Genomic DNA, 142,107 nt, shown 5'->3' with positions numbered 1-142,107 from the left:
TATTCTCAAACTGTTTTTCATCTTTTGTGGTTGTGCTTTGTCCTTAGAGGAGCAAGAAGAATCTGAAGAGACAGAAAATGACATTTACATCAGGCACCTCCAAGCTATTCTTGAGAGTTTACCACTGGAAAAGGATTTAGATTGCCTGCTAGCTTCGTAAGTTAACTTCAGTTATTTTTTTACGCAGTACTGCAGTCAATTCTGGTTTAATAACAACTAATTCCTGACAATGGCATTAGCATTATATGAGCATGTTTTTCTGAGTTCATAAGTTAACTCCAGACCTGAATTTTGCAACTTAAACATTCGGTAACCCAGAAGAACTATGCTTTTAGCACTTGTGGGAGTACTTGTGGGACAAGTACTTGTGAAACTTCAGGCCAGGAGCAAATCTGTACTTGCAATAAGTATTGCATATTAATCCTAACCTGTTCAGCACTGTGTTTTATAACAATAATGAAAACTGTACTATGCAAAATGTGGTGACTTTTCCTTTTGTTTGTAATTTTAGAAAGTTTCTTGAAGAGTTTATCTCCTGTGGTACAGAGGTTGAATCTAATCCCACCAAAATGGCTGCACTCAATCAAAAGATTCTTCCTCTTATCAGACTTCTTGAGAGAAAGTAAGTTCCATTTGTCTATTACAGACCCACAATCTGTAGAGTGGTTATGTCAGCTTACTGGGGGTCGTAAGCCCAGTATTCTTGACAAAATAGATATAGAATTAATAAATGACTCCTAATCTTTGTCCAAATTTTATTTTACTTATCTGTCCCCACGTATTTTGTTATCACTGTGATACATGGACACAGACCTACTGGCTTTGTAAAGCTGTTCTCTGTGTAGCATGACCTGCTCTGCTCATTATTTGTCCTAATGGTCTGCAATTCATCTGTGTTACAATGTAATGGTTGATTTTCTTTGCGAAGCTACTTAAAATATCTGGTTTAGATGAGTGTGGGTGCATTGTTTCCTTGTATTCCCTTATATTTCTGCTGTAAATATATGTTCTTCTGTCATCCTCCATGGCAAATGTTGATGGTTTTGTCTGTTGGCAGGTATCCTAAAGCCTTAGACTCTGTGTTGGAGAAGCACCTGGAAGATTGCACAGATGAGGCTGAACAAAATCTTTTTCACCAATTTATTTCTCTTTCATTAAGCTGTGGAAAATATAAGGTAGGTAGAAGCTCAGATCCTAGCTCTTATCTGGTTATACAGTCAGAAGGCAGAAGGCTGATTTTTGGCAATGTTCTGCTCTCTATTCTTCTATATAAACAAAACCTCTACCATTCCCACAAGAAAAAAAAAATGAAAAAAAACCAAAACAACCCCGAAAAACCAAAACCAAAACCAAAACAAAAACAACTAACTTGCTTAAAGGTGATTTTGGGGATAAGGGAATTAGTCAAAACTGTGATAAAATCAAAAGCTAAGTTTATGTTTATCATGAGCAGTCACGAGCATGAGCTTTTTTTTCATGGTTAAAATTTATATATTTCCACCTGCTCCAATTGCTATCAATAATTTTTTTTTCCTTAGGAACATGGCCACTACATCTATTGAAATGGTCATTAGTGACAACACAGTAGTGCCCAGCGAGGCCTCATCTTAAAGATGTTGTCAGTGTTAGAGGTGTCTGTTTTGGGAAAGCTAACGACTTTGTCACTGTTGAGAGAAGGTGGCTTGGTCTTTTCCTTGCGTTGATTTTATGAATGTTTAGAGTCAGTAACAAGGAAGAATAGAGTGACTACATAGTTCTTCCATTTCTGAAGAGCAACTGAAACTCAGCCTAACACAGAATAGCCATGACTGCAACAGATCTGTCCAAGAAATTCATTAAGAGATGATTAGTATTATGGCTGTTGTTTGCAGTGATTGAAAGACTGAAAGCACTTAGGAAAATATGAGAAACTACCTAAAGAAGTGCTTCATGTATTTTTATACTGATTTAACAAAGGCACAGATTCTGTGGCTGAATAACAAGTGGATTAACAGAAAACCAAGGCATGTAGAACATAGGCATATGACTCTCTTCCAGCTTTTAAGGTTCCTGAGATAAGTGCACACAATTGTATTGGCAGGGATGCCTTTTTAACAGTTTCTGTCTGTGCTCTGTCACACTGACATTGTCACTAGAGCTTTCTCAGAATCCTTAGATAAGTGTAATGCTTTTCTAGGACATAACAGCATCTGTAGCTTACTATACTTCTCACGTATCTTCCAAAAACTGTCTGCAAAAGTGAAGAAGACCAAATTTGAAATAGGTATACGACATTATTGTTCTGTAATTTAACTATTTACGTCTTGATTATACAGGTTTTCTTCTGGTACAAAAAATTGCTTTAAGAATGTCTCGCATTATCCTTGTGTATATGTAAAGTATTTTTAACATGCATTGAGTCACTGTGAAATCTGTATTTCAGTTTCTGGAAGACTCTGATACCTCCCTTCTACTTAGTTTGAATCATCCTCAGCCTGCTGTGCGGGTCCTCGCTCTTCAACATTTGAAAGATGTTATTGAAACATCAAAGGTTTGTGTCCTGAATCTCTCGCAGAACTGAATTAACATAGAATGTCTTCAAAAAGCTGTTTGCCAGACTTAACAGTCGAAGATGAGTGGTGTGTTAAACTGTGCATATGTCATCTGTACGATTTTTTCATGGTGTTTTTAGTAGGTTTCTGTCACCATTTTCCCATATTCTGGAGTCTGGATGTAGTTCTTGTTTATTAAACTGCTTTCGTTCTAAGATAAAATCTAAGTTAATGAATATTTATAGTTTCTTTCTTTTGTTGTTGAAAGTTAGTCTGCCTGTAAGGTTTAATGTAGATGATATTACCACTTCTCTTACACTAGAATTCAGATATTTCATTAAAAGCCGGTAACTTTTGCTACTGACAAATGCTTTTTTTTTTTCCCTTTGACTCTGTTTTTCCTTATTTTTTCAGGAGGGCTTTGATCAGGCTTTCATAGAAGAAGCAATTTTTGGTCGGCTCAAGGATGACAACAGAGATGTTGTAATGTCTGCTCTCAGTTCTTTGGAGGTAAGTAAGTATCTTTCAATATGCAGGATTTTAGCTGATCTTGCATATGTGTGTCTAGGCTGTATTCTTTGTAGTTGTCCGTCTTGTACTTGTGTCCTTAGTGTGTGACTCTGTCCTTTAGCAGGATGAAGCAGCATAAATTTAGGAGGCTTGTGCTGTTTACCACCTCACAATTCCCCTGCAAGTCTGCTACCTGATCCTTCCACAAGTGTTTGCAGTTAACATGAATTTATTGGGTTTTTTGTGGGGTTTTTTTGTTTTTTTAGTGTAGTTACTAGAGCATGTTTAAATCTTTGATTATTATTTGAGGTGTGCTTCTTGCTTATTCTGCTCATTTTTCTATAAAAAAACACGAGCCATGCTGTTTGCCTTTTGGATGGCAAATGGTGCAGTCACAAGTCATTACGCGATTGAGAAGCGCTCAGTTGAGTTTTTCCATATGGAAGTCATTTGGTCAGTTGATAGTGGCAAAGTCCTGAACTCCAGCTCAGGTTTACTGGATAGGCCTCTGGTATGCATTGTACTGATTGTTTCCAGCTAGAGTAACAGTCTGTCTTTATTGCTTCTGCTAGTAGTAGTGGACAATATTATTAGCAGTAGTATAATTGGTCTTGTGTTTTCATTCATTCTCAATCACTAAAAAATAGGAATAGAAGCACGTGAGTGCTCCTTTAAACTTAAGTATCCTTTGTTAATGTGCCTTATGTTTTAGTCATCCATGTGCAATGTAAAGTAAAAGCAATTCTTATTTAATTAAGTGTTTTGCATATTGTTTATTATCAATTTTACCAAACATTTCTGCATTTGATAAATTCTCCATACTTCAGCATATCTAGAGGGCATACCAGTCAGCCTTATAACTTCTGCTTACCCTGATAATAATTTAGTTACAGGAACATCAGTAGGAATACAGTTAGTGATGTTTGATCTCTGTTTCCACTTGGTATAGCAGATGCATTTTCCATTATGATGTGGTAAATTATTTTGAATATTATTGTACTTTCATTCATTTTTCTTGATTACTTTTCAGATTTTCAGGGAACAAGTCAATCCAGAAGTTGTGGTATCAAGTCTTTTGAACATCTTCCAGAGAGCAGATCTTTCAAAGGAGGGAAAGTGGTATGTTTGTGCCTTTTTTCAGACTACATTCTTTCTGTATAAATAATTTTTTTTAAATGTAACTCTAAAGAATACTTTAAAAATGTTTTTCTCTGCAAATGCTTTTTGTTATGCTATCTCTATGCTGAATTACAGGAGAAATGTTCAATTATTTGCATACCATTTCCCATTAACTCCTTATTTGTTCTCCGTGCTATTTGGATTCAGAAAATCACCGTGGAAAATAGAGAACAAATCAAAGAAGTGTTGCTGGTATGATTTAACAGTGTATCTTCAACATGATTTGTTCTCTTTTAGGTGCAAGGTTTTGGAGCGAGCAATAAAAATTTTAGTCAAAGAGGAGATTTTGAAAGAGAAGAAGGAACTACTGGATGAAGCAGTAATGCAGTTGTTACCTTTTATGGTAATCACTAATGCCAATTCAAAATCTTCAGATTGGAAAATGGCTGTTTGTCTGTCAGAGTCTGAGCTCTGCTCCTTACACCCTTTACTGAAAGGCTGGCCAGAAGGTAAAGCATTAATTGTAACTAATTTTGTAAGAGAAAAATTGTGACGAGTTAGGACAGCATCCTTAATGAACCTAAACATGTATTGAAGGAGGCTGGCTGTCATTAGCAGGCTATCATATTGTGACTGTGAATAGACTTCTTCAAAGAACTTTTTGAAAAGATGTAGAAATTGTCTAGTATGTTTCTGACTGATTCTAAATATTGAGCCACCAGTGTGTTAATATTGTGTACCTAGATTATCTGATTTTTTTTATCCCCTGGAGTAGCTCTTGAAGAGGCAATTAAATCTACCAAGTCTGCAGAGTTGATTGGAGTGGCCAACGAGAAAATGATTCTACTGCTTTCTAAAAATTTGACCTCAGGGGACCCTTCCTTACTATTGCAAATGGTATGTGTGCCATGTTACCCTGACCTTAAGAAATTTTACTTTTCAGGTGGTCACTGTAGTAGAACAAATGTGATATGGAAGAACTTTGTGTGCTCTTCTTAGCACTAGTGTGCTATCATCAAGCTGCTAAGCAAATATAAATAGATATATTAACAAACCACAATACGATCTAGATAAAACAGATTTCTTCCTTAACACAAAGAAAAGAAGCAGTGAAGCTATTACCTATTTGGAAAAATGACTGATGTAACTAAATTCAAGGAATTTTTAGTTTCCTGAAAAAAAATGAGAATAAACAAGTATACTATAGAAACAGATGTTTGTGCATTCCCAGGTTCCAAAGAGTACCGTGACAGCAGATAGTAACTTGTTACCTCTGATAGAAGGTAAAAAGGATTTAACTGAACATGCAAAAGAAAAATGGTGTAAAGTCATACTGAAGTCCCACTGTCTTACAGACTTTTTGTTGTTGTTTTTTCTCCACTCCTTTTTCTAAGGTTGATGACCTGATACTTGTTGCTGAAACCGAATCTGACAGTGTGAGACAGAAAGTAATTACTCATATAATTGGTTCATTGCTTGTTCAGTGCTGCAATACACAGATGAAGGAAAATTATTTTTCAGTGGCTATCAGAGTCTTCTGCTTCTTGGATAAAAAAATAAAAAATCTCAGAGCCTGTGATCCTGCAGAGGTAAGATGCAAACGCTGTGGAGAGGGCATTTTCTTTATATTGGAGAAATCTGTAGGAACAATGTTCAGAAAGAGTATTTCTGTATCTTGCTGCCCTCCTTTTTTACTTAATTTTTATGCATTTTTCCTCTCGGGGCTTTCTTGATTTATTTTGTTGTGAAAGAGTTTTGGGATTTACTTTTGTGTGTAAGAAACCCACGTGAGCAGAGCTGTGTTTCTATGTGTGCATCCCCTCTCACACATAGCGATAAATGGTAATTAGTTAATCTGACCTCAGATTATTCCATTAATGAGTTTTTGTATATGCAAGTATTTGAAAGATATGGATTATGTCACTGGAACAGCGAAATGAAAGTATTAAGCTGAATGTCCACAAAATGTTGTAACTCCTATTCCCATTGAAGAGACATTCTAGAGAGATTGATATTTTACTCTTCTGTTACCTCATGAACACTGTTAACTATGGTAGAAAAAGCTGGTGTAGGTTTCAAAACTACAGATGCGTGTTTCAATGTAAAATCAGAAACATAAATCACTTCATGAAGATACCTCTTTGGAGATTGGAAATTAAATGTTGCTGAATTTTAATGCTAAATTTCTGTTTTCTGTTGCATGAAGTTGTGACAGAATACATTAAAATCAATTTTCATTCACAGGAAACTCCCCTAGATTGGTCTGTTGAAACAGTAGAGGAAACTGTGGTGCCTAAGGACTTATTAAGTGCATATATAGAAAAGCTCAATAGTGATGAGACTGCTCATGCAGAAGAGTCAGCTATGTTCCTGTTCTTATTGAAAAACTTCATAAATGGCCTAAAACCTCCTCTGTCCTTTCCAAAAGGTAAGTGTTAAGATTTTGACTGTCCTTTACATCAGTGAAGAAGGAAAGTTAATTTTTTTTTTTTTGGAAGTTGTTGGAAACAAAGAAATTTTGCTTCCCTAGCCTTCTGCCTTTGTTGTGATTGAGATCTGAAAAAATTACTTACTTGTAAACATGAAATCAACTAAAGGTATTGTCTCCTTTTAACTAGAGATGTCTGTTTTCTCTTGGTTCCTGAAGGTGTTTGTATGCATCCACTTATTTATAACCTGTATTTTTTAGAGGAAACTTGGTGGAATCCTGAATCTCTGAATCAAGATAGCCAAGACTTCCTGCACCTCCTTTTGGGGCTGTTTGACCTGCTTGTCAGTGGAGCTAGTGAAGGCAGCAATGTTATTCAGTACAGAGCATTGATGAATCTCTTACTCAAGGTACTATTTTTGTATTTGTTGCTCTGAATTATTAGTCATCAACTATTATGCAATTACATTAATTTTAAGAAAACTGAGAAAAATGGTAAACAGATCATGCAACACTGCTTGTGGCATACAAGTATTGTGAGAAGATGAAAGTCTAAGGTTCAGCTGGTTACTTTAATTAAATGTAATAATGGAAAACAAAAGTTAAAAAACCCCAAACAAACCACAAATGGATCAGTTGAAGCAAAGGTGAAAACATAACACTGGTTTCTAGGACAAGATCAAGAGCTTAAAGTTTGAGCTGAAAGTTTTGGCTCTATCTGGTAGCAAAAGGAGGGGTTGCTCTATAAAATTTGGTAGTGTTTAAGTATGGAAATTGAAAGGAAAACTTTTAGAAGAAATTATATGTTTCCTTATTGCATCATCTCATGGTTTTCATGTGCATCAAGTGATACATTTTTTGGAAGAGAATAAGGAATTTTGTCAGTTTTGATTTTAGATGGCAGAGGGTAATAACTGTTCATTCTGAGGAAAATGAAATCAAGTAATTGACACAAAGCTGCTGTTACTGGAATTCGATGCTGTTTCAGCAAGAACAGCACATAACAAACACAAACAAAAGAAGGAAAGAATAGCAATGAGTTCATAACAAAACTTGCTTCTGATGTTAATTCGTGTATATAACTTTGTCTCATTTTCTGTCATTCCAAGATCTAGTGAAATTATACTGACATTGGGCTGATGAAGAGATTTGATTCAGTGCCTGGCTAGTTAAAGGCTGTCAGCAGGAAAGGAAGGTTATTTTGGTGGGAGGTTTTGACTGAGGAAGCTGGATCGTATTGCACAGAAGAGAAGAAATTTGGAGGAGAAAGTTTGTGGAATGGGGTTAATAATGCCCCAGGACCTTGTGAAGACAACAGCTGCAATAATAATTTGCTTCTTTCACTTCTGCAGTACTGTTGGTCTCCAGTTTTGAGGGTTTTTAATTTGAAAGGGACAAGACAGTTATTTTTGCCAGCTCTAGAACAGTTAATGTAACTGGAACTTTGGACTTGTGGAAAAGAGAATAGGCAAGAGTATGTCAAGAGCTGTATCAGTGATTCTGTCAAGCTGTGTTCAGTTTGTGGGATGTTGAGTGAGTACTCTGCTTGATGAATGAAGAGCTGTTAGGATTCCAGAGAGCAATTTACAGACAGAAAGCATGCTAGCTGTTGCCAGACTATGTACTAAGTGAGAACTTTAAATTGATTTGGGATACTGTTAGGCAACGATGCAACTGCTTCAATTAAACTCATTAAATTTGACAGAGAGGTTCTAAAGCAAAGTTGAAGTAATTGAATAAATGTGTGACAAACTGAATTGAATCTTTTTGGAGCAGCTCTTACGCTTGGTAGGTGGAGAAAGCACTCTGATATGTGTCAGGAAATAGAAGATCTTTATTTTGCCATAACAGTGTTCTTGCACAGTTGACATACTATACAAATGTTCACATGGATGTGTTTTTGGTCTGTTAGGATTAAAAAAATCCCTTCTAATACCTATAGACTACAAGTTATCTCTTAAATACACTAGCTGTTAAAAAGCATCTTGTCTTGAATATACACGCAAGCATCTACTCAATATTTTCTTCCCTAAAGACACTATTTCTAACTCTTTAGTTCCCTTTTAGTGTACTCCTTTGATGCGAGTGGTTTATCAGATGTTTTGAGTAGTAGTTTACCAAATAAGTTTAAAAGGTTTCTTTCCTCTTTTTTTAAATTTTGTTAAATTTAAGGTACATCTAAAAGATTCAGAGGTTCTCTTCAAGTTCCTTTCCATTTTATGGACTTACAGTTATAACCTTTCAAATCACCTGAACTATGAGGTCAGTGCAATGCTGCAGACTCAAGCTCTATATATCGGCTATGCACTGCTTGAATCACAAACAAACCAGAAAAAAAAACAGCTGCTCTTGCCATCATCTCCAGGTAAAGTAAAACAGTATTTATCTCTCATGTTAAGACTTAATCACAATATTTTTTAATTTTTTCCAGTTTTACTATGTTTTATACCATGAAGGGTATCTGTAGTTTTGTTTAGCTGCACTAGGCTGAGACAGCTCTTTCTGCTGCAGTTACCAGTCCGAGCTTGGAAGTGAAGCCACTTTTTTTTTTGAATTATAAAAGTGTTAAAGGAATACAGAGCTGTCCTGAAGAAGTCAGTTACAGCACCTTACTTTCTGTGCAGTACCAGGTGTGACTGACAGTCAGTAGCAATATATGAACTCTGAGCTTAAACATGAATATAAGGACTGTGATGAAATTCAGACATGGATCTTTTAAGATTCAGGTTACTTTTGTGCGCTCTAAAGGTTTACAGTGAAAAGACAGGACTTTTTAATTCCAAAGTGATGTTGATGCCTCTTCAGAGACAGCTACAGTAAAATTCTGACTGCTCACTTTATTCTCTTCCTCCTTCCTTCCCTGATTCTTTTGGCAGTGGTGATATCTTTACTAATTAACTTGGGTAGTCCTGTGAGTGAAGTTCGAAGGGCTGCTCTGAACTGCCTTCATTCTTTGAGAGGGATAAAGGAGTCTCTATTTCATCCTGTTCTTCAGCATTTGGAGCAAAAGACAGAAGAGATTGTATCTGACCCTACATACATAACACAGGTATTTTTCTTATTAAGGTGTACATTAATACAAGTTTTGTCTGCTGCTGTGAGCTCCCATCTTTTAGAAAAGAAATCAAATTAACCAGGAAAGTTAATAGCAGACTGATTTATAATTTTTTTTTGTAAGTTCTATAAAAATATTCAAGTGATTTATTACATACAGAGAGCTGAGAATCTAAGAGGCATTAACTGTGGTTTATTTACAAATTAAGAACTCTGTTTGTATCTAGATTGCATTATTGTGAAAGCATCGAATAAATGTTGTTTTAAGGCATCTTTATTGCAGGGAAGGAACTTAATTTTCATTTTGTTAATGAATTAGACTATGGGAACTCTATTTGAGGAACTTGAGACACAACCAAAACAGAAATCCCAGAAGAAAAAATTGTTGGAAGCTTTGGAAAACATACTTGATTGTGTACAGAGCCCTATTTTCCCATCATATATTGCAAGAAACTTAATGAAAATTCTTCATGAAGTCCATGGTGAAGTAAGTGCCACCTTTTGAGTTGTTTTATGGGTTCTGCACTTGATTGGAAAGCTGAAATCAAATTTCTTTTAGTAATAATGTTGTTAAATAACTTAATGATGCGTTGGATAATTAGGCATTCAGTTGACACCTCTAATAATATGTGGTTATGCTGCAAAATATGGTTTAGTGAAACACAGAACATTTGCATGCTCCATCCAGGAATGCAATGTCTGCAGCATTTTGCACTGGAATTTTTAAGGAAACTCCCTTGATATTATTAAAGAAGACTGTTTCAGAAGGAGATTCTTCCAGAAGAAATTTATTACCTTGGTTAGATATCAGTGAATATATAGAGTTTTCTGTACAGAATTGCAAGGTATTAAATAGTACTATCAATTTTATTTATATATATTTCCCTACTCTTACCTAGCGTATTCAGAATTCCCTAAGTGCTGGTAAATACATGAGTTCAAAGTTCAAAAAATTAATTAAATCAGAATGTTTATGCTCTGTTCAGTTGTATGTATCTTGAAAGGATTGCAAACTGCATAGAGGGTGAGTGTTCTTGCCTCACATTTGGATTTTGTTGAAGACAGCAGTCATAAATCCATGAGAATATTGCCTTACTTCTGTACTTTAAAAATATGAAATACTACTCTGCAAAGCAGAATAGCAAAGTAACGGATGAGTATGTACTCCTGGTAATCTCACATTAAGTCTTGTATTTTTCCTCTTGAACAGCTGTTGATTAATATACTGCATGCAGTGTGTTACTAAAGAGGGGATGGAGATGTTGCAGTAAAATGAAGCTGTGCTACTGAAGTTTGTTAAATCAAGAATGGATAAAAACTTACATTAGAAATTTCCCCTGTTTGCAGATGATTCTTTCTCACCTCTTGCCTGTACTAGACCAGTTGCTAGAGAAGGTCTTTAAGAAACCTGAGGCAGTTTTGAAGGATGAAGTTATTCTCCTGCATCTAATCCTTGGAAAGTTTAATGAATATTCAGCACCCCTCTTGTGCAAGAATCAGCAGAGTCTGGATTTATTTATCAGAAGTCTACATGCTGCCAAGAAAATATATGAAGAAATTCCACCATTTCAGATCACAGCACTTGGGCAGGTATGGATTTATGAAAGATCTTTATTTATGTGCTTGAAGAAACTAGCAGTGTTCTTTCTGTGTGAAGGAGTCCGTAGCTTTTGACCTGTCTTTCTTTTAGTACAAGTTTTTGAGGTCTCTGTAGTGTCTTTGGAACATCTAAACAGCTGCAAAACTTTCTCCCTTAAAATTACCAGAAAAATTTCTGCTTGCTCAAAATAAAAATATTGTAATTTGCATGCAGATGAATATATGTATCATTACAGATACTACTGTTCCACAGTTCTTAGTTTTTTGTCAGTCAGGCAAGAGCTTTACTTAATATTTTTCTTCTGAGGAAAAATTGTTAATAAAGTACAGTGGGTGATAAATAGTCTCATTTGAAGGAGGCTACAAATTCAGGCCTTCTACTAGCCAGGTGTTGGCTAATCCCAAAGGCTGGCAACAGCGAGTTTGTTCCCCCCATTAGGCAAATTGTGTGCAAAATTTCAGGAATCAGTATATGTCAGTTGGATATTTCATAAGTATATGATTGGTATCTAGGAATTCCTGGATATATACAAATACATAGTAAATATGCAAGTTATTGCTATACTAACATGTGTGATTGTGTGTGTCATATATAATCTGATATATCTAATTCTATAGCTTGTGATTTTGTTATCTTCTTACAGTAAACCTCTCTGCATCCTTTCTTTTGTCCCTTTTGTAGATTACTAAACCATTCTTTGCAGCTGTGTCAGATGGGATGGTGCAACAGAAGCTACTAAAAGTATTGTTTGACTTACTCCTAAACTGTAAGAACCCTCTTTGTGCCCAGACAATTAGCAGTGTGTTTAAAGGGGTAAGTGGCAAACTCCAGAACACAGAAATATGTTCAAACCTGTTGCAGTGAGATTTGGTGCTGCTACATTCAGTAACACTTGTTGTTTATATCATTTGTAGCACAAAAGGAATCAGAAACTATTTGTCAAATATTAGAATAGTGTTAATGGCATGGAAAGTTTGTTAAGTGACTGCTTTTAGAAGCTATTTCTTTAAAAGCCATGTATCAGTCATTTACTACACTAAGTGAAAGAATTCTGCAGAGTTCACTTCTTTCTGCTGCACTGATTTTCATTTTCTGGGATATGACTTGAATATGTGGATTATATATCTATATGTGCATGAAAGGGATGTGTTTTTAGAAAAAGGATGGAACACAGATATATGATGTGACACATAGTTCATTGGCGCTTGCATTATTGTTTTGTTTCAGATTACAGTGTGTGCTGAGCAGATTGTCAGAGAACTGGAGCCTCCTGAGAAAACAAAAAGTCTGGCTACTGTTCAACAAACTAGAAGGCAGAAAATGCAGCAACAGAGGTAAAATAACTAGAAGCCCACAAATATTATCTGTACAGTTTGAAAATACCACTTGTCTTAATACATTGCATAGTCTGTATTGAAAGCATAAACATCTATTTCTTCTTTTCCCCTGCACAGTAAAATCGCTGAGCTACTTTTGGCAGGAGAAAAACAACTCATGTTGCTGTTTGAGAACAGATGGAAGAACAGTTAAAATTTAAAAAAAAAAGCATTTTTAATCTTGACATTTCCTTTTACAGAATCTGACTTGACACAGTTGAACAAGATTAATTTTTGTTGATAGTAAAGTTGGTTTTTAATATCGATGCATGGACAGATTACATACACATGGCTGAAACCTACAGATGCTCATCAAAATGTTCCTGTTAGTTGACTGAAAAACAGTATTTTGTTTCTGTTAAAACAGTAATATAGCCAGTAATTTTTAGACCTTTGTCTTGTTTCTTTTCTTCATTCTCATAAGGAAAGAGCTGCTTTGTCTGCTGTATTTATTCTCTTCTTTAAACATTGTCTTTCAGCCATTGTTGAAGCAGGATATTGACCTACTTTGACCTAGAATAGCTGACCTAGAATAGTTGGTTTGACTTAGAACAGTCATTCTTATTTTCCTTTCCTTGACCTTTTTTAACAATCATCATCTGTTAGATTGATCCATCTGTAAATTGTATCTGTCAGTTTATAAACACACAAGCTCGCACACACCCCGATTGCTTCCTTAGTCAGTGTGTTAACCACTAGTAGTTCCAAAGATGCAAGTTTCCTGGATGGCAAGCAGATCATCTATTGGATATTTATTTGGTAATAGATTTTATTTTTTTCCCCACAGAAGTCTTCATTTTGTACAACCTTTGTATACACAGAAGGCATGCTGTACTTGTTTGTTTTTTCGAGTTTGGTCTGAATTTTTCGTTGATTATTTAAAATGTGTTGCTGCTTCAATCCAAAGCCCACACATTGCCACTTCTCCCAGGAGCAGCAGTTAAAGACATTACTATGTGAAAGAAAACTTGCCTTTTTTTAATTACTTCTGTGTGTGTTCTCTGAAACACTGTACTATTTCTTTTGCAAATGTATATCCTCGTTGTTTGTCTTACCTTTTTAGAAAGCCTCAAGATGCAGAATTGGCACCAGAAACAAGCCACTTCAGCTGGCAGAGGGTTATGCTTATTCTGGAATTACTGCAGCATAAGAAGAAGCTTAGACGTCCACAGGCATTGGTACCGGCTCTTTTCAACCTGCTGAGCAGGTAATGGTGCTCCCATTACCCAGGAGTCCTTGAGCCCTCTCTTCTGCATCAAACACTCTAAAGCATTAAAATATGGGCTACTTTGTCTCTGAATCAGAGAAGGGGAATGGGAAGTTATTATGATTTTTTTCCCTTTAAACAGTGTGATGGACTTTCTTAAGATTTTTACCTGATGCATAGCTTTTTATTTGAAAACTTTGTCTGTCTGGCAAAGGGGTTGGGATTGCCAAGGATTAAAACTGGCACAATTGACAAGAGTCGTATCTTTGACAGAGCTAGTATAATACTCTAAGCTTTAAAATTCCTCCTAACACATGGTGGAACAGTCCTTGTCCAGTGCAACCTAGGAAAAATATTGCTTTTCCTGCCAGCCCTATCTCCAGGCACTTAGGAAAGTTTACACATAGGTTGGGTATTTGTCTTTCTTTCCTTATGACTTGCCTTTACATAGACTGGCAATCACAGTTCAGGTTAGACTTATACTTTTGACAGTGCTTTGATAAATGTGTTTTATAAGACCAGTTGATGCAATCGAAAACAAAAAAAAGAAGAGACACTTTTTGGTGAAGGCTTTTTAGAAGCTTCTATTTAGAACTTAAGTAGAATTAAGATTGCAGTTTCTTATTTGTGTCTTAATATGCAGTTTGGTCACTTATTTTTCCTGTCTCCTTTTTCTATCTCTATGTTTTTTCCTGAATGTATAGGTGTCTGGAACCTATGGCATCAGAAGAAGAAAATATGGAATATACAAAGCAGCTTATCCTCAGCTGCCTGCTAAGTATCTGTCAGAAATTGTCGTCCAATGGTAGCAAGGTCCCAGCAGGTAAAAGTCATCACTCATTTCTTAGTACTTCTTTTACCAGTACAGCATTAAAACAAGGTCTCTACCTTTTTTTTTTTTTAGTCTACACTGTGTTGTTGAGGAGAGAGAGATTCCTCCATAAGAGTATACAAGTTTGCCTTCCTAATCATTTTTTGTAGATCTTGAGTGCACAGTTCATTCCTATGTGGTTGACCTTTAAAGTGTTAATCAATTGATGTTTTTTACTTGCAGATATCCTTGACAAAGAAAAATTCAACGTGGAACTGATAGTTCAGTGCATCAGGATATCTAAAATGCCCCAGACACACCACCATGCACTGCTGCTCCTTGGTGCTGTTGCTGGAATGTTTCCTGTAAGTAGCACCTGAAATTTATGTGTCAGCTCTTCTCTTTGGGTTCCAAGTGTTGGGTAGAGTGATGAACATACAGAGCTGTTCTATGGGGAGAAACTTTCTGAAAAGAGCAAGAGGCAATGTACAGGTTGCCTCCACTTTTATGGCTTTTCATTCCATTTTACTTGAAAAGAAACTTCTAACTTGATGCTTTGGTCACCATTTGTGGCTTGCAGTGGAGCACATTAGAAATGGAAGAAGCTTTCTGTCAACAGCCCTGCCTCACCTTCCCACTGTGGTCACCATTCTCATGCCTTGTTTCTTCCTCCTCCTGCTTTTTTATATAAAGAGAGAAAACACCTGGTGTGATAGCACGTGCATTCTTACAGTTTCTATCTTATACAACACTGGAAAATGTAGTTGTAGTTGATGATAAAACCAGGTTGGTCTGATTTTAATTGACTGGGAAACAGGCCTTTTCTTCTATAGATTGAAACTTGACTGTACACTCTTCTAAGTAAGTTTTTTTGCTTTGAAACAATAAAAGCAGCAAAATGAATCCAGTGTATCAAACTCAGTTTGCATCTTTATATTTACCTCAGTATTTCACACACTTCAAAAGAGCATTTTTCCCAAAAGGCAAAACTGTAATGTTTTTGACAAATTTTTGGAGGACTTTGTGGTTTTATTGTTTGGTTTTTGTCTTCATCTTATTACCATAACCTGCTATAAAATTGAGCATTTGTTTACAAGATTTTCATGGTCAGAATACAAGGAAACATTTTGTATCAGTCTCATTTTTCTCTTAATATATAAAACACTTCTTCCATTCCCTGAATGAAAAATGTTCCCATACTTTCTTGCTCTTAAGTTTCATAATTTCTGGCAAAATCTAGGAAACTAACTTTGAGCTAGGTGACACTTCTAATCCTGCCCTCTTAAAATTAATTACTTTGATTACAATTTAGGCCCCCAAAAAGACAAAAATTTAAATGAGCATGGTTGGTTTACATTGTATGATTGTAGATGTTTTACAGATATAAAAAGGGTGGGTGGGAAAGGTATGAAAATTACCTGAATCTGTGCCACAATCACATTTGTGCTTCTGCAAATCTCCTCATAGCTGGTTTTGCTTGTTATATTACCATGTCTCTGAGTGGAAGGATACAAGGTTTTTCATCAGACTAAACTCTCAATTTCCACTCTTTAAGTACTTGCTTAGAAGTGTCTCGGTTTCTAAATAATATTTAGAACTCTACCAATCACGTAGGAAATAGTATTAAGGGACAACATACATTTAAAATTAGTTTAGGGAGATTTTTGGAACATACTCATCATTCTCCTTTTTTTTATTATAGGAATCTAGTGACATTGTGAGAATGAGAAATGCCTTAAGGCATAATATGCATAGCAGGATAAACTAATTTCATCTGTTCTTTTCCAGGATAAAGTTCTTCATAACATTATGCCCATTTTTACATTCATGGGAGCAAATGTCTTGCGTCTGGATGATACTTACACTTTCCAAGTGATTAACAAGACAGTGCAGATGGTTATTCCTGCTCTTATTCAGGTAAATTTGTCTACTTAATGGAAATATTATTAATTAACTAGAGTAAATGATTTAGAATATAGATAGTAGAATAAGTTTTCACCTATTCTAGATGTATTTTTAGATAGATACTATATTTTATGTAGTAACTATATTAACAGACTTCTCTGTGTCTTACCAACTGAGTTCATCAGACTAGTGCTTCTTTTCTGGCTTTTGTGTTCCTGCACTTTATAAATGGTTTAGCCAAAATTATCAGAACTGTACATGAAGAGGACTTAAAACATACTTTAAATTCAAGTTTTTCATCATAAAAATAACAGGCAAGTTCAGTAGAAGAACCATTGGAAGTAAAAACTGGTTATTAGTCCTATAATAATATAGTCATATGAATAATAGACATGGTCTGAAAGAAGTGGAAAGCTATAATATTTGACAAATGCTTTTATTCTTCCTGCTGGTGTTTGTGGGGCTTTTCTTGGTTTTGTCTGGACCACTTACGTAAATACATCGTTGTTTTCAAAGGGCTTTTTTCATTCAGATTTTATTCTAGATCATTAATAGATCAAACAAAAAATGCTATATAAATTTCTTATGTAAAAATGAATTGGAAGAAAAAATGTTGTCTTCTAACAATGGGCTGGGAATTTCTCAGAGTATTTTTAGTATGTATACATGTTTTTCATCCTCTTACAGTTCTCTGTTGAAGAAATCAAGTTGTCATCTCTCTTTTTATGTATTTTTTTATCTAGAACCTTTCATAGCAGCTAACATAAGTTTATGTGACAAATTATTCACGGCACACACAATTATTAAATGTGGCAAGAGCCTAATGTTACTTGCCTGAGAACATGTAAACTATGTATATTATTTTTACTAGGCCCTTGAATCCAAGACCCTAAATACCAGGCTTACAGGCAAAACTTTCAGAATGATGTGGCATCACTTTCTCTTGAAAATTCCTGTTTGTTTCAGCTGATGCCAAGTAGCAGGTTTTCTCTATTTTCCTTTTTCCTTTTTAATCTTTTTTTCCTTTTTAATCTTTCTTTTTTTCTGATTTTTTCCTTTTTTTCTTTTTTTCTTTTTTCCTTTTTTTTCCTTTTTTTTCCTTTTCTTCCTCTTCTTCCTCTTCTTCCTTTTCTTCCTTTTCTTCCTTTTCTTCCTTTTCTTTGTTTTTTTTTTCTTTTTATTCCTTTTTTGCCTTGTTGTCTTTTTTTCTCTTTTTTCTCTCCTTTTCTTTTTTTTTTCCTTTTATTTGAAGCACCTTCCTTTAACACTGAAAAGGAACTGTGTGATCGAAAGCTTTATCGTGGAGCGCTTACATTTCCCTTGAGATTGTGCATTTAGCAGTGCTGTTATCTGGCACGTGATGCTTTCTCCCATGTTATGAAATTAGTAAGGAAGATCTTACACCCATCTGCCATAACCTGTTTGAGCTGCCTGTACCTGTTTGTACACAGGCTGAAGACAGTGATTTGTCAGAGTCCTCAGGAAGTGTGGAAGAGGTGGTGATCAAGATCATCCGTGTGTTTGTGGATGCCCTGCCCCATGTGCCGGAGCACCGGCGCCTGCCGATCCTGTCCCAGCTGATCACTACGGTGGGGGGAGACAAGTTCCTCTGGGTTCTCCTGGTGCTGCTGTTCGAGCAGTATGTGACCAAAACTGTAACAGCAACATCCAGCACAGACAAGGTTAGCAGACTGATGGAGTCGACTTTTCCCTTGAGAGACTGATCTCCCTCTTTCTGTTCATGGTTTTACCTTTAAGAATGTTCACAATAAGCCCGTGGGTTATGCTGAAAAAGTGAGCTCTGAGCTTGTGCTGTAGCAGAACCTGATGGTGGTGTTGGCTCTGATTTGTAGTGCACAAACAATATTATTTTGTCCTGGAGCCTGAACAATAAATCAGGTCATATTGTACAGCAATCCTTGGCCTGAAGAGCTGATAGGTAATTAGGAAGTGCTTCAATATTATTGAAGTTGAGGTTTTTTTCTTTAATTGTTTGTGAAACACGATACTGGTCGTCCTGTACAGACCAAGATAAAAACCCTATTATGTTTTTGTGTAGGCAGGCCCTCAGACTAGGTGAAATCACAGTTTATGGGCAAAACTAAAAGAACTATTATAGGAACATGTATCTGAGAAGATACAGTCTTTGCAGCAGCAGTTTAATCTCTCTCTACACCCTCTGAAACTATGTTCTCTCCAAGAGCTTGCTGTTATCCTTGGTGTTAATCCTGGCAGTGTCCAGCTCAGCATGGCATTTTCACAAACTCGCTGAGGAGTTTTTGAGTCTTTTTATCACTATTATGTTTTTTAAATTCTTAAAATGTTTCTTTTTTATTTCTAAACCATTAACAGGATGCTGTTCTGGAAGCAGACACTGAATTTTGGATTTTCATCTGTTGTGAATTTAATGTACGTTCGCAGTTCCAGAGCATGATGAAAATAATCCAGTACTTGACAGAGCTGCCAGAGAACAAAGAAGGTAACCACAAAGCAAAGCCAACAAATGCATGTAAACCTTCCCATTATGAGGGACAAGAAGTAATGATTTTAAACTAAAAGTGGGTTGATTCAGACTAAATATAAGGAAGAAATTTACTATGAGAGTGGAGAAACACTGCAACAAGGTTGCCCAGAGGAGGTGGTGGATGCCCCATCCCTGGAAATGTTCAAGGCTAGGCTGGATGGTGCTTTGAGCAACTGTAATTTTACTTTGTTTCTATGATCAGAAATTAAGTATCTTTTTTTCTTGGATGCAAATGTTTTCATCAGATGATCCTGGGTCAAAAAAGTCAAGAACATGCAAGACAAAACCAAAAAATCAGGATGGGCAGCTCTTTAATGTGGAGTCTCACTCGGACAAACAACTTCGGCATTTCAAGTTCTTGTCAGTCTCCTTCATGTCACAACTTTTGTCCTCTCAGAGCTTTGTAAAAAAGGTAAAAATAGCAGATTACTTTTAAACTGACCACATTAAGTAATTGTGCTGTACTGTAATAGATGAGGTTTAATTTACTTTTTAGTCTGACTTTATTTTCAAAGGGGTGAAAGAATACACTGTCCAGTGTATCTTGCTGACAACTTTATTGATACAATTTTTAAACTTCTCAGTAATGTTAATTATTTTTTAATAAGGCTTTTCTAGATAGACTCCATTTGTGTGTTCAATGAATAGGTAATCAAGTGAAATTCTGGTCCCAGTGGATTCCCACTGGCTCTATAGAGTCTGGGATTTCTCTCACAGCCTCTGTAATTCCAATTGCTTTAAGATTCATGATTTGTGCTACTACCTGAAAAGACAAAATGTTACAAATTTTAGGCTCTGACTCTAGCTGGCCGTAGTCCCAGTTTTTCAGCTGCACGTAATCCACCAGCATGAAATGTATTTGTCACTGTGACTGCCCAAGGTTCTCAGATTTTCTTATAGAATGATGGCTCAAGTACAAATGTGGGGACTCAGAATTACTATTTTAGAGGACATTTAATTCAAAACAAACAAATTTGTGTATTCTGGAATATTAGCTTAATGAGGGGAAGTAAGTTTCACATTTAACATTTTCATTCCTGCTTTTTAAACTAGATAGTTGAATGTGAAGAAACAGAAGAGCTGCAGAAGTTGGAACAGAGGTATGTTTAAATCTGCTGCACTCCTCATATTTCTAGCTTTTATTGCAACCTGGGAATATTTTTTAAGTGTAGTCCTATTAGAATATCTTTTTCCCCAAGGCTACTTTTCTTAATGTCCTCTGCAACAAGCAGTATTTATTATGTGCAAGTTACTTGGGTTTTGTTTTGGTTTGTGTTCTTCTCTTAATAGAATGTGGGGAGGTTTATTTCTGAAAGATTACTGTACCCAGTATCTACTCTTTCTGTATTTTTGACAGTGCTTATTTACATACTTGGTGATAAGTATCATGCTATTTATGGTTGAGTCGCTAAAAGAATTCCAGATTAGTATTCCTTCATTAGTAGGAAAAAAAATCATTGTTCACAGGTGCCCCTATACTGGTGTAAGGAAAATACCATGATCACAGATCACAGTTGTAGCCATTGTGCTGTAAAAGCCAATGATACAAAACTGAGGGGTTTTTTTGCAGAAGCCTAACTTTTGTATTTGTTCTAGGAGAAAAAGGGTGTAGGATTTATTTTAAATGCTGTGTTTCTAGAATGCTCATCTTTAAGTGGCTGTATCTTCCCAGACTGTTTTTGTTTTAAAACTGAGTTCTTAAGCAGAACTACTGTTGTGTGTAGGTGTTCATTTGGGGGGTACCAGGTAGATGACTTTGAAGACATAGTAGACATGATCTGCTAGTCTCTCCATTAGCTGTTCCATTTCCTTTTATTTCTTGTGAAATTTTATGCTTTCTAGTAATAGAAGTGATCTTCTTTAGTCTCCTTGTTATTAAAATACACTTCTTTTCTATCTAGGCTATTAGAAGAAGTTCTTCACTATATAAACACTGTGGCATCTTCAGTGGAAGGAAATGTGGACAAGCCAACAGCCAAATTTTGGAGGGTTCTGCTTAGCAAGTGCTATGATATGCTGGATAAAGTATGTCTCATTAGCCCTCATGTTAGCAGTGGCACATTTCTGCTTTTGCTTATTAATATGATTATAAACTTCGTAGGATTTCATGTTGGATTAGTGCTAAACCTCATTGGATGGTCTGCAGTCTGGTGCATCATGAATTTAACCTCATCTAACAATTTTAATAACTACAGCTAACAGTTTCTTAGAAAAAACAGGGGGAAAAAATCAGGAATGCTTATTTCCTTTCGTTAGTATTCTACTGGCTGTAAGCAGTGATTTCACTATCTATCCGGTGGAGAAGAATGGCTTTTGGCAGCATTTCTCACTGTTAACTCATAAAATTAATAAACTAATGCTAATGGAACTGTTTCAAATTCCATGAAGAAATATGCATCCCTATGCTTTTCTTTCTAGTATTTCTCTGATTAGAAGTATATTTGTAGAATTGGACTGGCTGTTTTGTTGCATGCTTTGGAGCATACATGTTTTTACAGCTTGAATTTTTTTTTTACCTGTGAAGCATATTCCAGTCTTCATGACATACATGCAGAGGGCATTAGCAGAACTATTTTATGGTAAGGAGGGATAGCTCAGCAGTGTAGACAAAAGGAATTGCTGAGGAAATCTCGGAGCTAGTAGATCATAACTGATTAGCAGCCAGTGAGCACAGACTGACTGGAACCTGCTTTGTTGCTTTTCTTGCCTCAGATACAGCCTGTCCTCCCTTCTTTGATCCTGAAACCCATGAAGGAAGTCGAAGAGAGTTTGCCTGTCGTACTTGGAGGCTACCATGTCTCAGTGCATGGAAAAGCTTTTATTATATTGTTTTGTTTGTGTTTCCTTGTAGGTCAATGCCTTATTGCCAACAGAAACCTTCATCCCTGTGATTGGGGGACTAATGATGAATCAGCTGCCATCTGTGAGACGCAAGGCAATGGACCTTCTGAACAATAAGGTGCAGCAGCGCACGAAGTGGCAGAAGAGCCAGGTGAGACGAAGTGATTAAACCCAGTTCCTGTAGCAGAAGTACCCAGAGATTGATTTAGAAATGCTTGGCTCTGTGTAAAGCTGTCAAGTGCCAAGCCTGGTAGGCAGCTCTTGAGTAGTAAATAAGATACCTGCCAACAGTTACCTTGCAGGTCCTGAGTTTCTAATTGTATGCCTAATGCGTGTGTGTTCTTGTCCTCTCAGATCCTGCAGCTCTTAGAGCTAGTTCCTGAGCTCATTGCTATTGTGAAGTGTAAAAGAAAGGAGGAAGAGGAGGAGCAAGCCATCAACAGGCAGACTGCTTTGTTCAGTCTCAAACTACTCTGCAAAGGTTTTGGCACAGAAAATCCAGCACCATTTGTACCTGTTCTGAAAACTGCCATTGATCTTATTTCTTCAGAGAAGGAGGAGAAAAACGTGATGGGAAGTGCTTTGCTCTGTATAGCTGAGGTCACCTGTACACTGAAAGCCCAAGCAATACCTCAGCTTCCAAGGTACTTTTGGGTTCTTTTTAACAGAACCAATTGCAGCGGGAATTAGTTACACTAAAATGCATGACTGAAGGAATGCTGATGAAGGCCAGGTGGCAGTCTGCTCACATGTGTGTTTTGTGTAGATAAGAATAAAAGTATTTGTAGTGCTTCAAGGTGCTTCCTGGTCATAGAACTGAGAAGCTAGTGGGGAAATTGCAAGACTTTAATAATCTACAGTAGAGTTCCTTATGGAGTCTGCTGCTGTGACCAGAGAGGTAATTTTTATGGCTTTAGAAAAGTCAGAACCATATTCTGTGTTTTTACTGAAGAACAGATTGCATTTAAAAACATGAAAATGAGTACAGTTGGAAACCCTGCACATGACATTATTTTATTCTCCCTATTCAAGAAGAATTCAAGCATCTAACTTGTTCCTTGTAAGACTGCGTTATCTCTTTACAAATATAAGTTTATTATTGTCATTAAATCTTTAAACTAAAGACAGGACTTTGAGCAACCTGATCTTGTGAAAGGTGTCCCTGTCTATGGCAGGGAAGTTGGACTAGATGATCCTTAAGATTCCTTCTGACCCAAACCATTCTATGATTCTGTGTTTCTAAACCTGATATCCTTCATTAGCTTCAAGAAAAAGAAATGTGGCAGAAAAGCCCAGAATATACTGAGTTTTCTGAAATATACATGTAAAAATTATCTGAAAATTGTCCCTATACGCCTAACAGATGGATTTATTTGATTGAACATACCTCCAAATGGTCAGTTATTTCACTTTTCTCTGTTTATGCTTGGATATTCACAGGCTGATGCCAGCAGTGTTAAAGACTTTAAAAAGTAAGAAGGACCTTGTCTCCAATGAGATTTACTTGCTGAGCGCTGTCACTGCTCTGCTTAAGGTTGCGGAAACACTACCACATTTCCTTAGTCCTTACCTTCTGGATTGCTTGTTGCAGGTAAGCTATGCAGCTCCTACAGATATGTAAAGGGGGGACAGGATCTGCCCAGATCCCAGAAGAAGCTATAGAGATTACTTTTTATCTCTCTGAAACTGTAGTAGGAGTGTGTTTCAATTATGTGAAAGGTCATAACATACTAGTCTTCTACTCATTTTCTTATGCAGATAACTCAGATACAGAATATAAGGGCATCTTCTGCTCTTCCCTCTGATAGGTTGTAGTTTGCCTCTTAGAAAACGAGATGAATCCCAAAAGATCGTTCTGTAATAACCACAATCTTCTCAAATGTGTATCTAACAGCTCTTGTTAGAGTAATTCTGACCCTCTGATGCTGACATACACATTTTTTCAGTGTTTGTCTTCTGAAGACAGCAAAGCTCTGTACACAGACAACTTAATGTAAGGTGCTCCAAGTGGTGCAAACAGCAAAATTCCCATCTGACATTTGCAAAAGGCAACTACTGTAAAATAAGTTCTTTAGTTGCTTTAAGTGGGCCTAACTTTTGTTGAAATTCCTGATAGGTTGTCCGCTTGGAAAAGATTGTGGCCGAGTTTGGTCCTTCTTCCCAGATAAGCTTACGTGTAGCATCACTGAAAACTATCCTAGCTACAAGGCTTGCTCCCCGAATATTCTTGCCTGCAGTTACCAAGTGTTACAGTGAAGTGGCACATACCCGCAAGGTAAGGATTTTTTTTCATCCTTTTGCACTGTGATAAAGAAGAAAGAAAAAAAAAAAAAAGGAAACAAGCAGTGCAAAATTTGGTTCAGCTGTCTTGGCTGTGTCCCCTCCCAGCATCTTGCCCACCATCAGACTGCTCACTGGGGCAGCAGAGTGAGAAACAAAGGAAGCCTTAATACTGTGCAAGCACTGTTCAGCAATAGCTAAAACACTGCTGTGTAATCAGCGTTGTTTTGGTCACAGATCTAAAACGCAGCACCATTCTTCATAGCACAGCTGCTGTGAAGAAAATTAACTCCATCCCAGCCAAACCTAGGACAGTCTTTATATTGTCTATCTTTTGTTTTGTACTGCAATGCTGATTTGGGAAAGGTAGACCTGTGAGAAATCCACCAGTTTAATGTCCTTCGCATGTTAGATGAGATCATCCCACTCATAAAGGCCTTGATTTATATTCTGAGAACATGAGTTGACTCAGAATTATTTCCATTATTGGAGAGGGGAGATCAAACTCTTTTCAGGAATCCTACTAACTTAAGCCCCCCAAAATACAGGAAAAGGTTTATCTATTTTATTGACAGTATTTTAATGAGTAAATGCGCTAAGTGCAAAAAAACCAATTCCCTAGTTATGGTTCTCAGTTACTGTCAATATCACAGTTGCCTTTGCATTGCTTTGCTTTTGTTTTGGCAGAACTGCCTGGGTCCCCTTATGAACATTTTGAGGGAGCACATTGTTGGTATGGAGAAGGAGCACCTGATCTCCCATCAGCCTGAACTTACTGCATTTTTCATGAAAGTCCTGGACTTCCGAACAGACCATGCCCAGGTAGCTTGGTTGTGGGGATAAGCAGCAGCAGCAGCTACACCTCTACATGCTAATTCTATCTGTTTAAAAAATATTAGTAGATTCCATTGCAAATGTGCTCTGAAATTCTAGGTATCAAATATTCTGTTCCAGAATTGTTCTTGCAGTAGAAAACATGTTAGTTAGGTATTCAGTCTGAAACAGACAAAATTAAAATGTGCTTCGAAAGCTGAAATTCTTGCATTTCAAACTTAGAATTGTTTTCTGATTTTTCTAGGATGATTTAGAGGAAGTTGGGAAGACAGAGGCTTTCATTATTGATTGTCTAATAAGTATGGTTATGAAACTTTCCGAGGCTTCTTTCAGGCCCCTCTTTTTCAAGGTAAGAAGTCTAAATGTAATTCACCTGCATTAGCATATTTGTATTTTCCAGTGCACAGACACAGGAAAGAGCTAATCTGCCTTTCCCTTGCAGCTCTTTGATTGGTCCAAAACAGAATCTACCCGAAAAGACAGGCTGCTGACATTCCACCGAATAGCAGATTGCATTGCAGACAAGCTCAAGGGTCTCTTCACCCTGTTTGCTGGTCATTTAGTGAAGCCATTTGCTGAGACGCTGAACCAGGTCAACATTTCTAAAACTGGTAAGTTGTCCATTACTGGCTACAGAGAGACATTGACAGGCTCAGTCTGAATTGCTGAGAAATTAATTATAATTGCTGAAAGTTTAGTCTTACAGGATTTACTTCACAGCACATACCTCTCATTTCTCTCTTCTGTCTTTCTCTGGTAAATGAGAACATCTTTCTCTGGTGGAACCAAAGGACATTTTTCAGCCATGGGTTCTGGGCTGCCATTACAAAGTTGAGACCACATGAAAATTTTCAGTGTCAGTCCCATTGAGTTCCCTGAGTGTGAAATTGTGTGGAAAGAGGGAGACTTGTTTCTGTTTGGGTTTTTAATTTTTCATTCATTGACTTCTCTTATATGCTACCTAATGTACTCAGACAGCTCTGTTTTCTGGGCAAAAATAAGTCTTACTGTTTTGTATGGGAAACTATTTGCCCATTCCAGTTGTAGTGATCTCAAGAAGTTCTTCATATCCACAGGTATGGTCACTTTTTCTGTAGCCTGTGGTTATTCTCTTTTATCCCCATCAGTCTGTGAAGGGCAGTGGCAGACCTGCTGGGGCGGTAGCTAAAAGACAGATAACATATTGCATCCACTTTATTGTTCTGAGTGAGGAGTACACAAGTGCTATGTAGGACATCTTTTAGCTACATTCACAAGCTAGCAATGTTTCTATATTGTGGGCAAGTTTTGTGTTTTCATTTTGTCAATGGTTTTTTTTTCTTCTCCTTGATTGGTGTGTAGATGAAGCTTTCTTTGACTCTGACAATAACATAGAAAAGAGCTGTCTACTGCTGCAGTTCACCTTGGACTGTCTGCACAAACTCTTCCTGTTTGACACCCAGAAGTTCCTGAGTAAGGAAAGAGCAGAAACCTTGATGCAGCCTCTGGTTGATCAGGTATTGACAAACTCTTAAAACAATTCATAGGTTTGGGTTTTTTTCTCCTCCACCTGATAGTTAAAAATATCAGGTGACCTCTTAACAAAAAGGGGGGAAATAGTTCCAATTGTCTTTGGGCTACAGACAGTATTAACTGCTTTGCCTAAGGCTCTAAATTACTGATTTTTTTTTTACCCTCTTTCTAAATGTCTTCAGTCTGTAAGGTTCATGCATGTTGTTGAGCTCTTGCAGACCAGTGTGCTCACACTGATGCTCTTTGACCTTGAGTACCTGAAAGCCAAAGCTAGAAGTGCTTTTGGCTGGGTTTATCTGAGCCTGGATCTGTTTTACTTCCACAGCTAGAAAATGTGCTTGGAGGAGATGAGAAGTTTCAGGAAAGAGTGACAGAACACCTGATACCCTGCATAGCTCAGTTTTCAGTGGCAATGGCAGATGATTCTCTTTGGAAACCACTGAACTACCACATCCTGCTGAAAACGAGGCACAATTCTCCTAAGGTTGGGACATATCAGAATTTGAACTGGTTTTCTTTGTTGTGTTAGAAAATGGGAACAGGGCCCCCAAAACCAGAAGTGAATTAAGTCATTACTAAAATACCAACCTAAATGCAAATACTGGTGCTGTAATATGGTACTCCCAAGTTGTAGAGACGTATACAACATGCTCTTCTGCTCTTATTGCAAGCCATCAATATTCCACATCTTTCATACTGTGTGGTTTGAGTTTTTTAAAGATTTGGTAGCTGCTGGAATATAAGCACTAATCTATTTGTGTATAAAAACCGGGGCACTTAAGAGGGAGAACTGGAAGACAGTTATTTATCAGCTTTCAGACCTATTTATTATATAAGAGGGTTTTGTCTCCTATTTGATAGGTTATACATATTCAAGGAGAGTTACTTGGTTTTTCTTAGTGCTGAGCTAAGCCCTGATGCCAGTGGAAGTGGCATTGTACCAGAAGGTTAAAGACCGTTATAATATAAATATATAAATATATTTATAAATATATAAATAACTTGCAGCAACATATCTGCTTCTTGCAACCTGTTTTTCGTTTGACATTATCTTAACCCAGATGTTAATATTTAAATTACCTTAAAACTAGTTTCCTTTGGTAATTGAAAGTGAGATTACAACCTTATAATGGAAAGAAGGCAGGGGTGGGGGGGAAACAGGGAACTGCAGTGTAATGTTTGTTTCCTTACTTAGATTATTGTTTTGGTTTAGGTCCGATTTGCTTCCCTGCTTGCTTTGATAGAAGTTGCACAAAAACTGAAGGAGAACTACCTCGTCCTGCTACCAGAATCTATTCCATTCTTAGCTGAGCTTATGGAAGGTAATGTTCTAAACTGGCATTAGTGAAGGGTGACCTATTTTAAAGATGCAGACAGGCTGATTGCTATAACTGCTATAAATCTTTCTAATTGGTATACAGTGGCTTAAACTCAGCAAGATGCAAACTTAAATGGATTATATCCAATACACTCATAAAGTTCAGTTAAATTACAGCAGTTTCTTCAGTGTTGTTGCCTGTGCACATCTCCCCAGTTGTATGTTTTAGATCAGTGTTACAGTAGAAATAATTTGCTTAATTCAGTCACAAAATATTTCTGAAAAATTATTTTATACCTGGTGTTTGAAGATGGTTCTAACTTTGATGAGTGATGAAGCCTTCCTAGGGTAGCTGTGTAAGCATTGTTCTACTTAATTCCTGCTCTATTTTTTTTTTCTAGATGAATGTGAAGAAGTTGAACAGCAATGTCAGAAGACAATTCAACAACTGGAAGTAATTTTGGGAGAACCACTCCAAAGCTACTTCTGAGTTTATGCCCTTTGTTTTCAAATTTTGTCTGAATTGTGTTAGCTTCACACGTTCAAGTGTTACAGGCAAACTGTCATAATTTTTATCAGAGCCAAGATTTTAACTTTTTAATAAAATATTTTAAGAATGTGGTTTTGTCATTTCTGGCTGGACTGGGGACTTATGACTTTTCCTCAACTGCCCTTTTATTAAAAGTGGAAAACTGGAGCAGGCTCTAAGCAAATTCTGATAGCTGGGCACAGAGTGAAAACGTGAGACTGGCTGAACTCCACTGTGCTGGGGGCATACATTTACTGTCCCAGTGGAGGAGCTGTCGTTTTCCAAGCACAGTACTCACTGGACCCATGCACTATAAGCCTGAAAATCTGCTCTTTCTGTCATTTATAGGGAAGTAAAAACTAGCCCCACTGAAGATACTGAAAAGGAAGTTTCCAAGAAACTGATTCATACAGAAACTAAATCTGTTTTTCAGTCTTTGAAGACTGCTACTGCTTAGTTAAAGTTCAAGAATAAATTGCTTGCTATGAGAAGGAATTTACCAAAAAACTCACCACCTGTTTTGCACCAGGAGGTACTGGTTCATTACACTGGTAGTAAGAAAGGCACTCAGACTCTGTAAAGTATGGTTGAAAATGCAACTGGTTACAACCTACTCTATAAAGAGATGATCTTACATCCCATTGGGTGCTGGGAACGGGTCTCTCTCCAGGGTGCAGCTCCCATACACGGAAAGGTTACCCCATTCAAGCTCTTACAGGATTTTCTGAAAACAACTGTTAATTGTGTCTGCTGTCAAACAAAAAGGATGGTCACACGAGAACTTCCCGCTGAACTCTTACAGGAAGGCAAGGTGTGTTATTGCCATTAGGAGCTGCCTACCAGCTCCTCTGTTACAATCAGCCAGCTAAGTTTATCCTGCAGCCCAGGGGGACATACAGCACACCACTGTCCTGAAGGCCACACCAGCACAGCCAAGGCCCAGCCCTACGCCTGCTCAGGTTAACTGGTGTGTGGATCACTAATTCCACTAAGTGGAAATGGTTTTCCAGTCAGGGTCACTGCCAACTTGGAGATACTGGTAGTACAGTAAGCAAAACAAGACAAGATATAACCAAAAAGGGATCATAGCTACTTAGCCACACCTGGAGAAAAGCAGAGTTCACAGATGTTTTTATTTATGCTTTTATACATTAAATCTGGTAATTAACAGTCTTTTAGTGTACATCTTATTCTTGAAATTGCTTCACTTCTGGCAGCTCTTAAGATAAATAGGGTCATCCTTCAGGCATGTATTGACAGTCAATAGCAACTTATTTTTAAAAATAATTTAAAAATTAGACTGACATTTGTACAGAAAACTGAATAGGAACATTGTTTCACACCGATAGTATTTTAATACAGGACTGAAAAAGGATTCATTCTCTAGTGACTACTTGAGCAGTCACTCAAGTGCCCTCTCAGCTGAAACCCTACCTGGAGTACCTGGTTCACACATTTTTCAAAAACAAAACCCACGAACATCATCTTCAGGCTCTAAGCAGTTAACTCAGTTAGGAGGTAACTCAGATCAAATAAGCTTTCAAAAGTTCATGAAATTAGAACCAGCTAAATCATTTTCCTTTGTTTCACTTTGGAAAACTGAAAGGTAGAAATGTCAGGCCCCTTAGAAGCAGGAAGTGATATAACCATGAGTGTCAGAGAAGGTACTGCTGCAGCAGCAGGCTAAGAATTAAGATCAAACTCCTCCTTGCCTTTTGCTAGAACTAATGGGTCAACTGTTTGCTTAATCTAGCCTCAGTAAAAAGGTTATAATTGCTAATATAAACTAAGAAGTAGGAAAGTATATTTCATAGTTCTATTTTAAATAAATTATGAACATCCCTTTTGAGGTGGATAACTGTATCTTTGGATCCTATTCCAGTCTCATTTCTACATCACAATAGGAATGTATGCTATCGAGAAATGATGAATAGTAGTTTAACTTAAACATAACAAGTGCAATCGTTAGACACAGTAGGTTGCAGCATTTTGATATTGCTAGGTTCAGTAATACAGGAGATTTATCTGAGCAAACACTTAGCTTGCCAGGAAACTGTAAACTGGAGGAGGATTTAATCTTGCAGTTAGCAATTCTGGTACTTGCCTAACTCAGGCAGATGCAGAAGCCTAGACAGATTAAAGGCAGGCTCAGCATGAGTCAGCACCTGTTTGTACTTGACAAGGAGGCACTGTCATTAGAAGAGGCTTAATTCTTTTAGTACTGACTGAAAAGAACTACCAGCTTCTCACATCTAACAAGTGAACATCTCCTGTGACTTCCACTACGTTGATCTTTTCAAGTTGTTTAAAACGATGCTTGTACTCCAGAGTGTGAACACCATTAATAGCAACTTTGAACTGGTAGGCATCACAGAAAATAATCAGCTGAAAAGCAAGAAGAGAAACAGTAAAGTTTTAAGCTGAGGTAAGACATGAAAAACAACCTGATGACCTTGCCCAGACTTGGGCAAGACCTGCTTCTGTTACAGAGAATGTTTCATGCATAAACAACTTTTAAAAATAAAAGTGGAACATCAATAAAATTCACAGAATCATAGAATAACCTAAATTGCAAGGGACCCATTAGGCTTACCAAGTCCAACTCAATTCGATTAAAATTCATTCTAAGCACAGGCCAAATTCTTGCTTCTATTTAAAACCAAGTCAAAGCTCTGCTTATCCTAAATCTTCTCAAGACATTGAAATGCAGGAATAGCAGTTTTATTTAAATCTGTATGTTAATCCTTTTGGCAGAATTTCTTGTTTGATGCTTTGTTTCAGTTAATCTTACCTCAAAGTACATCCCTGGACTGAAAGGGAAGTTAGCAACTTCCTTTTCCTCTTCTCCCCAGCTGTCGTGAAGGTAGGAGTTTCTTACAAAAATTTTATTTTTCACTCGAGGATTCAGATGTAACGCAATGTCCTTTGAGTCACTTGGTCTCAAGTTTATAGCAAAGCTGGAAGATATTTTTTAAAAGGGTTTATAAACGTGTTGCAGTAGTCCCTGCCATTTACCAAGTCCTTAGCCAATACTCAGGACTGTTTGGGAGCCAGTGCCATGATTCACCTGAAGAACCAAGCAGGCAGCTAACATGCATTTGTCTCCCTTGCACAGAAACCTTTGCTGGAGGTAGCAAATGTAGGACGTGATCTGTCTAGATCAGCTTCACACTCACAGCTCTCTGCTCATGTCTCAGCAGGAAGGTATTGAGCCAAGAGGGCCAAGAGCTGACCCCCCTACTGCACTAGGAAGCAGCATTCTCACAGGAACACACCGTGCTGCCTGCTCCCCCTTCTCTTTCTCTTTCACTCAGACAATGGAGAGGGGGAGGCTTTGTTTTACCTAAAGACACTATTCTTTCTGCCAACAAACTGGTTAGACTCTGAGGAAAAGTTTTGAGGGTTCTCTCCATACACTCAAGACTAGTGGGACACCATGCATACAAAACATTATTCCGTAGGCAGCACAGCTCTGCCCAGGCTAAATGAACACTCCGCAGTCGCAGACATGTCCACAAAACAGGGTTCCTAAAGCAGAGCTCTGGAGAACAGCGATCAGAGGGAAGAGTCATCCAAATTCAAACAAATGCTTCAATCTGTGGCAAAGACCTTACTGCATTTGAAGAACAAATATTACCCTCTCCCTCCAAATTTGCTCTAGCTGTCAGATTATTACCCTCTTTTGAGAATTGCTCAGTCCAGATAGGAAATACTGCAGTACTTCCAAGCTGTGAAGTTCTCTTCTTCACCACGAAAAAGGAACATCAAGAACTGTGTGAAATGAGTGGAAGTCATGAAATAACTAATAAACTCCATGTAAATAGACATATTTAAAAGCTCAAACCCAAAGAGCAGACAACCTGAAATGCTTTAACTAACAGCCAAAAGCCTCTTCATGCTTATAAGCAGCACATTCAGCACTTGAAATGTGCTAATAAACTTTTCTCTCCAATTACTATTTATCCTGTTCAATCTGAAGTCCATCCAAACTTTGTTGATGAGATTTCTAGACTTAGGTTCCAGTATGAATGTGAACTTTGAATGCTGTTCAACTGCAGGGAAGAAACATGCCCTGAGAAAGCAGGAGTGCAATGCACACACACAGTGTGAAAAGTACGCTTTTCATCATTTGCCCTAATTGCTTCATTTTTAGGCATGTTTCTGCAGAGCCAAACCACTCTTTAAATAAAAAGCATGCTGAAGCACAGACATTTCCTCAGCTACATTTTGACTATGCTGTGTTCCCCTCCTCTCCCACCTTTTTTTCATGTTGGGAAAATGTCTTCTTTGTAACCTGTTGTTCCTAATTTGCTATCAAACTTATAGCTCATACTTCTCTAACAGCTTTCATAAAATCACAGAATAGCCTGGACTGGAAGGGATCTTAAAGATCATCTACTTTCAATGACCCTGCTGTGGGGAGGGACACCTTCCACTAGACCAGGTTGCTCCAAGCCCCAAACAACATGGCCTTGAACACTGCCAGGGATGGAACATTCACAACTTCCCTGGGCAACCTGTTCCAGTGCCTCGCCACCCTCACAGTAACAAATTTCTTCCCAATATCTAATCTAAACCTACTCCCTTTCAGTTGGAAGCCCTTTTCCCTTGTCCTGTCACTACATGCCCTTGTAAATAGTCTGTCTCCATCTTTCTTGTAGGCTCCCTTCAGATACCAGAAAGGTGCAATTAGGTCTCCCTCAAGCATTCTTTTTTTCCAGGCTGAACAATCCCAATTCTCTTAGCCTTTTCTCACAGGAGAGGAGTTCCATCCCTCTAATCACTCAGTTCATCACTCAGTTTTTGTCAGTTAGTACCTTCATGCATATACCGAGGAGGTTGTCAGAGAGGTATTCAGAGAAATGTTGTAACATGCAGCATTTGAGCACACCAGCAACTCGTCTAACTCACTCATTTTCCACCTATTTCTGCCAATTTCCCTACTCTTGAATCTCTTTAGAATAGAAACTGTCACTGTACAGTACATTTGCTCACACGCCTTGCACAATGGAAAGCCCTAAACAGATACACAAACATGTGAATGATGCAGATTTAGTAGGTAAGTCATTCAGGTTTTACCTTCACTTTTCACAATGGAGCTGCTCTTTAGTCCTCTTTAAAGCAGTATCCTGCAAGTTCCTGAGAAAACTGCACTGCAGTTTCAGATGATTCCAGACGCAAAGTTGCAAGTCAATAAGGATATACAGAGGCAATGGAAAAGCTTACTCATTCTCAAGAGTACTTTAGTTAAATAGCAGAAAAACAATCCATAACACATACCTCTTTGGGTTTTTATGCACTTCTCCTTTAATGGCAATTGTGCATCCTGGATGAAGTGCAGTGTCAAGTTTCCCAACGTAAGGAACACCCTGGAAGAATACCACCAGTAAAAGTTTTGACTGTGACTTACTTTTTCCAATATACAAGCTGAGCTTTACCACGGCAGGAAGAAATTTGGCCTACAATTGCGAATCTGCACCTACAGCTAAAGTTATTCCCATCAACATGTTCTGGAATGCTAATACTATAATGGAAAACTTAACACTGAAATAAGCATACCTCAGTGTTGGCTTTTTTCTTTAGATAACCACCTTGGGTTCAAAATTAGCGTTATTTACAACTACTTCTGCCACCACTAATGGTGGAAGGAGAGGAAAATGGCAAAAAAAAACCAAGAAAAATGTAAGAATGAAACTCCCTGTGATAATTTAATTTCAAAACACATAATTATATAGATACAGACATCCTGACCTTTCCTCTCTGAAAACATCAGGTTTGCTTTGAAGGGTAAGACTCATGCTAGGTGTGGTGTTCTCCCACAGTTGCATAAGTAGCAGAAGTAGGGTCAATGAGTATTCTGTCCTCCTGCATCAGTTCATAACGATAGACAGGGTAAATATTTTATTCATCTTATTTTTTCATTGTGTTAGAAGTTATTTTTATCAGGGAAAAGGAGCAAATGGAGAAGTATTTCCTCTTTATGTTTTTTGCTGGAGTCCACCACTTGCAAATTACAATACTGCATGTTATCTGGTTTTGAAATAAGACTGAAGAAGGCAGGCTGCGAAGTGGCAAAGCGTCTAAAATCATGGCACTCACTGCAACTTCACCTTCACAAATTCTATTTGTATATATTCCTGGCTTTCAACCCCTTTTCAGTTTGAGCATGGTCCTTACTGCAGACTGGATACAGTCCACCTGTACAGCTTCTTGCAAAAAGATGAGGACCCACTCTACGTACGCTCCACGTTAGCTGGGTGCAAGTTCCAATCCTAAGGTGCAATGCCTGCATCCAGCTACCTGAAGTGTACACAGGGATGGCATGGATCTGTCAGCAAGAGGAAGATGTACCAGACAGGTTTCCAGGACACACACATTAACATGGTGTGACTGCAGAATACTTTTGCTTTGCAGGTATTCCCTAAGGTAGAGAAAACAAAGTTTGCTTATTTGGAAAAAAAAAAAAAGGTTTGAATGTGATTTGGTCCTTTAAAACTTCAGGTACCTAACTTTTTATTTCTCTGTTTATGGTTGTGGAAACTGTGTTTATCTTTTGGGTTTTCTAAATGATTTGACAAATAGCCTCACTTTTACTAGTAGCAGAGGATTACTCTCTACAAAACTGATCACTGATCACTGATGATCATCTTGCAGTAGACTCTCAATTCCCTTGTTCTGTGCATGTTTTTTCCCGAACAACTGAGATATTTTTATTTCGATTTTTTTACTCTTCACATTTGCCAAAATCTACACGACACTTACCAATTGTGAACCACTTGGCATTACCCCCTACAAGAGAAAAAAAAAACATTATCTAGCTTATCAGACAACAGGGAGATGCATTCAACCTTCTACAAACATACGTACATTTTCTGTGTTTATCTTTGTTACTCCTAGAGACGATGGCTGAGAGCCTTGTAAAGACTGCAGAAAGAGAGATATTTAGGTGTCATTGCTAACATCACAGAACTTTTAACATAAAGTTGGTTTAGAAGCATATAAGAATCTGTGCTGCTTTGAAGGGTGAACTGTTAACATGGACATCTAGGGCTCTGGTAATGAAAAAGATAGCCAAACCTCTACAAACCACAGAAAAGTCCTGAAGTGCAATAGTTGAAACAAAATTGAGATTTCTGAAGACCACCTCATTACATTTTGAATCTTTATTTAACAGTAAGAGCACTATTAAGCCCTCGGCATCAGAAGGTACCCACAGTTTTCCTCACTGGGGTAGAAACGCCAGCATGGCAGGTCCATTCAGGGGGGTCCTTGGGATTCTAAGCAATCCCCTGCATCCCTGTCCCTTCCCATGGGAAAGACAGATGAGCAACGTGGCCATGCAGAGACACAGCTCCTGCTCAGTCCTAGCAGATTGTCTTCAGCTTGTTCATTTCAACACAAGCCTCCACCTTCCTCCTCAGGAAAGAGTCTTAGAAGCAAAGACTAAAATGAAACAATCACCCTTTCTCCATTCTTTTCTTCTGCAAAGGTTACAGCAATCACGGACTAAACCAAGTGTACACTTTTGTGCTTGGGACACCAACCTACAGCACCTGCTTGACCCCAAGCTCTTTTCAGAGTCAGTCCTCCAAGATCAGGATTCACACAGCTCTGCAGGAACACATTTCTGGCAACATGCCCAAGGCCAAGTGATGGGGCCCATGAAAGTCTGTTTATAGGCTTTGCAAATTATCAGTGGGTAAAACCTATGTTTAAAGCATAGACCTCATTATGTTCAGGTCCTTCACCTTTTGCCAACACAATTATTAGTCTGATTAGATTATTAGTCGGAGTTAGACCTGATATTTGGCAGCAAGAGACCCAAGCTTTGCCCACAATGTAGTGAGGATGGAGCAGAAAAGACACAGAATATTATACACAGGAGTAGGTAGGCTGCCTTAGTGAGTGACAGAAAAGGGAAAAGGCATTCACCTTCTGTATCTCCCTGGAATTTATCACCTTCAGTTTCTGTTCTAAAAGACTCATCCTCCCAGAACAGAAGGATCTCTCCTTCTGCACGGGGGAAAACATTGTCCAACTCCTCCCTGTTGGTGTACTTTCTCTAGCAGAGCTGGCAGTTGAGAGGAAGAACAGCACTGTCTTCACTTCAGATTCACTGCACTTTGGTCCAAGTATAACTCAAGCTACAAAGTCTTTTAGAAAGGATATCTCTTCTTATCCCCCACAAATAAGTTTACACTCCTACTTATGGTTTCATTCGACAATTTGGTTGTTTTAGCAGGAAAACCAGGGTTATGTGCACAAGGAGTTCCAGCTGTGGCTGACCCTGGTGTTCAAAGCCAAGCAACAAGTGACAGTCATGGTTAAACTTGTCACTCAGAAGCACTGAATACTCAAGAGTTCCTTCTGGAGCCTCTGCAACACTTGAAAAGTCTAATCCACTCCTAGATTCAGTATCCAATCAATTCTTATACCATCTGTCCTACTAGCTTTGTCACCCTTCTGCCCCTAACTGCAAGACTAAAATGGCAGGACAGAAATCCTCACAAGGCTCACATGTCGAAATCTGGGGAAACTAAAATTTTGTTACTAACATTAGATTGTGTAGCTGCTTTTCTTCACTTCCTTTTTACCATAAATCCTACTATGCAGTTTAGCAAGAGAAAGAAAAGGAATCGAACAAATCGGGTATCTATATAACTTACATTAGAAACAAAATCTATAGTTTTGATCTGCACTTTGCCATATATTCCAAGAGTATCTATTTTTTCAAGGCTAATTCTGTGGTTGTAGAGCAGCAAGTGTTTCTTGTTTACAGTCACCTAAAGAGACAGGAAACAAAATCAGAAAAACTACATTAAACATACATTACACCAGCCATGTATCAAATTGTATGCATGTATCTGTTTTACACTGGTTTGGTACAGAAGCGGGGAGTGTCCTAGAAAACATCAGATCAACTAGTTCAGCTCATCCACAATTCAGTCTGTCTTTCCATCACTATGAAGATTTATTTGCCTACACTAAAATTTGCATTTCACACCTTTGTTTCTAGCACATAATCATTTACCAATGTGGTATTACCAATCTAATAGAATCTACTATTGCAGTCTAACAGAGCAAGATAAATACAGCTCACATGTTCCCTCCAAGAGGACTGTCCCTGCACTAGTCACAGAACAGGTTTATCCCAAGGTTAGCCTTTGGCACATAAGAAGGGAAGGATGGAGTAGTCATTAGCCATGGCAGGAAGTTACTTGCTTACTCATCCAACTTAGATGGAAGCAATACAAAATTAAAAGTCTATTTTAATTAGCACCTCTTTAAAGAAAAACTCTAAACTTTTCTGTATTTAGACTATACCTAGGTAATACAGACACCAAGACTTCCAAAACTTATTTTAATTATACAAAATACCTCTCTTTTATTGGGCTGACAACCGGTTGCAGATGAAGAATCGGCCCAGACTCACCTGAAATTTATCCTTTAAAATCATGATGACAATCTCAAATGACTTCCCTTTCTCAAAGGGCATCTCATAAGTGATCTCCTCCCGGCCCCATTTTTCCCTCTCCAGTGTGTTGCAAACAATGCAGCCAGACCTTTTGAAGCGGGGGTTGAAATGAAACGCCACATCAGCCCGAGGCTTTATGCTGCTGCCACACTGTAAATCCACCTGGAATCTAATCATAAAAATAAGACAAACCACATTCAGCTCAGTCTGTCAAGAAATCATCTAAAAGTTAGGTACATTTGAGTTTTACTGTGGAGCCTCAGAACAGGCAGACAAAATGAACGTTGCTGGATAAGGAAAAAGACCCAAACATATATTTGTCCAACATATTTGTGAAAGGTTCTCCCAAGATTTATTGCAAGGAATTGAAGTATTTAAGTATCTATCTAATGCTTATCACTCATATCATGTAAACCCCTCACTTATAGTGTTCACCACCTTCCCTCCCATCATCTTCAGCACAATATATCAAATGAACTTTGGGTAAAGTCAGGGAACATAACACTCATACTGGGCCCATGCACTACACCATACCTCCTTATCCCAGTTTAAGGTAAACCCTACACACAACACATTCAGTTATCAATTTGGTTAGTCTCAGATAATCCCTTTATAGAAGCAGACATCTGCTATGACTGGGAAAAAAACCTGCGAAAGCAGGCAAGGCAAAAAGAGAGAAGAGAGGATCAGCAAAAAATCAGTATTCCACTTCTCATCCCAAAGCTTTCATTATCCACTGAAGTTTGCATTTATTCCAATGCTATCACAAGGATTTAGATCGAGCCTTTGTGTGCCACATCATAAGTAAGACCCCTGGAAACATTTTTTCCATTCCTTTCTTGTTCACATGGTGACACTGCAAAATGTGACACCACAGCCACTACCTGTCTGCATCATCAGGAACAGTCCCATGTATCACGATCAGCTCTCCAGGAGCAAGGCCACCAAGTATTGTCCCAACATATGGAATGACCTAGAAAAGGGAAGGAAAAAAAATACGAAAAAGAGAAAATATTGCAATAACATTTTGTGATGGAGGCAAAAGAATCCACAAGAGTTTAAAAATTAATATTCTAATACTTAACTATGTGGTGCTCTAGCACGTTAAAAGAAACATAACTGGCTTTTAATTTAAAAGAAAACACAACAGGAAGGAAAAACCTGGCATATTTTCTCCTATGAAATGCAAGCATCCCAGATAAAATTAAAACTAAAATTTCCATCCTCCATTCCTAGCTCTTAAATGAAGAGTGATAATATTTTATTGCCTCACTTTTCGTAGCGGATAAAGAGGATTCATTTAAAATTAGGTCATTCCCAAGGGCTGACTATGATCAGCTCTTTGCTGGTACAAGGAGGCAACTTCCACAACAGTTCTGACCCCAGACACTAGAACAGGTGCATTTTTGCTTGTTCTTGCTCCATTTTGGAAAACAGTGAACGGAAAAGAAGACAGTATGTCACAGAGTGTCTTCTTAGTAAAAACTATACAAACAAACACAACAAAATACCTCACCCTCATGAGCTAAGAACTGCAAAGTGCACTGAAATAGCCCTGCTCAGGAGTCTTGGACTGTATAGTATCTACAGTACACTGTTAAGACATGTAAAGGGACATGTCAGTTAAGATGAAAGCCCCAGACATCCCAGCACAGCTCACTGGCAAGGTTCAGACATGCTGACAGAAGCCCCACTGTGATCATCAGCTGGTGCACTCAGCATTTCAGGAAGGGAAGGGATGCTCCTTGATATTAAACTGTGGAAGTTCCTGGCAGACTGATCTGAAAGCAAAGCTGTAACTCTGCATTCACCACATGTGCTTTAGATTGAAAAAGGAAGTAAATGGTAGCAAATGTTGCATTTGCTTCAGTTAAACAGACAAAAAATTTTGCCAAGGTTGCTTTTGGGGTTTTTTTCCCCACAAAATCCATGATCTATGGAATAGTGTGTAAGATTTTAGGATATCTTTGGAATGAAACATAATTGCAAACGAGTTCCAGTGATTTAACAACAAAAATAATGAATGCGCTGGAAATACTACTCTTGAATGGAATATTGGACCATAAAAGGACAAGCTGAGATTTTATATATATATAGATGGATAGATAGATAGATATATAGATATATAGAGATATATAGATATATATATATATATAAAATCATGTGGAAGAGGAAGATATGAAAAGGATATGTGTTTGCTGACACATATTCTTGTTTATCTGTGAGGAAGAAAGGGGGAATGACAGTAAAAAATTGTCTAAATCCACTGTTGATTATTTCTGCCAGTAGATACACATCCTTTTCTGCCCATTCTCCACTTCCCTCCTCATTCCCACACATTGCATAACACCTAGTTTGGAGTCATCTTCTACATCAGGGAAAAAACCAAACCAAACCAAACCAAAACTTGCTTCTCAAGCGTAAACTCACAAATGATCAGGTTAAGTCTCATCATTTTTAAAGGCTTAAGCAGGTGCAGTAGAGGAGGACCAAAATGTGAAATTAAGTGTTAAATTGAAAGAATAAATAGGCTGAAATCCCTTTGCTTACTGGCATTGGCTTGGTTCCTTAATACACAAGCTGCACACAAGAAGCTCATTTTTATTCAAAAAATAAGAACAATAATAATAAAAAAAGAAAAAAACTTCTCTTGACTGTTTTAGCTTTAGCACACTGCTTCTGAGGGGTAGTAGCTCAGAGTAATGCAGCAGAGTAGTAAGTTACTGGTTCAGTCTACAAAGACAAACCAGAGAAGCACACAGACAAAGGCCAGGGATACTGGGACTTAACTGCTCTAGTGAAGCAAAGTCATTTACTCCTGAAAGAGGAATTGTGGCAAAAACACTTCTTTATTTAAAAGGATGCATTTAATTAGGAGAAAATAAGATGGCCCATCAACTATTCAGAAGCTCAGACATGGAATCTGCAAGACCATAATATAGCATTTTCTGGGTGCAACAGTGCAATTTTAATGAGACTTTGTCATCACAGAATGTGCCTGTAATTTCCTTATGTCCCAAGACACTCTTCTACTAATTTTTCCTCGTTTATTAAGAATAATGCTTACGACATGACATGACCCACCATTATCCCATCTCTCAGACCTCCAAAAATTACCTCAAAAGCCAACTGCTTATGTCAACTGAGTTTGAGAGGTCTTGAAGATGAGGTTCTTTCTAAAATGTGCCAGTTTTCATAAAACAGAGGAAAGGACTGTGATAACACAGCTTTCATCCAGGTTGCTGGGTACTGGACAGCTGCCCTATCAGATTGGACATGTAAACAATTCTTACCAGATGGGTGGGGTAAAGGGGATAGAGAGGAAAGTAGAATTTTCTAGATGCCTGAGAATAGTACAGTGATGAAGAAATACATCTCAGACTCAAACCTGCAATAAAGCTCTTAAGTTTTGCTGCTAATGGAATGATTCACTGAAATAAAGGCATTTTCATGGCCTGTCCTACTACAGAAGGGCTGAGATTGGAAGACACCTCTGGTGTCTCCAGCCCAGTGCCTTCATCAAAGCAAGGTCAGATAGAGCAGGTTGTTCATGGCCTTGTCTGGAGGCTGTCCTGAGGTAATCAGCTCTGCCTCCATATTTCAATCCCAAATACTCATTCTTTTTCTCACCTTAGGCTCTTGACTCCTAAGATCTAGTTTACTCCTTTTATTCTCCAGCTAAGTCTTCTCACCCATCATACTCATCAGTCCCCTCGCAATCACCGAATTTTTTGAAGTCTTACTCTCTCTCTTAGATTGCTCATTTGTCCTGAGCACCTCCTAATCCTCCTCTTCACGCCTCCTCTCCCACCAAAACCTCCATTTACCAATTTTCATGCTCCCTTTCCCTTTGCAGTTCAGTCCTTCCATCTTCTAGGTAGTCCTAGAGCTTTTGTTTCTCTTGCAGCTGTGTTCTTGTGTGGGAGGTTGAACCCATTCCCCCATCATCCCTAACTCTATCCATTTCCTAAATACAGTGAGCATGTAGAGGGAATGAACAATCACTGAGGGCACAAGAGTGTGACAGTGCAAAGCTGTAATAGATAAGGAAGTCCTGTGCAGATCTATGTTACTGTACACTCCACGTAGATACTCTATAGACTTTAATATTTTAAACTGTTCTAGCACAGAATGTTAAAAATACTATTTCCTGCGGATTCAAAGAAACTACCTTTTTAAAGACACAACAAAAAACCACAACTTCAGCTCAGCCCTTAGGATGAGCCAGTGTCAGGCTGCTGTCACAGATCATAAGATTGCTAGAGTTTTTCAGAGACAGTCTCCAGACTCTAAGCTAGGCAAACAACATTCAGTCAAATCTACTCTCTGCGATTGCTGAATTGTGTTAGCTCAAATCTTCCCTACAAAACAGGAATTTTGTAAATTAAGATGTGAACTATGAAAAATTATTCCAAGTTTAATTGTTCAGACTAAAGTTACAGGCACCACAAAATAAACATTTCATTACACAAAATAAACATTTCATGACAGATGCCAGGCACTACCTATATTTACAGAGAATTAGGAGTGAAAACATTGCTTATCATATTTTCACTCTCCAGCACACTCTGCAAAAACTGTCAGACACCTACATAAGCTGTGCATGAAAAAGGACTACCTTCCAAGGCTGAATGTCTGTCCTGTTTTGGAAGTCCGGTGCATTAAGTGTCCATTTGTTTACAGCACAATTTGTAAACACCACCAGCTAGTGTCACCTGTGACATTCTCCCTAAAATACCCGAGCGGTGCAGAGTTCTCAGTAACACTCTTCACTACGCAAAACAGCACAACACAAAACAGTAAAGTCTCATTTCCCAAGGGAGACACTGTTGACATGACAGAGGAGTTACCGGGTTACTGATTGTCTTCTCTGGTGTATCCAAGGTCAGGTTTCTCATTGTCTTCTGTGCTACATCCAAGGAAGTCATCTTCCCTCCTCCAGTTTAAGTTTGTCGGTTTTGTGTGACCACTGTTGGAGCGTATTTCAAGGACTTACTGGTCAGGCAGCATCAAAGGAGAGATCCCTTAGAAAATAACCCAAAACTTTTAATTAGAAAGAAACAAAGTGACAAAACATGAAGTGAAATCCTCCAAGGTATAACTTTAAATAGCACAAGAAATGATGCAAACATCTATCCAGCAAATTTGCTGGAGTTCTGAAATACAAAAATAAGAGGCTTAAAGAAAGAAGGTGCCACTCTAATGAGGGACAGTGCACACCAGTATACACCGTCATCAGCAGCTTCCTAAGATTCAGTATATGGAGACAGAATCACATGTAAAAATCATCCTTATTTACTGACAACTCAGTGCTCCTCAACAGGGCCCCAATAGCTCTCCATTTGCAGCTGACCCCTGCCTGCAGACGGGGAAAAGATACAAAGGACGAAAGCAGTTTCTCCAAGACAAACAAACATATATGTTTCTTTTACTCTTTCTGTACTAACCCCTGATTTCCCAGAGCAGACAAGTCTTAGGGGGTGACCTTGTCTTTTCCATCTTTATTTTACATAAAGTTAAGAGATTCTAGGCAAAGACACAGCAGGGAAGCAAAGGGTGTTTTATATTTCTTCTTCCAACACACACAATCCCTGAACTCCACAATTAATTACAGGAGTTTGTAAAACTTGAATTAAATGCACAACATTAATAAGAAATAAAACAACAGCTTGTGAGTATATTCAGCTACACTGCAACTTCTTTAGCAAATCTTCTAACAAAGTGACCAAAATTCAGGGCCCAACTGAGACTCTTCAGTAATTATTACTTGCATATTCTGGAGAAACAACTTAAGGTAGCATGCAAACTATGTGGTGATGACAGGCAGACAGGGAAAAAGTCAAAGGTGAGGGCTCTAGCATCCTTACTGTTTGAAAAGCAACATTAGAAAGAAAAATTAAAAAAAAACACAAGCAAACAAAAAACCCCAAGGTCTGTGACCTGTTCCACAGGACACAGGGGTTAATCTCCGCAATGATTAAACAATAGAGTGTCTCCATTTTGCAGTATCTGACTTACCTTGTTAGAGATTTGGGCCAGAAGGGTTTTAATTCACCTGCTTAAGACCAGCGTATAGAATACAATTCAGAGAACATAAGGTGCCAACACTGCATAACATTCTGCCTTTTGATCTTCCCATGGGATACTACCATCAATTCACTTTTGCCTGTGCAGGCAAATTTCATTGTTTTCATTTTTAAAAGGAGCAAATCAAGACCAAAGCAAACAATAATTTTGCCTTTACCGTTGTGAAGTCCAATAGCAGACCACACAAAAATGAAACCTACAACCCAACAAGCTGTTATCTGAACTTCCCTGGGTGTGCAACAGCAATCTAGATCCTGCTGGGAGAGGATCCTGGCACAGAACTAGCTTATCAGTCCTAACAGACCTGGCAGCACTATGACAAAGTGATGAGGGGCTTTTTTGTTTGTTTATTAGTATTTTATTGACAAGGTCACAGTAATCAGGGAAAGCTGCAATTAAGGCTCTGTTTGTCAAAACCAGGAGACGGGCATGCACTTGCAAGGCTCTCCTGTACCCTCCTATACTGTCAGAGGAACTGCTGTCAGTACATGTAACACCATATCTGCAACGCTGCAAGTTGAGGTTCCCTGAACGGACTTTCAAAACTGGAAAAGATACATATGCTTTCCTTTTCTCACACACTGCAAAATCTCTTCCAACAGAAAAACAGGAAACCATAGAGGCCAATAACCAGCTATTATGCTGTCCCACTGTGACACGCAGAAAATGTCCTTCATGAAGGTAACTCCAGTCAGCCCTTGTAATCAAAACTGGATTTTACACCAGTGTCAATAAGGCTTCTTCAAAGAGAATAACCGAGATACTTTATGGATACTTGCAGGCAATCGAAGTACAAAACACCGTCGGTGTCCCCACCCCAGCTACAAACCCAACACTCCAGCACACTGGAAGGACGCAGGACCAGTTTCACCAGGCAACCTCGGCCACTTCAACCTCTCGGCGACCCGAGGCAGTCCCGGCACCCCCCAGAGCCCGCCGAGAGCAGCCCCTCTCCCCGACCCACACACGCGCGGGAAGGGGGGACGTTACTGCTCTCTCCGTTTCCTCTCTTACCTGCACGACGCCCCTCCGCGACTACCAGTGCCGGCACACCCGCGGGGTGACACCGCCCCGCGCCGCCATCACAGACCCCCCGCTCCGCCCCCGCGCCGCCGCTTCCGGCCGCCGCCACGTCACCGCGGGGCCGCCCCTCGGGAACTCGCCCGCCTCCTGTGGAACGGGCCCGCCTGCCGCCCGGTCCCGGCCGAGGGCAGACGGACTTTTCCTGGAAGTGCAGTGCCTGCCTGGCACTGAGGGTGTGTTGGAAGTGACTGGGAGGGCCCGAGAGCCACACGCCCTGCGGGGCTGGATTTACACCTTGTGAAGTTAATTCAGCTCCTTCCCCTGCAAACCCTTTGCTTCCTCTATGTGTTTCCTGGCAAGACACATCTCACACAGAATCACAGAATTGTTAGGGTTGGAAGGGACCTCTGGAGATCATCCAGTCCAACCCACCTGCCCAGGCAGGATCACCTGGAGCAGGTTACACAGGAACACATCCAGGTGGGGTTTGAATGTGTCTAGAGAGGGAGACTCTACGACCTCCCTGGGCAGCCTGTTCAGTGCTCTGCCACTCTCAGTGTAAAGAAGTTTTTCTTCGTACTGAGGTGGAACTTCTTGTCGTTTAGTTTATGGCCATTCTGTTGCTGGACACCACTAAAAAGAGTCAGGCACCACTCTCTTGGCACACAGCTTTGAGATATTTATATGTGAGATCCCCTCTCAGGCTTCTCTTCTGTAGACTAAACAGGCCCAGCTCCTGCAGTTTCTCCTCATGAGAGAGATGCTCCAGCCCTTAATCATCTTTGTGGCCCTCCACTGGGCCCTCTTCAGCAGCTCCTCATCTTTCTTGTGCTGAGGAGCCCAGAACTGGACACAGTACTCCGGATGGGGCCTCACTACGGCCAAGTAGAAGGGAAGGATCACCTCCCTCAACCTACTGACCACACTATTGTGGGTCATTGATGCACCCCAGGGTACCTTTGGCCCTCCTGGTCATGAGGGCATACTGCTGGTTCATGGTCATCTTGTCCACCACCAATACTCCCAGGTCCTTCTCAGCAGAGCTGCTCTCTAGTAGGTCAGCCCCCAACCTGAACTGCTACTTGGAGTTTTTCCTCCCCAGATGCAGGACCCTACACTTGCCCTTATAGAACCTCATTACATTTCTCTCTGCCCAACTCTCCAGCCTCTCCAGTGACCCGTGATGACTGTGATCATCTCTTGTGACCAGATCCAAATGCAGTTTCAAAGCTCATACTGGGTCATTTGCTGCCCCAGGACCTTTGTGTTTCTGAAACCTGGAAATCTTACACACACACTCGATCTTATACCCACTGCCCCAAGGCTGTGCTTACATCCTCCTCTTCCCTCACAGGCGTCACTACGAGCAGTTTTGGTCTAGTAAGCAGAAAGGTCAGTGAAGCCCCATATAGTTTTACAGCTCATGATGTGTAGCAACAAGCTGCTCAGAGAAGCACAACTTAAAGTTCTCCCTCTTCACATGCTGGATGGAAGAAAGATGAGCACAAAAATAAAGGTTGCAATACAAAAGGCCCACAAAATTAAATTACCTTATCTTATTCAATTACAGGCATTCGGTATTTCTTTGCCTTGCAAAAATGTGGCTCTAGCAAAGTTAGAATACTATTCAGCACTGTTGTCTCAAAGACCATTACCATATCTTATCTAGATAATATCCAGTCTTCTATTCTACAATTAACCAGCACAAAACCCCTCCATCCCAAACCATATCTACTTGCTAGAATTCTGCTGATAGTTGTAGGATTGCTGCTTTAAAGCTCAGTTATATCAGATTTGAAGGATTCGTTCACAGAAGGGTGTGATAACACGTCTTTTGAGAAGAACTGCAGAAATGAGCTATTCAGATTAAAAAGTAGCAAAGCAGATTGCTTGGGAAAAGAGAGCTTAGAATCATGCATGGCTTTGAGAGAGGACTGAGAACCAGTCAGGTGCTAACAAAAAGCTCACTATTCAACTGTTCTACATAATTCCCAGGCACTATTTAAAAAGAGAATAAATAAAAGGTCCTAGAGCCTGAACTATCACTTAGTTTCTCTTTGAAGCTATTTTTTCCAGGTATTCCAGTTTAAAGAGTAGAAAGCTTCGATAAAACCAGACAGACAGAAGTACATGAAATACATTCAATTCTCAGTATTAGAAAGTAACCTCAAAGCAGGTTTGAAAGTTCAGGTCAAACAATAGGGACAGAAAAGATGCTGAAAGGCTGGAATAAAAAGATACGATAATTAAAGGAGGAGCAATAAGTGGAAGTGTTTCTAGAACCATAGAAAATAAAGTTTTACTGCTTTACTACTTCTTACTCAGGGCTCTTCTACATTTGGGAAGAAACAATCCAAAGGAAATACAGAGATTTAAACTATGCACCAGTTCTTTACTGAAGCAGAACATCTGTTTGATTAACATGCTGATTTTTAGGCTGAGTCATAGGCAGCTTATGAAATTTGCAGGAAAATCCCTATTTCAGCTCCCAAACCTGATGCACCATTGGCAATGAGTCAGTTGGATTACAGCTTCAGCAGCCTTGTGCTACACTCGTGTTGCTTCGTTCACAGACTGCCATTTTCCTGCTGATTTCTTGCAACAAATAACAAAGTCTTTCCTTATTTCCACTGCCCAAGTCCAAATTCGGGTTTTAGCTTTTAAAGTTACAATTTGACATTACTGGGGCTGTGTATTATCCTGTCAGCATAGTCTGACTTCGCATGTTCCAGCAGAATTTTGCTTGCTGGAGAAACAGAAATGCTCTGTCAGGAGCAATGCAGACAATTTCAGTTGAAGCAAATTTAGCAGCTGTTCTTGGCCAAAAGGTAGCATTTGAAGGAGGACACTGTTACCCTTCAGAAATTTTACCTGCCTTTCCTGCCCCAACTACAAGTACTGGCAGAGGAATATAATCACAAAACACTGGCATATCTTGCATATTCCCTTTTGGATGCCAAGAACTGTTTTGATTCATCTCACTGAAAACTGAAATGTGATCTTTTACAGATTCAGCTTTTCATTCTGTTTTCCCTTTCCATTTTGGAGAAAAGATAGATAGACTTATCACTTGAGCATCAGTATCAGACCACAATCCACTAATTAGAACAGACTGAAGGTGTCTAGCACAATTTTACACAGAGCTGCTGGATCTATGTTACTGAGTCTAATAGTGACAATGAATTTAGTTTAGATAAATATAGTGCTCACTGAATCTGTGAGCACAAATCTGTGTTTGCTCCAGCAAACTGGATTTGATACAGTTTGTTATATCACCTGTATAATTGTACCATGCTTCAGCATAAGCTTCTAACAGCAACATAGGCCATGCTTAATAACATGCTTACTCAGAAAGCTGGGGAAATTAAACTAAGCTGATGCCTGGGCTCTTTTTTTAACTACTTTTCACATAGTCAGCTGGCTTAACAAACATCACTTTGTTGGACAGAAAAGAGTACAATCACAGACCCTTTTGAGCCCTCCTGTAATTTCTTGGTAAAGGAGCTGCTACATTTGCTCCTTTCTTCCTGCCATGAACACCTCATCTTACATCTGCACTTCTCCAAAGCAGAGGCTGGTGCCTTCCCTGCTGGGCAGCCGGGCTGCATCCAACCTGCACCAGACTCAGCAGCATTACAAGCTGCCCTGTCCTTGTGAGTCACTCCCCTCAGCAGTGCTCTTGGCTCTGCTAGCTGCCTTAGCTATTTGCTGCCAATCAGCTACCTGCTCCTGCTCTCCAGTCCCTCTTACTTTTCAGCACAGTGTCATAAAGTACATCATTACATGCTATCCTACTTCCTCAAAGGAGACTTCTCAAGCAGACCTCCTGTCCTTGCTGCCAAGCCTGTATCTCTCAGGGCAGCAAGCCATTGTCCAAAGTCAGGGTAACAGCATATGTAGTCGCACTTACTTGGCCCAATATTTTATGCACAGTTCCAACTACAAAATTTCCACCAGTAATGGAATTCCCTAGACTTGACACAAGATGCATACAGTACCATTACAGCTTCCTACGTTCAGCTGTTGAGGTTAGTACAAGACATCTGTGGTCCAGTAGAGATGAAACTGGCTGTACCACATCAAGTCAAAAGGTCACAAACTCAGACCATTACAGAGAGTGGCCATCATGAGCTGCCTGGAGGAGCAGAGAGAAAGCCAAAGGAAGCACACAGCACACACACAGCTTCTGACCATCAGCCATTTAGGACTTTCTGATCCAGAGGTTACAATTGCACCATCTTACTGAATAAGCAGACCATGAATTTGCCCAATTCATTTTTAAGTCAAGGACACCACTTTTGGGCCTCCACAACACTCTCCACAGCAGCATATAATATGTTTTAATGACTCATTGTCTGAATAGCCTGCAAGATAAATACTGTCCTGAACCAGAACTGTACAAATATCACTTACATGGTAATCTGCCACTATGACTATTCAATACTAATAACTTCAATGGCTCTCTACAGGTCCATCAAGAGTTCTTAACAGGCTAGTAACAGATCTAAAATATGCATTATGACAAGTTTGTTTATCCTTGGCCCAAAGCTGATGGATACACACATTATCTAGCTTTGCAGTGGGGCAACCAAAGTAGGCTACTAGTCTCCATTAAAGGAACCTCCCCACCAAAAGTTACTCTCAGCTAATTTCTTTTATATTGTTGTGTGGTACCAGAATAACTGTAATTTCTTCCCCTAGTTAATACAGTACTACAGGCCACAGGGATAAAGCATCCAACACAATGTACTGTTCAGCAGAAACTTTATGAGTAAGGATTTCATATGATCTCAAAAGACTGACACTGTTGTGTCTTTCACCGTTTTAGTGGAGCTGTTTGTACGTTACAGCATTTTCTGAAGGAAATTATTCCCCTAGCTTCTTTGAAAGGCTTTAGATTCCAACAGGACATGAGTCACCACTTCTTGGTACACCAACATTAAAATTTCAGTTGACAGTCCCGCTGGCTCAGCTTTTATTTAGCTATAAGTTAATTGGTGGCCTTCTATAACTATTCCTTGATAAGTCAATACTTAGCTCCAATGTTCATTCAGAGCTTCCAGTTTTCAGTTTAAAGCTTACAAATCACGGGGAACAAAATAAAAAGTTGTGGGTTTTTTAATGGTCTTACACATTCAAAAGCTTAAAATGCTACTGCCACTTCAGAAACTAATAAGTAATCTATTTTTTTGTTGCAATGCCTACTTTTTAAGGCAAAATGTTGAAGAGAATTATAAGAGCAAACAAGATATAGAAGAGATACAAGGGCCAAAGGACAAACAAGTTACAGAGAAGTAAACAGTCCTTTTTAAAACCCATTCTAAGCCATATAACCCTTAAAACATATTCACCCCTTCTTTTTTAAATCAGTCACACAACACTCTAGGATTTTTCAAGTAGTCAGGATCACTTCTTCATTTGCATTGCAATAGATACTAGAGCAAAGCTGTCCCTGTCTGCATCCCAACCCCCTACACCCCCCCAGGTGGTTGTGCCACGATCTGCACATAGCCCTTCTGTCCCTACCTACCTAGGGAGATAAGAAAGAAGCAACGTCATGTATTTGTGCAAAAGGGAAAACTGTCTGATGAGACTGTGACCAAACGCAAGATCCCTAGGACTTGACCTTCACACCTTCATCATCAGCATTGCAGTTGCCCTTAGATCTCCCTGGTGGGTCTCTGCAGTTACAGATGAGCTCACCTGCAGTTAACACTCCTGCATTTTCAAAGAAAAAGTGAGAAGGCTGTAGTATCACTTCTCACCACAAGATGGTAGGTGTTTTCTGATCGTTAGAGAAGAACAGGCTAATAGACCTTTGAGTTGGTGAACTCCTCCGCTTCAGAGAAAGCAGAGGCAAAAGTAAATTAGGACCAAAAAAATGTGTTTATTGTGAATGAACTGAAGTAGGGGAAGCTGACATATATTGGGTGCAAAGACAAAAATAAATCCTCAGCTTAGATTCAAGATATTATTACTACTGTAAAGATTTGGGTGCCCCTTTCTCATCCTGGCTCTTTCTGTTAAGGAATTTTATAGTTGGGTAAATGTCTTTTACCAACAACATCAAACTCTGGTTATTTTTGAAGACAAAAAACCGTTCCCAAACTAAACACTGGGTAATTTTGAAGCAAACTCATAATGAAAAAAAAAAAGCCCATTAATGTGGCTATGTAAAATTGTGTATCTATCTCATGCTGTACACAGATACACAGAAACACATTTATTATCCAAGTTACTAAAACATTTAGCCTTGTTTCTGGAATTCCTCAATAAAAGTTGAAAGAGATAATTAACTAAGATTTTCAGTCAAGGGACCTATTTCTGTATATACATCAGAAGAAAGAGTAAATTAACACCATAGACGTTATTTCTCACCAATCATTTATAATAGAAGCTACTTCTTTCTCATCTCTTCTACAATTTCAATCCTCATCTTCATAGCACTGTGAAGGCCAGTAAACAAAGCCTGAAAAAAATTCAACACAGCAATACTTTCATGTTGAAGTTCCAAAAGGCTAAAGCCAACCTTGCTGATTCCATCCTAACAAGACTTGCACAGCTCTCTCTGACATTTAAGAATCTCACATGACTCTCATTATCACAATAACAAATACATATTTATCCAAAAGACTTGCCTTTGAAATCAAGAATCACCATTTTACAAACATAAAATGCAGAGATCAAACAAGCTAGTAAGTCTGTCCAGTAGTTTAACTGCCCCTCTGCCCCTAACAAAAAGTACAGCAAGCCTTTCCCAAAGCTGCAAACTTCTCTTTGTGATCAGTTTCTTTTAAGATGGAATCAGTCCCAGTCCTTGACAAAAATAGAGGCAACCAAATACTACAGACTCCACCTTTCCAAATAAGTTCTTCTTAGTGCTGCTTATATTCAGCCTGTCTGACCAGTAGATCCATACATTCCCTATCTACTTAAGGCCAACTGACTATAGCCATGCAATCAAGACTAGCTGAACTCGGGGGCTAGACAAAGCACTTTGCGGTCAAAACAGGCAACAAGCCCAAGTCCTCATTTAATGGTGCTCTGCCCTTCTGTCCAAAACTGACCCAAAACTTAAAGTTTACAAAATATACTGAACTTAGTTATGAATAACGAATTGCTTTGCCTTCATGGACAGAAGAACATGATATGCTGCAAAAATTACACAAGCAGGCTGCTCTGTAAGTTATTATAAATGCCATGCACTTTCTTTGACCTTGTTTAAACAATTCTGCTGTCTGACAAATAATTTCCAACCATGGCTGGCCATAAGTCAGCCTAACTTAAACAACCATATATCAGAATTTATATTTTTTTTCTCTTGCTAACAGCTTCACTTGGAACTGTGGGAGGCAGTTTGAGACAGTGAAAAACATGCAGTCTCTTGCACAAAGGGCTGCCCAGGCAGAGCTGCAGATCTCCATCATTCAGTAGTGGTTTGGGAAGAAGTCTGGTTTACAGTTGCTGTACAACTTATTTTGAAGCAAGCATCTTGGGCCATGCTGACTACCCTATCCTTTACAGTAGGCTTCCAAAGGACAGTCCCAAATCCACCCTGCATTCCTCCTCACAGATCAAAAGGAAGTGCATGCAGTGAGTGAGGCAACTGAACACTGTCACTGTCTTGCTGGGAATGCCCCACAGCAAAACTCGGTGCTCCTGGAGCACAGCACTGGAAGTTTGCCCTGGAAGAACAGTTATTAAGCTCATTAGGTCTTAGACAAAGCTGCAGGAATGAGAAAATACAGGGGCTTGGGCAGTTTCATAGAAGCTAAAGTGGGTGGGAGAGGCCATTGGTAATCCTGCAGGCACAGAGATAGCAGCCAAAAAACTGGAAATCCCTGAAGGGAGAGCAGGTCTCATATGGGAATAGGAGAAAGATATAAAAGAATAAAACTGATAGCCTATTAGAGCCTTTTTAGTGTCCATTACTGGTTATTAATTTAGGGAAAGTTCATCCACTATAGGTTTCATACCTCTCTATAGTTAGTAACTCCACTGCAAGTGTCTAGATAAACCTCTCTTTTTATCATCTTACCAAAATTAACTTATTTTTCCTATGGAATAGATTAAAAAATGCATCTTCCTTTCTTGAACAGCAGTACCTGTTGCAAACATAAGTGCTTTAAGGAGTCATGAATTTCATATATAAGACATTTTTTACACCCCACAACTAGTTGATACTTCAGTGGTTCCAAGGTGACTGGTGAGAAAGAAAACAGCTGTGTTCCTAGCTGTAATAAAAACAAAAACAATAAAGTAAAACATTGACAATCTATATTTCTTTAAAAATAGTATACATTATAACAGAAGATATAAGAATAAACTGAACACTCAGACCCAATATCTTGTAAAAAGATATAAAACTAAGAAAAAAAAGAAGTGTGTACATCTCCATTTACGACATACAAAGAGGAAGAAAAGTATTTCAAGTATACTAACAAATCCAGTGTGTGGTGCAGTTTAAGGCTAATATTTTCAACCTTCAGAGCTGAATTTATGCAGAATCCACATATGTACTCTCAGAAGCAGCTTTATTTCCATTAGACATGAATCCTTGCAGCTGACATTGAGTTTTCAAGAGCTTTGAGGGATCAGAACTCATCTCCAGAAGACATCAGCGTTTCTTAAAAATTTTACAAGTTTTAGCCAGGAAATGGGAAGAGGGGTAGATTTCAGTTGAACACATGGATTCAGGAATGCTGCTGCATCATTTTGTATTCCCATTCTAAGTCTTAGGTGAGGGTTCCAGCTTCTTGCTGGACTGGATCTACCAAAGCAAAGCATATTATAATACCATTCACATATAGCTGTGGTAAGTTATGGGAGGGAAGAGCCTTTGGCATACATGCCAGCACTCATCACTCAGAGGAAAAACTTAACACACAGACATACAATCCTAAATCATGCATGCAGTTGGCCCAGGGTATGGGGATTTTGTTGGACAAGCTGCATTATGAGCTGTTTGCATGTAGGCAGTGGATACCTCTGTAGGAACTGAAAATAGCAAAGAGCCCAGCCACAACAATAGTCCTCAAAGCTGAATCTGGAGCATTAACTTAGGACAGAAGATTATTTGCAAAAGTTAGAGTTGACAGACATCTATCAGGAAACCCCAGTACCTGGAAGAGGAATGCAAAACATTTGAACTGCAGCCCCAACAAGATACAGCAGTACGACTTCCTCCTTAAAATACAGATAGAAAACTAAAGAGTTCTAAACAGTTGCAGCTTTTTTGAGGAATCATTAAAAAAAAGTTATTAAAAATTCCAGTTTTTTCTAAAAAAATAAAAAATTCAAACCTCAAATTTAGGTCACTCTTTTCACCTTGAAACAAAATTTTCAGCTTCTGGAAGTCTCTAAAATAAACTTAATTTATGCCACCCCAGAACTAGTGCCTGACACTGAAAATGTTCATCTTTACTTCCAGCCCCTCTGTAACCGTATCACTCAGCATCTATAGTAAAGTATTACTAGAGGTTCTTTTTCATTCTCTTACAATAAGAAAGTCAGTATACAGCATTAGACTTCCCTCAGCTTTGCTACTAATTCTTATTATTTCTACTAGAGAAAAGTAAACAGCGTATCAACCTGCAACCCATTCTAGTTTTACCCCATGTCTTGACATACTATTCACCAGTGCTTTGGTATATACACCTATGTACATACTAGTATTGTCTGAGATGTCAGAAGAATGGTAGGAAAAAGACCAATTTCTAAAATACTTAAATTGTAAACAGTGTAATTCAGAGTATCAAAATCCTTTGAAAAACATCAGTCTAAACCACTTGTAAGTGCTTTAATAACCATCCACCTGGACTGTAGGTGAATTCACCTGGTAATTTTCCATTAGAGTGGCTCTAATCAATACACAGTGCTAGTTTCACACAGGTGTGCAACTACCTTGGTGTGGGGCAGAAAGTAGGTCAACCCACAGGACTGTGAAGAAAACCACAGTCTGTGAAAAGGGAAGTTATAGTCAATACTAACGATGCCCTGTGAGTGATAAAGCTTACACAGCCTCTCACACTGGAAAGTGAGAGGCATTTGATACCTGCACTCAGAGTATACACTGTCTTCAAAACTTTGGAAAATAATTTTAAGTATAGAGCATTTTAATTAGTTTTTTTTTTACCCCTAGAGATTATGGGTTGGAAAGTCTCTCTGAATTGCATGATTTCTTCATAGGGCAAATATATTCTTGTTTATAAAAGAGACTTAAAGCTTAACTTGCTCAAATGTGATGTTGAAACATTGAATTAATTGTAACATGCAAATCCAAATTGCTGCTTGGAACGCTGAGGCGTTCCTGTGCCAAAAACAGCATCACAAAGCTTAAAAAAAAACCAAAAAATGAAAAAAAATACACCTCATCTTCTACTAGGTAGAAGAGACAAAACTGTGGAAGGGTTGCCAGAAAGGCCAAGAGACTTGCCTTCTAATTGTGGCTTTCCCAATAGCAACAGAACACAGCTGACATGGTTCACAACCGCTGCAGTAAAACCAGCAGTCTGGCTTTTCCATTCCTCTTCTGCTTAGGAAGCCTACCAACAGCAGCAAAGAAGCTGAAGGAATTTGTAGGCTCAAGAACACAACCTGGATGATTCCACCCCCTTTTGGAAGATTATCTTTGCAACCCTGAGGGTACAGAGCATACATATGTGTATACAGTAGATAAGGCTTACACAGTATACAAACTGTCAGTACAGGCTTTCTCTCTCTTCCAATGTATTAGTGGCAGCTAGTCCCAGCATTTAACACGTACAGACTAACAACTTTCTTTGACCTAGAAGTCATTCTGGTAAGCTCTGTTCCCTCTCTTGGGCCATTCCTCCTCCACCCATTTCAGCAGCACTTTCACAACATCAATTCTCTTATAAAATTTACAGAGATCAATCAGCTGTTCCACAGTCCGGTCACTATTCCGTAGCAAGAACTCCAAGGTGGGACTCTGGGGCTTTTGTTCAAGGAAACACAATTCATCATAAGTCATCCCCCATTTGCTTGCTAAATTTCTCCAGTTTTTCACTGTTGGGTGGCAGGGATCCAGCTTTAGCCTCACTGTGTACAACAAGTCCTCATCATTGAGCATGTCACTGATGGTTGGTGCACGGAATAAGCACAAGGAGCAGGTGACATTTTCCTTGCAGGTTTTCTTGAGATCTGCAGTGAAAACCATTACATGGGGAGAAGTTAAGATCTATTGCTGTGGTTTCACCGGGAACTAAAAGTTAAAAGCATAAATGGTTGAAGAGTATCATGTTCCTGTGAATCACTTCTGAAGAAGTCAGAACAATGACATGCAATGCCTTTCCTTATGAAGAACTCATGACATTAACTTTCTAAAACTTCTCTCTTCGCTATGCTGAGTGGCTTTAATCAAAAGGACAGTAATTTTGAAAGCACCATATTTATACTTTTATAGAAAAGACATGGGATTCAATGCAGTGTGTGGGCTAGGATATTCCACTTTTGTGTTTTTGGAACTATGTTGCTTCCTCGAATTTGCCATAATTCCTGCCTACATCACCAACAGGTTTATGCATGCATTTCGTGCATCTTGCATACGTGTTGTAGGATAAAGGAAAAGGTTTTGCATTTCTGATCTGCTGCCTTCATAGCAACATGAAATACGTGCCCCACAAGAATCTCTGCTGACAGTTCCAAACACCTAGTACTTTAGCACAATGAAAAAGTGCTAAACATTCCTTTGCTTTGTAAGGGCTCCTACAATAAAAGCTGTCCCTATTCTACCAAGGAAGCCCATTTGAAATGTGCATTATGGAAAGGAATAAAGTGCATACTCTTCAATGTGTGAGAAAAATAAAAATATCAAGTTGCTGGAAGGAGGTGGTGATATGTTCTAAAATCTGCATCAAATACCAAAAATCATCATTTAGAGGTCTCCTACGCACAACATTCAGTATCTCTGCAGCACTGTGAACAATGTGGTGTTGTCAGACTAAATATATATATTTATAGCCCATAAAAGCATGTGGAAACCAGTGCTAGTCATACTTCTAGTTAAACACTAATACCAAAGCCTTTAACACTGCAGTGATGTAGGACATGGAATCAGCATTTTGGCCGCAGATATGACATTAACTCTCCCTGCTCCTTTTTGAAAGCAGGGAGAATTTGATCTCTCCAAATGGACACATTCTTGAAGCATTTTCTAAAGCTTCTGTACTCCCGCCTCACTGTACAGCTTTAAAAAGGGAAGTAACTAGTCCTACTTGGGATGAAACTTTTTCAAAAAGGGGCTGCTATTAATCAAAACATTGATTAAGAACAACAGAAAACAGTGACACACAATTTACAAGTGCTGGATCAGAAGCCTGAGCCGTATCTCTGGCAAAGGACAAATCTGGTACTTAGTGTCATCTACTCATACAGACAACAGCATCTGTTAAGGTGGTTTGTTTGTGGGGTTTTGTGGCTTTTTTTTTTAAATTATTATTAATTTATTTGCAGTAATTTTTGTCAGATGGTGTGAAAAGTCCAGAAAGACCATCAAATAGTGAGCTGAATGCAGTGTCTGCATGCACTTTGTATTTTGTTTTTAAGGAAAGAACAGGCTATTGTTATTTTTGTAAAACTGCTCATCAGGTTGCTTTTTTAGCAGGCCAAAGACAACTTCTGAAGTTTTCAACAAGTTAGGACACGCAGCAACAACAGTGCTGCAGACACATAACTTCATACAAATGCTCAGATTCCCTGTTAAGGGTAAACATGTTCTGGTGACATGTTTGCTCACAGGTATTCCACAGGCCTTACAGCTGTTCTCTAGAGAAATATGTATGTTAACTCTTCTGTTCTTCTTGTGCACCCTAAGCTCTTGCTGAAGTGAGACAAAATTTTCTTGCCTCATTCATAACAACATTTACTTATGCAAACAAGGCAAAATGAGTATAATCCAATAAAAGTTCTAGCTGAGCAAAAAGGGCAGGAGAGCACCCTATCTGAATTTCATCTTATTTACTCTGGCAGGGATTCCAGACTAAGTTTTATCCTCCAATAAAAGCAGGGAAGAAGAGGTAAAGAAAACACCCCTGTAAAAGGGCACAGTTATAAGTAAACAAAACTAAACCAACCCACTTCTTGTGCTATACCATCTGCAAGACTATCAAAAGCATCATAAAGAATCCAGTGTTAGACACTGACAAGCAAACGACTGACCTACCCAACTAATTGCATGATCCTGATGCTACATGATAGGACAAGCTTCTTTTACTAATAGAAAACTCTCAGTTTCTCACTGTTAGACTGAGAGAACTGTATGTCATACACATACACACCCCTCCCACAGCAGAGCTCATACAGTTATGGGATAAGCCCCCACAGCCTACTGCCAGCTCTTGCTCTCTCCCAACAGCTATTTACAGATCACTTCTAAAAGTATATGTACTACATACATTTGAAAAGCCCAAGTTACACATTTTGTATGGTCTGCATTATTGATCACCAACCTCTCAGAACAAAGGGGAAGCTGTAAATGACACAGGTCATGAAATGAGGTCCACTAATACTAGTTACTCAGGCAGTTCTTGGTTATGACAAATAGCAGTTTTTAATGAAGTACTTTCAAAGGAAATCTATGAATAAAATATGTAGAACAAGAAAGCTGACACGTTACCTGAAAGTGATTCGTCAGTATGCTTTTGCGTGTCTTTGTCTTCTGGCTACAAAGCAGAAAACAAATATAAATCAAAATAAAACAATGTACTTGATACCAGAATAGCTATTTGGCTAATTTGCAACTGGCAAGAGATTACTTACAAGTAGCTTGGGATTCTTTTAAAGTCAGACAGGGAATATATAATGTTTTGAGGAATTCCTGACAATCCTGTCTTCTCAGACAGGATTTCCATGCTTTGGCTCACAGAACTACCCTGTTGGTTGTATTCACTGAACAATGTCATCTTAATTAATGATATGCTATAGCATTATATCTTTTGAATAATTTGTTCTTAATCCTCAACAGCTGTTGAACAATTTATATGGTTTGACTAAATATTTTTAAATGTTTTGTAATGAGAAAAAACCAAGGATTTTGCCTGTTGAATGCAGTAGTGAGGGATTGTTTCACTGATCCAGGAAAAGTGGGGGAGCTTTTTTTACAAACTTCTTTACATGCATAGGAAGCTTTTTTAGGCAACATGTTGATTTGAACATTTCTGCTGGCTCAGATCTAACCCTCCTCCTGTTAGAAGTAAACATTCCCCCAGTGGTTTTTTGCTTGCTAATTAAACATAATGAAATTTCTTAGCAACTTAAGACTGTAACACACGTTGCAATATTAAAATTCAACTACTTAGCAACAACTAAAAACTGGAAGACAGCCCTTGATCCTAGAACTGTGGGAAACTGCAACTCCCCTTATTTTAACTATGTGGGTGTGGAGCCAGGTGAAATAGCTTTCCTCTGTTCAGGATTTAAAGATGAAAGCAGAAGGGGATTTTCCCCTTAGATAGCTGCAGTAAAGAATAGTTGATTTTTTTGTATTGCATCATTCTTCCAAAACTATCACAGCAGGCTTCTTAACATTTTGCAAGTTGTGCATGCAAACACAAGTCATTATATGGGTAAAAATACAGTGTAATAAGATACTCTATTACTACCTGCTACACCCTCTTTACTAAGAAATCCATTAAAAATAGAATATAGGCACTTCCATTTGTTTTGGTGAACTTGCATATGTTCACAAAGGAAAAATTTGCATACTATTTTCAGCATTTCTTTATTCCTTGAAAACGGCAAGATCACACATGCAACATCAAAATGTCTGCTCTCTGCTGAAGAGAGATCTAACACTGCACTTGCCAATTGCAACAGGATGAGCGTTGCCATTATCTTCTACTAGTTTACTTTTCCACTGGCTCCATGACAGCTTTACCTGGACAATGCTTTTTAACTTAAAGTTGGCCTTCATGGCAACACAGGAGCACTCCATGTTTAAGAACAACTAAATATAAAGATCCTGATTATAGTCATTGTCTCCACTCCCACAAATTCCTTAAAAAAGCAGAATATCATTACTGAGCTCTGAGGAGCAAAATCCCAGGATAACCCACTGGGAGAAAGATGAACTTCCCAGAACAGCTCAGCCTCCCCAGAGATCTACTTCAAAAGACACAAATAAGCAAATTATAAAAAAAAAAAAAGCAGATGCTGTTCACTTAGTTGCTATCCTGACCTTCAGTAACATTTCCTGGACTTTATGAACTCATGAAAGTTCAAACTGTATTGTGAAAGCTGATGCCTAAATGCCTTTATGTCATTATACACGTCTTGTGATAAAAAAATTAACAAGAGTGGGCAGTATGGCAAAATGTACAAAGTAAAGCAGGGATACTTACCTGTGCCATACATCTGTTTTCAAAATTCATATTTTTACCAATCAGTCATTATCCACTTTTATCAAGTCAGATGCACTCGGGTTTATTCAAGATAATTTTCTTGTAATGTAATTGGAATAAGACAATGTAGTGTTACTGCCCATGAAATGAAGGCATTTTTAAGCCCACAGTGAAGATCCTCAACCTCTATGGATCTAATCAAAGCCATAAACCTAAGCACAGTCTGAAGGTAAGCAGCAAGTTTTCCAGCTCTGTGGAATCATTAACACCCTGATACACTGAATTATCTTTATAGTGATTCTAAGCTGTCAATAAATGCTCTCTTCTTGATGATGGGAATGAACCGTTACCTCCATCATCTGTGAAATGCATACCAAACCCATGTTTGTTTCTGATGAAATTCAGCTGGGACTCTGGCATAAGGAACTCCTTTTAATTCTTCGTCTCGCTGGAAAATGCTCATTCATTTCTCTTCTCCAAGTTTTCTGCTCAACCCAAAGAGAATCAATTTGAAATTCAGCAAATAACATTCACTTGAAATATGATAACCATGGAGCATGGGAGTCACTCAGTATTGTCCATTCTATGGCAATGTAAGATGTCACAAATAATGGAGGGTGTTTCAACTATGGGAAGAGCAGTGTCCCAAAATCAAAGCAAAATGGTCAAATGCCTCCCTAAGGGCAAAACCTAGGATTCCTTACTTCTTCACTTATTCTCTGCCCTGGCTCTATTTTCAACAGGAAAGAGGGACAGCATGCATGACAAAGCCTTAACTATTTGCTGTCTCTTCTTCAGAGCATCTACACACTAATCAAAACCTATTTAAACTAAAAAGTGTATGTTAATGATAAAATAACCTTTCTTCTGCTTTTCTCCACAAAAACTCACTTCATTGAACTCTTGGAAAGAGAGCCTATTTCTGGTCTCTTTTACTGAGTAATTCTGTGCTCTCCAGATATAATCTGAAAATATATTTATTTGTTAAAATACTTAATCTAAGAGCAATAACTTATTTCACATTCAAGTATCATTTTTCTTACCTGTTGGATTAGGCCAGAATCTGGTGTAAGGGTCTTGATGTTCACAGATGCAATTTCCAACGTAACTTGATCTGTAAGGTATTCTTCATCTAAGACAAAGAGTGTGAAACACTGGTCTTCCACTCAAATACAAATTTAAATAGTAAGACTATCAAACATAAATTATAGGTGTCTAACACACAAAATTTAACTCCATATCATGATCAAGCACTGGAAATTGCTAGATTAAAAGATGAAAATATTAAATCAGCAGAGACTGTAACAGTAATGCAGAGCATGACTGTGCAAAGAAATATAATCCTTGCAGAGATTAGCTATTAGAGTAGCAGTTGTTTTCTAAACAAACACCACACTACTTTTAAAGCAAGAGTCATGTTCTTCTTTCAGAAAGCTGACTACAGGATCAATACATCAAAGTAGGCTGAGGATGATTATCACAAGTCACTATCGTTTTTGTTTTGCTTTTCTCATCACACAGTGACAGTCGTTGAAATATATACCACATAAATAATTACTTTTTATTCTGCCCCTTTGTGAACTGGGCTCGTCCTGCTTATTTCTACTGCACAGGAATTTTCTGAAGCACTGAAATAATCCATTTCAAAGTGTGTTAATCAACTGCCCTGAGACTCCACTGAAAAGCACGGCATTCCCCATTACAGCACAAACTCTATTAACCTTTCAGGCATCACTTCAGCCCTCAAAATGGGATAGAAGGGATACATAAACCCTTTGTGAACCTTGTGCAAATAGACAAATTCCACTCAGCATGATTAATAAGGTCCTCCTCATCACACCATTTCCATCATTCCCCTAGGTCAGATGCTGACCAACCATTAACATAAGCTTGAAAGAGGTTATATTCCACATGTTTTTACAGAAATGAATGCTCCATGGTGCTGACTACATCTGTAGTGCTGGTACATTTCCATTTGCTGTTTGCCTAGTGGTAAGATCTCATTAAAGAACATCTATTAGCTTTATGAATAATCAGATAACAAAAAGAAGACATATTTCCTTATCTCACTCAATAAATTTATCTGAATCAAAGAACTCATCCTTACACTTGCAAGAAAAAAACCCAAAATCGTTATTTTCCTCTTTTTCTGGATTTATAAGACTGTTGAAACCTAAAGCCAAATAGTATTTCACCCCTAGCAGGGTCAATGTTTAGTAAGGATTATTGTTATTCTTTATTACTGTAGGCCCAGAAACCATGACAAAAAAAAACAAAATGAAAAAAAAAAAGTCTGTCTGAATATGAAGAGCATGGGCATCAAATTTGTGGAAACAGTACGTGTGAAATTTGGTCTATATTTGAGTGAAGGTAGAATTATAATCAAATAATGATAAGCATTAAGACTACCCCTGCAAGATAAAAAGTTCCCATATCTCCCCTTTATTTCATAATCAGTAGAGGGTGCCAAGAACTTTAATAAATTATGGACTCAAAATGGCCCATTAATTAATTGAGCTCTAAAAGCAACAGACAGTCACTCTCACCAATTTACTGTCTGATCAAACATTACATCTGAAGCAAACATAATTGTGTGTTACACAGAATCAGACCTACACATCTCTTATGCCTTTTATCTCACAGGTTCATATTTCTAAGTCTGTATTTTTATAGAAATAGTTATGAAAAGTCATTCTCAGAAAAAAAAATTGAAATAATGGAAATGAATGGAACATTAAGAGGGATTTGTATCACTTTCAACTACAAAGGGGGAATGTCAAGCTATATTTTTATATTAGTACTTCCATCTTCTTACACGTAGCAAGAGGAAGCCGAAACTAAAACTAAATATAAACTGTGTTCACTTCCTTTCATGCTGACATTTCTACTTACGTCTTAACTTTCCTTTTTAAATTAAATGCATTTAAAACATGCAATTTCAGATTTCAAACAACTTTGACAAATTTAAAATTTAGGAATTATCTAAATAATTTTGAGGAGAACCTAATGTCATGGGTGAAATAAAAAACAGGACATGGAAAAGAATGCTACAGTGTAATTGCTTTAGTGCTAAAAACCAATTTTGAATGACCAAACCACCTGCTGCAAATAAGGAGAAAGTAGTTTATGATTTCAAAGTCTTCATCCTGTGTTATACTTCCTTACTGAGCATCACTTCTGAAAAGATGCTCATTTCCTCTAGCTGGCTTCTTTAAGTCCCCAAAATAACCTCTGACCTTTCTCTAAACCCAGTCATATACTGCTCACACTCCTCAACAAAAGTTTCCATTGTGACTAGCTCCTGCTTAGTTTTCTGTGTCTGTCCCGTTGCAGACCTGCTGTGCAACACAGGACAGAGACACACTATCTGCAGAGGCTTTCTCAACTAAGCCCCTGCCCATGCATTCCCTGGACAAAGCCCAGTGGTGAAGCCTGGAATGACAAAAAAAACACCTCACATGTCAAGGAAACCATAAAGGGGATATTCACACTGTGTAATCCATGTAATTTACTTCAGTGCAATACAGAACCTGCACTCCCTTTCTGCATTTTCAGTGAGGAGAGGCAACAACCTGTAAAGAGTTGACCTAATAGTAGGGTCCCAAGTAGATGGTATTAACATCTGCTGAAGGCAAAGGACGGCACGAAGAGTTGCTTGGTTATGAGGCTGAAAATGCAATCAGAAGCAAAAGACCTGAAGGACATTTCTTGATTTATTGTTTCTGCCAACCTGAAAGCACTGGTAACCTCTTCAAAGCCACCTTCTAACATAATGATGTCTCTACCATCTGTTGTCTGAGCACTGTTCTTCAAAGTATTTTCCTTCCAGACTGAGAACCCAGATCTTCTGGTGATAGTTTTAGACTGATTTTTAGATCAAAACTAAACTTTGGAAGGATATTTCAGAAGTTAAATATACACACCAAATTGACTTTAAAAATACAGAAGAGGACATTACATTTAAAACACACATCTAGGAAAAAGTATGAGTGTTTCAATCTTTGGATAACACCACCGGTTTTATTGCACGTAACAACACATATCTATGACACCTGAATAGACAGAATTCACAATACTTACCTTTAGGTACCCCTGTGTCTTGGACAGGATATTTTTCAGTCTGTCACATAAAGGCAAGAAACACAGATACTTGTTATTTCAAATGTAATTGTGCTGGAGAAAGAGCATATAAAATCGTGTAATTATAGTTGCATCACTTAAGTTACTACTAGTTGATCTGTTCACCATCAGATACAGTAACACTTCTTACGTGGTAACTGAGATGCTACTAGCAATTTTGATTAGCACATGCAAAAGTAATAGAGATTGCTGTGTTGCTACAGTATTTTTAAATGTATTACTTTCTAGTGAAATAGCAGAGATTGGGAAAGAAATTTTGCACTTAAGTAGCAAGATAATCTGGAAAAGGTAATGCATACCAGGAGGAACAGAGATGATTTAAAATGCTTTTTTAGCAGACAGGAGCTTTTGATAAATTATTGTATTGGGAAAAAAAAAAAAAGAAAGAAATATTTGCCCCTTCTTTTCTAAACTTAAATAGTTAATTAAGATGCAAGAGAAAATTATTATTACTGAGTCTAAGGAGATAGCTACTGATTTGTGGGCATGTTATAACTTACTATTATGCCGGAAATCTACCTCCTTCCCTATGACCTTCACCCTTACGCAAAAGTAGGTGAGGCTTTTAAAGAAGCTCATAACCAAGCAAATGGATTAAAAGATCTTTTATGGTGGGGTTGTGAGTGAAAGAAACTTCATGTCTCAGACATAGCAACTTTCCCTCACCTTTAAAAAAAAAATCTCCTTAGCAAAATACAGTATCTAATTTAGTCAGTCCACAAAAACAAAGACAAGTCTATAGTTTTTATTAAAACCTGCAAGCAAAAATTCAAATAAACATACTGCAATAATGGATATCAGTGCAGCCTCAGCATTAAAGTACTAGTGAAATTTTCAGAGTTTCCTGCAGAGTCCCTCTTGCAAAGCTTCAAAATGGGAAGAAAACACCAAGACAAAGCAATAATTTGCTCACTTGCCATTCATAAAATAAACTAATGCATTTCAATCTGTTTACATAAATACATTTGACAATAGTCTTCCCTGGGGTACATGGCACTGTAAATTTTCCCCCAGAATAAATAATCCATAGCAACACTAAAAAAACCCACCAAACAAACAAAGAAAAAAATCCCCCCCCAAAAAAACAAACAAAAAACCTCCAACCAAAAACAAAATAAACCCCCACATTTAAAAGACTTCATAGAATTTCATATTACTTCTACCCCAGCAGATATACTCCTACCTCAGCATAAGACTGGCATGCTCGATATCCTAAGACACTTGTCCTAAGCGATGTTCCTCTGCCAGTAAGCACTAGAGGGCTCTGTTTGGTCCCTCCCTAGGTTCACCCGTGCCTGCCAAAGGCACTGCTCTTTGGTACTACCTTTCCACGACTTCAACTCATCTGGCACAGGAAGGAATAACAGCTTAGTACAATAAAAATTATAGGTCCTAGGTGGGTTTTCTTATCCCTCCAAACTATATAGACAGAAGAATGTCAGCACCAATTTTTCTCGGTTCTTGGGGTTTTTTTAAATTAAAAAGATGCCACTATCGTAGCCTCTGGAGGCTATCCCATGGACAGCTCTGCTGACACCATCCAATTCAGCTGGTGCACTGATTGGTATTTTTATTTACACTTTAATTGCACAAGGTTAGTAAATTAAAATTTGTTTATGCAATCATACAGATAAGCAAAATCCTTATTTAGAGTTAGCATCCTTGAACCTTTTTACCTCACTTCTGCATTACATAACCATAGAGAGCTATAATGATTTGAACAGTATTAGACCAGAAACACATACCATTGTTAAGGAAAGAGTGCTTGGATCTGTATCCTCCACTGGCTCTTTTGCTGCATGATCTGCTGGAATAAGAAAGCTTTATCACTACATAATCATCAAAGTATTTCTGTCTGCCAATTCATATTTTGCTTCTTTGTCTGACCAAGATAAAGCACAACTATGCAGCCATTACATGCATTATGTCATTACATTTCCACAAGAAAACATGACAAACTGGAAAATGTCAGAGCACATAGATGAGAAACTACATGCAACAACAAAACCCAACTCTAAGCTAACAAAAAAAAGACTTACATGAAAATTATTTTTAGTTAAAAAAAAATCACAAAACAATTCACTAATAAAGAATAAAATCTAGTAAATTTTCTAAAAGCTGAGTTCTGTTCTTCCAGTGATAGCACTCCTTTTTTTACTCAAAGAAATAATTCAAACAGGAAACATACCCACTTCAACAAAAATTAATACTATAACAAACAGCAGATTGTAGTAACCTAATTAAAAAACATATTTGAGGAAAATATTATTTGTATAAAATAGAATAATAAACTTCAACTATATGAACATCAAAAGAATACAAAAAATAAGTCTTCAAAGTACCTTCAGGTAAATCATGAAATGTCAACCCCTCTGCATCAGTGGCTAAACTGACAAATAATAGGGAGGTACTGGCCACAGGTGTACAGAAAATCTAAAACAAATCTCATACAGAAGTCAGGTTTCAGAAAACCACTCCTGTAATTTAACATCATCCTGCCATATTTTCGAGAAATGTCTTCTGATGATAAGTATCAATGTTCGCAAAAACTGAAAAGCATTTTAAATTATGTAGTAAGATCTTCATTCCATTTTTGTCACTCTCACTCAAAGTCCTTATACTCATTACAAGTACACATTAAAAGTTTTCAGCTGCAACCAGTAAGAGGTGATTGGAATCAACACTTGGTGATTACCTCCTCCCAAATATAAAAAAATAATGCATTTAGAACACAGTTCAAGAAATTAACTATAAAATGAACAGTAGAAACAATGAACCCCAAATAGTACAGAAGTTACACAGACATTATTCTAACCAACTCAAATTTAGCATAATTGTTTATTTTGGGACCCACTGCTACAAATCTACTCAACACAATAGAACAAGCTAAAGTGTAAAAATGCAAGACAGTCCAATATATTGAAAATAAAAAAGGTGGCAGCAGTGGAACAGAGCTGTTCTCCCTCCTGCTTCTGTGAGGCAGCCTCACCAGCAGCAGTTCCTGGGTGTCCAGTGTGGTGCCCAGCTCCTCTCTGTGATGCCAGGCAGAGCCTTTCTCAGCACTAGAGCCCACAGAAAATCCACAGGCATTGTCCAGGCAGGTGGCACATGATCAAAGGGGTCAGACGACAAGGCTTGAGCACAGTCTTTGCACAGAGACACACTGAATGTTTTGAAAAGGCAGGGGACTATGAAATTTCAGATGAGCATTGTTCACACTGCAGTTTAGGAAGCCATATGCAAAAGAGGAAAAAAAAACCCTACCAAAACCCTATATTCTTGTCACACATGCCCCTTTTGGTAAATATGAAATCCCTGCTCCAGAAACATGATATTAACAGAATGATCTGGATAAAGCCTTCCCTGATAGCAAGAGTCAGCACAAACTGAAGCACATAAACTTCCCAGTTCAAATGCAGAGAGGATGATAGTCAGCAGGATATAAGAAAATACAATAAGCTGTCATAAGACATTGCACAAAAGTAGGGCCAAAAAAGGAGATTCCTTGTGGGAACTGTAGTTGAAAGCTGCAGAGGAACTGGAAAGGAAGCTGGGGCAAAGAGAAGCCCACATTGTAAAGGAAAGCTGAAAACAATGAGGCACTGGCAACCAAAGGCTCTAAGCAAGAAGGCCAACCCAGGCATCCCTAGTCTCCCTGTTTTTCCATTCAAACCCAATGGCGAAGCATGCAACCAATGTTAGAGGAGCCTTGAGGTAGATAAAAGCAGACCCCATAGAATGCCCATGAACCTTGCTGGCTATGTAGCTATGGTAAGGGCTTCATCCCCTATCCTCTGTTACACCTCCAAGATACGACCAAGGTACATTATGGCACTGGTAACTCACTTTCTACGATCCAGAGGGAAGCACTGAAAAAATGGGAGAAGCTCCGAGAATACGGGCATTTGAAACAAGGACTGGACAAACTCCAGGATGTCTCTACAGGAGGTGATGGGGTCCTGTGTGGTATCTTTGACTCTTGCTTTCTAGGTTCACTCAGAAACACACTCACGTGAATCTATGACTCTGCATCTTTCTTGCTTAGTATCCACCCTGAAAAATATTTTAAAACTCTGTTTCTTTTCCTATACCTTAATTTCTTCCCTTTTTTTACAGTTCTTCATGATGAACAATGACTTCCATGTTTTTTAGGTTGCAGAGTACAACCAAGTCCCAACATTTTCTATAAGTGGTATGTATGTTTATGAATATTTATACCTAAGATTAAAGACTCAACATACTGGGCTGCGGATGATTCACTGTGGTCTTGTTGGCCACTGATAGTACGCAGATAATCTGAAAACCAGACTTAATATTTAATTGTGAGTAACACAGTTAAAATGCCATGTCCCCTCTCTCTTTCTGCAGCTCATGTCATATAGCTGGGCACAGGTGCACAAAGCAGCAGGGAGGAAAGTTCTCTGTTTATCTCAAATGTAAACCATCCACAGTTTTGCATGCTGAAAGGCCAACAGGAAATGAAGGTATCATCTGACTGACTATTCAGTGCATATTGTCTGATTTCACAGTTACTTTCACAGACAGCTTCATAACAACATTACCTGGAATCCCGCAAAAAAATCACTATCACCATACTCCCCACTGACAGCACACAGCCACTGGCCTACATTTACTTCCCCACTCTTCTACAGGGAACCACAAGGGAGTTGACTCAGATGGACATAAATCAGCACATGCAAATTGTCTCGGACAGTCATAAGCCAGGTTCGATGGTTGCTTCCAAGGTTCATTTCTGCTTGCATGCTGTTGCACCTGCACACTGCCCAGTGGCTGCTGCAGCTCTGCCTGGGCCCATCCAGTATAACCAGTCTGCACGAAGAGCAGCCGACTTGTACCAATGCCCACCGTTGCTCTCTGTTCAACACTGCTACTACAATGGGGATGCAGTGCTGTGCACTTACCAGCACGAACAGTTTGTCAATTCTGTATCTGCTTTTCATTTTTGCATTGGAAGGAAGCCTGAAGGTGAGCTTTATAGACCTCAGCATTTTGACCTTTAAGCAGAGGGGATTCACAAAGCACTACGTAGCACAGACGGAATTCCCCCCCCGTTAGTTTTTTCCTTGCAACACAGCCTTGACACTATCAGCAGTGAGTGAAACATATAAGCTGGACCATAGCTGGGTAGTTCAACCACGCACAAAAAGAGACCCCTTTCACACCAAGGTTGGGCACACACATTAATAGTTCAACTTCATACAACTTAAACAAAGTTATCACCCTAATACTAATGTTGTTAATAAAGATGAAAACCCTGTAACTCAAATCAATAACGGTTCTTTGACTAGAAGCACCTGAATTTCAGATTTTAGTAAGAGGAGGAAATATGGCAAATTGTATCAGAATAATCAGCTCTCTGAAAAATCTGAGTCCATCAGCACTTGTGCAGTTTTGTTTACTGTTAACTACTCAATATTTTGTCCCTGTCTGAGCAGATAAGTAGGGAAAAACTGTGATGCTGGCACACCTCAGATAAGGTACTCAAGTCATTTGCCTCATTAGCTGTGTAAGTTAAAATGTGTGGACTTCCTAACCACCCAAACTCTGGGATTCTAAGAAAATGTCTTTCTACAAATGTCTTTTTAACGTGCTGCTAACTAGCGCAAACTAACTTACACGCTAAACACTGTAGCAGGCTTGACAAGACAGGTTGTACTAAATCACATCAGCAGAGCACATGATAAATTATTACCACGCTTAATTAGCGTGTGCGGAGGGGGAAGGGAGCAACCAGCAAACTCTTTTTATCCCAGCCGGGGCTACGCTCCTCACCTGGCTCCCCTGAGCCGCGGCCCCGGGTCACCCTAGCCCGCAGGTGGTCGCGGCGGGCCGCGCCCCGCACAGCGCCTGTCCCGGACCCGTGGGGGCCCCGGGAGCCGCCGCCGCCCCTCGGTGCACTCCCCGCCCGCCCGGCTCCCCGCGGCGGGTCCTCACCTGGGGGCAGCGGGTCCTGCGGAGCGGCCATGGGGCGGCGGCGGCGGGTCCCGGTGCGAGGAACGCGCAGCGCCCGCCGACGTGCCCGGAACCGCCGCCCCGCCGCGCCGCCCCCTTCCTGCACCGCCCCGCCGCAGGTAGGGCGCTCCCGCGAACGAGAGGTGGGGGGGGAAAGGAAGGGAGGTCTCACACCTCGACGCCCGCAGGGATAGAGAGCGCGTCCGTCGGGAGCCCGCATTTCCCAGGGGGGAACACCGCGCTGCCGCGGATACGTCGAATTAACAGCTCCGGGCTCCACTATGTGAAAACGCCGTGTTTCCCTAACACCACACACACAGGGTGCATATACGACTCCTCAAGTAATGCTAGTTTGGACCTAAAGTCAATTCAACAACATAAAATCGAGTGCTCTCTCTCCTGCTCTTACGGGTATTAACGCGCTCAAATCGCTGCCTTCAGACGGAGAAAGGCGGTCTCCATTAGGGTTCAAGGTGCTCCTGCAGGTGGCTCAACGTGCACGGACAGAGTTTACCAACGCCGAGTATGGCAAAGCGACAATCATAAACTGCACTGGTTTCTCACAGATATTTAAAATTCGTCCACTTTTGCTACAGTCACTTCCAATACCACGACGATGTTAAACTTTTGAATGTAATTGCTTTGAGCCTCCACTGTCATCTCTGGCAAATTCTCTCACTTAAGGTTTCAGTATAAAAGTAATGCAGGTTTCTTAAATGGGGTCTGTGCGTGAAATCGCTTTCCAAATGAGAAATATTATGTATTGCTATTTATTGTACCATATAAGCAAAAGAAGCCAGCATAACTGAATATGCCATTAGAAAGATCACATTTGACAGTAAGCCACCTGGCTCCTTTACTAACAAGGTAACTTTACAGACAGATTCTTTTCTGTTACACTGGGAGTTCTCCAATTCAGCCAAATGGATAACCAAAAGTCCGTAAAGCATTAAAAAATGTTTTTCAATGATTCTGTTATTGAATTTGAGAATTCTTGTAAAAGAATAAATAGTTTGGAAGAGAGCTCTTACCTCTCAATCATCCTACCAGTGAAATTACAGACATGGTATTTAGGAGATTCAGAGCATTACCCTTATTTCATCTGAGATAAATGGGGCCTTCACCATTGGGTTACACACTCAAACACGTACATATATATATTTATACATCTTAGTCTCCAAGATACAGGTAACAAATCACTAAGATTTCTGCAATTCATGGTGTGTAAAAAATGAAGGATTTTTTTAGGCATGTCTTTGGAGTCTGGCTGTTCAAGGTATCGGTTGACTCTCATTGCTTCCACATTAATATTGAAACTCATTTGTAAAGAACAGAGGCATTTTGTAGTTTAAAAGGGTAATATCAAGTCTAAATAGAAATAAAATTGCTGATTCTGTGGGTTTCTCTAGATTTCCTTAGATGCACAATGGTTTTGGTGATGGATAATTAGGCTGAGTGCAGAAAAAGTGTATTCTTACCTACAGAGATCTGCACACATGCTAGAGTAATAGTTGGAGTCTCTTCTATAACTGTGAGGAATGACAAAGCCACAGTACACCTAAAAATTTTCTAGATTTTAAACCTAACAAATTTATGCCTCAATAAAATGAATGTTGTATCTGCCCTGAAGACCTACATGTATGCTTTGCTTCTGTGTGCTGTTCGAAAACTACTGGTCTTAACCTCAGAAGTAGACATAGTGAGTGTAAAAACTTTGGATATATATATGTACAAGCTATATAAAAATGTACCCATTAATTTTCTTCAAAATATCTCTAGTGTACTATTTTTACACAGGTATCTGTAAGATACTTTAACTACAGAAGACTACAAAACATTGATGTTGGGGGCTAAGTCAGATTTTACCACCAACATGGCATTTACTCTTCTGATAACTTACAACCTGAAATCTTCCTACATTAGGATTAAGAAATTATTTGAGTAAACACTAACAAAATAATTTTAGTGGAACAACACTTGTGCTGCAGCCAAAACTGGTTGATGTTGCTAAAAATCATGTATTTTTAAAAGTGTATCTATAAATGATATTGGCTTTTCAGTTTGAAACAGATTTTTTAAAAACAAATTATTAATGAAAAACTCTTTAAAATAATGAAATAGAATAATAGAAATGAATTGTCTAGATAATATTACTGCCTCAAAACCTGGGTTAGTCATCATAATTTAACAGTTTTTCCCTAGTACTGAAGGAGGAGCCTGCAATTACTTATAAATAGAGCACTGTCAACAGTACAGATTATTTTGGCTGTTTAATGCCTGTTCTTGTATCACTCTTTAATAAGTGTTATTAATAAGTGTCGTTTAGCTAACTGACCAGTCCAGAAAGCCGAGAATTATTTTGGCAAAACTAAATACAACTGTATCATAAAAGCTGAGTCCAGAATAAGATAACTTTAGGCAACAGCATTCTCTAAAATGCTGAATTAACTTTCTCATCAAATTTCTATAGCTAATTACAATCTATCTCTTACCTGGCTGTAACCCTGTAAGGTACTAAACTCAGCATAACTAATCATAATGAGAAGAGTTCAGGATTTTGTAAATTTTCAGCCAAGTACAGAATTAATTATTTCAAATAGTTTTTACAAATCAAGTTTACACAGATCTCTTCTCACTCCTTTCCTGGCCCCATCAAAAAAAACCTAGCCATCTTTGATGAGGACAGAGGCTTTTCTCAAAGATCTCCAAACTATCTGGTAATATATAGCTGGATAGTTTATTGTTTGAAATAGCAATTAATGCACAGTCTCAAGGGGTTTCCCACCTTCTGAGCACAAGACTGCAGACAAAACCATGGACAATATATTCCTCTCCTGAAAAATATTATTGCTATCTCCCTCCACCCCAAAAAACCAAACCAACCAAAAAACGAAACAAAACAAAAAAACCCCAACAAAATAAAAAAACCCAACCACAAACCACCACAAACAAACCAAAAACCCAAAACTTTTTTCCCAGCTGATCCTCTGTGGCTCTTCCCCATGGAAATAAAGAGCTTTTTACTCCAGATCACAAATGCCACTATAACTCAGTGGAACAGTAACCTTCCCATCACCCGTGACAGGGGTTGCCAATAGACACAGTAACCGCGAGTCTGCCAGAACTGCATGGCAACCTGGTTTATTCATTCTCATCTGTTTACTTTCTACGTTTCAAATATCTTCATTTAAGGAAGTTCATACTGAGTAAAATACTTCTATGTCAGCATAAACTCCTCACCCTTGATGTATTTCAGTAGATTTGGGAAAAACCTCCCTGCATTTTCTCTCCCAGGTGTCCTAGAGATAGCCTTCAGTGTCAGCATCTTCAGAGAGTTGCTAGAACAGTTCTTGAAAATTTTGAGACTGCTTTGGAGTAGGAATAATAAACCAGCAGCTAAAAAGTTAAAGTTACTTTCTTTGCCAATAATTATATTGGTCTGTTCTCTTACAGTTCTTTTACAGGAATGTCACGATTTTGACATTTATTTGACAGAAGCAGCATTATATGGAGAAAATATAAGAAATGACGCACACCTAGACCATCTTATGTAAGCCTGTGGATAATTTGTTTGCCTGACAGGACTGCACGATATGGGAATGTTCCCACCACTCCAGGAGCTGTGCTGTGTCCAAGTCAAACAGACGCCACAGAAAGAGTAAAACCTTGCTTTCTCTGGATTGACGTTTTGAAACTGAGCCTAATACGATCGATTTCAGGCTGCGGCTTATCTCTCTGCAGGGACTCTAGCACAGTGCCCCTGCCTGGCTGCTTGTTTCCATCAGTCTACAATTTAGCTGAGATCTATACCTCATGGTCAGATTTGTTGACAGATAAGCACATGTACAGAAAGTGCAAGTGCACAAATCTTAGGGTTTTTTTTAAACAAGATTAGGTATGTTCATCTGCTACCACTATATTCAGAAGTTTGACAGAGCTAGTAGACTTATTTCTTTGTTAGCATTCCTTCTTAAAAAATTATAGGTACAGGAATGACACTAAGACTTCATACATTACTTCTACTCTTCATTCAGATCGTGCTATTATACATTACACAATGCAGTTTGTTAGCATCCAACTCTAACACACACACACATGAAACATGGAAATGACAATACAGGTTTATAGCTAAGATTTGTAGTTAGTTTTCACCACCTACAAAAACTTCCTAAAAAAATGTACTCCCTTTTTGTAGTTTGCTCTTTATTTTTTACTGCATTCTACCTTTCTTGTCCTTTTCCTCATAGTCACTGTGAAGATATTGCTGTATGCAATTTTCTTATTAAAAATTTACCTTTTTTTCCACCATACTGTATTTGATGTATTATTTTACCATTTACAGGCCACACTCCTGCCATAACCCTAGACATCCATGGGTACTTCTCAAAAGTTATTTGTACCAGTTGCCTCAGACTTGAATATATATTGTGGTTTTAAGGCAGACATGAGTAGCTGGGAGCAGGACGTCAGTGAAGCATGATTTGCAAGGGCCTAATGACAGCGGGACAGAACAGGGGTGAGGCTGTACAAGTTTTTCAGTTGTAGAAGGCCTGACAGACCACCAAACTCAAGTGCCCTGCTACTTGTCTGCTTTCTGTACTTACATCAGGTGGCTTACCGAAAGTTCTTACCCACAGCTGTGCCTTGCTGTATCATTAAATCTAGACTACCACAAGATGTTCCATTGCTCAACAGGCACTGCCCTCCCACCGCTGCTGTTTGCCACACTTAAACAGAAGTTTGTGACATATTGATTCTTCTGGTTTACTCTCGTAAGTTTAGGAAGGACTCACTCAAATGCTAATTTGGAAAAATAAATAAAGGCAAAAGTTTCAAGGGCAAAAAAATTCAAAAGAAAAAAACACGTTTCATATTACTGAAGTCTAGTTCATGAACTTGAAAAGCAGCTGGGATTTACCAAGCTTCTCCTAACATGAAATGTGACACCATCCTCTTTTGCCTTGTATGTTCACTTAAATTAGTCCATAATAATCTCTAATATCCGTTTTCACATAGTTGATGACTGTAGGTTATCATTTCTATCCACAACCAGAGTGCATAAACTTTATTCTGGCAAATAAGACCTGGCTAAAAAGCACCAGTGGAGCTGATAGTAGCAAGACTTGATCAGTTTTAAGTCCCACTGTGTCCTCTCTGCAGGCCAGAGGCAAGTTTGGTAATTACAGATTTGCTACATCCTCTAAAAGACTGTCTGTCACTCTCTGGTGCACTCAGATCTCTGCCCACTCAAGAGAACAATGTTGTGATGAGGAAGAGATGACTCTGATGTGCATTATTTAATTCTTATTTGTGAATACAGAATAAAGTTTTTAGTTCCCGTGTTCAAGGCTTTCTTTGCTTGCACGTAGAAAGAGCTTGCAAATAGAACTAACTGTCAACATTTTTAACAGCAATGCATATTATGAAATCAGAGGAGATATTCATTCTTATGCCAACCACATTAAAAAATTAAATATATAGGCCATACTCTTCATGACCCCAGTAATCTGTAAACTATGATTATCTCTCTCCCCAGTAAAGGTTTGTTCTCAGCCCCTGCTAAAATATCATAACATCATGGCAAATTTCTTTAAAAGAAAGACGCTAAGTAGATACTTAGAGCTTTGTAATATGCTATTAGCTTTTGACTGCAATTCAAAGACTGTTTCTTCTATTTCCTGAAACTGATTTCACAAAGAAATCTTATATTAGGCTTTTTATTTTTGGGGTGGTTTTTTACACATTTTTATACCACTACCAAAGTAGCATTCATAGGTTTAAATCAACACTAAAACATAAAATAAGATTGAAAATACCCTAGAGTTAAGAAAACTGTGTTCAGCTACATTCAGTTCTGGTATAGCAGTTAATACTTATGTAAACAAGAAATAATTTTTTGTCCTCTTAAAATAAGTCATTATACATTTTTACAGTGAGTTCCTTATCCTTCTAATATGGCAGTAAAAAACTAAACCACTACTGACTTCTAATACAAGCACTTCAGAGGTGAAGAAATAAAGTACCTTCTATAATTAACATAAAGTGTTCTGAACTGACAACAAAGTGAACAGTATGACTTAAAAAATATGGTAGTTTATATCTAACTTGTATAGTCCTTTATGCAGACCAAGTGTGAGACAGTGCATGTGCTTGATTCTTCCAATGTTTTGGGGCTTTTTTAAAATTCTCATCATAGAAACTTTGTTCCAGAATCAAAGGCACAAAATGTAAACTAATACAATGCATTCACCTTAATCTGCTGAACAGAAACAGTTCCTTTGTGAGAAGAATAAGCCACTTGCGATAAAGTATGGAGTACAGATATTGAGAGCAAACTATGGCAATGTAAACATTAATATCAGCTGTTCTGACATTTCTTCTCAAATATCTAGCAAATTTATTGGTCCACTGATGCTGAAAGTAGGAATAGGTTCTCATTTAGTCATTTCCAAATGATAGGCGTGCTGTCTGTACTCCAGAGAGGAAAGAAAGGAGCAATTACATCATCTCTCTGGAACCAGAGAATCAAACTACTGCCTACTTTATTTCATGGTCTCTGGAATTCCTAGACACCATTTCTTCAAGCCATTTTCAGCAATACAAAAATCTGTGACATACTGGCACTTAAGGACAAATATAATGCAAAATTAATCTGAATTAATTTATAAGTAAATAAAAATGGTCAATCTAAAAACTTTTCAGCTCTCTGATATAGTTACTCCAGCCTTAAAGCTTAAAGCTCATCTCCATATTCCAGTATAGCAGTATTCTCTAACTGAAAGGGTGTAAGAAGAGCCTGAGTTGGCATCTGAACTGAAAACAAAATCCTAATTCCAGCAACCCTGCACATTACCTCAGTGCAACACTCATGTTTTTCACAGGAATATCACTTTTTGCAATTCTGGAAGTAATTTACATATAAACTTTGAACTATCAGGAGCAACAGATTGGTTCTGATCTGTTTGGGCTTTAAAAAAAAATATTTTGAAAGGAACTGGAAAGAAGCCACAGTAAGTCTTAGATCAGATCCAATAGCTATTGGTGAAGCACAGGTAGACAAATTCAATTGATGTCATACTGGAACTTTCAACCTCTCAAGTGTCATACAGTCTCCCTATGGGGTCAGTAAAAAACTATTATTTCATAAAATAAAATCAGATGGAGCTGAAGTGACTTAACAGCAAGTAGCCACTGCAAGGGAGGGTCCTACCTTATCTTCTTCCTACTGGGATAAGTACTCTGGCCTTTTCCCCTGAATCAGGTTGAGCAATGAAGTAGACATACAGTGAGTCAGTTTAGTTGGCTGTTCTGGCAGAAAATTATCCCAAGCAGGGAAAAACCCCAAACGTTTGCTTAAGTAGCTGAATGGATTCAACATACAACTTCAGGACTGCTAGCTCAGACACATGGGATAAGGAAAGAGAGGGAAACAGCAGTGCCTCTTTCCAAACAACTCAGTATTTCATTATGTTAGCTCTACTGAAACAATGCCTGAAAGCATCTTCTTCTTCTCTGGTAGGCTTCAATTTGCTACACAGGAGGCTGTGCCTCCACTGGAAAAAAAAAATAAAATAGCGTGGGGGGTAGAGGGTGCCAAACAAACAAAACAAAACAGAAAACAAACAAACAAACAAAAAACCAAAACAGTGGAGGGACTCTGGAGCTTCTTCATTAGTTTCCAGCCTTGCTCTCAAAGGGAACAGGTGAGAGAACCAGACAAAGCAAAGCTTTATTCCCTATCTTGCTTCATGCTTCTAAAAAAAAATAATTAGGTGTGCCCATCTCCATATAAATAGCTTCTCATTAATGCAGCCCTGCCGAGGAAAACAGGCAGTTTAACATAAAAGAAAAAAAGCCTTTGAGCGCCCAACACAGCCACCTCAAGGGCACTTGCCAGCATCAGGGAGGTGGGAAGCCTCTGGAAGTGGTTTGAGTCTCTATTGGACACCCAGCCAAAGGCTGGATGTGGGCACCACTAATGCCATAAACCCAACAGTGGGGCGGGGGAGCTGCAGCCTTGCTCAACTCACCCCTGTAGTGCTGGGACAGCACAGCACTGCTGCGTTACACTGGGATGGACTGGGATACACTGGGCCAAACTGGCTTGTACAGGTCTGGACTGGGTTGTTCTGGGTTTGACCAGGTTTAGATTGTGACTAACTGGGTTTAGGGGGATTGACTAGGTTATACTTAGTTTTTTCAGCCTGGAGGAGACTGAGGGGGGACCTCATTGCGGTCTTCAACACCCTCACGAGGGGAAACCAAGGGGCAGGTACTGATCACTCTGGTGACCAGTGACAGGACTCAAGGCTGAGTTGGGGGAGGTTTAGGTTAGATATCAAGAAAAGTTTTTTCACCCAGAGGATGGCTGGGCACTGGAACAGGCGCCCCAGGGAAGTGATCACAGCCTGACAGAGTTCAAGAACCATTTGGACAATGCTCTCAGACACATGATGCGACACTTGGGACTCTCCTGTGCAGGGCCAGGAGTTGGACTCCAATGACCCTTCCCACTCAGCATACTTTGTGATTTTATGATACCGGGCCAAAATGGTTAATACTGGTCTGGACTCCGTTATACTGGACTCAGTTTATACTGGGTTAGACTAGAATGAACTGGGAAATAGCGGGATGCACTGGAATTCACTGGGACAAATTGGTTTCCACAGACCGCCTCCACTGCCCAGCTCGTGCCTCCCCTCACGCGGCCCTTCCCGCCACCGCGCGCACGCGCTCAGTCACCGCCGCCCGCGCGCCGCCGCCGTTTGTTTTGGAGGCGCGCGTGGTCCTCTCCGATTGGGCGACACCGCCGCCGCGCGCCGTGTCCCGCCCCGCCCCGGCCCGGGATCGGAACTACAGCTCCCGGGATGCCGCGCGGCGCGGCCGGGGGAGCGGCGGGCGCGGGGGGCAGCGGGCGGCGGTGCCGGTGCTGCGCGAGAGGAGCCCGGGCGGGTCGCGGTGAGCGCGGCGCCCCCGCCCGACGGGTCCCGCCGCCCGCAGGAGCGGCCGCGCCGGCAGGAGGAGACGCTGCTGCCACCGCCGCCGACCCGCCCCGCGTCCCTCTCCTTCCTGTGCCGGCGGCGGCGGGGCGGGGGTTGCCCCCTCCTCCGGCAGCCGCGGCGGCAGCAGCATGAGCGGCGGCGGCGGCGGCGCCAGGCGGAGTGCGGCGGCGGGGGCACGGCTGGCGGTGCGGCTGCTGGCGCTGCTCGGCTGCGTCCTGACAGCGGAGGCCCAGGTGGGGACCGGCGGCGGGCGGGACGGGAAGGAGCGCGGGGAGAGCGTGGCCGGGCAGGGGTGCTCGCTGGCCGTAGGCAGCGCTGCGGACCCCCTTGGGGGGCAGGAGAGCACAGGCTGGAGATGAGGTCACTTTGGGGGGTCGTGGGGGTAGCTCCGGGCCGTGTCTTGTGCAGCCTCCCCGTGGAGAAGTCGGGTATCTCTCGCTGAAGTCTGTAGCCCACGTCCTTCCCTTTCCATCCCCTGCGGCCGGCATCCAACCTGGGGCCGGTGCCTCCTGTCTCCGGGGAGAAGTCGGTTGACCTGGGAAGCACAGAAAGCACCAGTCAGTGGGATGTTGTGCCGAGGAGCTCTAGGTGGGATCGTGCCGTTGACTTCAGGCAGAAACTTGGGTGTCCTGATGAAGTCCATGAGAAACCATATGTTTGAATGGTGATGCCAGTGCCCGGACTTGGCTTGTGCTTAGGTCGTGTCTGTCTGCCCACATTGCAGAGAAGAATGAGAACGCTCCTTCTTTCTGTAAGCTGCCTTCACAGCTTCAGGAGGGCAAGCGTCTGTAGTTGGGAGTTTGCTATTTATCAGCTGTGTGACTGTGACTGAAATGAAAAGCTGGTGTCAAGTGAGAAAGACTTTTAGCTTGGCCAAAGACATCAGAGTGAGTTTATAGAGGAATACAACGTCCACGTGGAACAAAGTTTGTCCTCTGAATTGCCTTTTTTTGTTGTAAGTTGAGGTTGTTTCAGGTTTAAAAACTCATTACTTTAGTAGCTATTTTAGTGTGACTAAATGTTAAGGAATTGGAATTCTCAAAGAAGCCATTCATAAACTGGCGCGGTTTTCTTGTGATGTTTGGCAGAGAGATGAGTTGTTGCTACTTCATAAAATTGTTAGCATATTGTATTGGAAGTTTGACTTGCACAGGAAAAAGATAAGCTAGCCATTAGTTCTCGAAGTCACCTTACCTAAAGCTTTTCTCACATTCTGCAGCTATGGCAAGTAAAACATTTAAGAAACAAAACAAGATGTCCCAGGTGGTCTTCTAATTGTTGAAGCAATTAAAGGACAACAACCTGTTAACAGTAATACGGTTGTTTGTGTGAATAGACTGCTTCTTAATATATGAATTTATTCAGGTTTTCCTTAATGTTGAAGTGCTGAATGCATTTCTCTTTCCAGATTTCATAGGGAGAAATTGATGTGGGTTGGACATTGACTTTTTCTTCTGAAAGGTTGATTTATCTTGGAGAGAATAAGTTTTATGTCTCCAGTATAGCTCTGGTACTTGTTCAAGAACTAAACTAGGTTTGACAATATCTGGAAATACTTTGATAAGCATATTGGAAATGTAAAGAAAACCCAAACCAGTAGCTACTCAATGTCAGGTGACTTCTTGTATACAATTTATAGCAGGTTAATTATTTTAGAATTTATAGTAGAGTTCAAAGTAATTAAAAGATGAAAAGAAATCTTGGTAATTGTCCATTGTAATAAAAGTTGTGATAGCTCACAGTACAATTGGGTCTATGTTTGTGGACTAAGTTAACTAGTGCAGTTCAATTTAAAAAAGGCAACATACCAATTGTGTGAATAACAAAGTAGGTCTTGCAATATATGATTTTAACTGTGTAGTACACTGTTCTTATTTTGATGTCTCCAGCTGGAAAAAAAAATTCACTGGAAGATCCAGGTGTTGACAAAAACAAAACAATTTTCTGCGTGTTCTTAGAGTGTTCCATCTCACACGAGTGAGAGCACTGGAGACAATACCTGGACTAATAAAGAAACCCTCTGACTGGAGTACTTGAAGGCTGTGTTGCTGTTGTATTACTGTACTATGAACTGATTCTACTGCTGTGCAGTATTGGTGCTTCATATGTGCTGTGAAACTATTTAATAAATTGTGGTTTGGTACAGATATAGCATAGTTTAATTTTAGAGTATGCTTTTCAAGGAAACATTGATTTTGCTATTTTATATATACAAGGAGCTAGCTGTTCCAGTTCTGAAAACGTTGTGAGGAAAAAAAATGGAAAATTTAGTTTGCTTGCACTTGTTATTCTGAATTAATTTTTCTCTTCGTAATTTCTTAGACCGGTTCTGGTCTTTGGGGAGGGTTCCTTTCTTAAACTTCATTGATCTAAGTAAACTGTACCACATTTTTAGAGACATTGTTTGGATTGAGATCTTAGTTGAATAAAGAGGCTGCAGCTTTTTATTTTTTCCATGGGTATTTGACACTGAGTGTAACTACTACATGTTTATCTGGGACGTTTTCCTCCTGAAAAAGCATTTTCTGTTTTGCATAGATGGTAAAATTATTTTTGTAAGCTGGTCATGAGCTGGTTGTCAAAATAGTTTCCTACTCTTTATCTTCTGAGTCCAAAGAAAATTTCTCGTATCATCCTGTCTATGCAGTTTAGTATTATTTGAGCAAAATGTTGAGAATTATCTTTTTGCCTTTATATATTGTAATGAAATGTTCTGCTGTTTGTTTTGTGGTTTGGTGTTACATGTAAAGGCCATAGCTTTACAGGTTTCTGCCTGTGTGCGATCAATAAGAAAATGTGAAATTTTTAATGAATAGATTAAAATACATGGGGGGTTTATTTCTGCGAGTATCAATGATAACATGTTTTGTCTCCTGACTTTGAAGTTGGCAGTCATGTGGGCTGTGAGCATTCTTGGCTTTGTGAAAAACCTGTAATTGCACATTGGCTCTTTCATAGTTGTTTGCCCAGGTTTGAAGTTAGATAACACTAACAAGGCAAGCATAACAGCATGGAAACTTTTGGGTAAAGTAACTTTCCTTAAATTAGTTTTACTTCATTGCCATATCACTCTACAGAATTGTGACAGCCTATTTAGCGCCTCAGGAAAAGTAGGATCTACATAAGGTGAATTTTCCACTTATGTGTTTTATTGCCATACCCTCGCCTCTTTATTCTCGCAGAGGGTTAGGGGAAATCCATTTTCCAGGCCTCCTTTAGGCTTCATAAAAGAGCAGAAGCCTACAGTTCGGTTTCTAGTGGCTCCTTTACATCAAGCTTGATTATATAAGGGTATCTGTTCTGTAAAGTACTGGAGCGATTTATCATGCATAAAACAGATTAGATGATTTCATAATCTCATCTATGTGAAATCTGTGGAGGAAAAAATAAGCTACAAAATATTTGTCTCCTTTTACACATAACCTTTTAATAGTCAAAAGTTCTTCTAATCCCATGCAAGATATAAGATGTGTGGGCGTTCCTATATTAAATGCTTTCTAGGCCATCATAGATGTCAGTGAATTTCCTGCCTGGCTGAAGAATAGTGGCAGTAAACAGCAGTGTTTGGTTTAATTTCATTAGAAGTGGTCTAAAGCCTTTAAACTCATGTTTGAAAGGCCTTTGAAACACGTATGTAGCAGTTTAAGAAACTGTGCTTGGGAGCAGTTAGTTTAGATTTATTGAAATTTATCATACAAGTGTTCATAGAATCACACTTTCAGTGTTTCCATCTTTCAGTAAGACACTCTCAGGGTCTTGGCAAAAGTGCTGCTGTAGCCTAGTCTTCAAAGTTAGTTGGGCCTGTCCTTTGCTACATACACAGTTCTGCCTTGCCCTTGTGTGTTGGCAGTAGCACTTCTACACTTTAGTGCGCTGCCTTTCATAGAGTTGGTCTTAACCTAGTGCAGTACCTTGAACCAGCTTGCTGTCCTGGCACAAGAAGAGGGATGAGACCTGGGAAGTTCAGACTAAGTTTCACAATAGATTTACAGCATTACGGTATAGATCCCTGCACCTGGTTTTCCTAGGATTCGTTTGTAGAATTTAACTATGAAGTTACAAATTTCTTGTGCACAGAAGTACCTATACCCCTTTTCCCCATGCCTCTAAAGAAACTAGATGAGGTGTTCTTACACTTTGAGAAGTATAAAAATGACAGTGTGTGACTGTAGGGGTTTTTTTAGGCAATTCAACTCATGAGCATTTTGTAGAATACTTGGTATGTAACTCTGCTAATATACCACGTGTTCATAGTTTGGAAAGTCTCGTTGCTCATTCTACAGAAAGTACAGAAACTGTCAACAAGTTTCGGGGCTGCAGTTATTAATCTGGCTAACATTGATTGAGCATTGCATTTGGAGATGGACTTAAGCTCAAAAAAGTGTTAAGGTCTTTTTTTCTGAGTGTGTAAGGTATGTTATTGAGCATTTTAATGATAAGAAATAAAATATTTGCCATGGAACTACATTTCACTAGTATTTCTTTCAACTGCCATATTTTTTCTCTTTAGAGGGTTTTCCTGTAGTTAATATTCTATTTCTATATTAAAACATTTTTGTGTATTGTTTCAACAGCTCACAGGAGTCCTAGATGATTGTTTATGTGACATAGAAAGCATTGATGACTTCAATACTTTCAAGATCTTCCCCAAAATACAGAAACTACAAGAACGTGATTACTTCAGATATTACAAGGTACAATTATAATGGTATTTTCCTGAATATTTTAAATAAAATGCAGAAAATATAGGAAGGATTATATATCAAATCAACTTGCTTACGTTAAGCTGTCTGTAAGAAACCCACAGCTCTTTAATTTGGTTGTAACAGGTACATGACATAGTAGTGGTAATTAGATTGTCCAGAGGCAACAGCAAGATAGAAAACAAATGTTGATAATAAGTCTCCTTTGCTGTGTTAATCCTGGAGTCAGTGACAGTAAATCATGACTGCTTTCATTCAACTGATAAATGGTAATTTTAAAGATAGTGCCTTTGTACTGCTGCATCTAGAAAAGGATCATATATTAGCAACTTCCTGACAGCATGCAGTACTTGTCTTCTAAGAAATGTGTGTAATTTGAAATGGAAATATTGCTATGATTTCCTTTTAAATTGCTGTCTTAGTTCTGATTTTAGTGTTTGCTATCTAGAGAACTGTTATTCTTTTGAAAAGTAGGTAGAACTATTCCACTTTCAATTAGTATGTAATATCACTTTTTTATTACTTTAAACGTTTTTTTTTTCCTCTGTATTAGAATACGATGTTCAAAAGAAGATTGGAAGCCTGATATTTTTCTTTTCAGATATGCTTAACATGAGAGTGAGGTTGTATTTTGACTGAGCTAATGAGATGGTTGCCTGTCCCTGGAAAAAGAAGGTTACAGTCCTCTAGGACAGACCATCCTGCCCCTTCCCTGCTTTTATCTTTTGGTTAGGCCAATGCATCTCTTTAACCTGGTAGATTTTTAGTTTGGATGTTTGGATTTGTCATTTGATAGGGGTTTTTGTTGGGGTTTTTTTGTTGGTTTTGTTGGGTTTGGGGTTTTTTTCTTCTCAGGGTGCAGGAAGTTATCTAGCTGGTCTGGAATCACACAAGTATTAACGTCATGCAAGATGGGGTTAGGAATTTGAGGAAGGAGAAAAAAGTACTAGACTCTTCCCTTTCTATTCTGAGCAAGCAGTAATGTGTATCTGCACCCTGAATCTCTTGCTACATGATATAGTTCTAAATTTGCTTTCTGGGAGAAACAAGATATGTGCAACTTCAGTACTAATACATGACATAGTAGTGGTAATTAGATTGTCCAGAGGCAACAGCAAGATAGAAAACAAAGTACTTGAAAAGGAGCAATAAGTATGCAAGGTTTCATACAAAGTAATTTCATCCTGCAAATTTAGAGCTAATCTTTATTTCAACAGCAGTTCTGCAGTTCATACTCTAATGGTGTGTTACAATCCTGCCTCATCTTTTATACTGATCTTCCGAATAGCTTGGCAGTTACAAGGGCCAGTGTGCAGTCCACCCATCACCACACTTCCCTTAGTCCTTCCAGTTGTGACAGGGAAGAGTTTGTGTTTTACAAGCCAACTGAGTAATTAAGTCAGAATGTTCTTCACTCCTTCCTGTCTGAATAAGCAACTTTTTTTTTAATATCCCTGCACAGAATGGATGTGGAAATTGTGGAGGTAGGCAATGACCATCTAGGTCAACTACAGCATAGGGGAAATATACTTGTTCTGGAGTGAAAACACTCCTACACTGAAGTAATTGAATTTGTAGTAGGAACTTGGATTGTGAACTTTTGTAACTATGGTCACAACAGTATTCCTATGGTGTTACTAGTTCAGTAGCCATAAAAGATCTCAGATCTTAATGTATAATACTGAATGGACGAGGTAGCTTTTATTTAAAGGCCAGATAAAACTTCCTTTATAAACTCTTGCAGAAATTGTGCTAGGTGGTTTCTAGATTGTAGAATACTTCTCAATGAAAGAAATAAAGGAATAAAAATTTTTGTCTTTTTAGTTTTATACATTAAAACACATAAACTATGGGAGCCTCATGATAAAGAATCTATCTTTTAATCTGTGAAAACTACTGAGTAATACTCTAAATTATAATAATGAAACTCAATGCTTCAGACCTTGAAGAAAGTGGAAGGAGGTTCTACGTAGTCAGTGCATGATTGGTATTGATTAAAGTACAAGTGCTATACAAGCTCAGTTTGTGGGTCTGCTGGTTTTTAATGCTCTTCAGTCATTCTGGGACTAGTATATCTTGATTTGCATGTGTTCTTTCTGAATTAATCTGCAGCTTATACAGCAGTGTTCTTCTATTTACAATATTCCTCTGTGTAAAAGCAGTGACTGCCTACTTACTTGTATCTTTTTCAGTATGTGTTTTTTATTGCGAGAGTTTACTTTGAAGATAGTTGTAATTTAGCTGGTCTTCTTTTTTCCAGTAGAAATAGGTGGGAGGGAAAAGTTTTATATAATAGCTCTTACTGTAGAATGCAAAACTATTTTGCACTTTATTTAAAAAAAAGATGAGTGAACAAGTACCAAAAAAATTTTATATTTTTTTTCTTAGGGATGGTGGTTTTGGATTGAATAGAGGAAACAAGGGGAAGCAACCTAAAATCTCTGCTTTTATTGTATCTGTGCTAGCATGGTTTGAATTGTAACTAGAAGATATTTGTCATCACTCCTAAGAAGTCGTACCATCTGCTAAATGTCTTGTTAGGTTTTTTTAACTGAGGAATCTGTTTAACATTTTAAAATAATAACCTGTTTTCATTGCTTGAAATCCAAAATCATGCAAGCACGTATCTGAATTAGTAAACTTCAGTGGTTAGAGATTTAATTTGTGGTTTAATATACCATGCGTTTGTGTTCAGTCACTGAAGACCATTATCATTAACAATTGCACTGCAGCGAGCTTCAGCTTATGTACTCAGAGAGAGAGTAATTAAAAGTAACTAACAGACTGACCAAACCCCCACAAAAAAGTATTACATATAGCTCTTTTACCTTGTATCTTCTCCTTTAATTTAAAGGATTTCCTGATACTGAGACCTCTTTCTTCTGCAGTTGCCTTATGTAAGTGTTGGTTATAAACTTTTGTTTTCGTATTTTTAGGTCAATCTGAAGAGACCATGCCCATTTTGGGCTGATGATGGCCATTGTTCTATCAAAGATTGTCATGTAGAGCCTTGTCCTGAGGTATGGATCAAACAATATATAATAGAAAATGGTTTTTTAGCTACAAGTTTGCTAATTTCTGGTGTGACTAGTACTGTACTAACAATATGTACTGATGAAACTTAAATTTAAGTAATAATGACAAAAATCCTTTGCCATTCCAAAAGTAGAAATACAACCAAAGTATTTTAAGGTCATAGTACTCTTATGAACAAAGTGGCTAACTTCAAGAATAAGTCTCTTCTAGCACTGTTTGGGATATAACATGTTGAGAAGGTAAAGTTCATTATTTTTTTAAAAGTTTGCTTTGACCTCTATAGGGATGACGCTTAATTTGTCGGTTTTAATCAAGCATAAACATTTCTATGAACAGCGTAAAACCTGTGATTTATTTTTTGGTTTTAGAGCAAAATACCTGTTGGAATTAAGGCTGGGAGCTCTAATAAAGTAAGTACTCATTTATTTTCTGAGTTCTTTCTGCTTTTTTTTTTTTTAATCTTAACATTACAATAGCTGAGTGACTTTTTAGTACAAACCTTCAGTGTTGGCATACTGATGAAATACTTAAGATAACTGATCAGTTCCTATATATGGCTTTACCTTTTTACCTTTGATGTATAATGGTGTTTCTGATGTAGCTGGTGCTGTCATGTCATTTTTAGTCTGTCATTGCTTGAGAGCTGGTGCAGACTGAATCAAAGAGTGGCCAGGGAGAGCAGTACATGGCCACAGAATGCCTGTTGCAAAATTGTTTATTCATTTCTGAGTACAGGCCACCTTCTATAAAGCTATAGGCTAAGATGCACAGACGCTGTAGCAGTGCAGTCTTTTTTAAGGATCGTGTATAATCACAACCTCTAATATTAAAAGAACCCAAACAATTACATGAAGTTTTTCTATGTCTAATTTTCAGGAGTTCATTACTCCAGAGATTATTTGGTCATTAGTTTAAAGACAGTTTAGGCCGAAGTGGTCAGTTCAAGCTCAAGTAGTCGGTTCGTGCTGTTGGCTTTTGCTTGCTTTTCTCCAAGCCATCCTTCCTAGATCACCAAATGATTTTAGCAAAGCCGAAAAAGTAAAGGGGGTATATATGCCTAGGAAGAGAGGTCAGAGCAGAAAGACAAATAACCCTTCCCCACCCCCAAATCCCAAACACAGTGCCCAAGAATAGGATTTTAGCAGTTGATGGGATAATGGTGCCCAAATGAGAGATCTTCCTGTTGGGTGCCTCAGCTGTCTTGTAGGTTCACGTCCTGATTAACTATCCTACCTCCACCCTCCCCAGTGCTTTCTGCCTCACTGGGCAGCCTGAGTGTAGTTCATCGTATCATAAATGACCATTGGCATTAGGTTTAGACTTTGTGCATGGAAACATTATCAAAGAGGAATACTATATCATGAATTGGTGACTTGTGTGTCCTGCTGTCTTGACCAGTGCAGGCAAGTCAGCTCAAGCTTTAGCTCAGGAGAAGTCTTGTCTCCTGTTTATACATATATTGTTAACTCACTCTGATGTAAATGCTGCTTCTTCACTTAAAGATTCCCGATAATCAGAGAAGAAACATCTTTCTTACTGACATGACTTAAATGTCATTCACCATTTCGGCACAAGCAGCAGTAGTTGTTCTGGAAAGTTGACACTGTTTCGGAGAGGAAGATCATGTGTTTTAGCTGGATAATCTGTTGCCAGTTCTCTTTTTCATTGATTCTTTTCTCTCCCGAGCTTGATTGTAGAGAAACTGACTCCTGGAATACCATAATGCCTCCTAAAGAGGCATTGTGAAACTTTAAAGACTGTTTTAGAAAGGATTCTTCTAGTAGGCATTTGAGCTGCATAATGGATTAATCTTGAGAGCCATAAGTAAGTTGTTAATTAGTAGCCAAGGATTATGCTGTTCTTTAGATACTTCACATGAGCATATCAAATTGGACTTAGGAAGTGAAAAATCAGCAGGCTTTGCTTTCACCACAATAAAGAAACTGGGATAGCTTCTTTGGAAAGCTGTCATTTGCTGGTGTGTTTGCTACAGTGCTTTCCTTTGAGTTGCTTTGCAGGTTGTTGCAACGAGCTACAATACTGAACGTTGGGTGATTCTGCAGCTTCAATCTGCAGTAGAAGTCACTAATATGTGCTGATTTTCTGTCGGAGAAGCAAGTATTTCTGCAGGAAAATTGTCATCAGGACTGACATAAGTTTTATCTACACCACTTTCTTCCTTTTTTGGTTCAGTTAAAAAATCTTTATTGGAGCCAATTAGAAATTGACAACCTGATTTAATATCCTTTTAAGGAAATGTCAGATTCATCTTAGTAGGAGTGTTTTGTTCCAAGGAGTATGCGAGTACTATGCTACTAGCCTGCGCTAATTTCCCATTTTGGAAGCTTTTGTGTCTTGTTGCTTATCCATAAGGTACTGGGTTAAAAAAAAAAAGGGTCTTTTTTCTCTGGGGACATACATGTCCACTTTCCCTCTTTCATCCTGATAATGTCTGCCTGGGAAAGATGAAAACAACCAAAGGCATCTTTTTAATAGTGAGAGCTATAATCTCTTGAGTAGAAATACTTGGGTTATAATCCTGTGGAGTGGTTTTCTGGGGCTTCTGTGCAGTTTCCCATTGCCTTTCTCTTCTAATGTAGAGGAGCTTGTAAACTTTTGTCTTTTTTTAGGCTTTGTGGGGGATTTTTTTTGTTTGTTTGCTGAGCAATAAAGAGAACAGTTCTTTTGAAAGCTCATCTAGCAGCAAAGACCAAGGTTACACTTGCACAGCTTCTCCATAGGAGTGCAGTTAGCAATAAAGGATCTCTTTTTAATTCTGCACACCAACATTAGCTTTTTGAAATAGTGCTGGAGGGGCACACAGTAATTTCCCCTTCTGTAGTCCTGTTTCATTTGAGGGGTAAACACATATTTTGGGGCTACACGTTAAAGAACTATCATGACAGCTGCTGTATAAATCTTTGAAGCAAGGGGCAGGATGCAGTAACTCGAGGTTACAGCATTTAACTTAGTAGTTTGCTTCCTACCCTTCTCTTTTCTGTTTTTTTTTCCAGAAACTGCTCTTAGGAGATCCTGCTTGGCAGGAACAGATTCTTTGTCCTGATCTTGTCAGGGGTCACAGAGCACTGATAGCTATTGCTGTTAAACACAGGAGAATAGGGAAGGCTGGAAACATGTTTTGAGACTTGAATGTTCATTGTATTTGAAACCTTAAATTTAGGAGTATAATCTTGGCAGTAACCTTTTTTCACTTCAGGGTAGGGATTGGTTTGCAACTCTAGACATGCAGAATGTTTACTTCAGCATCTCAGTACATTATTTCATCAGCAGTATCTGTTTCAGTCTAGGTCAGATCCATTCCTTGTTCACATTTTTCCATTTAACGTCCATATGATGCTAAAGAATGAGGTCCCATATCTGTCAAAACCAGGAAAATTGAGTGAGAAGTTCCTTCTAGAGTAAATATTTGTTATGGTCAAGGGCCCTGACAAGGTTTGAATTATTTGGTGTTTTTTAATCTCCTTCACTTCTTTGGTCTTCAGTAAATTCTGCTGTTATCTCTTGTGTTAGTTCTGGCAAATACATTTTTTAAAGCAAGTCATCTTGCTTACTCATATGAACAGTTTTAGTTAAATCCTTTCTTTTTTTGAGAAGTATTGGGGTGGTACTTTGCCGCTGGCATCTTGACCACAAGTCTGTCCTCAGAAATGGATTATTCTTTCTTTTAGAAATCATCATTTATTATCCAAAAACACCAAGAAGGGGGAAATTGAGTTTATCTTTTAAGAGAGCACTGTTGCTACCTTTTAAGTTTCAGAACTTTTTGAGCTTTAAACTGACAGACTGAAATTCCCTGCTAACATAACCATATTATTGTAGAGTAATAGAATTTAATATTTAATTCTTTAAGTGTTCTCCTTAGACGTGTTCCAGAAGTAAGTCTATTTTAGTGGATTACTTTTTAAAAAATACTTCAGAATCAAAGTTCAGCTTAAATACTTAAATTGTCTCTTTAAAATACACAACATTTGAGTTCAGTGGGAAAAGCCTCTCTTCCAATCCTATGCACATTGAAAGCAAGCCAATGAGTTGGATTAAATGAAACATGAGAGTAAAATAGCCAAAACTGGTAAATATACCTACTGAAATGATAAATAAAATGAGGTATGGTTATACTTGCAATATACAAGGTGTGACATTGCTTGTCTTTCAAGGTCCTTTTATGGGACTGAATAACTATCTGAAACATTCCATTTAGGGTGTTTCATAACATAAAAGAATTCAATTTAAAAAAAAAGCAAAACAAAATTTTGACATCTTTAGCTGAACTTTCTGTAGTAGATAAATGAGTGAAATCAGCCTGATGAAATTAAGTGAAGAAAAAAATAGAAGTAAGAAGTGTTTCAGAATTACTTGCTGCTTCTAGAATCTGAGGATTTTCTCTGATACCAGGCAATTCACTGCTAAACTTAGAACACCTGTTCTTAGAGTATTTTAAGTAATTAATTTACATATTAAATATGACCTTTCTTACAGTATTCAAAAGTGGCAAACAATTCCAAAGAATTGGAAGACTGTGAGCAAGCTAACAAACTGGGAGCAGTTAACAGTACCTTAAGGTATGCTGTGATTTACATCAACAGTACAAAAATAGTAAGGAACATTTTATTTTGTCTGTCTGGTTTGGGCAATGTGCTGGTTTTTGTTCTTCATTCTTTCCATAACCCGTTAGAAAGGAAATATGAAATGATGCATGAACATCTAAAGGTAAAGGTGTTAAGTAGACTTTTTTTTTTTTGTTAAAGTACATTTTGATATTATTTAAAAGAGCATCAAGAGTCAGAGGAAACTTGCAAATAACCCCACCTTTTTTCTACTCTTTGTTCTTGACTACTGTGATGGATTAAGAGATTTTGTCCTGCTCTGTCCTACTGTTACACTGATGTGCCTGTTTGTGGGCATTCAGTGAACCAGATCAGGGAGCTTGTGAGTTACTTTTGTTGTTGGCAAAGTTATTTGTAGGTTGGATCAGTTCCCTGATCTTGCTTATTGCGTGGCACTGTCAAGGTTGGGTGGGAGAAATTCTGCAGGATAGTGTTGCCCCTGAGTACAAAAGTGTGAGGAACAGCATTTAGGAAACCTAGCATTCTATTAGGTTACTTACCTTTGAAAAATAAAAATAGAAAAATGAATTCTTCACTGTTGATGGAGACGTGGTGTCTTTGGCCAGAAATTGCAGCAGTTCTACCTGATAGAGATGTTGAAACTTTCTTGTTCCATGAAAAACCAACTGCTTCTGCCTGGTGTGTGGTGTTTTAAACCAGACTGGGAAGAGCCTTTATCCAAGGTTTTTTAGGGGAAATAAGAAACTGTTAACTCTGTTCCACTTCTGTAGGGCAAAAGAACATGAGATTGAATATACAAATGGAGACCTAAAGAGAATGCCTTTGTGAGAGTAGGATAGACGATTAAAGTTGGGAGAGGGCAGGTAATGGATCCTGCAAGTGCAGGAAGACTTTGTGCTTTGTAGGCAAACCTCCGTGTTCTCTGCCTAGGAGTGTACCATCCTCATGGTTTTGAATTATTTTCCTTTATCAGTTGTGTTTCTTGTAATAATCAAATCTTGCCTGCTAGTAATTACCAGAGAATTTCCTCACTTAATGCCGAGTATAAAGTCTCCTGTTGTGATTTGGCAGGTGGTTAGAAATTTATCTTGTTGTAGAATTGCCTCTGTTTGTAAAATTGAGCTATTACTGATTCAATCAAATGGAATAGGTAGTTTTCATTATTTCAAGGTGCTTCACATCAGCCTGGAGCAGAGTTCCGAACCTTAACTTTACTTACATTTTGCTGTCAGTAGTGTCGCATCAGTAGTTCTGTGCTGCACATAGGCATAGAAATAAGCTTTTGGCACTATTTGTGTTTCATAGTATGGGAACTTCAACACTTGTCTCTCTGGTACAGTTGTCTCTCTAGCACTTCTGAAAATGCTAGAGTGAGTGGAATACCATTTTTATTTAAATGGCTTACGACAAATCATGTTCATAGAGTAATTTAGCTTGGAAGGGGGATTTAGACACCCAGTTTCCCAGTAAAAAGCGAGGCTAACTATTGTAGGTTTCATTGAAAGTATAGGTTATGAAAATAGGATTTCTGCTGAAGTAGTACTTTGAAAAGTGTTAAAAATGAATGTTATGAACGTCTTTTACCAAGTTCTAACTGAAGGAAGAGGACCCACTGCACAGTTCATTCAAATAATGATGGTGAAATCTGTGTGTCAACAATAAGGTGACTTTTGAAAGTATTGCAGTTGATGCCTGCTTGAATCTCTAGGCAATTAACAAGCCGAAACTCCATATATTCTCGAGTTTCAGATACAGTAACTCAGAATTCAGTTCTGAGTTAACTGCTATATGTGGAATGTATTTCTTTCAGTAGCTCTTATTGATGTTGTTAATTTAAAAGTTTAAAATGAGATGTATTTTTCTCCCCTCAGTAACCAAAGTAAGGAGGCTTTCATTGACTGGGCAAGATACGATGATTCACAGGATCATTTTTGTGAACTTGACGGTAAAATGTTTAGGTTTTTTCAGTGTTTGTTTTATTTACAGTATCTTAAAAAAAATCACAAAAGATCATAGTTTCTCTGCAAATAATAATTTTTAAAAGGTTTTAATTTTGTCCTAAGTGGAAATGTGACAATTCGTATCATTTTTTTAATTTTACAAGAAGAATTTTGTAGCTTACACAGTGCACATTCACTGTTATCTCTTGTTAGTATAGTGAACAGGAAATTTTTATGGAAGTAAAAAAGGAGGTAAATTGGGGGGGGGCAGCATATATATTTTTTAAAAGCTTCTTTCAAGAAATTGCGTTCAACACAAATATAGGACAAATTACTTGCAGCTGATTCAGTTTCTTACTACTGCATTATTTTTTGTTGCTATTCTACTGTCTATGCTTGGACTGAGTTTTTTCTTCTTCCAGCCTTGCTGTTTCCAAATGATCTCTGCACGCTTATTTGTAAGGACTTTCTTATTGTTAAAACATTAGGATACTAGATTGTCTTCCCTCTGCTCCGCATATGTGAGTCTTTTTATTTGCTTGTAATGTTCAAAGCTCAAAGGAATGTTTTTCAGATAAGCACGAGAATTGCCAAGTTCAGAAATGACTGCTTAAGTCCTTTTTAATAAATACCTTAGAAAGCTTTCTATGCTAGGAATATTTAGGGCATAATGCTAGATGTTTTTGTTTACCTTTTGGCTTATGTTTGGTGTCACCTGAGAAAGTAGCAGCTGCAGTGGACTTACCAATTGCAGTTCTCTTTCAGCACTTCTGCTGTGTCTGATCTGTAAACCTTTTCTATTTAGGCTGTTTCTGTAGGAGCTGGTGAGCATTACTGCAGATCTGACCTGTTATATGCAATAAGCTGCTATTGTCTCTACTATCTGCAAGTTGTCTTAAGTATATTTTTCAAGAGTACTCAGCTGGGAAAAGTATAGTTCAGGAGCATTTTCTTAGAAGTAATGCTAACTTAAGTAGTTCCTGATTTTAACTCCATCTCTCATGCCCTGCTGAAGAAGGATGTATTTTCTCCAGCTATGTTCTTCTGGTGCCTTTTTTTTTTTTTTGCACTGGCTCTGGTGTGCATCTTTCTGCATGGTAGACTGGTTCAGCTTACTTAAACAGCGGGACAGTAAGTTGACATCTCCCTGGCATCTCCCACATTGTTGTGATCGGCTGGCTTATTGTGTGCGTTTGTGAGCTGAAGCAGGGAGAGTGAGAGAGAATAACCACTGGGAGTGATGGGTGGTGAAAGAGCTCTTAATTAACTCCTCTCTTCCAGGTGGTGAAAGAGCTCTTAATTAACTCAGCTGTAGCACAGAACCACATAATCTGTTTTACTTTTTACTATCTTTTTTGGGGGGTGTTAATGATAAACTAGATAAGGGAATCGATCTAGCTGAAAAATACCTAGCAACCCAGGTCAGCTTTCCATCTTTCTGTTGCATGGCTCCTCAGTGCATGTATACTAAGCTGTATGTGGATAATAAGAAAAAGTGGAGACCTGAAGTGACCAGGAAGCGTAGTAACTGCTTGGATTAGCCACACTGCCAAATAAATAAATAAATAAAGCTGTAATTTGACTTTCTTTCACCTGGCACTCATTGTGTTGCTGTGCGTCTCTTCTCTTTGTTTTTGCTACTGCTGCCGAAGTGATGCTTAAGTGCCATGCAGAATCATCCCCTTTTGTTTAGAGCAGTTTTGCTCTCTGTTTCTTTGGCTTTTTTTTTTTAATGTCTGAAGAAATACTACATGGCACTTCTTGGCCTCTGTGAATAAGACTATTGGCTTGTTTTGTATGTGGGGTCTGTTTAAGCATGAATTGCTTTTGACCTAGAATTTCAAAGAGGATGGAATTCTTCCTGCTTTTTACTGGTTGTAGCTCAAAACTTAAGTTCCTCTTTCTACAGAGTTTTTAAGCAGTTTGACAATTTTCTTTGAATAAATTGCCTGAATTTGTAGTGAACTTCAGAGATGAGGGTATAATTTGTTGAAATGCTGCTTAAATAATGTGCTTCTTGCTGTAACCAACAAACTGTTCTGAAATATGCTGAAAGTTTGTTAGTTAAGCAATGTGATTCAGACTTTTCTGCCAGTATACAAGGGTATTTGAAGAAATAATGGATTTAGCTAATAAATATACAGTATGTACCAACAAGATGTACTACTTTGACCCTGTCTTTATTAAGAATCCCCTGTATGCAGTGTACCCATTTCAAAAAAGCAACCCTCTCAACTGAATACTGCCAGACAAATAAACCCTGAATTTGATGCCCATTTAAAACAAAACACTGTTTATATCTTAGCATAGGGTGAGAGAACACACTGCATGTCAAGTGTTTATGGTGGACTTGGAGAAGCCACATAGATGATGATCAGACACTGTACAAAATAGGGACACACAGGAGACTTTGGAATAAATTATATACTTTTGAGCTTTGTGTTTAGCCTGTATATTGCTGTATTCTTATGTACAGGGCATTTATAATCCAACTGGAAGATTGAATAGTATTATATGGGACCTCTTATTTATATCTAGTTCTGTGTGACTGTTTAAATTAAATCTTTTTTAATTGCTCAGTTAGCATACGTAACAAAAGTTTTCCTATTTAGATGAGAGATCTCCAGATGCCCAGTATGTGGATTTGCTGCTGAACCCAGAACGTTACACTGGATACAAGGGGCCTTCTGCTTGGAGAGTATGGAACAGCATCTATGAAGAAAACTGCTTTAAGTAATTGGGGGAAGAGGAAGTCTGTTTCTTATAATTGCACCTCAATTTAGCTTAAAACTGATCTTTGTGTTTTCTGACTTATTTTCTAGGCCTCGATCTGTCTATCGTCCTTTAAATCCACTGGCACCTAGTAGGGGTGGGTCTTGCCTGTTTTATTTTCCAATGCATTTCTTTTAACGTAGTGACTATTGCAGTGATGACAATAGCAATCTTCAGTCTGTAGGTGTGCTTTCTGCTTTTTTAATTTCCTCTGTAGAAGTAGCTGTACATTTTCAATATTTAGACTAAGGCTTGTGGTACTTGATTACATACATGCCTAATCTTCTGCATATGAATGGGCTTATTAATGTCAGGGGAGCTGATGTGGAAACTGTAGTGTAAGTCTCAAAGCTGTTTAGTGTCACACTGATTTTCCAATTTGGATGCACTCTTGTATTCTTACCTTGTTTCTTTTTTCCTAAAGCATTTAATTTAATCACTTTAGCTCATACTTACTTTAATGTAATGGAGCTGTAAATTTTTGATCCATAATATGTAATGTGTTACAAGTGTACAAATAATTGCATTATTTGAAGGAGGAGTGAACACTTAGGCTTAATTATCTGCAAGAATGTTTAAGAAAATTATGCTAATGACCTGGGGTTTAGGTTTTTAGATTTAAATTGAAAGCTATAACCTGGTGTTCCAAATGAATCAGCTTTCCCCTGTCAGTGTGTCTCATTTCCCTTAAAAGTTAACTATTAGCCAATAGACTGAGTTAAAAAAAAAATGCACCATCCATTATAAAATCAAGATTTCTCAGTATTTATAACTACTAAAAGCTGATATATTGCTGGTATACACAAATAAAAAAATTGTAAGAACAGTTTAATGCAGAGATCAGAATTTCAGAAAGAAACACTGATCAGATTGTTGAACAATGCAGACTGAAGAAAATTACTTCCTAACCATCTTTCTGAACCTGAAACATAACTTGCAAGAATATGTAAATCAGCTGCTACTAAGATTTCAATTTCTTAGTGACTTTCATTATTATAATGTGTTAAGTCTCACGTGGTCTTGAGGAGAAAGAATGGAAATATGGAAAGTAGGCTATTTTTTGTAGATTAAATAAGATTTCTTGTGCTTTTTCAGTGTTTGTAGTAAAGTCTGTAGTTCATTTCTGCTTTGCTGTGGAAATTATCCTTTTAATACTTATGGATGTTTTTTTTTCCCCCTTAAGGAGGAGATGATGGTAAGTCATCTTATTTTGCTTGACCTGCAGAAATGAAGTAAGCATTAGGGAGTTTTGGACTTGTGATTTGTTCACTTTATGGTTATTGAATTAGAGAGCAGGAAAGTTATGTTTTTATGCAGATTATTGATCAGAAAATATTTTTATTTGGATCATTCTTGCATTTGGAATAGTGGAAAGGAGTGGATAAGAGCAAAACACAGTTCCCTTGTTGATTCTTATCCTTGTAACAGAATATGTGTTTGTAATAATGTTATTAGCTTCTCCAGAACCCCATTGATTCTGATGTCAGATCCCTTAAAAGAAAAGGGACGGTTTTTTTGTGTACTTTCTTGAATGTCCATGATTTTGGGAAGATGGGAAGAGAGTGGGAGGAAAGCGTTTGGTCTGTCTACAGTGACAGACTAAGATTTTTCAGTCAACTGAAACCTCTTGGGCAAAAGGATCTAAGTCTAAGTGAAGCCTTCAGACAGTATCAGTCAAGGTAAAGGCTGTCACATATAATTCCACTCTGGTGTCACATCTTTCACCACTAGTGCATATCAACAGACTTGTGCTTCCATACACTGCCGAATGCCCTCATCAGTAGTTTAGTCATGCTCATTCTTGTATTTCTCCTATTCTGACCCCAATAGATTTAAACTACTCTCAAAGTTCAACCATTTCAGCGCCTATTCTCATTTAGCAGCTAAATTATTTAGCTTTATGTCCAGGTGGCAGCTAATGTTAGTATGCATAGTAATCTCAAGATACTGTAATGTTGAAAATGAATACTCTTCATTTCACTGTGTGCTTTGTATTTACAGGAGAATCTTTCTACACATGGCTAGAAGGTAAAGGCTCTTGGATGGGTTAATATAATGTTAAATTCACTAGAAGAAATGCTGTAGCATTTTTCATAGTGTAGGCTCCTTAGTAAATTATAACTTTAGTATCTTCTGTCATTCAAAGAATATTTCTTTACTTGAGGGTCTTTGGAAATGTTCTGATTCACTTAGATGGTATACTCCTTGAACCTTTAAGTGTTTTGTCTTTTATAACGGGGGAGTTCACTTCCAGTTACTTTGAATTTTCTGGTTATTTTAGACATTTAAGCAGGGACATTATTAGTAGTAATATGGGTAAGCGTTATTATTTGGAAACAGCTTTAAAGAACATTAAAGATTTTGATGGTTATTTTCCCACTACAGAATCTAACATAAGTATGCTGTGTGTATCTAACATAAGTATAACGTGTGTTCAGAAGGCAAAGCAATTTTCTCTTTATTATGGCAGTAGTAGCAATCAAAATCTCATTTGGAGGTGTGCAGAAAATTAAGTGGGTTAAATGTATTTAATTTTAAAATTAGTTCATTCTACATTTCATAAGCCTTTACTTGTCTAGTTGGAAATCTCTTAGCTGATGCTATTGTAGGAAAGCATATGAATTTACATACCTTTAAAAATGTGATGTCTGTAAATGAGGACACATTTCAGCCTTGCAGATAGGCTTCCCTTTGTGGAGATTGGAGTGACAGGGAAGTCACCCAAACGTATCTTTGAGAAAGGAACAAACTCTTAAATTTCAAGTGTAGTCTCTATCTTCAGTTCTAAGTGGAATTATAAGTAGTTTCTACATATAAATTATATTTTGACCACTCAATGACACTGTATTTCTGTGTACATTCTTGAAGTCTATATTCATCAAAGTCATATTTTCCAAGGTTTTGTTCTGTGCATTTAAGTCTTCAGTGAATTTACAGTAGAGCTGTGAAGAAGTACTTTTGCTGTTTTCCAATGCTGTGAGGTTTCCTGGGGCTTTTGATGTTTTTATGTAAGGCCACTCCTCTAACTCAGTGCTAGCTCTAGTTGTAATTAAGATGGGTCACAGTATATTTCTGGCATCCATACTGTCAAAATTAATTATTTCAAATTTACTGCTTAAACAATATAAGCATCTTATTTTTGCATGGCAATTTATCTGTACCACAATTGACCTGATACTTATTTGACTGTGTTTAAGAACACTGAAATACCAAGCAAGAAATGTCAAACTTCATTCTCAGTATTGCTTTATATAAAAAATAGGAGGTAAAGTTTTCCTATGATGGGATATAAGGGCTTATTAACAATGCTGTAATTGTGACTCTTGGAATTTAACAATGCAGACTTGCATCACTAAAATGGCAAGATATATTTGTTTTAATAAATTGTTTCCAGTATTTACTTTGGGATATGTTTGTCTTTTTTCCTGGACAGGTCTTTGTCTTGAGAAAAGAGTGTTTTATAAACTCATTTCTGGACTTCATGCCAGCATCAACTTGCATCTGTGTGCAAATTACCTTCTTGAAGGTAAGTCTAGGTAAAATTACTGGATTTACTATAGAATGGGATTCTGCAGTATCTGTAATATGTATTTTGTTTTTTTCTGAAAGTTTTTGGTGTATACTTAGTTGCTTTCTTTTTCTAAATACATATGTTTTAATCCCCCCTGCCCTTTTTTTTTTTTTCCCTCTGCGTAGAAACCTGGGGGAAGCCTCGCTGGGGACCAAATGTGAAAGAGTTCACTCGCCGCTTTGACCCTGTCGAAACGAAAGGAGAAGGACCAAGGAGGCTCAAAAACTTGTATTTCTTATATTTGATAGAGCTGCGTGCTTTGTCAAAGGTTGCCCCGTACTTTGAGCGCTCAGTTGTTGACCTTTACACCGGAAATGGCCATGAGGATGCTGAATCTAAAGCTCTCTTACTCGATATCTTCCGGGATACAAAGTAAGGCATAGAATTATTTTTTTTTTCAGTAGTTTGAAATTCTCAGTTATATTTGGAAGTGAGCATAGGCAACCTCTTGATAGGATAAGACAAGAATCAGAGTGGAGTGAAGACATAAAATTAAGTAATGGGAGAGATCAACATGAATTTGTACGTTTGGCAGGAGAAATTAATATTTTCGAGGTTTGAATATACCAATCTTTAAAAACTGGAAAAAAAAAATACAAAAAACCCCAAACCACACAACACCCTGGGCTACTCCCTGTATGTTGCTCTTTCTGATTTTTTCAATATAAGATGCACATGATTTATTTTGAAAAGGAAAGTACTACATGCAGTCTTTTAATGATCCACTGAGTAATCCAGCTCTTGTCATAGACTTAACATGTGGTGGTTTATCCATCCCTTCTTTCTTCTGTTCGCTCTAGAAAATTCTTAAGTTCAGTTCCTTTGCTCTCCTTTTTGCTAGTTTTTGTGATTGTTAACATGTTGTGCGGCTTTATTGCTGTCCCTAATCATAGTCTTGCTACGTATTTGACATATGGTCAGATAACAGTCAATTGGAAGGAAAAACTTTAGCCAATTTCAGTGTATATTATAATAAAACTGTGAATAGCAGATTTCAAGTTACAGTGATTAAATAGTAAAACTGATACCATCAAGTAATTTTTTTAGGCTAATCTGCAAAGACTAGGAACTCTTATGGCATCAGCTGCTCGCCAAGCTTGATTGAACATTGTAGTTTATGCCAGTTGTAGTTATGCATTTGTTTTGATCGCATTTTGTCTTTATTAGGTCCTTCCATATGCACTTTGATGAAAAGTCCATGTTTGCTGGAGATAAAAAAGGAGCCAAGTCATTAAAGGTAAAGCTAGTTTTCTGAATTACTCCCAAAATACCCATTTTGGAATTAAGTTGTCTTATTTTAGAAAACCCTTCTACCTACCAGAATCATACTGCTGACAGCAGAAAAGGCAGGGATAAAAACTTAGAGTTGTATCTGAGACCTTTTAATCCACTGTATGTAATCAGCTGCTGTCCTGATCCTAGCAGACTGAAATCTCTGGCTTTGTGCCTTGAGTCTGCCATCAGGATTGTGGTGGGGCAAATGAGTTGAATTAGTATTACCAGTAGGTGCAGTGGTGTTTATTTTTAAATAGAATATCTGTTTCACATAGGTATCTCCAAAAAAAAACCCCAGCGCAGTCACATTTGTTTTAAAAACTGATGTCTTATAATAGACAGTATATTATCATGTAATATAATGTCATACTTAACGTTAGAAAAGCATAGCTCCTAGACATGGGAACCTAATGTGAGCACTGTAACTACACAGCAACTTCCAGTGTTAACATGCTGGTGTTCAGATTGGTATACATTACAATTCCACAGTTTGTGTGGCTCAGTAATAAATGGCTGTGTTAATATTTGGTAACACTTTTAATATTTCAGTAGCAGTATGGAATCTCATCATCATTACAAAGAATGCTATTAGAAAAGTGCCAGTGTTTTGTCAGCCCAGCTAGTGTTTTTTGGGCCTTAATTAATTGAGATCAGCCTAAGTAGTTCTGTGCTGTGCTTGCTCCCACTCTGAAGCTGCAAAGCAACAATCTACCCATAGCTTTGACCAGGAAATATCTTTTGTGAATTGTAGCATGTTTGCCTGTTGGTCAAAAAGGTAGGATGGTTCAAAAGGGATTTGAATAAAAAGGGAAATAAAAATGGGTAGGGACACAGATACAGTAGTTCTAACTTGGAAAATTTTGAGAAAGTTGGTAGAAAGTCAGTGTACAGAATCCAAGTGTTACCCTGCATGTTCAATATTTTTGGAGGTTTTTTTGAGGAATTACCTGTTAGGAGTGACTTGGAAACAAGATTCTGGGTTTACGTGTACCTTTGTTATGGCCTGACTACAAAAGACAATGATTTTATTCAGTTTTGGTAAGAGATAGTGGATATTCTAATGGTACTAAATTTGTTAACCTTCTAGCTCTGTACATTAACTTAACATTTTTTATTTTGCTTTTAACTGATAGGAAGAATTCAGATTGCATTTCAAGAACATATCCCGCATAATGGACTGTGTTGGATGTGACAAATGCAGGCTGTGGGGCAAGCTGCAGGTACAGTTTATTGTGTGTGTGTGTGTGTGTGCATGGCAAGGGCAGATTCCAAGATAAGCATCCATTTCATTTTGACAGGATGTCTCTTACCTTAGCGTTCAGACTTTCTGCACAGAGTTGGTCTTTGATATCCTTACCTGTGTATTAAAAATAAACGTATGTCTAATTCACTGTTAAACAATTTTAAAAAAATGCTCAAAATATTTTATTTAGTCAAAGGCTGTTTAGTTTACTAGAAGGTAGAGTTTTTCTCCTGAAAGAGATGCATTTAAAACAGACATTTCATGATGAATTACTACTGATAGTCAATATCTTATCTGTATTCATTGATCAGATGAGCCTTGTAGAATCACTTATGGGAAACCTTCCTGTAAATACAGCACTTACTTGTTAGAAAATCCAGTGTGATATTTAACACCACAAATTAAGGCATAAGAAAAAGTAATTCAGATTTTCACAGTTTACACAGAAGGCAGCAAATGAACACAAACGTGCACAGTAAAGCTGAATTTTGAAGAAATTTCATTTTCTGGACACTTACTGTTCTTCTTTTACTGAGAACAATATTTTAAGCCTCAAGACTAATATTAAGTCCAGACTGAGAATGGTTATTTTGTAGTGCCTGCTATACTATACTGCTGTATTGCATTGAACCTATCAGTGCAGTTTTCAAAGAAGTTCCTAACATCAAAATTTCAGTGGTCTCTGCTGAATTTCCAGAGTTCTACTTATCCTGTCCTATGCTTCTGATCTATTGTTGTTTTTCCTTCTCACTCAAAATGAAACAGGGCCAGACTTCTTGACCTATAAAGTTCCCTTGCAGCTAACTCCAACCACATTTTGTCAAAATCCAGTGGTTGTCTTTGTAACCAGATTAAATGCAAAAATAAGAAAAGCTGCTTCTGTTCTATTTCTGCATAGAAAACAAGGGTTGAAAGTGAAACTGCAGTGTCTACCACTGGGTTTGGAGGTGGAAAAAGCACTCATGTTGTGATACCTTATAAGAAAACTTAGTTTGACTATAAGAGAAAGGGGACAGGAAAAGGGGAGATGTGCTCCATCAGCAGTGGGATGTCAGTAAAGTAAGGGGCAGGAGGGAGATGGAAGTGTTGCAATGGGCATATTTCATATATGTGGCCAAGAAGAAAAGAGATGGGTAAAGAAGATATTAAAAATAGAAGGATGAAGAGCAAGTTACATGAGGAAACAAATGTTCTTAAATAACTGACTGAACCTGGTACACAACTGGTGGCATGCATTTCTATTAGTGCTCTGATTTGTGTGCAGTTATTTGGGTTGAGATATTGGGAAATAAGAATTGGTACTACAGTTTGCCTGCATTAGTAATTTTTGAAAGTTTTTATGGTTTTCCAAGTGTTTGAAGGAGTGATCTAACTTTTTTTGTAGACTCAAGGCTTAGGAACTGCTCTGAAGATCTTGTTTTCTGAGAAAGAAATACAGAGCCTTCCTGAGAATAGCCCATCAAAAGGTTTTCAACTGACGCGACAAGAAATAGTTGCTCTTGTAAATGCCTTTGGAAGGTAAGGTGTTATTATTTGTGTAGTAGAGAAACATAAAACTTCAGTGTCAGTGCTCAGGCTTTGTGGAAAGATGGTGGTGTACATGTAGCTATAGCTTTTTAAAGGCTGAATTACCATTAGTGATATCGATAAACTTAATGCCCTCAAACTGAGCATGTGGAGTGCTTATTATTAGCCTTGGTCATGATTCTGTGTTTGGATCTAATTCATCTCTCTATCTCAAATCTCATAAATTTCATCTTGTGGAAGGTGGATTTTAGTCTCTTAAATAGAGTTTATGATTAATTTTTTTAAAATTTACTGCATTCAGATGATGAACATTTTAACGGCTGTAAACAATTCTTGCTTTGTTCATCATGTTAGTTCTTCAGATCTTGATTATAACAATCTGTTCCTGTTTAAACAATCTAATTAAACAAAAAGAAAGTAATAAACTTTATCTCTGCTTATGGATTTTTATAGGTTTAATGAAGCAGGGACACTTGAACATATAAACTTTAATTACTGTAGTATGTTATGTAAATATATATGTAAGTGGGGAGTTAGATAGGAGATCATCTGAGAGAAAGTGTATCTTAAGTGTGTTAACCTTTGGAACAGAATTGTGTTTGGAAAAAAAAAATACAAAGAAAGAAAAAGTCCCCATGAATGTGATGATTTGTACCTCTCTTTCACATCTGATTTAATAACATTTAGGTGGTTTTTGTTTTACAGGCTTTCCACAAGTATAAAAGAGTTGCAGAATTTTAAAGTTCTATTACAAAAAACTAGGTAATGAAGGCCTTTGCACAACCTGTTAGTGAAGATCATTTACATGACTGCATTGAGCAGAAGGAACTGATCCTTACAGGACTCACATGAACTGATAAAAAATAAAATCAAATACCAACTTGAATATTTATGTTTAAACTAGAAAAGGTTATTAATTAGAAAATATATTTATGAATGAAATATATAGTTTTTAAATGTGTAAATTATGCTGATCTGTTTATTTTTTAAGTTCTCTGCTCACAGTTCTGTTTTACTGAAACTTCATAAATTTTCTCATTTCCTTGTCTTTCTGAGACAGCTTCTTTATATGAAAACATATGTACCTTCACCCTGACTTGGCCTGTCCTGAGAGAGGGGGGTCACTTCTTGTCTCTCCCTGGTTATTGAGCTTCAGTATATTCTGAGGACTTGGTGAAGTTCTGACTGTCAGAAAGAAGGGGGGGGGAGGACCTAAACCAGCACAACAACAACCACCAAACTACAAAAAGGAAATAAGGCTCTTGCTGAGTTCCGGCTTCTTACCATAATAATGAAACTTACCTAAAAATAGTAAATTTACTGAACAGAAAATTTGATTTCATACTGAGCTCCTTTGCATCATGCTGAGATCAACATTTTTTTTTCCCTTGAATTGTGTTTTTCAGAATTTGTTTTCTTTAAAATTACTACCTTGTCTTTGCAGCACAGTTGGAAGTGACTTTTCTGCAGCTCCTTAGCTACCTGCATTTGCTTGGGGGTGGAGGTCAGGGCAGGGGCAGATGGTTAGTGGAGTGCTGCTATCTGAAAAGCCTCAGTCAATCAAATTTGCTCCATATTATTTTCTGGATTCTAATCACAAGTTCAGTTTCCGGAAATTGTCTTTTTAATGTCTAAAATTTTAAAATAGCACACTTCGGTCTTTGAGCCATGGAAATAAATTTGCTCTATGTGAGTTATGTCTGAGTGCTATGTTAAAAGATCAGTGTAAAAAGAACTTGTTTTTGTAGTCACTTTTAAAAAAAAAGATGCTTTTTAAAATTCATAATCATAGTGACGTTTAATACCACATACTCTATCTATGCAAACCCTTCCTGTATCTTCTTTAAAAGGATATTCAGAGTAAAAAAACGGGTATGTTAATAGCATTACTTTCATAGAATAAGAAATTATTCATGTGTCGTTGTCCACAAATGTCAGTGATAACTTACCAGTGTCAGAACAGAATTCAGAAACAGATTGCCAATTAGTAGCAACCAAATATTGGTTTAAATTTAAAATGAAGTAGGCATTTCTTTTAAACCAGCATGTTTAAAAATGAAGTTAGGAGTTACGAATGTAGAAAGTGCTGGTACAGTGTAGATACATCTCTTGTTTTTAAAAACAAGTCTTCACAAAATTAAGTGCTCTTAATCATTTTTCACCCTACCAGATACTGAGTGACCTGTTTATATAATTGATTGTAACTGTATTGGCTTCCATAATGTGTTCCTTTACCACTGAGATTTTCCGAAGGCTGGAATACACTCTGTCCTTTGTTTCCAGACTAGTCTCAAATTTCTACCTGACTGGAAATGAAATAGACTATCCTGCTGACGCTTGCTTTTATAAAAAGTACTGTTCCTCCAGAAAGTAAGTCCCCTTGAGTCAACCTGCGATAAGCTAAATGAAAGGGTGAGGGGAGACAAAAGGGAAAAAAAGCAGCCAAAAACTAAACCACCCCCACAAAGTTTTGGTGATAGTTGCATAAATTGGCAATGAACTGGTATCCAGTCAGAAGTTCCTGTTTAAGCCAATAGGTAATTGAATGTGGTGTTAGGGAAAGCTGAGGCCAGTCTGGGAATGTTATGTTCTTACCTAGTAGACTCTTTAGCCTGTGGGCAACTGCATCTGAGCAAGTCACCACAGGTTTTCTCTTTCTAGTTAATGCAGAAGAGCAGGATGTGTCTAGGTGGATTCACCTGGCCTCTTCCAAGCTCTCTATTTGTACCCTAGAGTTTTTCTCCATTAAATTGAAGTGGGAATCCAAGTAACTAACTCAGATGTGAACAGCTGTGTTTAGTAAATGAGTTACACACTGAGTATCCAAATCTTCTGAGTAATTGTATATACTGAAAGAGTGTAGTTTTCGGTTGGCCATTAATTCCTTGCCTTTTAGATAGACCTGCAAGGGCTAGAACCTGTAGACTCACTTGTGTGAGGAATGCTGTACACCTGGGATTTATCTGTATTGTTATATATTACAGTGCCTAAAGCTTTAGGCAGGATTTTCTAATGGAAAAAAAAATTGTATTATCTGTGCCACCCCAGGAAGGACCTGAGTCTCAGAAATGTTTCTTCCTTTTTCCCCCTCACTTTGTGGGGAAAGTGAATTGCTTCCAACCTCCTTCTGGGGATGCAACTTGCTATTTTGGTTTTTTTTCCCACCTGTGCCTGGCTAAAATCTACAGACACTGAAGCAGCATCATGCACTTGCTCACGAGACAGGAGAGAGATTTGGGTATGCAAATCCTGGATACCTGCTCCTTGGAGCCCTCACTGGCACAATGCAGGCAAGGTTAATACTTTTGGGTAAGGACATAAAGAGATGGGAAGCTTTTCTTCTCGTTTGTGTCATGGAAACACAGGAATGCAACTGAACAGCAAATTCTGCATTTGGGGAAGTTCTGTTGCACTTGAAGGTGCATCTTGCTTAGTGATCAAATATGGAAGGTTTTTCATTTCACTATCATTGTAGAAATGGGACATAACATTTTTCATGTAACAAATCTGGTTGAAACAATTTTCCTGTCACCATCTTTTTTTACTATATTTAATGTACATTCTGTGACTGTGCTGCCTATAAAGTTTTGCTGTGTGGGTTGGATGACTTAGTTCTTTATATGTTCAATTAAATTTTAGAAATTTACAGCTGTTTTTATATTAAAGAATAAGGTTAGTTACACTGTCCACAACCTGTAAACTATTTTAAATTCCAGCTCCCTGTTGGAGATCAGCTTGTCAACATTGTCTGTCATTCATTTCAGAGTAACAGTACATTTCCTTGTACAAATGACAAAATGATTGTAATCCCAGAGGTAGCGAGAAGACAAAGACAAAAATGTTTAATTGTTCCTAAGTCAAGAAGACTTGTGTGAAATGGTAAAAAAAAACTTGGTGCAAACTGCATAGGTAAAAAGTAGAGCACTGTTGTGAACAACTTGCTCTTCAATTGAGGAGAAAGGTCAGAATATAGATTTAAAACAATGAAATACAGAGACTTGTGTAAGCTGGAATAATAAGTGTTTTCCTACTTTTCAGCTGATGAGCTGTGCTGTCTGTCATTATATGTGCATGAAATACACTGTGCCACACTTTCTTGAGTTGTGTTTTGATGGTTGGGTTGCCTTTCTCTGACCTTGCTTTGTGCTTTTCTGGGAAATGACCTGTAATGTGTTGTAAATAATCTTGATGCTCATGTTTATAAAGTAGCAATCAGCAATTCATCACTTTCCAATTTCTCCATATAGCTACCCTATTAAAATGTAATATTTATTAAAATCAAAACCAATGTTGAAACTGCTTACTGAGATCTAAACACTTCTGAATCTTTGCTATGTTTGAATCTACAAGATGCAAATTAAAGTATTTTCTGCTACAACTTGTTTTTGTGAATGTAATTTTTGGGGTTTCATTTGAAAATACATTTTTTGCTTTTCATTTACCCTTCAACTACATTTGGTAGATATTATATAAATTACATTATTTTTATGACATTCATTTAAGCTTAAAATGATGAGCAGATTTTCATCTCACTTCACTTTCATTCAAAAGATGAAGGTAACCTGTGTATCTGTTGCTGTTTACAGTGCACTGTAGTGTGTCTGCACATCAGAAATCCATTAGCCCCTCTTTAAGACCAATTGTTTTAAGAGACAAAAAGGCTTATTTTGAAATGAAGCTTGTTCTGTCCCTTTTTCAGAATAGCTTATAAAATCAGATCTGTAAATAATGTTTTTTGGTTGGTTCACCCAATGGGATTCTTTGTGTTGAAATTATTTCCCTGAAGGGTTTCTGCAGCTCTCTGTTTCTTTCCATGTATGCATTTTTAACAAATTATCTTACTAAAAATTTGATACATATATTTCATCCCCAGTTTAGGTGGGTAAGTACCTGTTACGCAGGTGATGATAATTATAGTGATTTAATTTAAGTTTAAGATCTTACCTGTCAGTGTTGTTTAAATCTCTTGTGTTTGAGAGTATTTAATTCGTTACTATGGTTGGTTATAGTCACTTGTCATTCCACTTTTTTGCATGCATATACTGTGGTATAGGGACTAAGCTTGTTTTTAAGTGCAAGATTCTCTTAAGTTTTTGCTGTGCAGTTGTATATTCTGTGAGGGAAATGTAATTCCTGCAGACTTCTCTTGCACTAGGTCTTCGAGAAGTTTTGTACGAACACGATTGTAGAACTTCAAAGGGTTTGATAAAATTTCTGTTCTCTCAACCCCGTGGCACCTTTTTTAATCTCTTACTGATAGTTTAATTGGCTTTTTTTCTTCAATGCACATGCGTGAAGAAGGCAATGGAAGCTTTGGGAGGGCAAACAGTTTACTTCTGCTGGAGGCAAGGTTCATGCTTTGACTTGGAGACCCTAAAGACCAAAGAACCTGTGGAAGACTCAACGTGTGAGTGTGGCACTACTATGCTTTTGGCTTTCAAGCAGATCTGATCAGATCTATTCCCCATCCCTTCATTTTTTTCCCCTGTAGATACTTGATGAAATGTACATAAGAATTCTTGATTACTTGGGCTTCCTGAAGTTGAGCATGAGGAAAACATGAAGCCTGTCCACCATTTGGGGCTACTGTAGTACACCTCAAAATGAAGGAACTACTTTTATTCTAGTAATCTAGTAAAGATTGCTAGAAGTACTACATTTTTCTCAAGTGATGTGTGGATTGAGTTACAGTATTTGTTTTACACGGGGAAGGAGAAAGACAGTAGGGCTGCAGAGTTCTTCACCATCGAGCACTGGGCACAATAAAAAGACCTGAAGTAAATTCAGGGTTTCTCTTTGCCTTGAATTAGTAATAATTACTTCTACACTTGCTCTGTGCAAATTTTGCATCCTGGAATGGTATTTATCCAGCATTTCCACGACAACCCACTACATTACCCCTGAAGATACAAGGCTGAAGCACAGCTTTGCTGACCTTCTGCTCATTATGTAGAAAGGTGCACTCCAGGTTTTTTTGCTTTACATACTCCTGGCTCTTGTTCTATTCCCAGACTGCATTTCTCGTGTTCTTGATAAATAATTAGGCAGGTACATACTGTTAGATATTTCCCTCTCCCTGGCTAGGCCTTTGACTTACTCTTCTACATAATATACCTAGATCTAATTGATGGAGAGGATCACATAACTTTAATTTTTCAAACATAGACGTTTTCAGGCTGTTTTGCAGTTCACAATGCTCCACTTGGAGCAAATGCCCATCTTTACTCTTCTGTGACAGTCCCTAGATCTGCTGAGAAGATACAGTTTTCCTACTTTATTAGAAGAAAGCGGTGTACAGATCACTTTTAGCCTCCAACTATCATGCCACACTGAGTAAGCAGTGATATCCAAGGAATAAATTGTGCTCTGAGAACCTAGCAGTAACTTGAAAATACAGTATTTAATTGGGTTGGTATTTTTTCCTTACAGGCTTTTATGTGCATGTAAGAATTGCAACTGTCATGCATTTGAAAAACCCATTCATGTGTTTACAGTATATTCATCATAATCATATATTTCTAACCTAGTACACAGTGTAAAAATAAAAATACTTAGAAAATAATTATGCTGTTTCACTTCATGAAATTTGCTCTTTTAAAATGAGCATAAAAATGATTAAATTATACTTTCTAACAACTCTATTCAAAGCCAAAAACACCATGGCTTGGAACAAGGTATTAATTGGAACAGTCTTCAAACTTTAAATCATTAGCTTATACTTCTTCTTGAACTATGGAAAGCTCGTGGCAAGGTTCTTCATTTATCTGTGCATAGGAACGCTTCTAAAAACCAAAAAGGTGAGGAAAAGTTGCTAAGCTTTGTTTTTCAGAATATCGGTTTTAATATCGGAATGTCTTGGAATGCTGTAGGTGATTGATGTTATACAGGGCTTGGCCGGTCTGTGTCCAGTGCTGGATCTTGTTGGAGGGATCCTATGTAAGCCATGAAGCTGTTGTTCTGATGGCTCCAGTCGTAGTAGTCTGGAGAGAAACTTAGAAAGAAAACAGAAGAATTAGTGCCTGGCACTAATTAGAACCTGGTTGGTTCTGTAGATACCTGTGGGAAAAATGCAAATCACATAGAGGAGGTGAAGTGCAAAAATAAGATATACCCCCAACCAGGGGTTCAGGCAGCCGTTTATTTTTCTGATCTGTTAATTATTTTGGCTCAAGTGTTCTCAACTTACTACGTGTTTCCTGATTCTCCCAGTTCACTAAAGACCCTTTCCTTTCTGACTCATTGTTCCAGAAGGTGTTTGAAAAATCTCAGAAATGATGCTGCTCATCCCTGCCAAGTCCTGGCACTGTGAGACCTGTCAGTGACAGACCTAAACCTCCTGTGTCCATGCCCAAGGGACTGTGACTGGTTAGCAGCTCTGGGGTGCTGGCATTTCTCCCATGAGCAGTGTGAGACAATGTATGTGGCTGGCTTGGTTCCCACTGGGGGCTGTGCATGTTACCAGTGTGGCTGGTTCCCTGATGGCTCTGTGTGGGAGGGGAGGGTGCCTCTAGCTCTAGGCTGGATACCAGATTGGCAAACACCACCTCCAGCATCCTCGTGGGTCTAGTTACTAAGTGAAAAACTAATGAATGCAGGGGTAGGATGATTGATAATTGTAAATAGTGAGTATTTAACTTTACTGAACCGTAGTCTGGGCTCAGAGACAGTGACCACACAGTCTTAGCTAAATGAGTGATAAGAACTAGATCTGGGTATGTAACCTATGATTAACAAGTTAGCTGGCATTTTAAGATGAGTGATTATGCTAATCTGGCATAGTGTAGATACAGGAACAGCAAATGCCTGAACTTCCTTTCAGAACAGGATAGAGTCCTGGAAGTGCCTTTCCTTCTCTGAATTAGGTGCTATCATTGTTGGCATGAGCTGCTCCTTCCTGGACGGGAATCCTTACCTAAAGCTCCCAGTTGCACAAACTGAATTTTTATGCCAGCTCTGGGTGCTGGGGGATTTCAGCAGTTAGGTGGATTTTCCTAAGCTTTCAGCATGTGGGAAAGCAAATGCTCCTTTCATTTCAGGTACCCCTCAAGACATTTAGCCATGTTACAGGGCAACCTAAGTTGAGAGGCTTCTCACTGACACCATCACAAGCTGCTGCCTGTACTGTTGAGCTCTTTCCTGCTCCCCCTGAGCAGGAAGACAGCTGTTTTTCTAGGCTGCATTGCTCACACACTTGAATGAGTAAATGGCACTTCTTAAAAGCCACTCCTGGAAGAAACAGAGGGTGAAACATGCAACCCAAAGATCTGACCTGCATTTTTCAAAGCACAGCATGCTCCTGCCATTCTTAAATTATGTAACTGTTTCCATTCTTGTGAATGATCCCTACAGTCACTCAGTGCTACTTTTCCACTACAACTTCCCCATTTGCTTCCCCTCACCGTCCCTGGGATTTATGCAACAATTGCAGCTAGACAATTTACATCAGTGTTTTGCAGTGTGTCAGAGTTGTTCCTCCTCCGGTTTCTGTTTCAGGAAGTAAGCAGTTCCCTCTTGTATCTCACCTGCCCTGTGCCCCCTGTGGCGCAATGTTCCACGCTAGATCATCATCACTGTCATATCTGCGAGGGTTGTCAAAGAAGTAAGATCTGGGACTGAAGCCATGGCTTGGGACCATTCCTGCATTGGCCTGAGGGAAAGGAAACCTCAGTCAGTACTTGCACCAGGTGGATAAACTTCTTGGTGCTTGATTTCTAAAAGAAGTCACTGCAGACTTACCTCCTGGTTTCCAAAATAAAGCAGACAATTAAACATTTGCTGTACACAATAGAAATAATTTTACATTCTCTGTATATCTCTATCAGTATAGTGATAATCTACTGATCTCAACAGCTTTTCCTTATCCTCATTTCTTTTTTAACACGTGACCCATTTCTGAAACCACCCTCCAGTCTGCGTTTAATCTGTCTGCTGAATTCTGTCCATCCTTTGGCACTTTGTGCTTTTAGCCAGCTGACTTGAAGTGAGCAGTAGGGAAGCAGCTGAGAAGCTGAAGCATATGAAACACCTAAAGAGATTTGATTTTACCTCCCACATTGGTCACACTCTCTCCTGGTGCCTTATGTCCCTTGCCTCAGGGATGGATGATTTGAAGCTTGGCACCCTGCTTGGTGAAACTGTGCTTGAAAAATCCCTTAGGACCTCGCTGAGCAATTTCAGTATCTACTCTATAGTGCTATGAGGGTCAAAACCCAAGGTCAGGTCCTTTAATAAAACAGAGAAAGGGGTGTACATGTAACTCCTTTATTTACAAAACATTTTCCTTTTATTTCCTTATCAATCAAAACAAAAGATATACAAGATTCAAAAGGTCAGTTTGATTCTGGAAACAGTGCAGAGGAACATCTAGAACCCAGCTGAGCCTTATCCACTGATCCACTGCTTCCATCCATCGGGAACAGGGTTCCCTGCACCTGTGGATAAGCCAGGAAGATATCTTCTCCCTGGCCTTAGGCAGGAGAGCATTAATCTCCCCCTTTATTTTAGATATTAAATAACTTTGATAGAGATGAAGTAAAGATAAGTACATCTCTGTCGTGTGCCCATTTACAACATTTGTCTGACTGAAGGTAAGGAAAGGCAAAGGGCCACACGCTGCAGTGACCCTGTGTAAGCACCAAAGCTGACAGACAGCTCTTTCTAGGCTATAATCGTCTGTGGAGAGGAGCCTCGGATTTGAACAACGCTGAACGCAGCATGCTTCTACTCAGACTTTTTGTTTCTGAAGTCCTGAATGAAACATAAAACCTAAGAACAACTATTTCTTGGGGTTTTTCCTTATTAAAAATAAAGGATATTTTGGATTTTTACTAAATCAAAGTTGTTGTTAAGGTTTTTTTAACTAAAGGAGGGTTTGTTTTAATTCTAACACCATGCTTTCTGACTAAGTATTTTCAATAAGTATTAACTTAACCGTTAACAGCCTCCTGAACGCATTAGCCTGAAGTCCTGCGGCCCTTGGTCTCCCTCTTGTGGCATCCTCGCACTGAAGTTCAGTTTTCCCTTGCTACAATCTCTTAATTTTTTGTTTCATTCTAATGTTGCTTCTGGTTTTCCTCTTAATATTTGTCATATGCAGAAAAAAAATCTATAGATGACCTAACACATACGACAGATAATGTCTACCCTAAAAAAGGTACCTATAAAAGAAGTGATATCACTGACTGGCTCTTCTGAACTGTATCTTTATGAAGTTGGAGATTTAAGGCTTTCTGCAAATCACAGTGCAGAAATATAATGTTATATGTGTTACTGCAGTGCTCTTTGACTTGTGAGAATACTGTCTGACTCCATTTGAACTCTTATTTGAGTAGGATTCCAAGTCTTCATATGATCAGCTTTTTGAAAGGCGTGATTAGACCGCATCCCTTATTTTCATACTCTTGTGATCTCCCACACACTATCCAAACTTGTCCACCAGGTCTAGCCTCACTAAACTCAGTTTAAATAAAATGAGATCTCTCTGTGGTCACTTTTTAGAAGAGCAGCACCACTGGGCTGTACTTAAAAACATTTCTTGTCTTGGCAGTTGTCCTGTCCTAAGCAGAAGTGGGGCTGAGGTATTTTTGGTGATGGACACTGGAGTCTCTGGGGTTTCTCAGTGCAACGTCAGGTATCACTTTCTTGTTCAGCTTGGTTTCATCATTGTCTCTGAAATGTTCGTATGAGAATGAAAACCATCACCTTGTCCAAAAAGTTATTCTATTATTTGCTTCTCTTACTTATGTGTTTACCATTGACATCTTTTTTTGGGAATACTAGCTTTGGTTTGGCTTGGCCTACACAAAGAGAGACACTACCTCAGTCATCCTAGCACACGGCTGGTATTCCCCACGTGCCTGTCAGCCAGCATGTCCTATGCTAACCTGGAGACATTGCCTACAGCTATAAAAAGATGTTTGTCCATATATTAACTACCTAGATATTAAGAATACTTACAGGGAATTATGCTTACAACTCACACCTTAATCTCTGCTCTGCTAAAATGGCAAAAAAGTCACCAAGTGCTTGTTATGGCCACTGCTCTTTGACTTAGAAACAATTCCATGGCTGAAATAATTCCGTCTCTTATTTCACACATACCATTGAACAGTTAGCACACTGAACGTTTTTCACTGCTATGTGATGAAACATCTCAAGTTTGGATAACAAACTCCTTTTCCACTGACTCCAGTAAAGTGCTGTAGAAACTTTTAAGTTTAGGGAAAGATGTTGCTAAATTTAAGAAGGTTCCTGATTTTTAGGGTAAAATGCCTGAGAAACACCTTGCCTTCCTCCTTGGTAAATCTGATGAGCTTCTTTCATGAGGAGTTAGCATAAAGAAGTGGGAAGTTTGGGTTGCTTTTATTCTGTCAAGGACACTTTGAAAAAGAGAAATCAGAATGTAAATAAACAAAAGCTCCTTCAGAAGCCGAGCCCTTCGGACTTATCTGGACATTACACTAACAGATACCCTAACACATTCCACTTACTAGATCTTTTGTAGGGTTTCGGACGCGGAAGAAATACACAACCAAGGAAGTAGGCAAGAGCTCCCAGATGAAAAGGATCACTCCGAATACTATGTAACCTGCATCTCCCAGCTGACATTTCAGATCTGCCTATTGAAAAGTAAAAGAGAAAAGTGTTTAAAATTAAAATTGGTAGCTCATTTAAAGGTCCAGGATTCGATGTGTTTTCTTATGAAGTTCTGTATTTAAGTGGCTGAAATGCTTGACAATATGGTCAGAAATTCCATTCAGTAGAGTCACATTAACCTGGCTAATGATTAAAGGCATACTAGAAAAAGCAATATGCTATCTTGGGTACATGACTTCCCTTTCCTTCTACCTTTCTTCCTCCTCCTATCTTTCCTTCAGCAAAATCGAAGTTTAATACACGGGGCTTCCCAGTCTAAAAGCCCAGCAAGCAACCATTTGATTAAGTAACCAAATCCAGTAATGAGAAACTAGTTTTCCAGTCCTTTTCCAGCTGGGAATAATAGTAAAGGAACAATCAATGTTCAAGACCATTGCTTTTAAAAATGAAAGGGTTGGCTCTCTTCAAATTGGTGCACACTGTAAGCTTGAATAACCCTGCTGTTACTGTAGCATTACCTTTGATCTTCTCTCTAGATTTCCACCATTCCCTATAGCAACAGAGGGCAAATCCTGCCCTTTCATGTGTTTTGGACAGAAAAGGAAAGGGTGTTTCTGACTAGTGACCTGAGGCTATACCAAAGTACAAACATTGGGCTGTAATTTTAAAAGTCACTTTTGATTCTAGTATCAAATTGAGTACCCGCTCCTGTGTTCCAGACCCTTTACATATAGTTCAAATAATTTACTCCAAAATTCATGCAGCTTTAATGTCACAAGTCAGAACAGACATTCAAAAAATATAGTAGTGGCCCAAGGCCTAAAGTGTTCCATTGAGCTCCCTATGAACAACTTCTGTCTCCACAGGAGAAAAAGGACAAGTAGTCTGGCCATAAAGTTCCAACCCCTTTGCTCCAGACTGCAGGAGTCAGCATAAGAATTGTCCCCTGCAAGGGGTCAGCAGGAGCAGCAGCAACACTCCAGGCCTCAAGAAGAGGGAAAATGTTTGATTCAGGAGACAAGTCAGAGCCTAGTGCCTTTCTGCCTAAACCTGTGTATTTTAATTACACAGACTGGCAACTCCTAGCTGCCCTCCTCCACACCTCAGCAGGGTTGATTAGATGTCCCTTGACAGACCCTGCTCAACTAACTCATAATGAGGTCCCCTGGGCAATCCTATCCTACTGTTTACCTACTTCTGAATTACAGTTTTATCTACTACTTAACAGAAAGTTGTTAATGGCTCAGGTTTGCTTGGCCACCCTGGCAATACAAGGCACTTGCACGGCTGGGAACACTGCTTTTTGTCTGCAGGTGCTTGCTGAGAGAGTGGGGAGACATCAAGTGTCTGAGATTTTGAGGCTAAAGAAAAGATACTCATGATTCAGACCCAGCCCTGCCATTTTGCCTAGCCTTGACATAGCTGGAATACTGGGACCTAACTATATGTTTCAAAGCAGAGAAAGAAGCTAGATGTCCAAATTTCATAAAATTCAACAAAAAATCCCCCATTATTTCCTTTAGTGTTTTTGTCACTATTAGTTTTCAATCAAAATTGTCGCTTGCAATTAAAGGTTAGGAAGAATCTTAGCCTTATCCTCAAAGTACAGAAATTATCATGCTAATGACAGAATTAAGGTAAATAGCTCCACAGCCTGGATGGAAATGGGAGGTTTTATGATAATTTCAGAACTGAGCATTTCACTGGAATTAAGTACTGTTTTTCTGCTTCTTCAAGCAGAAATAATGGACAAGATACCCGTCTTTTTTAATAAAGAGTACTTTTTCTTTGGACAATAAGATCAAGTTAAATAAAAAATTGATTAAAAAAAATATTTGGCTGGTCATTACTTCTTTCTTTTTTAGCACTGAGTTAGAGTTTTTATTCTCCTTATACCAAAATCATCAGAAATTTGCATTTCTGGAGCAAAACAATCTTAGGGCATTGAATAAAAGAAAAAAATAATAGAACTTGAATATATTTATTCGTCTTGTCATAGCATTTAAGAAATCAGTCATCACATACAGAATGAGATTTTCTCATTAGCAAATATTTTCATACTTGCCTGATCTGATACATTGTACCAATCATAATCAAAAGAGTTGACTTTCTTGGTTTGGGAAAATGATAGGATGAACAAGTTGTAACAGGCTCGTGAGGTATAAAGTAGTATAACTGTCACTCCTATACTTGTCACCTGACAGACAGATGAGCCCTGGAAGAGATTTAAACACAGGTTATTATCCATAAGAGAAGTTGAGAACAACATTGTTTTCCATGGACTTCGAGGGTTGTCACACTGTCTAATGCAGCTGACTTTTTCCTCTCCTTGTTTGGTCAGTATATCCTATACTATGTATATTCCTGTATTTTGTCCGTACCATGGTTTCCAGGCAACTGTAGCAGTTCCAGCCCTTAGCAAAATGGGCTGCGACTAATTCCTACAATTTAGTGAACAAGTGCTATTTTCAGAGCCATGAAAACAGGTAAGAACCACACTTGGTATCAGGTGGAGTGAGAGAATTCAGCCTTCAGGTCTGCATTAGCTACAGAGCATCCTGTATCAGGTGCTGGCTAGCTAACATGATGCAACCTTGCATCTTTTTACAACTACTTGCTATGTTCTTCTTTCCTAAGTAAAGAGCGGGTCATAACAGTCAGCAGTTAAACACAGCACAGACAGGAACAGAACATCCTGCCTTAACTAATGTCAACACAGAGGGGACAAAGTGGAAGCATGGCCTGGGGGCAGTGACCATGGCAGGGCAGTCTCAGTGGCAGCTTGGGCACAAGGGGAGGGATGGGACTACAAGTGTGAAATCACAACACTTCCTAAACCCTAGAGAGAAAACTCGACTGAGAAGGGAAAAGAGCCTAATCATCAGTGAGAGGAGTAAGTGAGATAGCTGACCGCTGTGTTATGTGGAGAGGGTCACTGCCTGGGGCTGAGAAACCAGCACAGCAGTTGTAGCAGGAAGAAAGGCAGGAATCCAGGAGCCATGGCTACAGGAATCTGTATGAGGCTGATCACAGAGCAGACAGATGTACAAAAATGTGACTGGCTGTGAAAGAAGCTCAACGTTTTTGCAGTTGGCTCTGGAAGAGTGCTTTGCCCAGCCAAAGGAGGGAAGATGGGTTAAAGCTCTATGTGCTTTTAGAAGCAAGTTCCCTTTGCTTCACTAGCCCTGCCCTCTCCTTCTCCTGGCAAACACCCACACAAGGAGGACAGGCTCCTCTCATTTCTGTGAGAGAGAGAGAGGCCAAGAGACAAGTTGCTCCTCCCACCACAGTATTATTTATACCAGTGCTGGAGACTGGAAAGTCTGCATCCTATTCCCTCTGCTCACACATTCTGCTTCCAGGTTTGCAGCCAAGGAGCAAAGGTCCAAAGTGTTGTAGCAGGTAGATCAAACATAGTAGAATAGCTAGTGAAGTATCAGGGAAAGTCACCAAGGCACTATGTCCTGAATTCCTGGCCTTCAGGAGACTACCAGGGCTCCATTGCTGCTCACCCATGCTGCTGGCTATTGCCCCTGCGGCTCTGTCAACCCAGTTCCTCAGTCTGCACTCCGCAATGAGTGTAAGTTGAGTAGCTTGGGGATTAATCAGAAAAGCTTGCATAAAACTAGCTTGCCTATTTTCCCAGCAAAATAGCATTGATTCAGGAAACAGTCAAGCTCAGAAGTATTACAGAATCCCCAGTGCAGTCAATGTCTCTGAATTCCTGCTTAGAACATGCTGGAACTATCACCTCTCACCAGAACATGCTGGAACTATCACAACCTGCAGCCATGACAGGAGTGAGCCAAGAGGCTGCTGCTACACAGCAACTGAAGCCAGATCCATAGTAGGCAGTGGTGAAAGCTGTGACAAAACCAGAAAGCCAGAAATGCCTCAAAGAGGAAATGTTTGCTAGGCACTTCTCTGTTCTCCTTCGACACTAACAAGTCAGTGATGCTGTCATGGAAACGGAGGGTGAGAGAGCAGAGAGAAGCTGCTGACTGGCACATACCATATCCCGGTCAGTGGCATTTACAGACTGACAGCAGAAGTGAAGAGCAGAACGGGGTCAGTATTTCCCTGAATAATTTCCCTACATAGCTATCATTCTTTAATAGTTAATAGTTAAATATGCTAGAGATTCACCAAACTTCCATCCCACCAAATACAAAAAAGGGGATAAAAGTGTCCTGGTTTTGCTGCCAGTCAAATATACTTAGTGGACTAGGGAAGGAAGAGTGCAGCAGTGAAAGTAAAGCCAGAGGAATCCTTTTTCAGCCACAGGACCCTGCAGAAAAGAGGGGGAGCACCAAGTTGGTAGCATGTCCCACAACAGAATGCTTTTGGCCAGCACAGAGCTGGCCCAAGTCAGCACCTAAGGGTAGGGCTGTGCACCTCCTTGGTGCAGTTGTTGCCTTGGTACAGAGAACCAGGATGGTCCCCCATGCCAGGTCACAGAGATGGATGTGGTTTCACATGTGGTCAGATGGTACATGCCAGCAGATGGGAGATGCAAGTAAAAGGCCATCAGCACTGAAGCACTGATGCCTATCTTCGTGCAGTAACAGATAAAAGCAGGTTGTTTTTTCACTGCCAGTTCCAGCCATCTGTATCCCTAAAGTATGTGCGGTCAAACCCTACTGGAAATCCCCAAGAGGAACTCCCATTTCAGGCCAGCAGAAAGGAGCAAAGCACCCTCTGATTCTCATTTCCACATTCAAACTTTCTTCAGCTGAGTCTTCTATCCTTTCCTGTCTGCAATAATATAAGATTTTGTTTAGGTTTTGTGAAATAGCTAGAAGTAAAGAAGATTGGGTTTCCTGTAGGAGGAGGAAATGGAACAAAGTAGTCTACCAAAGCCTCCCTTAGGTTAACACTGCTTTTTTCCAGAGATTTATATTTCTGTGACTTGCAGGAGCAGAAAAACTCTTCTTACTAGTAAAAATAATCCATTGCCCGTGCCCTTTGGTCAGCAAATGACAGGTTTGAAAGAAACAAAACAAACTAAGCTGTGTTTTTAAATCTTCTATTCAACCCTGAACTTTCAGTTGTTGTGCAGTACGGCCAGATTTGATTAAACAGGAAATGTACTTATTTCATCGGATTAAGTAAATGGAGAGAGGAATTTTATTATCAGATTTTCTAAATAACAGCTGAAACATTTTTCAAAGGTTCGTTGTGGTAATGGCAATTAGTTAAACTAATAATTTAAGATTTAACTGTCTACTGCAAATGCAAGGACCTTTGAAAGCCCTGTTTCATTATTTATAGATACAAAACATCTTCACTGATTATATAATATATCCTGCATGCTCATGTGATCCCACCCAGCTCCTTGACCACTTAATGTGTTCATAGCTGTAAAACTAACATTATTTCTTTAAAGAATGTTCTGTAAAGTAATAGGGGAAACTTTTTACCCCTTCTCCCCAGTTGGCTAAATTATAATATATTAAGTCTTCTAAAACATATTCTCATTATCTATAGGACAATACACAAAGATATAAAGGGAGATTCATATTTCTCTGGCTTATCTTCAGCATGCTGCTACCCTAGACAGTTAACTTAATCAATGATTTGACAAGCTGAAGGATCCCAAAGTATAGGCCACTTCTATTTAGCAATACTGAAATAAACTGGTCTTCAGACAGGGACCTGGAGAAAGCAGTATCCACTTGAAAAAGAACTGTGAGATACTCCAGCCAATAAGTTCTACAAACTCTGCCTCAAAAATATTTGGGATTTCTAATGCTAGCCAGAAACTCCCTTGATACCACTTAGTATTTAATTCATATATTGAACAGGATGGCCGGCCAAGTGAAAGCTGTGAAGTTTAAGGCCTCCAGCTCTCAGGGAATCTAAAGAACTGTGTGGCTTTATATCACACTGTCCTTGTCTCTCAGAAGGTACTTGAAAAGAACTGAAAATGTACCTTACCTTGGACTCCAAGTAAATGTTGGCTAAAGACATCTTGGAGATCTTATACAGGCAGATGGAGAGTGAAACAGCACACAGCACAAACAACGTGTCATTAATTGCCACCCGAACAGAGACAATGACTTTTCTTTCTGAATTCTGTGTCCTCACCAGTACTGCGCATGTTAAATTCACCAAGAGGAAGAGGAGACTTATGAAAAGAGAAGCCAGGTAGAGGGGCAACCTGGGAGAGCGAGGAGAAAACAATTTTAGTGTTGTTGGTCAGCAAGTGTCAGTCATGAGACAAAAGTTGCACTCTGAGCAATGAAATCTGCATGTGTTGGGCTGCCACAGCTGACAGAGTAACCAGCTGCCTGAGCCCAAATCAAAGTGCTCCAGATTGCTGGAGAGATTAACCTAGCTCATTTCAAACATGTTTTTACAGTTACACAACAAGCTGTAATGAAAAAAAAAAACTAATATCAAGCAGCAAAATGTGAAAGACTGTTTGCAGCAGAAATACAACAGCACTGTTCTTAAAAACTGCTTTAAATACACATGTAATTAGAGCGTGTACTTTATACACAGCATAAGCCATCTGGATACTCACTGCCAGGAGAAACCTTTCAAAAGGTTTAATTACATGGAATGGACTGTTTTTGACCATGGATTGGATTTACTACATCACTGCTGCCATGAGAAGCATCACTGACTGCTGATGTTTGCCATCAGATTTCATATTAAATTAGGGAAGTGTCTGACAGCAGGAAAAATCTCTGAGTTACTGGTTTCATAGCATCTCTCTCTGCCCTCCCTTTTCCTAAATAATTTGGTCACAGTCAACTTCTTGAAAGAGACATCAATGAATTTAACTATGCATATTGACTCTGGGTTGGCATTTTGCCATCACTACCTAAAGAAAGGTTCATTTCCACAACCATAGAAGTAGAGCTGGAACAGAAACATGACAAACATAAGCCCAGGAGTTGGACTGGTTTTCTCCATCTGTTTTTTTTTCCCATCTACCCAGCATTGATACCTGGCAATATGAGTATACCACATACTCCAGGAAAGCTGCTTCTAATTCCTCTTTACTCCTACACAGGCTGGGGAGCTTTGCACTTAAGGAAAACAAACAAAAAAAAAAGGCATGTTTCCATCTCAGGTATTTGCTGACTTCATTATCATTGCTGACCAAGGCAATTTCTCATAAAGTTCATAATCTGCAGTCACTGAACAAGAGATTTTGGCCACAGTTTTTCATGCCTGCTGGGAACTTGGAATTTGGCTGACAGCAAACATACAGATTGTCCCTGAGGAATCCAGTTCTGATTGTTTAAAAATACTTTATCCAGTGGGCATCTTTTTCTTTCACACATTCATATTCTTTTCATTTATAATCACTAGTGGGCTTCCACAGGGCTCCGTCTTAGGCCCTGTGCTCTTCAACGTCTTGCTAAATGACTTGGATGCAGGACTGGAGATGATACTAAGCAAGGTTGCAGATGACACAAAACTCGGAGGGGCTGTTGACTCCCTCAAAGGCAGGAAGGTCCTGCAGAGAGACCTTGAGACTGGGCAATCACCAACCAAATGAAGTTCAACAAGGGAAAGTGCTGGATTCTGCACCTGGGAAGGGACAACCCTGGTCATACAGACAGAGTAGGGAATGAGATGCTGGAAAGCAGTGCCACAGAAAGGGAGCTGGGGATCCTGGTAGATGGCAAGTGGAATATGAGTCAGCAGTGCCCTGGTGTCCAGGGGGGCATCAGGCAAAGCACCACCAGCCAGTTGAGGGAGGGGATTGTCACACTCTGCTCTGCACTGGGGCAGCCTCACCTTGAATATTTTGTGCAGTTTTGGGCACTGCAATATAAGAAAGATATTAAGCTATTAGAGACTGCCCAAAGAAGGACGACGAAGATGGTGAAGGGCCTTGGGGGGAAGCCGTATGAGGAGTGGCTGAGGTCACTTGGTCTGTTCAGCCAAAAAGAAGAGGAGACTGAGGGGAGACCTCATTGCAGTCTGCAACTTCCGTGTGAGGGGAAGCAAAGAGGCAGGCACTGATCTCTTCTCTGTGGTGACTTGTGACAGGACCCAAGGGAATGGCCTGAAATTGTGCTAGGAGAGGTTTAGGTTGGATATTGGGCACTGGAACAGGCTCCCCAGAGACGTGGTTACAGCATCAAGCCTGACAGATTTCAAGAAGCGTTTGGATGATACTCTCAGGAACATGGTGTGACTCAGCGATGGTCCTGTGCAAGGCTAAGGGTTGCACTTGGTGATCCTTTGGATCCCTTCCAACTCAGCATATTCTGTGATTCTGTGATTCTTTTGGTTTAGCATCAATGCAGCTACAAAGCTGAAGCATAGCTGGATTCTCTTCAGAGTGCAAGAAAGGAGGGTGTATATCTTTGAGACCTTTTAAATGTCTAACAGAGGGAACTGAAAGCCCAAAAGCCACTGCCTGTGAATCAATGCCCTTCTTTATGGTTATATCTGGCAGTGAGCAAGGATGATGTTTTTTCCTTGCCAGGAACGGAAATTCCCTCTCGGGGGAAGATTGTGCTCATTCTTAACTTTCCAGGGCAGGGTTCTGTTTTTAGGATAAGCAGCAGGAGAATGTAGTTTTTCAAACCTCATAGTCTAATGCTGGAAGCATTGCATTCCTGAAGCTCCTCTCTTACACGGCTTCCTCCAGACAATGTAGTTCCCAGTTGTAATGGTGGTACATTTACAGCTTTTATTAGTGTCTCAAAGTCTTTAAATAGTGGTCAAGTATCTTCCTTTCCCTTTCAAAGGTTATTTAACAGTCTCATCTCTTCTCCCCTGATGGGAATTTGGGCTTATGAGGAAAGGTACACTCTTACATGCTGCCTTGCTTGTGCAACAGTAAGTACATGCTCTCTTTTTGCTCATCGTAGTCAGAAGGACCTCCTGCTGCAGCACAGTCTGCATGCCTGCATGTAGCATCAAGCTGGTTTGCAACTATCAAGGGCTTAGAGGTTTCCAAGCCAGGCTCCTCCTTGACAGAGTTTAGTAAAAACTAAAGCACTGTCATGCTCTCTTGTCCACACACTCCTGTACGTGCCAGGGTGAGCTCTCCTGGCCAGTCACTTGTGCAGCTCTTCACATAATGATCTCCCAGCCCCCTTATTAACATGATGTGTCGGGGAAACGGCTGCTTGATTTGACAATAGAAGTATTGTTGCTGAACTTATGAATAAGCACTGATGGAGATGCAGGGTGTCTCAGGGCAGCTTTAGGGTCTCAGCAGCTGCAGATTAAAGGCAGAAAGTATCTTTACAGCTCAACTACAAGGGCACCTACAAGGCATTAAGAAGCATAGGCAGTTTTTTAGAAAACAGAAAAGTGGGACAGGAGAGGTGCTTCCAAATTGCACCAGCAAAAATGCAAGCGAAAGTTCAAAAGCCTATTGTGCCTAATCACCACTTTGGGAATAGTCCCTTTAAAGGAGCTGTGTGTAATCCGGTTTGAATGGGGAAGGCATGTGCCAGAGTGTTCTCTTCTTTCTATGGCAGGCTGGAGGCACCCATAAGTTTTTCTTTGAGCTTAAAATCAAACCTCAGATAAATGCAGTGAGATTTCCCTTGTTTAACAGGAAAATCTGTTTGCAACTACTACATTTTGTATGTGGTTTCCTCTAAAACCATGCAGTGTCTGAGGCTTGCACATGCACACATAGCACAGCAAACCTCATCCAAATCCAGTGACAGTAAGAAATACCCAAGCCCAGGGAGACATGCAGAGGTACTGTTTAAATATCAAGTTGAGCTGGCACAGGCTTTACCTTGAGCTCTTTTACTAACATCATGAAGGCTGTGATGAGTAAAGTTTGCTTAAAATTCTGGATTCCCGATAGAATTTTATCAATTTTTTTTTTGTATCTAAAATAATTCTGATTTCTGAGACCTGTGTCAATATACAGACCACAGTCCTACCTTGCAGTTGTCCCATTTGTGTTGCCATTATCTATTGCAAAATGCAAATACCAGGCAATAAAGTCTGATACTTATTAAAGAAAATGGGAGGGGGTGGGGGAAATCAGTGTAAATTCAGAAATGAAGAAAAATCAGATTCACTAAGTACAGACTACAGACCTGTCTGTAAGCCTCAGATCCTTCTATGATCCATCACCCATTTCTCCCTCCCAACCTGATCTAATGAAAGATGTCCCTGCCCAAAGGACAGGGGTTGGACTAGATGATCTTTAAAGGTCCCTTCCAACCCAAACCACTCTGTGAGTCAGTCATCTTTCACCAGCCTGTTACAATTAAGGTTCAGGACATCAGCTGTGGGTGCGCACGTCTTACATCACTTTGATTGTCCAGTATAAGATAGGAAGTGAGGTCAATTTTACTTATATGCTCTTTTAGACATTCATGCTGAGAGATCTAGATATTAAAACAAAATACAACTGAAAACCTTTACCAACAGAGATGAATAAGAAAGAAAAACTATACCATATCCTAGAATGATCTGTATTAGAAATGCAGTGGGCAAGAGTCAGGGTGGACGTGGAGCTATTGTGGGGAGGGTAGGCTGTGCATGAGTAATTCCAGTCACAATACATAATAAGTATTTAGGAATGAAAACACTCCAAGAGCTACATGCAGGGTGCTAATGTAGTCACTTCATAGGCATTGACTAAATATCACAAGCTCGCTTTGGCTCAAGAAAGACATTTTCAAGCAGCTTTCAGAAATAAAGCCTTGACACAAGTATAGGTAATGGATGAGGTTCAAAGCTTCTAGCTCTCACCTCTAAAGCCATCCAGGAACATGTCCACACAGTCCTATACCACCCTGACCTGCATCCCAGGTTTTGTGCAAAGCAATGCTCTGTTTCTCTTGCCTGTGTGCACCATCAGGGGCTGGCACACTTGCCCTGGGAGCTGGCTGGGACCTGTTCAGTGAGTGCTGTGCTTGTCTCCCAGCCCATACTCCTGGATTTCCTGCCCATAGAAACCAGAATGCAAAGATGTGATTCAGCCTAAAGTACACACTCGTGAGGCAGCCATCACACCCTGCATGTCCCTTGCCCTCACCAGACCAAGCACAGCCCACTCCAAGCCTGCTCTCACTTGTACTGCCATTATACCAGACATGGTTCCTGAAGTACTTGCTCTAGACAATTGCTCCTCCAGCTGTACCAAAACCAATTGGATGACAAACTTTCTAGGGCAAGGACAATGTTAATATTTGCCCTGTTGATACAGTACTTATGTTCTCCTAACAGTAAGCAAGTAACAAGTCAGATTTCAATTTCAAATTATTCTGTTTTCCTATCCTAAATGCATATTGTAAATTCTTCCTTTAGAATGGTGACAACCTCTCTCCGTCCCCTCTGCCTAAACAACATTGCCCAACTGAGGTTTTTAGTCATTGCCACAATAAACTTTAATTTACTGAGCTCTTCCTTAGCTTTCTGGACATTTGGTGTACTTTCAAGTACTTTCTGGGAGTTCCTCCCGCTCAACAAGATGTCAAACAAATCTCCCCACCTAAATGCAAAGCTACTATAAACTCAACTATATGGAGTCAGGGGAGGTTATCTGTAAGCTCCCAAACACACCATCAATTTGAATCCATTCTGTCTAGCTCTTTCCTTTCACAATCCTTCTATCATCTTCCCAAAACTTCTAAGTCTCTTATTACCACTGACCTCATGTGTTAAAACATACCCACTCCTACTCATTCCTGTCAAAGAAATACATCTTTTAAAAGAAATGCTTTTTTAAAAGAAATGCTTCTTTTACCAAAGCCCTGGATCTGAATTTACCTGGCAATACAAATGTTAAGAACCTGTAAACAAATCCCCAGGGTGGGTGTTTTCCACTTGCATTTGAAATATTTGCCTTTGAAATACATGACTATCTAAAACGGTCCTTGTGTTGGGAAAGGACACAGTCTTCCAAATGTCACAGGGAGAAGCTGACCTCAGAACCATCATTGTAAAACATTGGTATAGAAACATGAATAGCTGAGACATGAGTGTCACAAATTAGAAAAGTTGTATCATTTCTCAAAGAGCTTGGCTACTCTTCTATATCACATTAAATGTTCACATAGTTCTTACCTGTATTTCAGTAGCTCTGGGGAATATTTTGACTTCGCTTTGAAAATCACCTGCAAACCAAAAAAATATTGCATCAAACATAGTATATATGTCAGTAGAGAAAGATACTGTGATCCACAGAAATCGTGTCTCACAGGTCACAAGAAATGTAATGACAGGTTTCATTACACGACAGATTTGCATGGATTGCTTGCCCATGGCAGGTAAGCTTTAAGTAAAGTATTAAAACCATTCAGCAAGTGTTCATGATGTACTTGTGCACAAATAATCTACACTATTATTTTCACTTATTCTGTTTTAGGAATAAGGTCCTTTATACCAGTATTCACAAGAGGATCAATGCCAGTAAAATCCTAGAGGCAAATCATTATAGGCTCTTACATAACCTAGCAGTCCATGTCTCTCACATAGACCAACTCATACCAGGTCCGATGCTCTGTTTCCGTGTAGAGCCCATCATAGTACCCTGGCCTTAAATTAGATACATACATTTGTATCTATCTCGATTGCCAAAAAGATGCCACTGAGAACCAAACTCATTATTTCACTCCAAGGTATTATTTTGTTTCTGCTGACTGCCTCTTCACTATACAACAATATAGCGCTTTTACAGAGATAGACTGGGCCCAGCAGTTAGCCTGATGTAACAGAAAAGACAAAATACTGACATGTTTTCTGTAGCTAGGTAATGTCAGCCACAGGTGTTTAACCATCATCACAAATTAGACAAAAATATACTACCATATTTTATATCTTGTTTATTAAAAAATTACAGGAAAGCATCATCACTTTTTTTACAAGCTAACATGGTTTCCAAACAAACTCAGCTTGCAAATGTTCGTTTAAAACAACACCAAAGCACACTGATTGCTAGTATTACAAAACCCCCATGCTGTATGACTTATTCTGTGTTGTTTCCTAATCATTTTCTCCTCAAGTTATCCTGCCTTATCCATTTAACCTGGTTTTGCATGCCCTTTAGTAACATTTGCATAATATTTGCTATGATTATCATGCTTTCCCAAGGAAACAGGATTTACATGATCACAATGTATGTGTAGGCATGTGTCTGCCTGTCAATCTGTTTGTCTGTCCTTTACTAATCTTAAAATACTCTTGTCAGAGAATTGATGGGAAAATACTTGAAGTATCAAAGGCATGATCCTTTATCACCCTCCTAAAAATTAGTCACTCTAAAGAAAGAAGAAACTCTATAAATGCTTCTGATTTATGATCTCAGTGAGGAGAGCCCTGCATAATGATTCTACACACCACCCAATATGAGTCCACATAGTAAAATACTGTAAGAAACGCTCCAGTTATGGAAACAAAGTCAATCATGAGACATAGATCTGGAGAAAATCAGGCTCCACTTGTTCCAGTGCTCCTGGAACAACTTGTCATTTAACTTCTATTCACCATAAACAGCTGCCTTGACATGGAAATTTTTTTGTGACGCATCAGCCTGCTTAGCACTAGTTGAAGCAGCAAAGAACACTAAGCTTTTTAGCAGGCTGAGAAGAAAATTGAAAGCTTGGGGGAAAAAAATCTCTAAAAATATTCTGCAACCATTGATACTGTTTTCAAATAGATCTGGCAGTATCCCTTATGGAAGATTTTTGTGATTCATTCTCCAAATTCCTGGGTCATGGAATCTCACAGGAGTTCAGGAAGTTGTATGTAAGTATGTAAGTTCAGGAAGCCTTGTGAACATTCTGCATTTTTGCTGTGCATAAAGAGTAGCTGTCACTTTTAGAGAAGACATGGGGTTCAAAACACTTTCCACATACTTTTTGTACAAGACTTAATGCCTACCCTGCTTATTCTGGAAGAGACTGTGAGCAAGCAGGAGGGAACAGATCCCTGACCTCGATGAAACTAAACAAGTAAAACTTGTCTCTAGGGCCATTCCACAATCCTCACCTGCTGTGAGTAGCACTTACTCACATATGTTGTACCGTTAATTTTGACATCTTTCAGGAGTTGCACTGAACAGAAGAGTTCAGCGCCTCTGCAAAGAACTGCAAAAGACGAGCAATTTCCAGTGGGCAATGATTTGTTCTGAGTTCAAAAAACATAGAAAATTTCGAGTTCCTAAATACCATCTCCTGTGGTTCCCCAGAAATGATCCACTCATCCCTACAATGTCACAGAGCAGTCCTATCACATAAACCAATCCAAGACTACACTTCCCAGCAAAATCTCCATGGATAACTTAGCTAAAACTAAATACTACGACCCTGCTGCAGATTCAGCAGGATCTCCAGATTCAAGATCACCAAAACAGCTGATACTGTGATTCTATATTTGGTGGACCTGTCAACCATAAATGCTCTGAATTTTATCAGAGCAAAATGACCATTAAGAAAGAAAATAAACACTGTACCGAAAATGAATGTTGTATAGAATGAAAGCTACAATATGGACAGTTCTGACCAATTCACTGCTAGGCAGAAACACTGGCAGCCAACTTCTGCCACCTTTGCTTAAACACTGATGAGGCCTTAGTTCATGAGTAGCCTTGCTAGAAGCAATGTGATTGTCAGAAATTAAAGGGCTGTTCAGTGGGAGTAAGGATGTCAGAAGCTGATCTCAATATACCTTACATGCGTAGGTGCAGCTTTTTGCTTTTAACAGGCATTTAGCTCAAGAGACTGGTTGCTCAATGGCCCCTCCCCACAGCAGTGTTGAGAAAGCTTCTAGTCAATATCTGAGTCATATAAGCAAGTCTTCCAGCAAACCAGAGCAAACCAGACTATTCCTAAGAATAGAATAAACAGCAAGCAGAAGGCAGGCTCTTCTAAAGCAATCTTTCAGAGAGCCCGAAGATGAACAGTAACATGGAAAACTCAGTGAAAATCCTTGCTAATTTTCTAATGTCTAAAGGGCTACTTTTTCTTCTTAGAAGTATTTCCCCCTTTGCTTGTTTTTTGAAGGGGAAATATCCTGTTTTGACTCCTTGTTTCTGCCAAAGGATTGGAAACCTCAAACGAGATTCTCACACTCCCTCCTCCACTCCCCTGAGGTATATGTCTGGCATAGAAAACTGCAGCAGTTCAAAAGGAGTCCAAAAAGCTCTTCATACAGCCAGGGAAAATTCCCATTGCAGGAACTGATGTAAACAGCTGACCTCAAAGGCATTTTGCCAGGCCCCAGCAGTGGGGATGGCATGGGAGCCCATCAGCAGCTCGATTGCAGAGAGCTCTGCAGAGCTGCTGGGCAGAAGAATAAGCGGACAGGGTCAGGTTGTTTTAGCTGATGGGGGTTCCAGCTATGGTTATGAACGTCAATCAGGAGCCACTTTGGCCCTACAAGTATCAATGAAACCGGTGTCAAAGCCAAGTCAGATATTCCCAAAAGAAAAAGAAAATCTCCCTGAAGAAATTTTAGGTCCATGCTCTGATTTAGTGGAAGTGATGCTGGCACAAACCTCTACAGTACCTCCAGTACTAGCTGATCAAGTCACACTCACAGGAACCACAGCTCAGCTTACCAAAAAGCCTCAGGTAGGTGACAAGCACTTGCATATGTCTCAAGCTGGCCCTCTGCACAGGAATGAAGTTCAGCTTTATTCACCAGTTCTCATTTCAAAAACCCTATAAGAAGCATAGCATGTACTTTTCCTTCCCAGTTACTTTCAACATGGTTCCTCTCTTCCTCTTTCATGGGCCATGCAAACTTCTCTTTGAACCTTGAAAATCTGCTACAACCTCATGCAGGCCCAGAGCCCCTCATCAACAACACATGTACCTTTCTCCTGCTCTGTATCTTCCAGGCCAAGGCCCACCTTCCCCTTTCTCTCTTTCTCCCATATTCATTCTTTCATTTGGTTCAGATTTCCCAAAATAGGCAAGTTTTCTCTCTGCTCTCTAAACTCTGCACAGTTTGTAAGGCCTACAGACATGGGCAACATGACTCACTACCACATTCGCTCTTCCGTAAGTTGGTAAAAATAGTCCTAAAAGGACAGGGATGATTGTGGGGCTGACAGCCACAGTAAATTTTCATGTATAGCTTTCCTATCAAATTATTTTCCAAGTCAAATGATCTCATTCTTCATGTCAGATGCTGACAGCCAGCCAATCTGCAGTTGCAATTTTTTCTTCTGTAGATACAATAATAAGGACAACATTTTAAAGCAAATATATTTGCTGATGCTTTACCATGCGTAGTTAGACTCCTGTGTAGTTCTATGTACATCTAAAGCATGCTTTAAATTAATAATAAGCTTTATAATACATGGTTTATTCATTTCTACTAAAAAAAAATAAATATTTCTCTAAATAAAAAGGCCTCTCTGTTCTCTCACTGGTGAGAACTTTTGAAATGCTATCCTCAGTAATTAGAGTATGAGAAGTTCCCTTAATTTTCCTCCCAGAGCTAACATGTACCCCAGTTCCACTGAGATACATGTAAACTCTCCGAAAGCCTTGTGCTGTTTCTACCCCACCCTGCCAGGCAGTTTTGGCATGGCCAGCTCCCCTCTGAACTGTCTTATTCTGTACAATTTATCTTGATTTGAAAGTCCCTGATTTTATCAGCTCTGCCTGGAAGGCAGGGTAAGCTTCTCAATGTGGGTGCCAGAGAAAAGGGAAGATGGTTAGGGAGGAGGAAGGAGGGGTAAAATCTGCCTACCAACCCTTCTCCACCCATACAGTCTCTCACCTCTTTAGCTCAGCACTACTTTCTCTAGGTCCTGGAGAAGTTCCCAACCCAATGATAAAATCTACAGTCCAGCAAACTGTTCGCTGTGCCTGGCCACAGCAGAGGTCTGGGATTTTCAGTGTCCTCTATAGCTCACGGTCTTTGGCCGTGACCTTGTTCTTTGACCTCCATCCTAGCCTCCCTCCTGCTTCATTTGTATTGTGTTCCCCAGGGAAATGCGAAGTCTGAGCAAACAGGACAAAGTGAAGCAAGTCCTTCTGCCCACCGCTCACATGCACCAAAAAAAGCAACTAATTTTGTTTCCCAGAGCCTCTTTACTCTTTTGCCCACAACACTAACTGTAAAGTCTGAGGACTCAACTCTGTCTCCCCTTGTCAGGGGCAGGGAAGATAAACGAAAGAGTCCTAGGATCCTCACTGTCTTTTCCACTTTAAAATGAAAAATATGTTATCAAGCAGCAAAATAAACCCATGGAAGCTGCATGTGTAAGGCAAATATATCTATGGGATTTTTGGTCTCTCTAGGTGGAAATTCACACTTCAACTCCTTATCTGATGGATCAGGATCACGGAGCTGCTGTAGCTTGATACAGTACAGTCACTTGCTGTTGTCGTGCTATTGTTTTACAAAAGTGCCACTGGATCTCATCTTCAGTTGAGATTTACTTTAATGATTTTCAAGTAGACAGAGGGTCTACCCCCTTGAGAAGATAGGTCACATTATTATTTTTTCTTTAGAAGAGAATGAATACAGACACAGGATTAATAGATTCTAATATATTCAGTTATTTCATTAGAAATCACATTAATTTTCTCCAGTATGGGATTTCTGAGAGGAGCTAATATTATATCTGCAGCACCTTTTCTATTCTGCCTTAAGCAGGGCATTAAAACTGTAGCAAAAGACCCTGAACTTGGCTCTTAATCCAAAGATCCCTTGTTCTGGGTTAAATCTATTTTGATTCTAACTTCCCTTTTGCCCACAGGTCCCCTGCTTTAGCAACCTGCCTCAACACATTGCAGCTTCTTCTGCTGCAATTGCTGATGCTCAAGTCTGGGAACAAAACTCTGCTGTGCTGATGTCATCAGGGCTTATTTGTCTTGCTACACATAAAACACAGTTAAAATTTCCCTATTGCTTTGGAATACCTATTAAAAAAGAGAATAGTTGTGGCTAACTTTCTGTCAAGTTCAAAGGTGCTTATTATTCTGAAAAATACCCTCAGGCACTTCCAAATGAGGGTTTTTGTTTGGCCAGGAGGATTTGCAGTATTTTTTAATAACTTTTTTCCTTCTCACATCTATGTTTGAAAGTTTCCCTAGCAGTGCCACATATAGAAATGGTGGGTGCTGTACAGTAGATAATAAATACCTGCAAATTCCAGAGACCCATGGGGTGTCTTCCAGTCCTCTATCCCTATCCTATACACAGTTCACTTCTTTCCCTCTAGTTAAGCACCAGTGAAATAGCAAGGTTTTCATGCAAGGAGACACAGCTGCAGACCCTTCTTGCCTGCCTTCTAGAGACTAAAAGGACAAAAGTTGTTTCTGAACAGGTCTGTGAAGTTATAAGCCATTACTGAAAACAAAATTTACTCTCCCCACCCCTTTGACACTAGTTCTTGCTTGCCTACTGTGGAAAGCTAGATGCACATTAAATACAAGATGCTGAATTTCAAGCCAAACCACCTTTTAATGGTTAGAAGTAAAGAATTAATAGCAGTGAATTAAAAATATGTGCACTTATTCCGTGTCATATTATATTTTTACAACGACTGTACTTGTATTTCTTAAAGCTTTGTTTCATCTGGGGAGATATTTGAGACGAGATTTCACTGACAGCAAGCAGCTCTAGAGCAAACAACAATACTAATCTTATGCCTATCTATACTAGTCCACAGTATTTAAAGATTATGATGCACATCACAAACTCTGAACGTGACTTGCAAATATTGTTTCAAAAGACTCACAACAGCCTTCAAGATAGGTAACTATTACACTCTTTTGCAGAGGGGCTTAGAAGAAGATCATGAGGACTCAGGCTGACAAAGCAGGAATTGTCTCAAAGGCAGAACATTTGCCTAAGCATTTTTTCTGTTTCCAACCACCGACTTGTGCTTCCTGAATACTATCAGACAGCAATGTTAAAAATAAGTTGAAAGAACATATGTGTGCATTCTGTGTGCTCTCTTTTTAGATCTTCCTCAGACGAAATGAATGTTACCCACAACACTAAGCCTCCTGAGTGCTGACACTCTAATGAGAGACTGCTGTGTCTCTCTGTGCTCACACCGGTCTCGGCTTCTCTTGGCCAAGAGCCAGGATGCTGCATTCTGCCTGCAGACTTCCATGGCAGCCCTTCAAGTGTGTCTGAGGGAAGGATCTGATTTAAGGCTACGACTTAATCCCAGCACTACGATGGAGATGGACTGTGTGATGATGGACATTTGGCCCTGGGAAACTGTGCAGTTATCAAAGCAAAGGTCACCACATGCCTGAGCTGGATTTGAGTAGCATGTAGATGAAAGGTTTCTGTAATCCCTTAATGTATCTCAAGTCTCAGGGAGTGGAACAGGGTGAGTTAACAGGTGTTTCAGACACTGAATCCAGAATACTAAACCTAAGCTCAAAACTGTGTATGTGGTTCTAAGTATTTAATACCCTCTACAACTCAAGTGGTCTTCTTACAGCTGTCATGCTTACATTGTTGCTTTTTCAGGTCTGGGATGGCAGGTCTTACAAGCAGCTCATCTCTCCAGACAGGCTGTTCAGAATTGATAGGCCTGTCATCACCACAGAGCACTGTTAAACACCATGGGGACTAAAGAAGCATCCAGACCCAGGTACCAAGCTGGTTCCAAGTGGGGCACACAGCAACTCCCAGAGCATCTGAGCACTGCCTGGTGTGCTCCAGGGCTGGCTGATGCTCTCCTGACCAACTGCTTCTGCACTGAGAAAGTGGACTTTGACAAAGGTCATCTGGGTGCAGGCTCGGCATCCTGCTCCAGGCACTATAGTGGGATTGAGGAGATAGAGAACCCAGTCTCTGCCCTCCTGCAAGCTTCCTGTGCAATCTTAGGCAAGCCCAACAGTTTTTCTTTGCCTCAGCATGTCAATATCCCACCCTGCAGCCCAGTGCAAGATATCCAAATTCACCATAAATATTTCCAAGCAATGCTAACTGCAGCAACCTGGAGCACTGTGCAGCCTAATTCATCTGGCTCCTTAGCTGTCAGTGGCACAGATAAACTCTCAGGAGCTATTTCTGAAATGATGATACTATATCCCTTTACCTCACTGTACAGTTAATTTACCTTTATATCAGAGAGTCCTTGAAATAGAGGGTGTATCTCCGTACAGCACTTAGCACTTAGTGGGGTCCAGATTCAAATCTGTTTGTAATACTGATAATTACAGAAATTTGGGTCTGCAGTAAGACTTGATCAACAGTTTTAATTGTGATACACATAGAGATCTCACTCAGAAACCTGCTAGCTAACTTAACTAAAACTAGGATGTGGAGGGGGGTTGCTGGCAAAATTAGAAATTGCAATTCTGACTGCACACAGACATCAAGTCTGGTAAGCCAGGAGGTTTATAAAGTCTAATGATAACAACAACAAAAATAAAGCATAATAATAGAACGGCATTTTGGGTGTCCAGCTTTCAAGCTCTTCTATACATTTTTTCCTAAACCTTTAAATTAAATGACACCCATTTTATAGACAGTAGATATATTAATTGCCATTCCTGCAATGATCACTTCAGGCTTCAGTTTCATTGTAACATTGATCACTTGCAAATAGATCAAAAGTTAAAATAAACTACTAAACAACCGAAATATGCTTTTTGCATTGCCAAGGTAGATTTGTAAATTACATTCTTCTCATGATTCTTACAAAATACTGCTTTACCATTCTGTCAGATTTAATCAATCAAATATCTGTTGCTTACCTGTGTGAAGTAAAGATTCATCAGGGTCAGGGTGAAAAACTGGAGGCAGACTGGGAAGCAATAGAGAAGCCAGAAGATGAAGGGGCTGAGAGAATTTGCTGTAACAAAGTCTTTGAAGTAAAATGAAAAGAGTACTGTCCTAAGAGAGGCCCAAAACAAGCACAGAAACAGAAAGACAGTTTGGTAACTGAACCTCTTGTGCCTGTAGTGAAGGACCAGCCAGAGCTGAACGTAGATGAACACAAAAAGCAGTGAATAAAAAACAGTATATACAATGGTCAGGCCCAGCTTCACATACGGAGGGACAGCTGGCGTCAGGGTCGGCGGAAGGGTGTCATTTTTCAGTGGGTCCCACTCTGGGGCCTCCATTTGATATCAGGAATCGTCAGAATTATTTATTAAGTTTGGCTGCCGCTGTTGCCTCCTCCTCCTTCTCCTTTCATCTTCCTACAGCATAGGAATCAAGAAAATGAAAGAAAACAAGCTGCACTTCCTCTTTGGCAGCTCACTGTGGGCTGGTAGCACATGATCACAATTCAGAATGATTCATTAGGACTGCCTTTGTCAGCAATTGGCAGGGAACAGCTCAGAAAGCTGCTCTTTGCTGATGTCTCTGCACAAATCTTTACCATCCTTAAGAAACAAAGAAATCCACTGGCCCCTGAATAGCTTAGTGGTGATTTTTTTCAAAGGAAAATTATCTGGATTTTAAATCAGTTAAGTAATGTTCTATTTTCTACAAGAAGCAAGTACCTGACATTTTCCCAGTGGCAGCCACACTGTATCTTTGTAGTATTTTTTTTGTCTTGTCTTCTGTTTAACAAGTACTTCATTTAGCTGCATTTTGTTAGAAATCATTTTAAGCACCTTCAAGTGTTCATGAAATTCAATCTGCTGTAGTAAGCTGTAACAATTCAGCTCAGCATTGCAGAAAGCTTTGTGTTTATAAAGAAATACACAATTTGCATACAAATCTAACACATTCTGTTTCTTCTTTTTCTTGTAACATAAGACATTTCATTGGAATGGGAGAAAAGGCACATCAGGGCTTCCAAACATAGCATATACAGGAACAAATAAACCCTCCTTAATACCCAAATTCACCAAAGCATATGTGCAGCTACAGGTTCTTTTCTTCTTGGTTGTTATTTGTGCCATCTCGGTGGAAACAGCTGACCAGACACACCTTCTCACAAGAGTGCAGATGTGCCCTTGGGATGAAATCTATAAATTAATAGGTGCTATGACAGGTTGATGGGTTTGACTCACGGGGGTGAGAACTGAGAACTGAAACTGAGTGGTTTAGACATTCATAGCGTGGTTAAAATACTTCATATCTCTCTAGGTCATGTATAGTGTCATATACCATAAAACAACAAGGTTTTAAAAGATACCTTGGTATCATGGCTGGAGCACAGCCATGTTTTGCTCTATCATTTACAGTAAGCTGATTACAAGAAGTGGTTAGGGTGCAGGACTCTCACCGCTGCGACCCGGGTTCGATTCCCGGCCCCCCGGGCAGATGGAGCTCGTTAGCCCTGTGTGGCAATCCATCTAAGAGAAGGTCACTCTAAACAAACCTACATTCTGAGACCCTCACTGCCACTGTCCAAGCGTGCTTGGCCCCGGCAGATGAACCTCAGGATTAAAGGGTGGGCTCAGTTCAGCGCAAGCTGTGTCTCACCTAAAAAATCCACTGCGCAGGCTCGAAGGGTTAATGACCCTTCCCAAATCTTCGCTCGCGAAGACTGGCCATTATTATTACTCAGAACAACCCCCAGGGAGGACCCCACATTTCTGGTGAACGGTGAAAAAAGATTCCTTTAGTGAAAGAGTCCATGAAGTGAAATAACACATTGTACATGGTATGCAGAAACAGAGTATCAACTAAAATAATTATTTCCATCTTAATGCCTTGCACCATAAGGAGTTCAGAAGCACTATTTTGTTGAAAAAGACAATTACTATAATTGTGCTTATTAATATAAATAAGCAGATATACGTTCCAATAATTATTTAAAAATATCTCTAAGTGAACCCCATTCTGCCCTAAAAATACCCACACTGAACCCTTAAAACTATGTTCCAAAATTCATGGTTAGGTGCTGAAACATAAGCAGTTTGATTTTTCAAGGTGCTAAGCAAACTCAGGTCCCACTGACTGCAAAGGGATTTGTGGGTTCTCAGTGCTTCTGTAAATCAGGTCACTGATTAAGGTGTCTAGATATGATTTTAAGACCCTTACCAGGTGCAGTCAGCTTTGGAAATCCTGGATAAACAGCTTACAGAAGCAGAGCGATACACAGCACTGGGCAACTGTGGATTTGACTACATAGAGAAATATACAGAATGCAGAGTGAATATGGGAAAGAGGAGAGAGGATAAGAAATGTCCAAACACTAAAACCCATGTACATGTAGAGAGGTATGCTATAGCTTGTACAGAAGGAGGATTTTATGGCTTCAGCATAAATAAACTTGGACTTAGTTTTAAATTAGCACCTGCTCCTAGACCCTGTGTATTTCCCAGAATGACAAGAACAAAAAAAAGTAAAATTTACTTTATACTAGGGTAGAACATGGAAAACCGAGCAGTTACTGAAGCAAGTTTGTCAAAGAAGCTGTCTGTGTTCAGGCCATAATATTCATTAGGCAAAGGTGAGGAAGATAAAGGGCCTGAACAGGAGTTTAGACAATATGCATAACAAATAGAATAGATACAACAAGTTATATTGTAGTACATACTACAGAAGGCTCCATCTCCCAGATCAGGAAAACATCTCCCCTATATTGATACATACTTTCTTCTAGCAGACAAGGAAAACATCTTCCTAGCCTTCCTCGGTTCCACTGGTAGGCCAGCCTTGTGTATCCCTCAGCCTTCACAAGCCCAGTGCACACATGCACTATCTAGAGGACATAGTACAGCAATGATAAATTCAGTGGGTTACACGCCACCTCTCTGCTCTCAGCACAAACTTTCTGATTATACTTGTGGCTAACATTAACCCACAGCGGCCATAAGCACTGTACTGCTTTTTATCAGTGACCTATAACAACTCTTCACAGCTTGTACTATAAGTCTTTAACCTGTTGCATGAGGGTAAAGGCTTCCACAACTTGTCTTCAGCAAAACCACCAGGATTTGCCTGAAGTATATTATAAAATGTACAGGGAAGCAAGCATCCATTTCCACTCAACAAACAAACTGCAGGTTTCCCTTAGTGCCCTTGTGGATGTGATTGCCAACTCCAGCTTCACGGGCAGCACGTTGTAAACAACTAAAGAAAATGGCTGTTCTCTTGGTCAGGTGTTGCCAAGGGACAGCAAAGAACAGTGGTCACACAGATTGCATCACAGACACCTGTCCTTGCCAGCAGGCGAGCAAAGGTTTGTTGTGAAACTCTGCATTGCAGCATTATAAGAAACTTCCTAATAGATCGAATTTCCCATGTGGTTCTTCAGTGCTTAAGAAGTTCAGCCAATGCTTGGTCCTCAGCACACTTCTGCTGCTGTCCAGGGATGTTGGGCAACTCCAAACGATCTGTTTGTTACTGTTTTCTTTCTAAGGGTCATTGTTCAAAGAAATAAGCTGAAGTGGACCTCCGGGGTTCAAAAAGTTGCTTATCTAGGCTGTCCCATTGCTATTTGACTTGAAATGAACAAAAGTAGATAACATAAAGTGCCTGGATTCTGCAAGTTGAACTGCTGCCCCTACTGCTGTGCAAAGAGGTCTTGAGTTCTTATCTTTGATGTCACTCGCAGTTAATGAATTTGTTGGCAAGACTGTTAGCAAATCACTGTGCTAAAGCACTCTGCACCTAATGACTCTCACTAGTGTGTAGTTCTAGAAGTCTTTTAGAAAGGATTTTGCAGAAAAGAGCACTTCTAAGAAGGGAAGAAAAGAAAGTAATTTAAGATTTTGTTAGATAGTGAACCATCTTCATATTTGATATTATACTGCAGTAGTCCAGAAAAATTGTCCTTAGTTACATGGGCAGGTTTTTTCATTCTTTTGAGGCTTCATGATTTCTTGGACTGTGTTTCTCATGACTACCAGGCTCTCATGGTTTAAATGTGAAGTACTAAGTAAAGTATTATTGCTGGATGTTAAAGTCCACCCTTCTTCAAAAGCTGCTTTTCTCTAAAATTATCTGAAAAATTGTGAGGCCATTCCATTCAGTTCCACACCAGCTGAGATGTACCAGGAGAGGTTGCCAAATAGACAGGCTTCTTGCCAAACCAAAGAAAAATAAAATGATATTCTGGTTCAGCATTTTCTTTTGCTCCATACCCCATGACGCCTATGATTACAAAATTCAACAACAACATTTTGAAGGAAATAATTCTTCCCATATCTATTCAAAAAAACAAGTGTGACAAAAATCTGATGTTGAAAAAGATCTGTCAAGTAGCTGGTGGAGAGTGGGACTATTAAGACTCTTTGAATTAGACAAAGGGTAGAGATACTGTGGAATTCATGATGATTTAATACACCTAATTCTTCACAACACTTACACCTCCTCTTCTTTCCTTTTGTATGTCACAAAAGTACCAGCTCAAGTCCTTGCACTCCACTCATTTAAATTTAAATAGTTTTTTGGAAAGGCAAATTCTTCGAAGCTTCTTGCAATGCGGCTATTAAAATAGAGAAATTTAACTATGTGGTATAAGCACACACCTGCATCTAATACTAAGGCCAATGTAATTTGGTGCGTTACATCACATCATCATCATCATCATTTCCTGATGAGAGATGGTGGCCAGGATACCGAAAAGAATGGACATTCCCTTGGAACAGATTCAGCAATCTGATTTAACTACTGGGCAGGCACCTAAACCAGTGCCCATTCAACACGACAGATGAATTAGCCAGTAAATCCTGAACCTGTAATTTCTCATTTGTCTTTGGATTCTGAGAACCTTTTCAACGCTACTGCATTGCAGAGCAAGAGTACTTAGCCTTGGAAAATACTGCTGATGGGATACTTCTGTCCTTCATTTGGAATGGGCTCATCTCCAAGTCATGGACTACGTCACCATCATTGGGATCCAGCGTCTCTGTGCCATTCAACATTTAGCAACTCTGTTAAAAGCCAAACAGAGGGCTGGGAACCAGTTTTCTCAAGGGAAAAAATGTCCTTTCATTGTTGGGCTTTCTCTATGCCTGGGCATGTTAGATTTCACTATTAATCCTGACACAGACCTCATACTCAAAACATGTCTAAATAAAACCCTCATAATAAATCAGGATTTATTATTCTAATCTCATTTAGGTCATACAGTGGCGTAAACCAGTACAAATGCAGGGCCTTAACCCATAATCCGTAAGGCAGCCAAAGCTTCCATTGGCTTCACATTAAGTAATGCCTATGCATCAAGGGCAGGAACTCACCACACAAACTAATCAGAGTAATGCAAAGCAAGAAAAGAATGGTTTCATGGTTTCAGCCCATACTTGACCAGAAGAAAATTTTCTAAAATAATTAAATATGTTACTCAGTGAATAGAAGACTGAAAGAGACACAGCCTGAAAATGGAAGCATTAGAACACCCCTGCCTTTGTGTCCTTTTCGAACTTTGTCTCTATTAGGGTGGTTAAACATAGATTTCAGACTCTCTTGCAGACTTTTCCATTGCACAACATGCAATAGGAGCAGTCTCAAACTTGGAATTGCAGTCTGTATTCCAGACTGGTAAGAAAAATCTTGGACACCCTGACATTTATGTCTATGATGCATGTTCCTTGGTTTTTAAAGCAAGACTCAGTAAACTGAGATCTAAGAATA

At 39.0% G+C, this 142,107-nt stretch overlaps 5 protein-coding genes across 13 annotated transcripts in view; 2 read left to right on the top strand and 3 right to left on the bottom strand.

The window, feature by feature from the left end:
* HEATR1 (HEAT repeat containing 1) overlaps positions 1-28,484 on the top strand; it is a 36,464-nt gene extending 7,980 nt beyond the window's left edge. For both annotated transcript variants that reach the window (XM_017817578.1, XM_017817577.1), the window contains 37 exons: positions 48-156; positions 512-622; positions 1,058-1,175; positions 2,423-2,530; positions 2,946-3,041; positions 4,072-4,160; positions 4,458-4,669; positions 4,936-5,057; positions 5,555-5,749; positions 6,405-6,588; positions 6,850-6,998; positions 8,761-8,953; positions 9,465-9,637; positions 9,962-10,129; positions 10,990-11,232; positions 11,924-12,055; positions 12,470-12,576; positions 13,682-13,825; positions 14,530-14,648; positions 14,880-15,001; positions 16,425-16,553; positions 17,993-18,223; positions 18,894-19,020; positions 19,311-19,477; positions 20,119-20,165; positions 20,967-21,090; positions 21,917-22,057; positions 22,261-22,550; positions 23,347-23,497; positions 24,023-24,181; positions 24,874-25,008; positions 25,265-25,369; positions 25,463-25,631; positions 26,362-26,516; positions 26,858-27,016; positions 27,746-27,854; positions 28,252-28,484. In XM_017817578.1, the coding sequence (XP_017673067.1) occupies positions 48-156; positions 512-622; positions 1,058-1,175; positions 2,423-2,530; positions 2,946-3,041; positions 4,072-4,160; positions 4,458-4,669; positions 4,936-5,057; positions 5,555-5,749; positions 6,405-6,588; positions 6,850-6,998; positions 8,761-8,953; positions 9,465-9,637; positions 9,962-10,129; positions 10,990-11,232; positions 11,924-12,055; positions 12,470-12,576; positions 13,682-13,825; positions 14,530-14,648; positions 14,880-15,001; positions 16,425-16,553; positions 17,993-18,223; positions 18,894-19,020; positions 19,311-19,477; positions 20,119-20,165; positions 20,967-21,090; positions 21,917-22,057; positions 22,261-22,550; positions 23,347-23,497; positions 24,023-24,181; positions 24,874-25,008; positions 25,265-25,369; positions 25,463-25,631; positions 26,362-26,516; positions 26,858-27,016; positions 27,746-27,854; positions 28,252-28,340 (5,381 nt within the window). In that variant the 3' untranslated portion in view covers positions 28,341-28,484. The remainder of the gene's footprint in view (positions 1-47; positions 157-511; positions 623-1,057; positions 1,176-2,422; positions 2,531-2,945; positions 3,042-4,071; positions 4,161-4,457; positions 4,670-4,935; positions 5,058-5,554; positions 5,750-6,404; positions 6,589-6,849; positions 6,999-8,760; positions 8,954-9,464; positions 9,638-9,961; positions 10,130-10,989; positions 11,233-11,923; positions 12,056-12,469; positions 12,577-13,681; positions 13,826-14,529; positions 14,649-14,879; positions 15,002-16,424; positions 16,554-17,992; positions 18,224-18,893; positions 19,021-19,310; positions 19,478-20,118; positions 20,166-20,966; positions 21,091-21,916; positions 22,058-22,260; positions 22,551-23,346; positions 23,498-24,022; positions 24,182-24,873; positions 25,009-25,264; positions 25,370-25,462; positions 25,632-26,361; positions 26,517-26,857; positions 27,017-27,745; positions 27,855-28,251) is intronic.
* A 999-nt stretch (positions 28,485-29,483) lies between these two features.
* Positions 29,484-45,057, bottom strand: LGALS8 (galectin 8). Of its 2 annotated transcripts, XM_017817569.1 has the most exons (10): positions 44,956-45,057; positions 42,705-42,878; positions 38,739-38,827; positions 37,813-38,023; positions 37,046-37,162; positions 35,247-35,303; positions 35,142-35,168; positions 33,660-33,748; positions 31,171-31,336; positions 29,484-30,764 (listed from the first exon to the last, which is right to left on the bottom strand). In XM_017817569.1, the coding sequence occupies exons 2-10, from the start codon at positions 42,780-42,782 to the stop codon at positions 30,615-30,617; spliced, it is 984 nt and encodes a 327-aa protein (XP_017673058.1). In that variant the 5' UTR covers positions 42,783-42,878; positions 44,956-45,057; the 3' UTR covers positions 29,484-30,614. The 2 variants fall into 2 exon arrangements, with proteins under 2 accessions (XP_017673058.1, XP_017673059.1); XM_017817570.1 differs by lacking the exon at positions 35,247-35,303.
* Positions 45,058-53,219: 8,162 nt separating this feature from the next.
* On the bottom strand, positions 53,220-79,123 carry EDARADD (EDAR associated death domain). Of its 5 annotated transcripts, none has more exons than XM_017817582.1 (7): positions 78,960-79,123; positions 77,647-77,688; positions 66,209-66,267; positions 64,404-64,443; positions 61,367-61,455; positions 58,601-58,646; positions 53,220-56,127 (listed from the first exon to the last, which is right to left on the bottom strand). In XM_017817582.1, exons 3-7 carry the CDS (start codon positions 66,209-66,211, stop codon positions 55,751-55,753), a joined length of 555 nt encoding a protein of 184 aa, XP_017673071.1. In that variant the 5' UTR covers positions 66,212-66,267; positions 77,647-77,688; positions 78,960-79,123; the 3' UTR covers positions 53,220-55,750. The 5 variants fall into 5 exon arrangements, with proteins under 5 accessions (XP_017673071.1, XP_017673072.1, XP_017673069.1 ...); XM_017817583.1 differs by having other exon boundaries at positions 78,978-79,123; XM_017817580.1 differs by lacking the exons at positions 77,647-77,688; positions 78,960-79,123 and adding an exon at positions 70,419-70,506.
* A 443-nt stretch (positions 79,124-79,566) lies between these two features.
* On the top strand, positions 79,567-109,317 carry ERO1B (endoplasmic reticulum oxidoreductase 1 beta). Its single transcript, XM_017817532.1, has 16 exons — positions 79,567-79,671; positions 84,013-84,132; positions 87,078-87,161; positions 87,546-87,587; positions 91,675-91,757; positions 93,635-93,708; positions 96,316-96,436; positions 96,526-96,572; positions 97,659-97,670; positions 98,477-98,503; positions 99,909-100,001; positions 100,172-100,418; positions 101,214-101,283; positions 102,455-102,541; positions 103,949-104,082; positions 104,797-109,317. Exons 1-16 carry the CDS (start codon positions 79,567-79,569, stop codon positions 104,855-104,857), a joined length of 1,407 nt encoding a protein of 468 aa, XP_017673021.1. The 3' UTR covers positions 104,858-109,317.
* A 1,155-nt stretch (positions 109,318-110,472) lies between these two features.
* GPR137B (G protein-coupled receptor 137B) lies at positions 110,473-139,230 on the bottom strand. Of its 3 annotated transcripts, XM_017817533.1 has the most exons (9): positions 139,120-139,230; positions 138,565-138,647; positions 136,320-136,766; positions 127,702-127,751; positions 121,624-121,846; positions 117,752-117,901; positions 115,581-115,709; positions 112,614-112,738; positions 110,473-111,071 (listed from the first exon to the last, which is right to left on the bottom strand). In XM_017817533.1, exons 3-9 carry the CDS (start codon positions 136,686-136,688, stop codon positions 110,903-110,905), a joined length of 1,215 nt encoding a protein of 404 aa, XP_017673022.1. In that variant the 5' UTR covers positions 136,689-136,766; positions 138,565-138,647; positions 139,120-139,230; the 3' UTR covers positions 110,473-110,902. The 3 variants fall into 3 exon arrangements, with proteins under 3 accessions (XP_017673022.1, XP_017673023.1, XP_017673024.1); XM_017817534.1 differs by lacking the exons at positions 138,565-138,647; positions 139,120-139,230 and having other exon boundaries at positions 110,473-111,082; positions 136,320-136,838; XM_017817535.1 differs by lacking the exons at positions 115,581-115,709; positions 117,752-117,901; positions 138,565-138,647; positions 139,120-139,230 and having other exon boundaries at positions 136,320-136,842.
* Positions 139,231-142,107: the final 2,877 nt, after the last annotated feature.

The sequence above is a fragment of the Lepidothrix coronata genome, unplaced genomic scaffold, assembly GCF_001604755.1.
Source record: "Lepidothrix coronata isolate B3197 unplaced genomic scaffold, Lepidothrix_coronata-1.0 Scaffold61, whole genome shotgun sequence".
NCBI classification, from domain to species: Eukaryota; Metazoa; Chordata; class Aves; order Passeriformes; family Pipridae; genus Lepidothrix; species Lepidothrix coronata.
This window is presented reverse-complemented; position numbering and strand designations above follow the sequence as displayed.

Excerpts from the sequence above, each read along its gene's own strand:
- LGALS8 (XM_017817569.1), bottom strand. The coding sequence starts at position 42,782 with ATGACTTCCTTGGATGTAGCACAGAAGACAATGAGAAACCTGACCTTG. Across the intron at positions 38,024-38,738 it reads GTTCCTGATGATGCAGACAG|ATTCCAGGTGGATTTACAGT; the intron begins GTAGTGGCTGTG and ends TTTTATGATTAG. Across the intron at positions 35,169-35,246 it reads CAAAGATAAACACAGAAAAT|GGGGTAATGCCAAGTGGTTC; the intron begins GTACGTATGTTT and ends TTTCTCTTGTAG.
- ERO1B (XM_017817532.1), top strand. The coding sequence starts at position 79,567 with ATGAGCGGCGGCGGCGGCGGCGCCAGGCGGAGTGCGGCGGCGGGGGCA. Across the intron at positions 87,162-87,545 it reads ATGTAGAGCCTTGTCCTGAG|AGCAAAATACCTGTTGGAAT; the intron begins GTATGGATCAAA and ends TTTTGGTTTTAG. Across the intron at positions 104,083-104,796 it reads CTTGTAAATGCCTTTGGAAG|GCTTTCCACAAGTATAAAAG; the intron begins GTAAGGTGTTAT and ends TTTGTTTTACAG.
- EDARADD (XM_017817579.1), bottom strand. The coding sequence starts at position 70,449 with ATGGCCGCTCCGCAGGACCCGCTGCCCCCAG. Across the intron at positions 66,271-70,418 it reads GCAGGACCCGCTGCCCCCAG|CAGATCATGCAGCAAAAGAG; the intron begins GTGAGGACCCGC and ends TTCTTATTCCAG. Across the intron at positions 64,444-66,208 it reads GCACTCTTTCCTTAACAATG|ACTGAAAAATATCCTGTCCA; the intron begins GTATGTGTTTCT and ends TTTATGTGACAG.
- GPR137B (XM_017817533.1), bottom strand. The coding sequence starts at position 136,688 with ATGGAGGCCCCAGAGTGGGACCCACTGAAAAATGACACCCTTCCGCCG. Across the intron at positions 121,847-127,701 it reads CCAGAGCTACTGAAATACAG|GTTGCCCCTCTACCTGGCTT; the intron begins GTAAGAACTATG and ends TCGCTCTCCCAG. Across the intron at positions 112,739-115,580 it reads GAAACCCTACAAAAGATCTA|GCCAATGCAGGAATGGTCCC; the intron begins GTAAGTGGAATG and ends CCTTTCCCTCAG.